Raw genomic sequence first — 135,825 nt, forward strand, 5'->3', positions numbered from 1 at the left:
TCTCTGTCTCTTTCAAAAATAAATAAACATTTAAAAAAAATTTTTTAATGAATAAATGTTAAAAAAAAAAAAGGAAAAGAAAAACCATCTACATGGAGACAGGTGAGCAGTGAGTCACTAGGCCCCAAGATAGGGAAGTTACTGAGGCCTCAGTGCCCATGCATGCTTTCTTCCCCAACCCCACTGCATTTGAGCCATGGTTTGATGCTTCCTCCATGTTCAAATTCTCCTCACTTCCTTTCAGTTCTCTGCCCAGGATGACCTAGAGATCAAAGCCAGTGGCAGTGGGAGAGGCACAACCTCGGTAGGTCTGGTGTCCCACCCTGAGATCCTTAACTGGAGCCCAGCCCCGCACCCCCCTCCACCCCACCACTGGTAGAAACAGAGGCAATCTAGACTCCAAGACAAGATCAAAATTAGCAATAATTTTAACTACAACTTAGGGCACTACTATTTGCTAGGAACCAAGTTAAGGACACCCCAAAGCCTGCCCATAGAAAGTTGGTAAAAATATGGACTCCATTCACCAGTTAGGGAAGGAGAGACTCAGAAAGGTCTTCACTTGTTATAATTCAAGAGTCAGGAGAGATAGAAGCCAGAGATCTTTGGACCTGTCTGCCCTCCCATGCTGAGTCCCTGAAGGGTGTCTCTTTGCTCTCCAAAGGAAGATTCTCCCTCCAGCATGCCTTCCAATGCCTGGAGGATAACTCTATCCTTTCCCCAACGTCTAGGGGCTCCATTATATCTTCTGGCTCCATGCCCTGTGGCCCAGAAGGACAGATGTCTTGTTCACTAAATTTGAGGCAGCCTGTTTTCATGTTTCTGGCAATGGAGTCACGGTTGAATCTCTGACTTCGTTGTGTGACTTTGGGCATGTCACACTCCCCCATGAGCCTCAGTGAAATTTAAATTAAGTAAAATTAAACATTCAGTTCCTCAGTTGCACTAGCCACATTTCAAGTGCTCAATAACTACATGTGGCTAGTGTTTACCACATGAACAGTGCAGGTAGGGACTATTTCCATTACTGAAGAAAGTCCTATTACACTGAGGTGGTCTAGAACCTAAAGAGTGTTCTGGTCACTGCACCCAGGAATTATGGGAAGGGGGCAGACTTTGAAGCGAATTATCCACAGGGGCAGAACCTGGGCAGGTGAGGACTGGAGTGAGGAGGAAGGGAGTGGTTGGGAATGGTCTCTGACACCTTTCCTGCCCCAGCAGATCCTGACCATGTACTACAGGTCCCCAGAGTCCTAGGAGGGCACCTGCGTCCTGTACCACCTGAATGTGACTCTCCATAGTGCCCTGGAAGGTGAGCCTAGACCCGGGGACTCCCAGCCCTTCTTTTTCATCACTTTATTTTAGCTATCATTCAGTAAGCACATTTATTGCCTTATTCAACTATTCAACAAATATTTGTTGAGAATTTACTGTGCCATGCCATGTTTCTGGACCCTGGGAACACAGGCGTGATCTTCTCCTGGGTCCCACATTCTAGTAGCGAGAGACAAACAGTAATACAACAATAAATATATTATATTCCTGCTATTTATTTATAACAACCTACACTATAAAAATAAGTATGTAGAAGGTGATGATAAGTACCATACCAAATAAAGCAGGAAAAGATGATACACACTTGGAGGAGGTCCAGGGGAAGCTCTCTGAGGAGATGGCATTTGAGCTCAGACACGAAAGAAGGGAGAGAATGAGCCATGAAGGATCTGAGGGAATAGCATTCCAAGCAGGTGGAATGGCAGGTGCAAAGGCCTGGAGGCAAGAATGAGCTTACCTGGTTTGAAGAGGCCATTGTGCCCACAGAGGAGCAAAGAGTAGGGTTTTAGGAAAAAGAGCTGGAGAGGTTATGGGGGCAGATGATGCCAGGACTTGCAGCCATAGTGAGATCACTGGTTTTTGCTGAGTGAAGTGGGAGCCATGGAGTGTTCTGAGAGAGAAGGTCTGCACAGGCTCCCTCTGGCACAGACTGTAGAAGGCAATGGGAGAAACTGGGGGACAAGGGAGGAAGCGACTGCACCGGTCCTGTGGGAGACGATGGGGGCTGAACCGGAGTAGGGGATGTGGAGATGACCAGAAATGGGATTCTAGAGTTCCTAGTCTGGGTGGGGTACCAAGAAGGAAGAGACAAGACTCCGCCAGTGGGAACTCAATGTGGGGATGAGGGGAATGAGCCTCCCCAGCCCCAGGACTTTCAGGTATTAAGGTGACCAAGGATTTGGTTTGGGCCACACTTTTTAATAAAAATAAAATAAAATAACAATAATAATAATAGTGGCAGTAGCAATAGGAGTAGTGATGAGAATAATAGTAACGGACAGTTACCAAGAAGTGATAAAGCACGATGTTAAGACCTTTGCTCCTATTAACTCATTAAATCCTTACAGGCTGGCTGGGCTGGGAATATTATGCTCCTCATTTACAGTTTAGGTAACTAAAGCACAGAGAGCTAAAGCACCTTGCCCAAAGTCGCACAGTAGAGCCAGGATTTGAACCCAGGAAGCTGTGTTACCCAGCCTCTAAACTCCCGCCTTCTCTCTGCAGATAATAAAAAAGGCAAAGAGACCTTCCAGCTCTGGGCGGAGATAAGGTCAGGGCACCAGGATCTTGGGCCCTTGCCAGCTCTTCCTGCATACTGAATGGAGGGTGGGAACCAGCCAGGCTTGCTTTTCCGTGCATGCCCCCTCAGCCTGCCTCCCATCCTACCCTCCCTTCCCCTCCCATGCTTGTCTACAATACTGCTGCCCAGTCGTGTCCCCCAGCCTTCCCCGTCCCGGGGCGCTGGACTCCGCCACCGTGAACATGTTCCACGTCCCAGATGCCCAGAACTGGTTCCAAGCCTGCCGCCTCCCCATCCCCATCTTCTCCAGACACCCCAGCCCTCACCCAGTCCTGCCCTTTCCTTCAAATGCCCTCACCCAGATCTGCCCCAGATAAAAACATGGGTTGAGCTCTGTTCTAGGAACTGAGGGCACAGCCGTGAGCAAGGCAGCCCCTCTCTGCCTGATGGAGCTCACAGCCTATCAGGGGAGACAGACAACCACCATATTACCATCCAGAATCAATTTAGAATGACAGCTGCGATTAAATATGGCCAAGGAGAGGTCTACAGAGGCACAGGAGGGCAAATTAGAGAATGACAAGGTGCATGGGTTGGAGAAGGCTTCCCAGAGGGAGGGAGGGATCAGTGGAAATTGCAAAGATGGAAGAAGGATGTTTCAGGGCAGAGGGAGAGAGGAGTGAGGACTCCAGGCTGAGAGAACAGCATATGCCAAGGTCCAGGGGCAGGAGAGAGATGCTTAAGAGCAATCACATGAAGGCTGGGGTGAGAGGGGGTGAAGTGGATGGATGAGACAAAGCGCCTGCTAAAATTGTTAAGCAAGGAGGCAACACACGAGACTCCTGTTCGCTAAACTGTATGCTGCTGGGGGCAGAGGAGTAGCGGGGAGACCCAGGAGGAGGCTACTGACTGCATTCATCCAGGCCTGAGATGATGGCAGGAGGAGAATGGGGGGAGAGGAAGGAGGAGAGTGAAGAAAGACTGGAGCTGTGAAATCCCCAGGTTCCAGGGAAATCAAGAGGCCACCATGAGCATCATGGAGGTCTCCCTGCTCACTGGCTCCTACCCCAACCAGAATGACCTCGAACAGGTAACGGAGGTCCCACCTGCCCACTGCTGAGCAGGGTGGGAATGCCCTAGCAACATCCCACGGTCCCCGTGTGGGCACGAGGGTCAAGGCCCCCAGGTTAGTGCCCCGTGGTCAGTAGCCATGGTCACTTCTGATTGTCTCCCTGCATGACCTTAGGCAAGGCCTTGCCCTGATGGGGCCTCCGTTTCCCTGACACTGGCGTTGATGGGACAAGGGCTGGGAGCTCTGAGAGTTACTTCACACTGACTAGAGCTCCTAGAGCTGGGGACCTCCAGGCAGCGGGAAGCAGGTTGGAGGGGGGGTGTCTCTGCCAACCTGCAGGCCTCACCCTGTGCCCCAGCTGACAAGCAACGTGGAGATGTACGCCTTCCAGTGTGAGACCAAGACGAGCTACAGCGACAGCACCGTTGTCCTCTACCTGGAGAAGGTGAGGAAGCCTGGGTGTCCTCCTCCAGGGGCCCGTGGGCCACCCGGTGGGCCGAGTATCCACGGTCAGCACCTTGGGTAGTGTTGCCAGAGAGCCATGCAGTCTGAGGTCAGCTCCTCAGGCCGCAGGGTCACGTCGTCAGTGGCTATGGCCAAGGCCCTGTGGTCAGTGCCCCGTGGTCAGTGGCTCAGACAGGATTCCCTTCCCCGGTTCCTGCAGGCCGCCCAGGTCACCGTATACGACTACTACCAGCCTTGTAAGCAGGGATCTGGGGGTGCACAGGTATCCCCCAAGAGGACTGAGAAGAACAGGGCCAGGAGGAAAGGATGAGGGGCGGGGCCAGGACGGGGTTTGAGGCGTGGCCCAGAGGGGGCTGGGCACTGGGGCAGCAAGAAGGTTGCTAAAAGGGACCGAGAGGGATGTGGTGATAAGGGGCGTGGCCTTCCTGGGTAGTCAGAGTTGTGGGGAGTCTGGAAGGGGATGGGACGGAGAAGTGACCGGGCAAGGCCCGCAGGGCGAGAAGGGAGGAGTCTTCAAGGGGGAGGGGCCTGAGGAGAGAATGACTGGGCAGGGCCAGGTGGGGAGAGGGGCGGGGCTTAGAGGGCGGAGCCAGGCGGTGACCCGGCCCCCAGGAAGGCGAGCCCAAGCCAACCCCACAACAGTTCGTCCCTCTTTCAGCTCGGAGGTGTGCGGCTCTCGCTTCAACCTGCCCACAGAGCACTCTTCCATGAGCAAGATCTGTCACCAAGATGTGTGCAGATGTGCGGAGGGTGAGGTCCTGGAGACGCCGAGGCCAGGGCTGCCAGGCTAGGGACCCAGGAGCCCTGCATCACCTCCTGGCTGTCTCTTAGGGCTGAGTTTAGACCGAGAGAGATCGTGAGATAGGAAGACAGAGAAAAGGAGACCCAGAGACAGAGACTGTCACATACGCTCAGGCACAGCCAAAAATGGAGCGAGACATAAAGAGACTCAGATGGGAGAAAGAGACCAGAAGGAGAGCGGGAGGAAGACAGAGAGCACCCTACAGACCGGGGTGGGGGTGGTGGGGAGGAAGCCCCCTCCCTCGGCGCAGCCCGAGCCGCTGACCTTCCAGAACGGTGCCCATCTCTGAGGAAGGACAGCGCCCTCCTGAGACAGGAGGAGCTCCAGGCGGCAGCCTGTGAAGCAGGCATGGACTTCGTGAGTGTGGGAAGTGGCGGGGGGACAGGAGGAGGTCCACCTGCGGGCCAGATGCCAACGGGACGCCCTCCTGCCCTCGCTTTCCCAGTGTACAAGGTCAAGCTGGAGTCTGTGAAGGCCTCCACCTCCAATCCCTGCATCTACTACAACGTGAAACCCCAAGCCATCATCAAGAGTGTCGTATGTCCGTCGGGGCAGAAGAGGCAGGGTGGGGTTCTACCCCGAGGGTCCCAGTGGGGGAAGGAGCCAGGCCAGTGTACATTCTCACCCTGGGTTTTCTCTCCTCCAGGTACAGACTCTGCCTCTGCCCTGGCCCTCGCCAGGAGGAAATTCCTCTCTCATGCCACCTGCGGTGACTCCCTGGGGCTGCAAGAACGGGAGACATACATCATGGGCCACACATCAGACCTGTGGAGAGTCCAATCTCAGTACGTGGGGGACTCCTGCTGTCCCAGGACTCAGGCATGGTCCCCTTTCCCCATCCTGGCCCAGTCCCTGGTGTCAACACCTCCTATTAGCACCTGTCGCCCAACAGCAGGAGTCCTGGGTTTCGAGGCTGCCCTGAAGGGAGGTGCAGACTGTGCACTGAACAATGCCGGGGAGCACCATTCACAAGGAGATGTTGCAGATGTAGACATAGATTCGGCTTTCCAATAGGGGGCCACGAGGACTCAGAGGAAGGGGCGCCTTTTCTGATCCCCAGCCATGTGGAGGCTGGCGGACCCAAGAGGGCCCGCTGGAGTGGACATACAACCTGTGGCCGTGGGAGGCTGCCAATCAGGACAGAGGAGCAAGGCAGGGAGGGCTCCACACCCCCAGGGCACCAGGCTCTCCTCACCCTCCTTGCCACCTCTCACCCACAGTTACATCTGTGTCCTGGGCAAGGAGACATTCCTCATGAATCGGCCAGCGGAAGGGGATGTGGGCAGGAAGGAATTGCTGGACCAGCTGGGAGGATTTTCAGAATATATGAGCACACGTGGCCGTGAGTCCTAAGACTCTGAGGTGCCTGCTGCCCTCAGGTGGTTGTTCCAAGCAGGCCCAGGCCACTGGGCTTAACCCCAAGTAAAGAGCATGGAGTATGACACCCAAACTCCATACATTTATCCCTGCTCAACATTCATCGGAGGCCCCGCACAACCTGCCCTACGATCGCGTGGACCCGCCTCTTCCCTCTCCCTCCTACTCCATTTCAATCACACTGGCCTCCTTTGTGTCCTTCCAACACCCACATTGATTCCCACCTCAGGGCCTTTGCACTCACTGTTCCCTCCACCAACTACACCCTTCCTCCAGATATCTGCATTGACTGAACCCTTCCCTTATTTGGACTCTGTTTATTTTTTTTTTCAACGTTTATTTATTTTTGGGACAGAGAGACACAGAGCATGAACAGGGGAGGGGCAGAGAGAGAGGGAGACACAGAATCAGAAACAGGCTCCAGGCTCTGAGCCATCAGCCCAGAGCCTGACGCGGGGCTCGAACTCACGGACCGCGAGATCGTGACCTGGCTGAAGTCGGACGCTTAACCGACTGCGCCACCCAGGCGCCCCTGGACTCTGTTTAAATGTCACTTCTGGGGCACCTGAGTGGCTCAGGCGGCTAAGCTTCTGACTTGATTTCAGCTCGGGTCATGATTTCGTGGTTCATGAGTCCGAGCCCCACTTCAGGCTCCACGCCGACAGCGCAGAGCCTGCTTGGGATTCTCTCCCCCTCTCCCTCTTTCTCTGCCTCTCTCCCACTCTCACGCACATGTTCTCTCTCTCTCTCTCTCTCTCTCTCTCAAAATAAACAAATAAACTTTTTAAAAAAGTCACTTCCTCAAAGATACTTGCTTTAATGACATATCTAAAATAGACCCCCTTCTGTCACTCTCTCTCCGCTTACCCTGTTTCGTTCTCTCAACAACACCTATAAATATATCGCATGTAACAGTTATTGGTTTGATTGTTAAATAGGCATTTCTCCTGCCTTACAGTGTCAGCTCCTTAAAACCGGGGGTCATGTCTGTCTTGTTCACTGCGATATTCTCAGTTCCTACAGCAAGTGCTGGAACAGAGTAGGTGCTCACGAAATGATTATCTAATGAATGCATGAGTTGATGGATGAATTTGGTGCCCATGCTGTACCTGGTCCTGACTGAAGGTTAGATGGGGAGCCCCAGGCAACTGGAGAGCTAAGACAAGGGGCAGGGGAAAGCGAATAAGTTTTATCAGTGTGGCCTGGGATGGGACTGAAAGCTCTGCCAAGCCAAGGCAGCAACCCACGTGGCTCCAGGAACCCCCAAGAGTGCTAGAGGGACTGCAAGGCATCCAGAATGCCTTGGTCTTGGTGTGTCAATGAGGGACTGAGATGAGAAGGAGAACCAGAAAGGCGGGCCTGGGGGGCTGCTGGGTGAGCTGACTTCATAAAAGGTTTGAAATACCAGGCTAGAGGGCTTGGTCATTATCAAGGGTAGTAGGGAGTCACGGAAGATATTTGAGCAGGAGAGGAACTGACCAGCCCAGCTGGTTGATGGGTGAAAACTGAGTTGATGGCAGGAGATCCGGGGAGGAGGCTGGAGCGGTGGGGCCACAAGAGAGCATGGTGGCAACTGCCTGAGTTCAAATTCTGCTTCCACATCTTCCTGACTGTGTGACCTTAGCATGATTACTCACCTCTCTTTGCTTTGGTTTCCTCATCTTTTTTTTTTTTTAATGTTTATTTATTTTGAGAGAGAGAGAGCATGCGTGCAGGGGACGGGCAGAGGGAGAGAGAGGGAGAGAGAAAATCCCAAGCAGGCTCCATGCTCAGCATGAGGCTCGATCTCACGACTGAGGCATGACCTGAGCCAAAATCAAGAGTCGGACATTCAACCGACTGAGCCGCCCAGGCACCCCGGGTTTCCTCATCTTTAATTACTTCCCAGAGAGTAATTGTGAGTGCCGGTGTATAGTTAACATTCAATAAATGTTCACTGGCCTTTCAGTGAGGAAGACAAGAGGCCATGGGAGAGAGTGGAGTTGCTAGAATCCACAGGTTAGAGAGAAAAGCAGGTCAAACAACTTCTGCTCAAAGCCCTCCCAAGCTCCTATCACTCAGACACCAAAGCCCTCAAGGCGCTGCATTGTGGCCCCAACACCTCCCTGACCCCCTGGCCCCCCACTCTCCACCCCACTCACCCCAGCCACACTGGCTCCCCCCATGGTTCCCCAAAACTCCTAGCTCTTCCTTTTGCATAAGCTGTTCCTTCTGCTCAAACACTTTTCCTATGACTTCTTTCTCTTCATCCTTCCAATCTCCACTCAGAGAGGCCTGCCCCAGCCACCCCGGCTAGCTGAAATTGGACCTTTATCTCTCCCCCCAACCTGCTCGGTTCCTTCGGGGTAGATGCTACAAGGCATAATGCAGGGGAGGGGCAGGGGAGGGGCAGGGGAGGGGCACTGACACACCAAGATCAAGCCATTCTGGATGCCTTGCAGTCCCTCTAGCACTGGGTTCTTAACTTACGGCTTTGTCGTCTGTCTCCCCTACTGGGCTGGGAGTCCCAGGAGAGCAGAAAGGATGTCTGTCTTAATCACAAATATAACTCAGCAGCTCGCACAAAGCCCGGCACATAGTAGGTGCTCATTTTGCTGAATTAATGACTGAATACACGGAAGAGTGAGAGAGAAGAAAGGGAGGAGGGGGGAAGGGAGAAGGTAAAGGAAGGAAGAAGGAAGGAAGCCAGCAAGGAGGAAGCTCAGTTCATGGCTTGTTTCTGTATAGCCCTCAAGCTAAGAATTTTTTTCTTTTTACATTTTCAAAGAGTTAAAAGAAGAAGAAGAACGTATAACAGAGATTGTATGTGACCTGAACAGCCTAAAATATTTACGATCTTGTCCTCTAGGGGGGAAAAAAGTGCCTACCCCTGAATGAGTCCCTTAGTTATCTATTGCTATGAAACAAATTACCCCAAAGCTTAGAGGCTTAAATGGTAAGTGTTATCATTCACAGTTTTGGTGGGTTGGGAATCCACAGGGAGCCAGTGAGCTAAACGATTTGGGCTTAGGGGTCTCTCACAAGATTGCAAATTAAAATGTCAGGTGGGGCTGCTGTCATCTGAAAGTTCGGCTGAGGCTGGAGGAGCCACCTCCAAGGTAGCTCCCTCACGTAGCCGGCAAGCTGCTGGTGGCTCTTGATGGAAGGACTCAGTCCCCGGCCGTGTGGACCTCTTCGCGAGGTTGCTTGAGCGTTCTCATGATATGGCAGCTGGCCTTCCCCAGAGTGAGTGATCAGAGAGAAAGCCAAGGCAAGGAGGAAGCCACAGTGCCTTTAAAGATCCAGCCTCGGAAACTGTACAGCACCATTTCCACAACATTCTATTGGTCACACGAGCCAACACAATTCAGCGAGGACAAGGATGACTCTCAGGGGTCCCTGGGGGCCATCTTGGAGGCTACCAACCACCGACAATTCGTGACAGAGTTTGGGATTTGAGCCCCAGCAATCTGGTTCCAGAGTCTATGCACTCAACACCATGTGCAAAGCAATCTGGTTCCAGAGTCTATGCACTCAACACCATGCGCAAAGCAATCTGGTTCCAGAGTCTATGCACTCAACACCATGCGCAGATGTCTCTTGGTGGCAAAGGATGGGCCCATTTTTTAAACAGGGCTCATTTTTTAGGTAAGTGTTAAAGTTGCAGAACAATTGAGAAGACAGTACAGAGAGAGTTTCTATATACCTCTTCAGTTTTCCTATTATTAACACCTTACATTACTATGATACATTTGTTATAATTAGCAAACCAAAATTGTTACACTTTTGTTCCCTGAAATCCACAGTTTAGATTTCCTTAGTTCTCCCCCAATGTCCATTTTCTGTTCCAAGACCTCATCCAGGACACCAGATTACATTTACCCATCATGGCTCCTTGGGCTCCTCTTGGTTGCAACAATATCTCTGGCTTCTTGGTTTTTGTGTCCCTAACAGCTTCGAGAGAACATTGGGCAGGGAGATTGCATGATGGCCCCTTATTGGGATGTATCTGATGTTCTCTCATGATTAGAATTGTGGGGTTATAGGAGGAATATTGCAGAAGTGAAATGCCATTTTCACATATTAAGGGTATATAAACCAACATGATTCATGACTAATGATGTTGACCTTGATCAACTGGCTGAAGGAGTGTTTGTCAGGTTTCTCCACTTTAAAGTACTATCCCTGCTCCCTTTTCCATAAGGCAGTCTTTAGAGAAAAGCCTCTCTACCAGTCAATACTATGGGGAAGTTATGTTCCCCTTGCTTGAGAGCAGAATATCTACATAAATTATTTGGAATTCTTCTTCACAGGATACTAGTCTCTTCTCCCCCATGTATTAATTTATTCAATTGGACTAATTGGATTATAACCCAATACTACTTGATTTTTTTAAGTTTATTCATTTTGAGAGAGCGAGAGCATGTGCAGGGGAGGGACAGAGAGAGGGTGAGAGAGAATCCCAAGCAGGCTCCGTGCTGTCAGCGCAGAGCCCGACATGGGGCTGGATCTCACAAACTGTGGGATCGTGACCTGACCCAAAACCAAGAGTCAGACGCTTAAGTGACTGAGTCACCCAAGCACCCCCAATACTACTCGATTTTTTTGCTCAAAGGTATTCTCTTTGGGGCATGGGGAGATCTTTCAGGCGGCTCCTTGTAAGTAAATTTAAACTTTCACATGTACTACTAAATTAGATCCTCATAGCGTTGGCAGTATATATTTTCACTGCACCATAGATTGAGATCTCTATTTTTTACTGAGCTGAAATTCACATAACATAAAATTAACCATTTTAAACTGTATAATTCAGTGGCACTTAATATATTTACAATATTTGGCAATCACCACCTCTCTCGAGTTTCAAAATGTTTTTCATCACTCCAGAGAAACACTCTGTTTCCATTAAGTAATCACTCTCCATGTCCCTCTACCTCCCATCCCCTGGTAACCACTAATCTGCTTTCTGTCCCCATGGATTTGCCTATTCTGGATATATCATAAAAGGGAATCAGGCAACACGTAACCTTTTATTTCTAGCTTCTTGCACTTGGCATGTTTCCAATGTTCTTTGTTCTTTGTTTCTTTTATGGCTGAATAATATTCCATTGTATGGGTACACAGTATTTTGTTTGTCCATTCATCTATCCATAGACATTTGGGTCATTTCCACCTTTTGACTGTTGTAAATAATGCTGCTGTGAACACCGATGTGCAAATACCTGCTTGAGTCTTCTAATCCCTGAACATATCCTGGGATAGATCCCACTTGGCCATGGCATACAACCTACTTAATGTGAGGTTGGATTCAGTTTGCTAGTTTTATTTATCTACTAGCCCCCGTTCTCCTGGTTACCTGCCAGCTCCTGGGTGAGAGTTGCCCCGAAGGGCATTAACAGCTGCACATGCTGAGAACCAAGGAGACGCTGAAGGAAAAGAATAGAAAAATTCATATGCCCTCTTGAGGGAGCAATTTGCATTGCATGGAATTGTCCATAACAGGTGCAATTGAAACAAGGAAATGGAAAGCAGGGCACTAAAAGCTTACACATACAAGCATAACCTAGATACAGATACATATCTACCTATGCACATATATAAATATGCAATTCCTCTCTCTGAGGCTGCATGAAGTTCCAACCCTACTTTTCTCTGCACATTTCTTTCATTCTTAAATCATGTCCGTCACACATGAACAGTGTAGATTTAAAAATTAGTAAAGGTTGTTAGCTTAATCACAGAAACCAAACAACTCTGGCTAATTTTTTTAAACAACTCTGGCTAATTTAGCGAGAAAGTTTTATTTAAGAGTACTCAGGAGCTGGGCGCCTGGCTGGCTCAGTAGATGGAGCATGGTGGCTCTTTTTTTTTTTTTTTTAATTTTTTCAACGTTTATTTATTTTTGGGACAGAGAGAGACAGAGCATGAACGGGGGAGGGGCAGAGAGAGAGGGAGACACAGAATCGGAAACAGGCTCCAGGCTTTGAGCCATCAGCCCAGAGCCTGACGCGGGGCTCGAACTCCCGGACCGCGAGATCGTGACCTGGCTGAAGTCGGACGCTTAACCGACTGCGCCACCCAGGCGCCCCATGGTGGCTCTTGATCTCAGGGCTGTAAGTTTGAGCCCCACACTGGGTGTAGAGATTACTTTAAAATATATACAAAAAAATTTAAAAAGAATAAAAAAAAAGAATGCCTAGGAGCAACAGCGGGCAAATTAGGCAAGAGACGCAGGCAAAGGAGGGGGCAACCCCTCCAAAAGCAAAGCCTACTGCGCGCTCCACTGCCCTGCAGAACGACCAGGACAAGGACCAGGGATGTGTATCCAGGACCCTCTCGCTGCAGACCTCGCTGCCCAACCCATCACCTACGTGACGAGGGCCTTTGACTTCCTCGTGCACTGAACCGTGACCCTCGTGAGTCTGAGAGCGGCAGCATGCAAAGTACAGGTATTACCGCTTGCACGGGGAATTCTGCGGGGGGCGGGGCAGGGCTGAGTGCCAGCAAAAGGACGTCTGGTGCGCGTTTGAAGCAGAGATGTAATGGACAAGAAACTACCAAGTCAATCATGAAATTGACAACATCACCCACGAAAGGCTGACAGCCTGTCCCCAGAGGGAAGGCGAGAGCTACAGGCAGAATTGTCCAAGCAGCTGAAGCAGTGCATCCGGGTGGCCCAAGGCCTCGCAGGGCGCGACCGCTACCTTGGGACCCATTATTCTGCCAGGAAGCGCCTGGCAAAGCAGAAGCAGGGCATGCTGGCAAAGGGAAAAGCAGCTGATAAGGCCGCTGCCGAAGGCAGCTCCTCCAGTGCCCTCAAATGACCATTACCATTACTGAAATGAAAAGTAATAAAACCTGAAGAGAAAATAACAACTCGGGAGAAATAGACAAAATACCCATACAACGGAATACTATTCGGCAGTTAAAAAGAAAAGAAAAGGAAAAGGAAAAAAAAAACCCTGCAGTACTGATACGCTACATAGATGAACCTCGAAAATGTTCTGAGTGAAGGGCACCTGGGTGATTCAGTCCATTAAGCTCCAGACTTCAGCTCAGGTCATGATCCCGTGGTTCGTGAGTTCAAGCCCCACATCAGGCTGTGTGCTGACAGCTAGGAGCCTGGAGCCTGCTTCGGGTTCTGGGTGTGTGTCTCTCTCTGCCCCTCCCCCGCTCACGCTCTGTCTCTCCGTCTCTCTCAAAAATAAATAAACATTTTTAAAAATCAAAATAAATAAATGAATGAATGAATGAATGAATGAAAAGTGTTTATCTGTGGGGGCACCTGGCTGGCTCAGTTGGTGGAACATGTGACTCTTGATCTCAGGGTTATGAGGTCAAGTCATACATTGGGTGTGGCGATTACTTAAAAATAAAAATAAATAAATAACAACAAGTCCCTATATGTTACAGAGACATATGCAGTCAAATACTCTACCCCTGAGCTATACCCCCCTCAGTAGAGAAACATATGAAATATTGATAGATGAAATCATAGGATGACTTAGGATTTCTTTAAAATACTCCAGCCCATGGGGCACCTGGGTGGCTCAGTCGGTTAAGTGTCTGACTTTGGCTCAGGTCACGACCTCAAAGTTCATGAGTTCAAGCCCCGCGTCGGGCTCTGTGCTGACGGCTCGGAGCCTGGAGCCTGCTTCAGATTCTGTGTCTCCCTCTTTCTCTGCCCCTCCCCTTCTTGCTCTCTCTCTCTCTCTCTCTCTCTCTCTCTCAAAAATAAATAAACATTAAAAATTTTTTTTCTAATACTCCAGCCCAGGGGTTCTGGCTCTCATCGGGATGGAAGGAGCAGTCTACCCCGTCTCACCCATGAATGTACAGAACAGCTATCTGAGGACTCTGAAGAAAAGATGGATTAAGAGAATGTAAGGACAAGCCACAAATGGGAGAAAATATTTGCAAAACGCAACTCCAGTAAAGGACTTGTATCCGAAATATACAGAGGATCAAAGAATTCTTAAGATTCAATGATAAGAGGGGCGCCTGAGTGGCTCAGTCCATTAAGCTTCTGACTCTTGATTTGGGCTCAGGTCACGAGGTCACGGTTGGTAAGATGAAGCCTGGAGGCAGGGTCCACGCTGGCAGCACAGACTCTCCCTCTCTCTCTCTCTCTCTCTCAAAAGAAATAAGTAAATAAACTTAAAAAAAAAAAAAAGAATGGGTAAAATCCAAACCACTGACAATAGCGGGGTGCCTGGGTGGCTCAGTCGGTTGAGCGTCTGACTTCGGCTCAGGTCATGATCTCGCGGTCCGTGAGTTCAAGCCCCACATCAGGCTCTGTGCCGACAGCTCAGAGCCTGGAGCCTGTTTCAGATTCTGTGTCTCCCTCTCTCTCTGCCCCTCCCCTGCTCACACTCTGTCTCTCTCTCTCTCTCTCTTTCAAAGACAAATAAACATTTGAAAAAATTAAAAATAATATAAAATTTAAAAAGACGTGGAGGAAACAAGTGGAAGAAACCGTACGAAAAGGTTATGCACCGTATGATTCCAACGAGGTGACTTCCTGGAAAAGACAAAACTATAGAGACAGTGGAAAGATCATTGGCTGCCAGGGGTTGGTGAGGGTAGATGGAAAGGGATGCCTAGGTGGAGCACAGGGTTTTTTTTAGGACAATGAAACTATTCTGCATGATCCTGTAGGGGTGGATACATGACATTATGCATTTGGCCAAACCCACAGAACTATACAACACGAATAGGGAAGCCTAATGTAAATCATGGACTTTACTTAATAATAATGCGTTTGTATTGGTTCATCAATTATAACAAGTGTACCATAAAAATGCAAGATGTTAATAATGGGAGAAACTGGGGTAGGGGAAGGGTACATGGGAAGCCTCTGTATTCTCTGCCCAATTTTTCTGTAAACTATAAATGCTCTAAAAAAAATTAAGTCTATTTTTTTGAGAGAGAGAAGAGGGGCTTACCCAGGGCTCGTGTTGTTGTTTTTTTTTAACCCAAAGTGGGGCACATATTCACCCAAAGTGGGGCTCGAGCTCACCCGTTATGGGACTAGAACTCATGAACTGTGAAATCATGACCCGAGCGGAAGTCAATCACAACTGAGCCACCCAGGCGCCCAAGTCTTTTTTTTTTTTTTTTTTAAGTAAGTGGTAGCAGTCTGGATGAGGAAGGAAACCACAACTCAAAACTCAAATTGCCACGAAACCAGCAATGATTTTGTCATTATTTTCCTCTGGTATTTCCCAGCCTAGACTTAAAGGCAGCCCAAAACTCAGAACTACTCACTAGGGGAAGACAAAAAGAATTCTTTACACACACACACACACACACACACACACACACACACACACAAATGCAAAAAATAAAAATAAAAATCCTGGTCTGATGAGCAGGCAAGGAAGACCTATAGGTCATAGAGAATAGGTGGTGCACACACAGGATAGATCCAAACAGCACTGCAATGGCTTTGAAAACCAGACTGATATTAGAACCACATCTTGGAGAAAGTGGGTTGAAACTTGCAACCTGAACCTGAATTGCTTGCCTGCCTGCCCAAGCAAAATATCAACATTCTCCGTAGGATTTAAACAAGATCCAGAATATCACAATTTAACATCGTGTTATATATAATATCCAAAATTTCCAGAATTCAATCCAAAATTACTCAACATATGAACACGTGCGACATCCCTAACCACGCACAAAGGAAAAGAAAATCATATGGCAACCCTAAAATGATGCAGATGTTAGAATTATCAAATACTTTATTTTTTAATTTTTTTAAGTTTATTTATTTACTTGAGAGAGAGAGAGAGAGTACAAGCGGAGGAAGGGCAGAGAGAAGGAGAGACAGAATCCCAAGCAGGTTCTGCACCATCAGCACAGAGCCCGATGTGGGGCTCAAACTCATGAACCGTGATATCACAACCTGAGCCGAGATCAAGAGTCAGACACTTAACCGACTGCAACACCCAGGCGCCCCTAGAATTATCACATACTTTAAAGCAGTTGTTATAACTATACCTGAGAAGTAAGGGCAAACACTCTTGAACTAACAGAAACAGACTAAAGCCTCAATAGAGAAATAGTTGTTTAGAAAATGAACCACATAAAGGAAAAGCAAAAGAACCACATGGAAATCTTGAAACCAACAATAACCAAAATCAATAATTCACTGGATGGGCTAAGTAGCAGGATGGAGATCGAAAAGGAAAGAGGCAATGAACTGGAGGGTAGGGCACTAGAGAGTAGCCAATCTCAACAACAGAGCTGTGGGATAATATTAAAAGGTCCAAGACTCCTGTCATCAGAGTTCCAGAAAAAGAGGGGAAAGAATTGTGGTGCAGAAAAAAATGTTTGAAGAAGTAACAGCTGAAAACTCCCCGGAGGGGTGAAAGATACAAGCCTACAGCTCCTGGAGGGCAGAGATGTTTGTCTATGTTCCTCACTCCCAGAGCAACGCCTGGCATTCGGCATTTAGTGAACGGACAAGACCCCCATGATGTGCGGGAGCATCTCCAATAGACCCAGGGTGGGCACTTGGGAAATTGCCTTGGAATAAGCTGCCAGTGAGCTTCTGATGCTCCAGAAAGTTTGAGAACTCCTAGCTCAGCTCTTCCTCCTTCTCTCACCCAACTCCATGCTAAAGCTTCTTGCACCCCACATAACACCTCCTTCTGGAACATTGGCCAGATGCTCCCTCCTCCGCCAGCCTGGACGTACATATGGAGCATTATGGTAGTTTCTTGAGGCCCCCAGGGACCCCTTGAAGGCAGAGTGGGTATCTCCAGTGTGGCTCATTCTCTCATTTATTTATTAAACCCTACAATAGGCACGAGTGCCATGTTCCCATTTTATGGATGAGCAAACAAAGGGCTTCAGGAGGTTCAGCCACGGGCTCAGGGTCCCCCGTGAGTAAGTGGCAGAGAGAGAGAGGTCTTGGGCTCTGGTCTGAGACTGCATCTTGTAACAAGAGTCAAAACATACACTTACTGAGTACCTGTTACGTGCAGGCTCTGTTCTAAGCACTGCACATGCACGTTAGCACGCACATTAACACGTTTTCTTCTCCTTGTGACTCTTTGAGATGGAGACAGTCTTCTTCCTGTTTTGTGAGTGAGAAGACAGAGGCACTGAAAGGTTGGGTATCTTCCTGGAGTTCCTGGTAACAAAGTTCCGCTTTCAATCCCCAACGCTGTTTGTTCAGATATCCAGACATGTCTGTTTAAGTTCCTGTTTTTCTTTGAATATCACCACCATGAAGTCAGATAGAAACATAAGTAGTTCATTGTTGTGATGAGCACTGAGTGCTGTACAATATAGTGATTGAACGCCTGAAGATGATATGACACTGTATGTTAGCTAACTGGACTTTACATTTAAAAACTTAAAAAAAAAGAAAAAGAAAAAGAGGTAGTTCAAAGGACAAAGATCTGGGGAAAATATACATCAGATTTAATGGGAGTTATCCCGGGGCAAAGGCAATGAGTTACTGCCCCTTCTTGTATTATAGTTATTATTTTGAATGACACTTGAGGACATCCTAGCAAAAAGATTCCCCAAAAAGCAGACATATAGAAAAGAAAACGTAGGGGCCCCCCTCGGGAAGCCCCCACCCTTTTCTCCTCCCCAGGAACCAGAACTACCCAGTTTGCTTATATGTCCTGATGGCTCCTTTCCTCCATGCTTGTGGATACCCCAATGGTCACAGACAAAATTATAACTTAAGGTTTTATTTTTCTGTGTAGACAGATTTCCTCTTTCCAAATCAAACACTTTTAATGCTTAACTTTTTTTTTTTTTTTTTTAGAACAAGCACACTATACTTTTGTAATCAGGAAAAGAAAGGGCAAAGTGTCCTGTTTTGGTGCAGAGAGCTAGCCACAATTTCTGAAATTTCAAAATGGCAACTCTGACGAGATGAAGTCATCTGGGATGGCCCAGAGCGCAGGGTCTGGTGCGGGTACTTCACACACTTTCCCAATACTTTCCCTGTCAGTTTCTGGAACATGGGGTCAATGATTAACCCTTGCGTGTTTCTGCTGCCAGGAACAGAGACAGGGCCACCAGGCAGAGGACTGTCTTCCCACAGCCCACACCTCAGGAAGAACAACATAAACCAAGGTGGTATGGAAATAAAAATAGCTACATGCCCCTTGGAAGGTTACTATTTGCTTTGTATCCTCTAAGCACAATCCCATGGCATTATAAAGCAAGTTGCATTTACATTTTCTAGCTGTCCCATTAACAAGGTAAAAAGGAACCAGGGAAATTAATTATGATAATTGTATGTAGCCCAGTATATCCAACACATTATCACTTTAACATGTAACAAGGTAAAAAAAAAAAAAAAAAGCCAGGAACAACGTGGATGGAATAGAGGGTATTATACTAAGCGAAATAAGTCAGAGAGAGACAGATATCATATGATTTCACTCATATGTGGAATTGGAGAAACTCAACAGATGAACATAGGAGAAGGGAAGGAAAAGGAAGATAAACACAGAGAAGGAGGCAAACCATAAGAGACTCTTTAAATACAGAGAACAAACTGAGGGTTGCCGGAGGGAGGTGGGTGGGGGGATGGGTTGGGTGGGTGATGGGCATTAAGGAGGGCGCTTTTTGGGATGAGCACTGGGTGTCATATGTAAGCGATGAATCACCAGCTTCTACTCATGAAGCCAAGACTACACTGCGTCTAACTTGGATTTTTTTTAAAAAACCCAGTGATGTGTTGTTTTACCTAAGTCTTCAAAATCAGTGTGCGTTCACCACTGATAGCACATCTGGGTTAGGATCTGCCACATATCAAGAGCTCAGATGCACATGTGGCCCATGGCAAAGGTCTACATGGCTTATCTAAACTAACTCGTGAAAACTGTACAACTCTATTCCCCTTTCAGAGATGGGGAAACAGAGTCCCAGAAAGCCTAAGGAAGAGTTAGCCATCGGCTCAAACTCAGACTGGTTTCCAAAGCGTACCCCCTTGCCCTTTCTACTCTCCGGCCTCAATCCCAGCTTGAAGGAGTGTTGTGGTCAGCAAGCCTGCACTCAAGTCCCGGCAATGTCGCCTACTAGCTGGGTGTCCTGCGTATTCTGCTTAGCCACTCTGAAACTCAGATCCTTCATCTGAAAAAGGGACAGTGATGCCGAAGCCAGAAGGTGGAGGGAAGACTGAGTGGCTGAAAGCCCTGAAGATACCACCCCCACCCCCACCCCCCCGAGACCCCGGCACCCAGCGCACCGTGGGTACATCCAGGGAACCTTAGCCACTGCGATTTTTCCACTTCCTGAAGTCATTTGAGCAGAGCCCCAAGCAAGTTGCCCAACCTTCACACATAAAGCATTCTTGGAAATGTGTTTAAAGCTGATTTCGCAAAACTCAAACAATAGATTTCTGTGCTGTAAAGGACATCGCGTTTACTAAGGAGTCCGCAAATGATGAAATCTCAAGCTACTTTGCATCTCTTAGGTGTCATTGTCAAAGATGGACTTACATGTAATTTTTTAAAGTAATTGGATTTATCTTATTGTGTATTTTTTGGTTCTGCTTACATAAGTGATGAGCGCTTATTGCAAAAAAAAAAAAAATTGTTACAGAAATATCCAATGTGGAGAGGCGCTTGGGTGGCTCAGTCGGTTGAGCGTCTGACTTCGGCTCAGGTCACAATCTCAAGGTTTGTGGGTTCAAGCCCTGCATTGGACTCTGTGCTCACAGCTCAGAGCCTGGAGGCTGCTTCGGATCCTGTGTCTCCCTCTCTCTCTGCCCCTCCCCTGCTTGTACTCTGTCTCTCTGTCTCTCTGTCTCTCCAAAGTAAATAAACATTAAAAAAATAATACAATAATAATTTAAAAAACAGCATGCATAATAATTGGGGTGCCTGGGTGGCTCAGTTAGTTAAGCATCCAACCCTTGATTTTGGCTGAGGTCATGATCTCATTGGTTCATGAGTTCGAGCCCCACATGAGTTCTGCACTGTCAGTGTGGAGCCTGCTTGGGGTTCTCTCTCTCTCTCTTCTCTCTCTCTCTGTCCCTCCCCCACTCAGGCTCTCTCTAACAAATAAACTGTAAAAAAAAAAAAGAAAGAAAGAAAAAGAAAAAGGCATGCATAATGCTTTAGTATGTTTTGCCAATGTGCCCTCCCCAAAGGTTTTACCAACAGATGCCTTCACTAACAGTTTGGAGAGTTCCTTCCCCCCCCCCCCACCTCTGGGCACTGCTAAATTTCTTCATTTGGTAAAACTGGGGGGAAATTGACTAGATTATGAAAAGCACACACATTCTCCCAATAAGGAGGATGGAACTGGAGGGTATTATGCTAAGCGAAATAAGTCAGTCCGAGAAAGACAGACACCTGTGATCTTACTCGTATGTGGAATTTAAGAAACGCAACAGATGAACATAGGGGAAGGGAGGGAAAATAAGAAAAACACACCCATGCTCCAATTGTGTCCGCTTTCTCCACAATTAAACTGGTCACCCAGCTTATGCCTCAAAGGGTCCGGCTGAAAGTCAAGAGCTTCCCTTCCCTCCACTCCCGCCGCCGCCCACTAAGCCCTTGGCCATAGTGGCCTTTAGCTTCCTGTAATGGACAAACCCCTTCCCACCTCATGCGCACGTGCTCCATCTCTTCAAGTAGGAAACTTCTTCACCCTTCGGAGAGCCTCAAGTAAGTTCCCGAACGTGTTTTCCCATTGGTAATATCACCCACCCCCGCACCCCACCCCCACCCCACCCCCGCACCCCCCCCCACCAGGTTACCGAGAGGATCATATGAAATACATAGTTTCAAACACTTCTCACAGTGTTTCAAAGTGTTAGGACTTCAGCTCAAGAGGTACCTCCTCCAGGAAGCCCTCCCTGAACACCCTGCCCCAGGTCAGGTTCCCATGTTGTCCCCCTTTCTCATGGACCCTTCAGTTACTACTCTTTTTTTTTTTTTTTTGGTATAGATCATAAATATAATAATTACTTGTGATATTATCTGCTTCATGTTTCTCTTTATCATTAAGACCATGAGTTCTGGAAGGGCAGAAATGGTGCCCAGCACTTTCTGTCAAATTAATGACTGGATTGAACAGTAAGGACTCGGTCTTTTTTTTTTTTTTTTTAATGTTTATTTCTTTTTGACAGAGAGGAGGGGCAGAGAGAGAGGGAGACTGAGGATCCAAAGCGCAGAGCCAGACATGGGGCTCGAACCCACAAACTGTGAGATCATGACCCGAGCCAAAGTCGGACACTTAACCAGCTGAACCACCTAGGTGCCCCAGTTAATGGCTCAGTCTTTGACTCAGTTATACCAACGTGTCAGAGGCTACACTTCTTATCAGTGTTATCAGCGCATGTATCTTCTCCCTTTCCACACCTTTTTACAAAGACAAAGGATGAAAGGCAGTAATGCTCATACCACACTGTACAAACAAGCCACACTGTCAGCCGGGCCAAGATGGTCACAAAGCTCAGTGAACTGTTGGTGGGTAGACAGCGCCCCCATGTGATCCCTGGAAATGTTTGTTTTTCTGTCCATCTACAAATGCCCCAATTCTACAAATGCTCCAGTTGTATCGGCTGTTTGTCCTTCCAGATCAACTGTCTAATACTCTGCATCCTGAGAGACTGACAGAGTGACTGGCTCCCTGTTCTCCTTGCCTTCCGGTGCAGCCAGAGACACTCCAGCAGGAGATGGGAGAATGGGAATGGGCAGAAGGTGGGGTCTTGATTCCCTCGCCCTGAATATAAACTGAATCTAGTGACTTGATTTTAACACACAGAGGGTAGCAGTGGAAGGGATGCTGTGTGACTTCCAACACTAGGTCATAAAAGATACACCTGGCTTTTCTTCTCTTGTTGGGTCACTTGCCCTGGGGAGGCCAGCAGCCAAGTTGGGGGCATACTCAAGCGACCCACGTAGGGAGGAATTGAGGCATCAGGCCAACAAGCACCCACCAGCCAGCCATGTTGAATGAGCCATCTTGGAAGCAGACCCTCCAGCCCCAGTCAAACGTTCAGGTGACTGCAGCCCCGGACCAAAATCTTGACTACGATATTTATGAGATTCCCGGAGCTAGAAAGCACAACAAAGCCACTCCTAGATTCCCTGATCCACAAAAAACTATATGAGACAGTAAGTTTATTGTTTTAAGTCACTGATTCTGGGGATAATTTGTTATGCAGCAAATAGAGAACAACTGGTCACAACAGTCCCATGCTCCTACCTCAGGACCTTTGCACTTGCTGCTTATTCTGCCTACAACTCTCTTCACCCCCCTCCTTTTAGGTCTCCCCTCAGAGGTTACTTGCTACCACCTTCCCTGATCCCCCCCCCTTTACCCATACTCTTACCCCAGTTCATTTTTCATTGTAGCACCTACTGTCTTCTGTCTTATTACATATATCTTTCTTGTCTGTCTCCTCCGCTAGAATGTCAGCTCTAAGAGAGAAGGGATCTCTTTTGTTCGATGCTCAGTGCCTGGAACTGTGCCTGGTGTAGAGTAAGAGCACTGGCCATTAGGAGAATCTAACAGATCCGATTCATGGTGGAGCTGGACCAGCCTCCTACCTGTTTCCTGCCTGCTTGTCACCCACCCTGGCTGTGGCCTCTCTCTCCAGTGGGTAAGTAGCAATACTATACTATACATAATATGTATATGCTGTGTATATGTATAACAAGAGAGCCCCTCCATGCCTCCCCACTTCCCTCAGGATAAAATCCCAGGTCCTCTATGCAGACTACAGGCCCCGCCCCCTGCCTGAAATTCCACATCCAGTCGCAAAGAACCATGAACTGTTTATATTCACTAATAGTTTCCAGGTGGGGTGCACAGACCCACAAACAAAGCTTCGGAGTTCAAGTAGAAGACATCAGAACACCTATACTTTTTAATCTCCATTTTTGCTTGTTTGTTAAACAATATCTTTATACAATAGGGGCCCCTGGCTGGCTCCGTTGCTGGAGCATGCGACTCTTGATCTCAGGGTCGAGAGTTCAAGCCCCACCTTGGGCGTGAAGCCTACTTAAAAAAAAAAAAAAAAGAAAGAAAGAAAGAAAAGAAAAGAAAAAAGTTCTGGCCAAGAGCATGCTCAACCTTCCGATTTACAATGCAGATTCCTGGGAACCCCTGAACAGTCGACTGCTGCCGCACTCCTAGGGACCAGCAACCTGTATTTTTAACAAGCATCTTCCCCTTTGTCCAACTACCTGCTCCTTTGGCAGAGGCACATAGTAGGCGGCCCAGTGACTAGTTTGCCTACCCCACGCCAGGTGCTACTAAGCGCCCTACCCGGGGTCTCCAAGCCTGGCAAACACACATACCCAGGATGTAGCCACTGTATCAACCCATTTTACAGAGGAGTAAACTGAGGTTCAGAAAGGGGATGTAGCCCCGTTAAGAGACTCAGAGCTGGTAGGGGGCCCAGGTCCTAATTAGCGCCTGGTTCCTGCGGGAGGAGAGAAGAGGGTTATCAAGTGGGGGAGCGCGAACTGAGGGGGACACGGAGATCCAAGGCGGCGTTCCGATGCGGCCCCGCCCCCACGAGGGACGTGAAGACGCGGACCCCGCGCAGCGTGGGGACATGTGACCGACTGCAGAGGCCGCGCCGCCTCCACCGCCCGAGGTGCGCGCGCTCCGCCGCAGGGTGCAGACCCCTGGCGCCCGCCTGGGTCTGGGGCGCAAGAGCAGAGGCGGAGCCAGGGCGGAGCCAGAGCGCCCCGTCCACCCCCCCCCCACCCCCCGCAATCGAAAGCGAAAGAGGGGGCCGGGAAGGAAGGGCGGGGCCGCCCGGAGGCCCCGCCCCCTGCCCTGCGCGGCTGCTGGACCGACGGGCGCGCCCGGGTAGGGGGGCTCTGAGCGCGCAGTGCGGACCCTCGCGGGAACCTGCGCCGCCGCCACCATGTCTCAAGAAGGTGTGGAGGTAGGAGATGGCTACGGCTGGGCCGGGGTCTCTCAGGAGACTCTGGGGAGGGGCCGGGGGCGCGGAGGGGGCTTCGCAATTTCTGGAGACTCCATCCGAAGCCTAGACCTTCACCCTGGCTGGCATTGGCTCCCCTCAGAAAGGAGAATGACCGCCACATCCCCCAGAGTGAAATGCGGCCTCCTCGAGGAAAAGCGGGGGCTGCAGGGTCAAGGGTCAGGAGCCAGAGGTTACCTGGCCGGCCTCTTCCCTTAGTCTGGGACGCTCGCCCCAGTCCGCTCCCTCCCCCAATGCCCTGTGGGGACTTTGGCTTTTTCCAGGAAATGCCGTAGAGGGATGGCGGGGGGAGGGGGAGGGATTGGGGCGGGGGGGGCGGGGGGGGAGAGGCCAAAACCGAGGGTCAAGTTCGGGCTGGGAGAAGGATGCCTAGAGATGGGGGAGGGGCGATTGCTCCTCTCCTTACCCGATCGGAACCCCCCTGTGCCCACCCCAGCTGGAGAAAAGCGTCCGGCGCCTCCAGGAGAAGTTTCATGGGAAGGTATCCTCCAAGAAGGCGGGGACTCTGATGAGGAAATTTGGCAGCGACCACACCGGCGTGGGGCGATCCATCGTGTACGGTGAGCAGGCTGGGGTCCCGGTCCTGGTAGGGGTTGGGCGTGGGGAGCACGCAGGAGAGGTGTGGTCTGTGTTAAGGGTAGGAAGAGGCGCTGAGATCATCTCCTGGGGAGGGTCTATATTGGGACTCTGGGGACCCTGAAACTCCCACAAGATCCTTCAAGGACCTTTTACTTACACTTACTCTCCCCACCAGGGGTAAAGCAGAGAGATGGACAGGAACTGAGTAATGATCTGGATGCCCAGGTAAACTGCCCCCCTCCCTTCAAAGGATGGGGTGACTGGGGAGGTGGAACAGAAGGGACCTGGCCTATCCATGATGAGCCCCTTCTGTGCACCACCAGTCCCCAACTCACGATCCACATTGACTTATTCACCTTTCAGTAATGTGTTAGACCAGGGAGACTGCAAGCTGTAGGCACTCATTACATTACATGTTGATGACGTTAAGTAGGGGAGAGAGACATGAAACTAGGCAGTGAAATGAATCAAGATTAATGTCATTGTAGAGGACCCCTGGAGGTCAGGAAAGGCTTCCTGCAAGAGGGAATAGAGTAAGCAAAGGACACACATTCAGGCTGGGATAAACAGGAGATGGGAAGGAGAGAGGGGCTGGGAACCCCATGTAACGGATGGATGGATGGATGGATGGATGGATGGATGGATGAAAGGCTTTGAGGCACAGGTGCAACACGGTCACTTGACCCCTTAAATGACTTTGGTGGCTAGTGCAGTGTGGATTCCACCTCTTAGAGTTGCTAAAGAGTGTTAACAAAGTACACTATATTCTTTACAGTTACACATGTAAAGGGTATGTTAAAAATAATAGGAGGGGCCTCTGGGGGGGTGTGGCTGGTTCAGTCACTGGAGCATGTGACTCTTGATCTCAGGGTCATGGATTTAAGGCCCACGTTGCGTCTGGAGCCTTCTTAAAAATTTTAAAAATGAAAACAAACAGTACTAGGAAAGAGCGCTTCCGCATGTTGTTTTGAATTTCATCACCCTATTGATCCATTGAGACAAGTCCTATTATTTACCACGTCCATTTTACAGATGAGGAAACTGAGAGAGTGACTAAGTCACTTGCCAGGGTGACAGAGCAAGCAGGCAGCAGCTGGGATTTAAACCTTGGCCACCTAGGATCAGAGCTGGGCTCTGAGATGCCCCTCATCAGGGATGCGGCTCGTTCTGCCGCGCTCCCTCAGGGTGATCTCGGGCAACCCCTCTCCCAGCTCAGAGCCGCGGTTTCCTCATCTGAGCAGTGGGGATAATAGGTGTGCCCCCTCCCCTCCCCCTGCTCTCAAGGCTACTCTAAGGATAACTGAGGTCATGCGCCTGGCCCTCTAAAAGTGGACACTGGTCAGTCAGCACCTCCTGAGCTAAGGACACCCTAATCACATGGGGCCAGGACCCTGCCTCCCCACGCAGGAGCCCCGCCCCCAAGACACATTGGTAAAAAAGAGGTCTGAGCTGCATCCCCAGTTTCTGCCCCTGATGTCTCCACCCAGGACCCACCAGAGGATATGAAGCAGGACCAGGACATCCAGGTGGGTCCAGGGTATGGGATGGGGGAGGCAGAGTGAGGAGGACATTCCCAGGGGATGGTGGGGGATGTCCACGGACAAGAGGGAGAGATGTTACAGGGGCGGGAGAGGCGACATATCTGTAGAGGAAAGAGGGCTGACGTGTTTATGTTAGCGGAACAGGCGTGACCATCCTCTTGTCCCCATCCTGCAGGCCGTGGCGACCTCCCTGCTGCCACTGACAGAAGCCAACCTCCGCATGTTCCAGCGTGCGCAGGAAGACCTCATTCCGGCCGTGGATCGGCAGTTTGCCTGCTCTTCCTGTGACCATGTCTGGTGGCGGCGCGTACCCCAGCGGAAGGAGGTGATAACCCGATCCCCATCCTCAGTATCTGAACTTCTGACCTAAGAATATCGACCCTTGACCCTTGACCTGCAGTCTCAGAGCTCAACCTCCATCTCAGACCCCGCCCCCCAACCCTGAGTTGGACTTCTGAGCTCCTCCCCGACCCCAGAGCCTGTCCTCTGACTCCACAGTTCGACATCTACCACAGAAATCAAACCTGACCTCGAAACCACAACCCCAAGTCGGGCTTCTGAACCCCCCCTGATCAGTGGTGTGCACTGTGGCCAGGGTCAAGCTACCGGGGCTCACCTCTGACCGCAAGCCTGCCCCCCACTCTGCACACCCAGGTGTCCCGGTGCAGAAAATGCCGAAAGCGCTATGAGCCGGTGCCTTGTGACAAGATGTGGGGCGTGGCTGAGTTCCACTGCCCGAAGTGTCGGCACAACTTCCGGTGAGGGTGCTGACCCCCACCCCACCCTCCACGCCCCCTCCCCCCCACCCCCAGCCCTGCCCTTCCCTTCCCTGGTCCCACCCTGGCCCGGGCCTCACCTTTGGACCCTCACGGCCCTGCCCGCCCCCAGGGGCTGGGCACAGATGGGGTCCTCGTCCCCCTGCTACGGGTGCGGCTTCCCCGTGTATCCAACACGGATCCTCCCTCCACGCTGGGACCGGGACACGGACCGCCGCAGCACCCATACCCACTCCTGCTCGGCCGCCGACTGCTACAACCGGCGAGGTGAGGGCCTGCCACGTCCCCGTGACCTCCCTCGCTCTGGGCGGTCTATGTGACCTTGACTCCTGGGACATCCGCCTCCCGGGCCCTAAGTACCAAGGTCTCTGCCTGCTACTTCCATGTGCCTCCTAAGGCCTCAGTCCCCAGAGCCACGTAGCTCATCCCGTGACATCAGCCTCTCCTTTCACATCTTCCACGCACCGGCCCCCCATCGATCTCCAGGCTCCAACACCAGACCCTCCCCCTTGTAATACCCATCTCCCATGGCATCAGCCACATTCCGTGCTCTTGCCCCTGAGACTGAGTGGTTCCCCCTGTGTCCTCGTGACCTCTGCCACGGTCTCTGTGTCCTTGGTTCCTGTTTTGTCTTCTGTAGTCTCAGGCGATGCCCATGTCCCTGGGTCTCTAGTGGCTTCAACACCTGCGACTTTCATCTCTGAATTTCCTGTAGGTCTGGCCCTACGGCCTGTAGCCTCAGCCCCTCCCCTCCCGAGTCCCCATGGCTGCAGCCCCTTTGCCCCCAGAGTCTTACGTGGGCCTCAAGCTCCATGACCTCAGAACCTCTTCCTCCCCAGAGCCCCACGTGCCTGGGACATCCTGCGCTCACCCCAAGAGCCGGAAGCAGAACCACCTGCCTAAAGTCTTGCACCCCAGCAACCCCCACATCAGTAGTGGCTCCACTGTGGCCACCTGCCTGAGCCAGGGGGGCCTCCTGGAGGACCTGGACAACCTCATCCTGGAGGACCTGAAGGTGGAGGAGGAGGAGGAAGAGGAGGAGGAGGGCGAGGGTGGGCATGGGGAGTGACCCCGGACAGGTGCAGATGCAAACCGGACACAGTCTGTGGATATTTTGTGTTGTTATAAAATATGAGCTCAAACTGAGATCGAAATGCCCTCGAGGAGCCATTTGGGTCTGCGACATTGGCAGGGGGATTCCTGGGTCCCGTTTTCAGGACCCCGGGGAGCAGATTCACAACAGGAGAGTGTGTGGGACGTGACCCACACTAAGTCACAAAGCAGGGGTAGCCAGGACGACTTGGGCTCCTGCTGACAAACATCCTCTGGGACCTGGGGGACAGATGGACAGACGGTCACAGCCTCAGGGGCCGGATCAGCATGGCAGCCTTCTTGAGAGAGTAAGCCCCGCCACGAAACTCAGCCCAGTAGACCCCATCTTGGTAGCGGCTGCGGTAATGGCCACCACGGTGCCACACGCCATTGAGGTTGGAGTGGGCACAGGCATGGTACCACCAGCCTCCCCGCTGGTACAAGGCACAGTTACCTGAGGAGAGAGAAAATCCATGTCCTCTTACCAGAATAAAAACCTCTACGAGCATCTCAGCGCAAGGCTTTTGCCACGCGTCCCCTGGCCCTTCCCACTCTTAGTGAATGCAACCCTGATCCTCTCTCCTCACCAGATTAAGAGCCCTGGCCCCTTTCTTTTTTAGAGTAATAACTTTAATTCCTTCCCTATCCCCCTACCAAAGTACACGTTATACCTTTTCCACTCTTTCTGAAAACTAGAAGCTCTACCTTTATCAAGGGAAAAATCTTCCCTACTTCCTTTCTGGAATAAGACTGCTAGCTCTCCTTGCCTTTCACCAGAACAGGGGGAAGCAACTGCCTCATGAAAGAAGGAATCTAGGCTCTCCGTCCCCTCACCAGAATAAAAGTCCTCCCCTCTGTTCTCTTGCTTACCCTGATCCTTACCAGAGGGAAGTGTCACTCCACTCTTTTCATTCTTTGCATTCCCTCCCTAGGAGTCCCTCCTCCCCTGTCCCCACTCCCCACCAGAATAAGAGCTCTGCTTACCAGAATAGGAGTCTCGATCCCTATCCACGGTGCTGAAAGGCTTGTCATTGTGCCAGGAAAGAGAGTCTCCAGCATCTCCATGGTACTGGCCAAGCCGTAGGCGATAGTGGTCACTCTCGGGCTCCAGGGAGAAACCATCATAGTGGGCACGTGCGCTACGCCCTCCCCAATCCTCCAGGAGCACCAATAACTCATGGTCCCCACGGCTGGTCAGCTGATGCACAGGTTCCAGACCCAGCCAGTATTCTCCATCAGGCTGCCCAAAGCCCACCTGGTAGGACAGGAAAGTCAGCAGGTCAGAAGCAGGTCCCCTCCCCGACACAGCCCTGCCCCTGCCCGCCCACGCCCACCTTGTAGTGCTGCCAGGTGGTGAAGAAGTTGACAGAGCCATCTTGCCGCCTTTGGATCACAGTCCAGCCTCCACCCTCCAGCTGCTGCTCACACCACGCCGACCCCACGTGCCGACCCAGTCGCAGTTCATACACACCACTCTGCCTGTGGCCTGACCGGTGGGCCTCTGCACAATCTTGCCATGGGCCTGTGGGTACAGAGATAAGGGGAAGGCACAGCCTGGACCAACCAACCCCTTGTTGGTATATAGATCTGCATTCTTCTCTCATCCCCTCACCAGAACAGCAGTCCTGCCTCTCCCATTCCCTGGCCAAAATAAGAGCCCCAGTACCCATGTCCTTACCTGAGTTAATACTCTGGGTCATTCTTTTCTCACTACAGCAAATGTGGAGCCTGGGGTACTTAAATCCTGGTTCTAAAGCCTCACCAGAGTACAAATCCCGAACATGACCCTCTGAGCTCGCTTAAATTCTTACCAATAAGCAGTCCTAAATTCCCTGTCCCCTCACCAAAAGAAAAGCCTTTCCTATTTTCATACCACAGTAAGGATCTTGGTCTTTATCAGGATGAGAGCCATGGCTCCTTGTTCGATCACCAGAATAAAAGCATCATTTCTTCCAGTCCTCTTACCATGAGAGAAATCTGCCATTAAAATCCTGGCTCCTATTTCCATCTCCTCACAATGCACTGGGAACTCCCTAGCTTCTCGCATCCCCAACATTCCTGCCCTCATCTTACCTGTCGGTTTGGTGGGGACAGCAGGGTGCCCTGCAGGCACGGGAGAAGCCAAGGGCCCCTGCTGTCTCAGGGTCTGGTCTCTCAGGGGCTCTGGAGCCGGGTCTAGCCTCCTGCTGGTATCATTAATGCCACCCACCAGACTGACAGGAACCACAGGTACCAGGGGCGGTGGCAGGACCTGCGGTGACCAAGAGACTCAGATGTGATTGCACTAGCCTTCAGTTGAAAAGACACTGGGCCCCTAAATCTCCCAACACCCAGATGGGTGGATCAGGCAGGGGCACGTCCCAGCCCTAGAATGGATACTTCCCAAAGCCTAACTCTAGCTGTCAAGAGCAGCGCTGAGCTTAAATTCCTGCTCTGGTGTTCACAGCTTAACTTCTCTGACTCTGACTCTCCTTTTCTGTAAAGTATTGATGGTAAGAGTACCTCCAACAATGAGTATTAGCTTACTGAATGCTCCCAACAGCCTTGTGAGGTATGGGTTGTCACGGAGCAACAATCTTATTCAAAATTAGGGCCAGCCATGTTCCAGAATTAAAAATAATATAACAGAAGTTAGAACAGTAGCACAGGGTCTATATTTATATCACATAACACCTCCCTAACATGGATCCTTGGTCTTTACGTAATAATATGCTTGATCACAGGCACTATGAATATTTATATTAAGTGGATAAGTAAAGACTTTAGGTAGTCGCCAGTCGCGTTCTGATCCAAATGAGCTGTGGAAGGAGAAGCAGGAATCTGGTATTTGGAGCTTTTCGGATTTCAAAACTGCGTTTCAGAGATCGTGCGTGGGGTTGCAAGAGCCCCATCTTACAAATGATGCAAACAGGAAGTGGCTACGATTCGTGGCCAGCTTTAAGGTTACCTGCTGCTGCCCACCCGTGCCCCCCGGGCACAGGCGCTCCAGGCGGGCGATGAGGCCACTCTGCTGGGTGACCAGCTGCGCCAGCTCCCGGAACTTGACATCCAGCTGGTGGAAGCGGGCGGCGGCGCGCTGCGCCTCGGCTGACACGTTGAGCACGCGCTCCCCAAGCAGCGCCAGCAGAGCAGCGGGCTCCGCCCCCGGTCCTGGACCCGCCCCCGGCCCCGCCTCGTGCTGCAGCTGCGCGCGCAACTGGCCCAGGCGCGCGCTCAGGCCGCGGCTCTCTTTGCGCAGCGCGCGCACCTCGCCGGCCACGGCGCCATCCGCCGCCGCCAGCCGCTGAAGTTCGCGCAGCAGCTCCTCGTGGCGGCCCACGCGCATGCGCAGCGCTGCCACCTCGCTGGCGTTCACGGCCTCCGCGGCCGGGCGCGCGGCGGTCGGCCCGCTCCAGCACACGGCGCCCGTGAACTTCTGCTGCGGCAGCACGAAGGTGTAGGTGCAGCGCGGGGCTCCCGCCCGCGCCCACGTCGCGCCCAGCAGGAGCAGCAGCTGCAACGTGCGCAGCTGAGGCGCCGACATGGCAGACCTGAAGGCAGAGGACGAACAGGAAGGAGGGGAGTCCCGGGAGCCTAGCCGGGCCCCCAACTCTCGGGTTGCGCCAAACCCGCGTTGCTCCAGGTCCCCGCCCCCAGGCTGAGATGCCCCAGGGATCCCACCCTGGCCTTTCCACTTGGTTCCCGGCGCCCTGCGGGACAGCGTGTCATGCATTCATTCATTGAGTGCTTGCTGTGTGCCAGCCACGGTTCTAGGGACTACGGTATGGAACAAAACACAAAACTTCCTGCCCTGATGGGCAAGAACCAAATAAGCTATAGGGATTAATAGAGTGTATTAGCCGGTGTTAAGATAACAGGAAAACAGAGAGATGTGGAGATCTGGGCCCTGGCAATTTGAAAGGAGGGAAGACCTCCTGGAGGAGGTAAGGGAGGAAGTAATGAGGATATCTGGGGAAGAACAGCATCCCTGGCAGAGGGAACAGCAAATGCAAAAGCCCTGAGGCTAGACTGCGCCTGATGTATTGAAGGAACTTATGGGGAGGCAGGAGCAGAAGGAGAACGGGTGAGAGGGGTGAGGTGGGGTGAGAGATAAAGTCTCACTAACTCAGTCTAGTAGCAGAGGCCCCATCTCCCCCAATCCCAGAGTCATTCCTGTCTCCTCTTTTTTCACAACAGATCCAACCTATCAGCTAGGCCTGTCAGCTCTTCTGTTTGGACCCTGAATTCCTCCACATTCCCCCATGCTCACCCCCCACCATGATCCCAGCTCAAGACACCATCTGGATTTCCTTACATCAGCTGCCCCCCAGACCTCCAGTTGTCTGCCATCAGCCTCTGGTCTGTTTCTCCCACAGCTGCCAAAGAATCAGGTCGTGTCTCTCCTTTTCCTAGAGAACCCTTTGTGGCTCCCAGCTCACTCAGAGCAAAAGTCCAAGTCTTCCTGCGCCCCCACAAGGCCCTGCACCCTCTTCCTGTCCCCTCCCTGCCCTCCTCTCCCACTCACCCCTCACTCACTGTGTTCGAGGCACACTGGCCTCCTTGTTGCTCCTCAAACACACCAGGCACAGTCCTGCCTCAGGGCCTTTGTACTTGCCCTTTCCTCGGTCTGGAACATTCTTCCCGGAATTTTAACATGGCCTCCTCTCTCTCCTTACTCAGGTCTTAGCTCAGATGTCCCCTCCTCAGAAGCCCTCCCTGACCACCCCCATTTAGCGTTGCTCCTCCTGGGCACTCTCTATCACAGTCCCGCTTTGTCATTTTAGCATTTGTCTCTCTCTGGAATTGCCTCGTTTGTTTGCCGGTGTTTATTATCTGAATTCCTCCACCAAAATATCCGCTCGCAGAGGCTGAGCCTGGGTTTTGTTCAGTGCACGCCCCTCAACACTCACATGCCCCAGCTCTGTCGTACCCTCCCAAGTGTTGCCCCGCTCACACAGGTGAGCTCCTATGCATGTACTGTGGCCACCTCCCTGGCTCCCCTTGTCTTCTTTCTCGGGGTTCAGCCGCTTGCAGCCTCTCAGATGAGGACACACAGGCCTCTCACACGCACTTGCCAGTACTCAGAACACGTCTCCCACGTCCACACGTCACCCCTGTCTGCCCCAAGTTCCACTGTGTCCAAACCCACATGTCCGGGTGGCCACACACACGGGCAGGTGCCTCGAGGTCTTCAAGGTCACACACATCACCTTGTTCACACATTCAGCAGACGCTCCTTTTGTGCCTATTGTGTGCCAAGAGCTGGTCCAGGCAGCGGACCCGCCCAGGACCAACAACAGACAAAATCCCTGCCCCCAGGCAGCTGACGTCCTGGATGGAAAGACGGATGGTGGGTAGGTCAGAGGGTGGTAAGTTGTTAGAACACTTAAGTGGGGATGCGGGTGGGGGTTCTGGGATGAGAGGCCTTTTTTTTTTTTTAAGATTTTTTTAATTTTGAGACCGCAGGCACGCGAGCAGGGGAGGTGCAGAGAGAGAGGGACAGAGGGAGAGACAGGATCCCAAGCTGGCCCTGTGCTGTCAGTGCACAGCCCGATGAGGGGCTCGATCCCATGAACTGTGAGATAGTGACCTGAGCTGAAATCAAGGCGAGGATGTTCAACTGACTGAGCCACCCAGGTGCCCAGAGGGGCCGTTTGAAACAGAGGGGTCAGAACTTACTAAGAAGAGGACACTTGAGCCAAGACCTGAAGGAAGAGACAAGGGTAAGAGCATTCCAGGCACAGGGAGAAGCAAGCCCTGAGCTAGAGCCTTTGAGGTGCCCAAGGAATAGCAGGGAGGCCCGTAAGACTGGAACAGAGCGAGCAAGGGGGAGAGCAGGAGGAATGAGAACAGGGAGGGGACGGGGCCAAGCGTGCAGGGTCTCGTGGGCCCCAGAAGGACTTGGGCTTTCACTCTGAGTGAGGTGCGAGCTCCAAAAGGTTCTGAGCTGGAGAAAGGCATATTTGCTATCATATATGCACACCAAGCTGGAGCTCTCCTTGCCCCCTCGTTGACGACACCAGGCCCCCCACGACAGGGATGGACCACACCCCTTGGAGCCAGACTTCATGTGTAACATCCACCACCTTTCCAGGAGCTCAACCTGGGGTGAGAAGGAGGCCTGGAGAAGCCCGGGTCGCCAAACAGGTAAAATCGGCCTCCCCCTGTCCTCATGCCCTCCTTCCCTCTCACCTCTCACCTCTCAGGACCAAGACCCTGAGTCCAGCAAGGCTTGCAGCAGACGAGAAGTCCCAGGAGGAGCTGAGGGTCCAGGAGGAGCCTCTGAGTGAGGAAGGGGAGAGGCTGGTGGGAGAGCAGGAGGGAGGAGGCTTGGTAACCACCCCTGTCCTCCAGAGCTTGGAACCAGAGCCGTGGTGCTGAGACCAGGAGCTCCAACTGTAAATATTTATCGTTTCTTGCATGAGAACCGAGGCAAAATGGCCAGACCCCCTTGCCCAGGCCACCAGGGCCTGATAACACAGGTCAGTGCTCCGGATGTTCCCCCCACAGCAGAGCACAGAGCGTGGGAGGCTGCAGGCCCCGTGAGGCCGGGGGGGGGGGGGCGGGGGGGGGACAGGGGGAGGACACAGACACACCACAGAGAAAGACAACAGGAAATGTTGGCACCTGCTGCCGCCAGGCGTGCCTCTAAAATCCACACCTTCTATCTCATTTAGCCTTTGCCTTCACAACCTTTGTTCCTACGAAGCCTCATTTTACAAGAGGGAAAACTGAGCCTGAGGGAGGGTGAGTGGTTTGCCCACAGCCACACAGCTGGAGAACGGTGGAACTCAGCCCAGGTAACTTGGCTCCCGCACTCACACACATATACCCTGACCTGCCACACACCGTGTGCCCACAACAGGGCAGAAATCAAGACACACGGGTCCCCAATGAGACAAACCACTGCACGGAGCCACAAAGGTAGACATGGAATCTGTGTGTGTGTCTGCGGATTTGCCCGGCGCAGGCACATATGAAGACACGGCTGGAAACATAGCACAGATTCTGGCAGCGACACACACACACACACACACCACGACTTAAAGGAAAATACCCTGTGGGCAGAGTGGGGTCTCACACTGGCAAGCACAGAGGCACTAACCAGGTAGACAGTGAAACCCTGGTCCCTGCCCACTTGCCCACCACAGTGTACATGTTCCCATTTGTCTCCCACGTACACTGTCACATCCTCAGGTCAAATCATGCAGGGACAGAAAACATGCGGTCATTCCTCAGAGGTACAAAGGGACCCCCATAGAGCCCCCCCAGAGCCTGGTCTAGGGTCTCCCACCTGCACAAAGGCCTCACTGACCTGCAGACACACTCTCAGGGAGCAGCCTCCTTCGCCTGGTTCCTACTGTCCTGAACTCGTAACCCGAGTGGACTCCCGGGCTGAAAGAGGAAATGGTCGTCCCAGATCTGAGAGAGGCTGCCAGGCTGGGCTCCAGGCCTGGGCTGGGGCCCCCCCACACTGGGCCCCTCGGCCCCCCACCCGCAGCCCCCTCCAGCTTCCTCCATTGGCAGCAGAGAAGAAACCTCATAAGTCACAGAGAGGGACTGACAGATGAGAGAGAGAGAGTACAAGAGACAGAGAAGGGGAGAGACATGGGAGGAGATGGACAGAGACGGGGCGGGGGGGGGAGTCAGGAAGAGGGATGAGAAGAGAGAGATGGGGATAGAGACATAAGAGAGATGGAAACTTGAAGGCAATGAAAGAGACAACTGATGGCAGAGACAAAGTGGGGCAGAGGGAGACAGAGATAGGAAGAAGACAAGGATGGGGAAGGGGAGATGGAGGAGGGGAAGAGGAGAAAGAATTGGGAAGGAGAGACAGGAGAGAGGAAGCAAATGGGGGAGGGAAAGCAGATGGTGGAAGGAAACCTATGGGACAGGGAAAGAGACGTTGGGGGCGTCCCTTTTCCCCACCCCAAGGTTCTGGGGAAGAAGCCAGAGGCCTGAGGCCAAGACTGGGGCTTTGAGCGGAAACCGGGAGGGGGTGAGTTATTCACAAAGCGCCCGCCTTGCCCTAAGTTTCCAGAAGGTGATGTGGAGTTTCCATCTCTCCGCCGCAGACAGGGCCCCCGGGGAAGACCGCTGGCCCTCAGGAGCTGGGGGCCTATATACGTAATTGCTATGCTCTACCCATTTCTCTGGTTGTTCCCCAAGTGCCTGGTGCCTTTGTGCCAAGCATTGTGCATCATCTTTCTTAGTAAGTGGATCAGAGGGGAAATGAGTACCATCCTCTCTTTAGAATACTTGTAGGAGCCTCAGAGTGCATAAAATGGCTGTCAAAATCGCCCAGCTGGTATAAATGAGCCGAAGTAGGATTCGAACCCCCAACTTATTTCTCCGAAGCCGGCGCCGCTTCGCTGAGACACTGGCCCCGCCCGGTTTCCATAGAAACAAGCACCAGGTGTCTCCGTAGCAACCCCTCTGTGGCTTTCTGCTCGTCTGGTGACGTCACCGCGCAGTTCCGCCTCACGTCGTCACCTCGCCGGCGCCGGAAGCGAGCGGCGCGGCGCCGGAAGCACCCGGCAGAAGCGTCCCAGCGGAGGAGTTGGCGGCATGGGGCAGTCGGGGCGGGTGAGGCGCGGCGGCCTGGGGGCGAGGGCGAGGGCGAGGGCACGGGCAGGGCCGGTGGGGGGCCGGTGGGGTCCCTGCGGAGGCCGTGGCGCTGACCGCTCGCCTTTCGCCCCTGCAGTCCCGTCACCAGAAGCGTGCTCGCGCCCAGGCGCAGCTCCGCAACCTCGAGGCCTACGCCGCGCAGCCGCACTCGTTCGTGTTCGCGCGGGGCCGCGCGGGTCGCGGCGTCCGGCAGCTCAGCCTGGACCTTCGTCGGGTCATGGAGCCCCTCACCGCCACCCGCCTGCAGGTCTGCACCTCCCACCCCGCCTCCAGCCTTTGGCCCCGTCTTCGCCGCTACGGAGGTGGTTCCAACCGCAGAACCGCGTGAGCCTTCAGGCTCCCTGGCAGGAGAAAGGGACCTTTATGGGGACCATCGTCCCTGCCTTTTCGGATTTTGTGGGGCAGCTGCGAGGGGGCGCAGATGAACCCGCTTTGGCTGGATGTCTAAGACTGGTGGTTAAAAAGGGACTAGAGTTAGCAAAGCTAGAGTGGAAACTTGGGTTCTTTCAAAGGCCTGGAGAAAGTTAACTAACGTCGCAGGGCCCAGGTGGCTCATCTGCAAAATGGGCCAGGCACAGTAAACGAGCAAATTTAAGTCGGGTTAGGTCCAGAGCTCAAGAACATTCCACTCCTTTCTTTCTGCGACAGGTTAAATTCAAGAAGGGGCATAAGAGCTTCGGCTTATAGCCCTTGCTCGGGGAGAGGATACCTAACGATCTTTCCATTTTGTGTTTGTAACTCTCAGATACGAAAGAAAAACACTCTGAAGGATTGTGTGGCAGTGGCGGGGCCCCTTGGGGTCACACACTTTCTGATCTTGAGTAAAACGGAGACAAACATCTACTTTGTGAGTTAACACCCACACCCCTTATCTTCCCCCTGCCCTCCTCCTCCCCCAACTCTCACGATGAACCCATATGCCTCTGAGTTGCCATGATTCTGGCTTCAAAGTAAACGCTCTGAAGAGATGGGGCGGAGGATCCCACTCCCTGCTGCCTAGCTGGACACCTTGACTCTGACCAATCCTTTTGTTTTGTTTTTCCCATAGAAGCTGATGCGCCTCCCAGGAGGCCCCACCTTGACCTTCCGGATCAATAAGGTAAGGGTCAGAGGTAATGAGGGCCACGTTGGGTAGAGGACGAATTCAGGGAGGGCGCCAGCCATGTGTGGCTGTCAGGCCTCACTCCTCCCCCCGTCCTGCAGTACACACTAGTGCGCGACGTGGTCTCCTCCTTGCGCCGACACCGCATGCACGAGCAGCAGTTTGCCCATCCACCCCTCTTGGTGCTCAACAGCTTCGGCCCCCACGGCATGCATGTGAAGCTCATGGCCACCATGTTCCAGAACCTGTTCCCCTCCATCAATGTGCACAAGGTGGGCTGGGCCTGGGGCGGTGGCGGGTGAGGGTGGAAGGGTGGACAGTAGGTACCACACGCAGGCCCTTGGCTCGTTTGCTCGGTCCTTGCCTCTCAGCGCGGAGGCAGAGCGCTCCGGCTCCTGAGGTCACATGTCCCTCACGTGTTCGTGACCCTGGGGTAAGAGACTCCCTCGTAAGCTTTCTTCCTCTCTGAAAGGCGGAGAATGATCCTGATTGTCCTTTATTTCTTGAGTGGGGATTGAGTATTAGCCTGAGCAGCGTGCCAGGTAGTTGGGACACCAGTTGACGGATGGGGAGACAGACTGACAGAGGGGAAGTCATTAGTCAGAGGTTAGACGCAGAGGGCAGGACTGGGTCTTTTAAGCTGTCTGGCTCCAGAGCCCTAGTTCCTAATCCCTGGCACCAGCTGGCCTCAGGTTAGGCCTGTTAGATGCTGATCATCAGGGAGCAGTCCACCCACGGTGTGGACGGCTTCGGTGGGCCTCAGAACCAAGAACTCTAGCCAGCGCGCCTGCCAGTCCTTTAGTCCCCCCAGTGCCACATCTCCCTGCTGAGAGATTTCTGGAACAGGGCCAGGGCCCGCTGTGGCTCCAGCACACAGGGAAGCCCGTGGGCAGTTGACCTGTTGCTGTGCCCTCGCCTCCCCTTTCCAGGTGAACCTAAACACCATCAAGCGCTGCCTCCTCATCAACTACAACCCTGACTCCCAGGAGCTAGATTTTCGTCATTAGTGAGTACTCTTGTTGAGGGGCGGGGGGAGGGGAGGAGGCAGGGCTTCCACGTGTGGCTGATGACAGCGCTCCTGCTGAGGCTCGGTGATTGCTCAGTTTCAAAGTAAACGCCCTGACGCACTGTGGAAAGGGGAGGGGGGCAGAGCTGACCTCCAGTCTCAGGATCCCTAACCCCCCTTCTCACACCCTGGGTGTTGCAGTAGCATCAAAGTCGTTCCTGTGGGCGCAAGTCGTGGGATGAAGAAGCTTCTACAGGAGAAGTTCCCCAACATGAGCCGTCTACAGGACATCAGCGAGCTATTGGCCACGTGAGGAGGGCACTGGGTGGGGAGATCACTACCGCGCCGGAGACCCCGGAGCTGTCCCAGGAGCCTGGGATCCCTACTGACCAGTGTGTCCTGTGCACAGGGGCGCCGGGCTGTCCGAGAGCGAGGCAGAGCCCGATGGGGAGCACAACATCACGGAGCTGCCCCAAGCCGTCGCGGGACGCGGCAACATGCGGGCCCAGCAGAGTGCCGTGCGGCTCACTGAGGTGAGGCCCAGCCCGGGGCAGGCCCAGGGTCAGAAGTGACTTCCTCTGGCAGTACCCACCCCCCTTCCCCCCGGCCCTGAAGAAGGACTGACTCGTCCCCTGTGTCCCTCCAGATTGGGCCCCGGATGACACTGCAGCTCATCAAAATCCAGGAGGGTGTTGGGGAGGGGAACGTGCTGTTCCACAGTTTCGGTGAGAATGGGGCTGGGGAAGCAAGGGGCTGGGAGTCCAAGGCCCTCACGGGTGGGTCGCGAGGTGCACTGACACATCTGGGTCTCCGTGACCCGTCTCTTCTCGCTCAGTGCACAAGACTGAAGAGGAGCTTCGGGCCATCCTGGCGGCCAAGGAGGAGAAGCTACGGCTCAAGGCCCAGAGGCAGGACCAGCAGGCCCAGAATGTTCTGCGCAAGCGGGAGCAGCGGGAGGCACACAGGTGTGTGGCCGTGGGCCGTGCAGGTGAGGCAGGGTCTCGGGTGCAGGCCGCCACCCTAAATGATCTCTCCCTCCAGGAAGAAGAGCCTGGCAGGCATGAAGCGGACGCGGGCAGAGGCCAGTGGGGATAGCGATGCCGAGGACCCCGGCGCCCCCCCAGAGGGGACCGGCCAGCGAGAGGAAGAGGAGGATGAAGCCGAGTATTTCCGCCAGGCAGTGGGAGAGGAGCCTGATGAGGGTATGTGGCAGGGGTTGGTGCAGCTGGGCACCTTGAGCCCGTCCCTGTGGCCTGGTGGCCTTGACGTGGTCTCTCCCCACAGACATGTTTCCGAAGGCAGCCAAACGAAGACGGCCTGCCGGGCCCCCGGGCAAGAAGCAGCGAGGAAGGGGGCAGAGGCCAGATCGAGGCGCTGACCGGAGGCCTCCAAAGGCCAAGGGCAGGCCCCAGCGGGCCCAGGCCAAGCTGGAACGCAGAGGAGCTGCCTGGGAGCACAGGCGGGGCCGAGCACGGCCACCTAAGAAAGCAGTCTGAGGCCAGGCTGGTGCAGTGGATGGAATGCCCCAAATTGGGGCCCAAGAGCCTTTGCCCTGGGCTTCCACCTGGGCCTCCAGGGGCAGCCCTCGGTTTCCTTTCATAAAGGAGCGGTTTTCTCCAACCTCCCACGCTGGCGAATGCTTGATTTCCCGTGAGTCTTGCGTCTGCATTGGGAATGGGGAGAGCTGGAGTCCCGTGGTAGAAAGCCCAGAGGCTCGGGGCCAGGAGCTTCTGGGAACCGGGCTAGGTTCGCACCCACATCCTGAGCAGTGGACACGCAGGAACTGTTTTGCAGGTGAGGGCGATGGGCAGATTCAGTCTGGTGCCTCGGGGTGTCCTGGGCCTGTCCCCGGCCTAACCCCCCAGGCCCCCGTTACCTGCAAGCCAGTGACTGGGCTGCTCTGGAGGGCGAAGTGTGAGGAGGAAGGAAGCCGGGGGTGGAAGCGAAGCTGGCTGGTGTTGGCAGTGGGCGGAGCTGAGCTGCCAGCGCTGAGAGAAAGAGGGCGGGGCTGCTGGGAAGGAAGGGGCCCGCCACGCCGCTGGTTAGCTCGGCACCGGCTCGGCTCGGCACCAGTGCTCCTGGTGGCGCGGCTTCGGCGCTGGACCCGGAGGCAGGGCACGTGGGCCATGGCTGCCGCCACATCAGGTGAGGGTCCTGGCCCCCGTGGCGCTGCCCAGGACCGAGGCTGGGGGTGGCCGGCTCCTGGGAGGCAGACGGGAGGGACTTAATCGCGTCTGGACAGGGACTTCCTCCCAGGGCGGAGATGGGACGAGGAGGCAGAAGCGTGGTTGGGGAAGCAGTCGCGTGGGGGAGGGAGGGCCGCTGGCACCTTGCACGGAGCTCGTGGCCAGCCTGCTGGACAGACTGGGAGCAGGCCGTGCACCCAAAGCTGAGGCTAAGTTGGGTACGTGAGAGGGAATCCATTGCAGATCTCTGTTCTGGTCCACGCTGCTGTGTCCCAGGCCTTGTTCTGGGCTCTGGGAAGCCAGTTGTGGGGCACTCCCTGCCCTCAGGAGAGGTCTTCTGGGTTGGGTTTGGCTTTTGTTTTTTTTTTTCCTCTCAACAATGGTCAGATGGAAGCACGGGATTTGCAGAAATAAGGGGGACAGGGTGCAGTTGTGATAATAGAGGGTCAGAATATGCCTCTCAAAAAAAACCCTCTCAGGGCTAAAGACCAGGAGGTGAGTGGGGGCACTGGTGACTCAGGAAGAGAGAATCAGTGCAAAGGCCCTGAGGTGGAATGTGCCTTAAGGAATCGAAAGCCAGTGTGGGAAGAAAAAAACAAAGCTAGTGTGGGAAAGACCTAGGGAATGAGTCACAGGGAGATGAGAGGGAGCAGCTGGACGGAGGTTTGCTCCTGGGGCCCCTCCGTGGCAGAGGTGAGCACTGCCTTTTCCTCCCGGTGAGGAGGGAGCCTCAAAGGTGAAAGCCGCCTGATTCGGGTGTCTTTGGGTGCCCTCTGGAGGCCGTGGGGGGAACACGTAGGGAGGTCGTTGGGAGCTGGGAGGCCAGCGCCTCTGGCACTGAGAAAGTGACCGACTCTGAAGGTGGAGGCAGCAAGGCTTGCTGGATTTGGGAGGGCTACGGTGGGGTTGGGGACTCCCCCGGACTCCCCCTCCTCCACGCAGGCCTGGTGGTTGTGGGTTGTCATTGCTGGCTTATGGCTGTCACGTGAAGGCAATGACGACCTAGTTCTGGAATTCAGGACCCAGAGCAAGCCTAGTAGATATCACCTGAAAGGACTCGGGCTTCTGACGTTTCTGGGCCCGATTTCCTCCGTAAGAAGTTGCTGTGGCTGGTGTCCCCTCCTGGGCATGGGAAGGACTCCGAGAAAGTGTGTCCCCAAAGGGCTGGTGCAGCCCGCCACGTGGTACGTAATCTGAAGGACTGGGTTCCGAAGGCATCAAAAGCCACGCGAGGAGGGACGGCGCTCACTTGGTGACACCATCTGCCCACAGGTGCCATACCCTGCCCGACCAACTTCTCAGCCACCGCCGATCGCGTCCTCGGTCGTTTCCAGGAAGACTTTCTGTGGCCCGTGCTGGTGGTTGAGTTCCTGGTGGCCGCGGCCAGCAACGGCTTCGCCTTATACCGCTTCGGCACGCAGGAGCGGCGCCCGTGGCACCCGGCTGTGGTCTTCTCGGCACAGCTGGCCGTCAGCGACCTGCTCTACGCCCTGACGCTGCTCCCGCTGGCCGCCTACCTCTACCCCCCCAAAAACTGGCAGTACGGGGAGCTGGCGTGCCGCCTGGAGCGCTTCCTCTTCACCTGCAACCTGCTGGGCAGCGTCCTCTTCATCACCTGCATCAGCCTAAACCGCTACCTGGGCATCGTCCACCCCTTCTTCACCCGCAGCAGCCTGCGCGCCAAGCACGCCTGGGCCGTCAGCGCTGCCGGCTGGGTGCTGGCAGCCGTGCTGGCCGCGCCCACGCTCGGCTTCTCCCACCTGAAGCGGCCGCAGCAGGAGGGGGACTGCTCTGTGGCCAGGCCGGGGGCCTGCACCAAGTGCCTGGGGACGGCGGACCAGCGCCTCGAGGCCTACGGAGCCTACAGCCTGGCGCTGGCCACGGCGGGCTGCGGCCTGCCGCTGTTGCTCACCCTGACGGCCTACGGCGCCCTCGGGTGGGCGGTGCTGCGCAGCCACGGCACGACGGCGGCCGAGAAGCTGCGTGTGGCGGTGCTGGTGGCCAGCGGCATGGCCCTCTACGCCGGCTCCTACGTGCCCTACTACGTGACGCTGGTGCTCAACGTGTCCGCCCGGCAGCACTGGAGGGCCCGCTGCCCGGGCTTCGCTAACTCGGCCGAGGCCGAGGCGGCGCTGGATTGGCGGACCTACGTGAGCCACCAGGTGATGCGGGGCCTCATGCCCGTGGCCATCTGCATCCACCCTCTGCTTTACATGGCCGTGGCACCCAGCCTCGGCTGCCGCCCCGGTCCAGGAAGCTGCCTCGGCTGCGGGGAGAGCCAACCCCCCGAGGATGCCGGGAGCTCTGGCCAAGTCCTGCCCCTCAATGTCACAGCCACCCCCAAAACCTCGGGGTCCTAGTCCCCCGAGCTGAGCCGACGACCCGGCCTATTTTGAGCCGCTGCCGCCTGCCCTGGAATCCATCCGAGAGCATGGCAGGCCCCAAACCGCCACTTCCTCCGTGGTCGACAGAAAGACCTGATGGGGGACTGAAGGTGCCCAGGCCAGGGAGGGCAGGAACTTCTGCCTGAAGCCCTGATCCCGGAGAGGGCTGGCCCCCACTAGCCACAGAGCAGGTGACTAGACAAGGTGAATAAACAAGACCGCACGTGACAACCGCAACCTCTTTATTGCCGGGAGCCCCGCGCTCGGAGGAGCTGCCTTCCACGGGGGCCCTGGGGGCCGGGTGGCTGCTGCTTAGTTGGTTGACGGCCTGAAGAGAGAAACGGGTGGTGAGAACAGCCTGTGGGGGAGGAGTTCAGATCCCAAAGGGAATTCCAAGACTCCTTGCTACATACAACTGGGGCCTCCGTGGCAATGGGGGGGGGGGCAGGCTGCACAAGGCGCAGTGGGGCCTCCTTAAGAAAAGGACAGTAAAAAAAAAAAACAACTTTGAAAAGAAAAAAAAAAGAAAAGGACAGTAAATGACCCGTCCCTCGGAACAAGCTTGGTGGCTATTAAGCTAGCGCAGGGCCTACGGTCTGCCTGAGTGTTGGCTGTGACAAGGGGGCGGGAGGCAGGGGTGCAGCAGTGGTCTTACTTGGCCCACTCGACATTGAGGATGAGGTGGTCATATCCAAAGCCAGACACCCCGGCGATGGCGCGTGCGGCATCCTCACGGCGGTGGAAGCTGATGAAGGCAAAGCCCTGGGGGGGGGGGGGGGCAGAGTCAGGGGCACAACCAGGCCAGGCGACCCCTTCCCCAACCCCCACAGCCACCAGCCCACCTTGGACTGGCCAGTGGTCTTGTCCTTCGCCAAGTAGATGCGAGATATGGAGCCAAAGGGCCTGAAGAGTTCCTGCAGGTCGGTCTCGCGAGTGTCCTCGGACAGGTTGGTGACACGGATGGTGGCGTTGTCGTCAGCTGGACAGGCAAGGAGAGGCAGCTGGTAAGAGAACAGCCCTCACCAGGCCCCGGACAAAGGATCGTCACGGGGGGAACGGGAGGCGCCCTCCCGCCGGCTCACCTCTGCGGTTGGGCTGCATAGACTCCCCGCGGCGGCTGGCCCCATCCCGCAGGCTCGGGGGCACGTACTTCCCGGTCTTGTTCTGGGCGGCCTGCACCGGCTCCAGCTCTGGAGGCCAAAGCAGCTGGGTCAGGCTCCACCCGGCACAGATGAGGGACAGGCCCACCCCAGGATGCTGGCAGTTCTGGCCCCAAGCCGGGCCAGGCACCGTCTATCAAACTGCATGCATCTGGCCGGTTCTCAGGCCCCGTGGCCACGTGGACATAAAGGTCACATCCAGGAAGTCCGAAGAAGCCACAGACGCTGATGCAACCCAAGGCAATCTTAGCTGAGGGCCAGAGGACCGCTCAGCTTCACAACACACAGGAACACGGCAGGGACAGTCCCCAGGTCCCACACACTCAGGCAAGTGCCACATATGCTGCATATCAAGCCACAGGTGGAGAACTGTCCAGACACACACACACACACACACACACACACACACGCAGAGCCGTGGTCGTGTCTGTGGCAGACACGGCACACTCGAGTCCACAACAGAATCACAGCTGGTAAGTCTCAAGCATGTGCGGTGTAGACACAGCCGTGGAAAGCAACGGTCTGCCAGCCCCAACCAGAAAGGATGCGCGACATCACCAGCAGTCACCAACCCAGCCACGCTCTCTCACGCACACCCAGGCCGCAGCCAGCCTCGCGGTGCTGACGTGAGAGGACAACTGGCGAGGGGGACGGCCCTGTCCCCAGACGGCAGGCGAAGACCAAGGACCCTCCCGGAGGTGCACGCGGACCTCCCCACCCCCGCCCCACGGACTGCCAAGCCGCATCCCCAGGCCCGGGCACCTCCAGGCAGCTTCTCCTTCTCGCCGGTGGACAGGCCCAGCTGCTCCGCCAACTCCTTCTGCATAGGCCCCAGAGTGTCCTTGTAGGGACAGCGGGTAGTCCAGTGGTCACCCTTGCAGATGCGGCAGGACACAATCTTCTGGCCCTTGAGCTTGTTCATTGGGTCCTCCTCTTCCTGGCAGTTCAGATCCTAGGCGGGCAGTCAGGGGACGCTCAGAGCGGGACTGCCACACCCCGGCCACCACCGTCACGGCCACTGGCCCTGCCCTGTTGCCCCACTCACCTCTTTGCTGGTGATGAACGTCATGGACACATCGTCACTGACTGTGGTGGTGGCCACGTTGGGCCCCGGTGGGTCAAACTCTGAGTTCCCAAACTTCTTCCAGTTCTGGGCTCGGGGCGGGATGAGGGACAGGTTAAGGCCACGTGGGACCCCCTTCACTGACATCCCAGACCACAGTAGCCTGTCGGGGCCTGAACCACATTCTTCGCCCTCCCCCAAAGCCCCCCCGAGCGGTGACAATGACAGTTCCTGTTTCCTAGTGTGTACCACTCCTGGCATGTGCCGGGGCCTCAACCTCATGCCGGCTCCAGGAGGCAGGTAGGGACAGCTCTCGGCCCCAAGTTCCAGATGAGAGAGCCAAGGCCCGGCAGGAAGCAGCCGCACAGCCAACCGTTCCTGGGGACCCGTGACAGTAGGTGGGCCAGCTCCCACAGGAAGCGATGCTCAGGTGTGCAGGGGTCACCCAGACCATGAGGGGCCTTGAGCTAGTTAAATAAGCTAGGCCTCAGCCTCCTCCCCTAGAAGACGGGGACCACAAATGCTCCCCGCCTCCCAGGGTTGCCAGGGGGATCCGATGAGAGAACACTTCCCGCAGAGCACTTGGCACGGGGTCTGGCACAGAGAAAGGGCACAGAAAGTTGTGCCAAACGTATTTATCGTTACTTCTTCCCCAAGCGTGCAGCCCAGTCGATCAGGAACTGCTGTGACCACCTCAGGGGAGGGCTTGGCTCCGTTCCTCCTGGTGGACAAGCTGAGAGGACTGAGAATCTAACCCCACTGACTTTTCAGTGCCCCAGCAGAACACACACCGACCTCAGCCGTGCTCCAACACAATAGGTGCCTAAAACTAAAGGCACCAGAAAAAAGGGATTCCTAATTCCTCTGAGCCAGCCCCGGGGGAGCCCCCGAGACAGGAGCAGGGTCTCACCTTCCTCCTCGCAACAGCCTTTGAGGCCTTCCGAGTCTCAATTCTGAAGGTACGAACGATCTGTGGACGGGAGGGGAGAGGCTCGGACTTCCTGTGTCTCTGAGGCACCTGGAGCCAGCCAGCCCCACCCACCCAACACCCACACGCCGTCCCCTCCTGGCGCAAGTGCCCCCAAGAGCAAGGGCACCCACCTCCTCCCCCAGCCTCACCTTGAACTTCTTGCCATCCTCATCTATCTTGTACTCCGTCACCGTCTTGATGTTTCCATTGATGACCTCCTTGGGAGGCGGCAGCGGAGCTGGGAGAGAGGAGAGGTGAGGGAGCTGCGCCCCGGGGAATGGGGACCAGGAGGGAATGCCGCTGGGGAGAGGCAGCCCCGAATGGAGCAGAGGTCGCCACTCACCTCCGGGCACTAACTCGGGTTCCGGGCTGGTGTCGCCAGTGGCCAGAGGGATGCCCTTGAGGAGCTCGCTGGTGACACATTTGTCTACAAAAGGGAGTGTGGGGAGGAAGGGTGAGCTGGAGGAGCGGGGGCGCCCGAGACAAAATGAAGGGCCCTTTGGGTGGAGGCCCACACCAGGAGCCCGGGAAGGCGGGACAAGGGCTGGGCGCTGGCGAAGAACTGCCCGGACGTGGGGCTGGCTGGAGTAACCTCGAGCAACGGCAAGGATGGAAGCGGGGGCAGCCCATAAAGCCAGGAGGCGGGCTGCTACAACTTCCTCCCGGGAGCAGCTACGAGGGCTGGGCGGTGGCACGGGAGGAGGGCCGGGCCAGCGATCATCTGAACTGGCGATAGGCTGGCCCGGAGGATGGCGCGGGCCAGAGGCCGCCGCGATGGGGCCTACGGGATCGGACCGCGGTGGCAGGGTCGGAGCAGGCGGCAGCGACCGTCCCGGGGGCTGGCTGAGGTGACCGGGGACGACCGGGCATACTCACCGTCCTCGCCCTCCTCCTCCACCTGGTCGGCCCAGCTGGGCTTCGAACTGCAAGAAGTTTGCGGAGGGGAGGGCTGGGTCAGCGAGGCCAGGCCCCCGCCGCCTCGACGTACCCAGGCCCCATGGTGCTCCCTAGGCCCCCCAGCCCCCCTCCCAGGGTTCGCTCCGGGACCCCCGACTCACTCAAAGTCTCCAGTCGGCATTTCACGAGCCTCTCCACGCAGCCCAAACCCGGGCCAGAGACCGGAAGTGAAGGGAGCACGAGACTTCCCGTGCCGCCTAGAGCGGCCCGGCCGCAGCGCCCACAGCGCCCTCTGCGGACGGAGGTGGAGATGCCGGCTGGGTGAGCCGCTGGGCGCGGGCCCCCAGTCTGAGGGGAGGAGCGATCCATTTACCTTTGAGAAAAGTTTTTAAAAAACGTAATAACTATAAAGCTCACTTACTGAGAGCTTACTGTAGGCCAGGCACCGTGAGGAGGAAATTATCATTTTCGTTTTGCCGCTGAAGAAATCAAGGCTGGTCTTCCTAAGTCTGGGAAGAGTTTTCCTGATTCCAACGATCAAGATGTTCTCTCCCTCCTTTTCCATTTCGTTCTCCCTCCTAACATTCTTGGCTCTCCGATGTGACCTTTTCCACTTATTTGTTTATTGCCCAACTCTCCCTTTAGAGTATTATTCTCAGTGGGAGCCACATGGCTCCCAAGGGGGCCAACAATAATTCTTGGCCTTAGGTATTACAATGGCTTGTGGCCCTCCAAAACCAACTCTTCTAGACAAGGTCTTTATTTTTTTTTAAGTTTACTTATTTATTGTGTGAGAGAGAGAGAGAGCAAGAGCGAGCAGGGGAGGCGCAGAGAGAGAGAGAGAGAGGAGAGAGAGAGAATCCTAAGCAGGCTCCACGATGTCAGCCCATAGCCCAACTCGGGGCTCTATCCTACGACTCTGGGACCCATGACCCGAGCCGGAATCAAGAATCAGATGCTCAACCAACTGAGCCACCCAGGCGCCCCAATGCAAACTTTCTGGGTGGAAATTCGACAGACAACATCCACTAAAACTTGAAATGAACATATGTGTATTTTGTTTTATGGTGGCAAAGACCTACAATATTCTATCAGTTTTAGGTGTGCATGATAGCGATTTGACAATTGCACAAATGCAGCATCCACAAGAAGTGCAGTCACCATCTGTCATCATACCACGTTATTCCAATATTATTGACTGCCTTCCTTATGTTTTCACCACCATGACTTGGTTACTTTAAAACTGGAACTTTCTACCTCTCAATCACCTTCACCCATCTCACCCATATCTGTTTCTTTAGAGCAAGCAAGTCATTCAACCTGTGAGAAAACTTGCAAATGCATGTGAAGATGTAAAAATTAGATACATGTGCAGTCTCGTTCGTGACAGAAAAAAATGGAAATGCTATCTGTCTGCTCATGGGTTAGATTACAGTATATTATGCCACAATCTGTGTAATGCTCTGCAGTCTTCAAAAAACCGGATCCATTTGTGGTTATGTTTAAAGTTTATCTAAGTAATCTCTGCCCCCAACATGGGGCTCGAACTCATGACCCCGAGACCAAGAGCCGCATGCTCTACTGACCGAGGCAGCCAGGCACTCCCGATTTGTGGCTTAAAAAAAAAAAATCTCCAAGACACGAGGAGGGAGCAAGATGTAAAATGGCAGATGATATAGGGACCCATTCGTGTAAATGTTTAGTAGCACATATAGGTAGACACATGCGAACTATTTTCCGAAAAGAAATCTCAAACTGTGTCTGAGGGATGCTTCAAGAGGAAGGCATCAGGGGAGGAAAGCTTGTTTTTGTTTGGACTTTTCTCCTATAGTTAACATTTTTTTACCATGTGTATACGTTATTTTGGTTTAAATAAAGGTATACACATAAAATTACGCACTTTATGCTTTTTTGGTTTTTTTGTTTTGTTTTGTTTTGTTTTTGAGAGAGAGCATGAGCACGGGAGGGACAGAGGGAGAGGGAAAGAGAAATTTAGGAAGGCTCTATGCCCAGCACAGGGCCAGACATGGGACTCAATCCCGTGACTATGAGAGCATGACCTGAGCTGAAATCAAGAGTCGGACACTTAATCGACTGAGCCACACAGGCGCCCCGGAATAGTTCTTGGGGCGCCTGGGTGGCTCAGTCGGTTAAGCATCCGACTTCGGCTCAGGTCATGATCTCACGGTCGATGAGTTAAGCCCCACATCAGGCTCTGTGCTGACAGCTCAGAGCCCGGAGCCTGCTTCGGATTCTGTGGCTCCCTCTCTCTCTGTCCCTCCCCCGCTCACTCTGTCTCTCTCTCAAAAATAAACACCGAAAAAAAAATTTTTTTTAAATAAGCGAAATGCTTTTTCTCAAACATCATGTATCACTTTTACAAAAAGTCAGGTATCTCCCAAGGAAAAATAAGAGGCCCCAAGGGAGCACAGGGACGTAGGGAGAAGCTGGAGTCCGAGGGTGGATGGATAACAAAAAAAGCCCCCGAGTCCCTCTCCTCCAGCTCTCCCTTGTAGCACCAACATGCTTCCCACGCCCAGAATCTCCACAGGACAGCAGCAAACCAGCTGTGCGAAGCGCACGAGGAGGGGAGTGAGGACACGCACACACGGAATGCATCCTCCGGGGATTCCGCGGCAGCTTCGGGGCGATTCGCTAGATCTCCCCATGTAGACCGAATTCCACTTCTTGGTATTTTCCATAAGAAACAAACGCACGTCCACAAGGACCCGCGTGTTAGAACGTGCACACGAACGTCCGTAGCCACTTTATTCACAATGGCTAAAAGCCACTTTATTCACAATGGCCAAGCACCGCTTGGCTTAGTGGGCTAGGGCTACCACCACAAAAGCACCACAGGCTGGGGGTCAAGGACATTCCTGCAGGTTGGAAGTCCAGGGTCAAGGCGTCGGGCAGGCTGGTTCCTCCCGAAGCCTCTCTCCTTGGCTTGGGGACGGCCATCTTCTCCCTGTGTCATCACATGGTCCTTGTATTGGAGTAGGGTCCACCTTAATGACCTCATTTTAACTCCATTATTTCTGTAAAGGCCTCATCTCCAAAGACACTCACATTCTGAGGTCCCAGGGGTCAGGGCTGAAACCCGAGTTTTGGGGGCACACGATGGAGCCCATAATACAAGTCAAAAGTCCATCGGCAGATGAATGGGAAGCCAGAGGTAACTGTGTGCTTCTCTACAGCGGGCACAATGTAGCCATAAAGGAGCAAACTAATACCCACGGTGACGTGAATCCGCATCAGAGACACAAAGGAAGTGGCCCCACACGATAGCACTTGTGTGAAATCCTCAAACCACTACCTGAAGTCAGAACTGAGAGGCTCTCTGAGGGTGGAGGGAGGGGTGCCAGGCATCCTCCCAGGGTGATGAGAGTTTCTAACACGTCCACCTGAGCAGGGGTGATGACACAGGCAGGCACACGCGTAAAAAGTAATTCAGCTGAGGGGGCGCCTGGGTGGCTCAGTCGGTGAAGCACCCGACTTCAGCTCAGGTCATGATCTCGCTGTTCGCGGGTTCGAGCCCCGCGTCGGGCTCCGTGCTGACAGCTCGGAGCCTGAAGCCTGCTTCGGATTCTGTGTCTCCCTCTCTCTCTGCCCCTCCCCTGCTCATGCTCTGTCGCTCTCTGTCTCAAAAATAATAAATAAACGTTAAAAAAAATAATAATAATTCAGCTGTGCTTATAAGATCTACACACCTTAATGAAATCCAGAGGGGAAGAAAGCAAGGTTCAGTCACAGGAAGAAGACCCCCAAGCACAGCCATGATTCTTGACTGAGTCCATTAGATCAGAGGCCACAAAAGGATCATCGAAATCCATTCTCTCACCTGCATCTATCAACTGCCGTTCTACTGCAGACAGCTTTCTCCTCACCGGTGGGCACCACCTGCGTACTAAATACAGTTCGTGCCACAAGGAAGGCCTGAGTTCCCCCTCTGAATGATCTCGAAGTGCAGCCATTGCGTTTAAAAAGTCACCTCAAATGGTCACGAGGCTTTGAGCCATCAGGGGATTTCACTGATCAAATGTACCGCAATCTACTACAATCACTATTCTTGTCACGTCCCCGATTCCACTAGGGTTTCCTTCCCACGAAAAGGCTGAACTAAACTCTGACAGAAGGAAGAACATTCTCTGCCAGGCAGGCAGGGCAGCGGAAGCTGCTGGAAGCCACGTCCCCTCCCTCTGCCCCACACCAGCACAGCAGCGCCCCCTCGGTCCACAGCCTGGCTCAGGCTAGTGCTCTCGGGGTACACGGAGGCAGGTGTGCCTCAAAAGGCAGTCACTCACCTGGGCCACCCCTCGAGGGACAGCCCGCTGCCCAGCTGAGACCTAATGGCTGAGCCACAGCGGAAAACAGCTTCTACCACTCACGCTAAAGTGAATCCTCAAGTTCTTGGTTAGCGTGTTGCATACCCGAAACACAGACTCCCAACTGGAAAAAAAATCACGAAAATAAGGGAATTCAGGTTGGCTAGGTAAAACGAAACAAAACAACCACCTAGTACACAAAGTCAATAATCAATACGAGTCAATCTTTCTGTAGAAGCAAAGAACCACTGCTTAAGAAAGGAGCCTCTTCCCTGCCTCCCACCAGAAAACAAAAAAGAAATCCCATTTACGGTAGGAATGAAAGGATTAAATACCTAGGAATCCAGTTAAGAAATCTGTAGTACATGGGATGCCTGGGTGGTTCAGTCGGTTGAGCCTCTGACTTCAGCTCAGGTCATGATCTCACGGCTTGTGAGTTCGAGCCCCGCACTGGGCTCTGTGCTGATGGCTCAGAGCCTGGAGCCTGCTTTGGAGTCTGTGTTTCCCTCTCTCTCTGCCCCTCCCCTGCTCATGCTCTGTCTCTCTCTGTCTCAAAAATAAATTAACATTACAAAAAAATTTTTTTTAAAGAAATATGCAGTACCTAGGAGTGACTGGGTGGCTCAGTCAGTTGAGCCCCTGACTCTCGATTTCGGCTCAGGTCACCTTCCCAGGGTTGTGGGATGGAGCCCTGTGTCCGGCTCGGCGCTGGGCGTGGGGAGCCAGCTTACGATTCTCTCTCCCTCCCGACCACCCGTGTGCTCTCGCTTCCCCCCACCCCAAAAAAAGGCAGTATCTAGATGAAGACTCTGAAATTTTGAAACGTTGAGGGACATAAAAGAATATCTGAATAATCAGGGCTGACCCTATACTTCGAAAGGCAGGCTTGTCCTTAAGATAAGTTTTCCCCAGAAGTCTGTACACGTCAGGCAGCCGCTGAGTACCCACTAGGCTTTTACATGTGCCAAGTCCAAAGTCTGACCCAGTCGTGTGTGCTGGTGACTGACACTTCTTTGTCTGCTTCTGCTTTGTTGGCATTTTACAGGAAGTCCTTTCCCAGAGACAAACCAAAGAGGTTTGATGGTTTTAGAATTTAGTAGGATTGAAGAAAAAAAAAGGGGGGGGCGGAGCACCTGGATGGCTCAGTCGGTTGAGCTTCCGACTTTGGCTCAGGTCATGATCTCTTGGTTCATGGGTTCAAGCCCCACGTCGGGCTCTGTGCTGACAGCTCAGAGCCTGCAGCCTGATTCGGATTCTGTCTCCGGCTCTCTCTGCCCCTCCCCCGCTTGTGCTTTCTCTGCCTCTAAAATAAATACACATTACACACAAAAAAATTTAGAATTCAGTAGGATTGAATTAGGCTGAAAGGATGGAAAAAGCCTACCTAACAGACTCTTAAATAAAGGGTCTGTCTGGGGGGACCAGGCCAGGGCTCCGAGGGACTCCTGTCTTCTTCCCCCCTCACCCACTACACGGGCTTCCACGCTCATGGTCACAGATGGCTGCTGCACCACCAGGCATCACAGTCCATTCTAGAGCACAGAAGGGCTACAATGGGGAAGGCCAACTAAGACCGTTCCTTTAAAAGGCTCTCCTGGAAGCCACACTAAGCGAGATTCCCTTGGGTCTCAGCCAGAACTGAAACAAGTTAACCCTCAGCCCCAAACACAAGCATAGCACATGCGGAATGATCTAACTTCGGACAAACACGTCTGTGGGATCACCAGCAGCTCTGAGAGTCCATTCTCATCCAGGCTCAGCCAAGAGTCAGCCAGAAGCCCTTCGTAAATTACAAGTCACCAGCCAGGGTGATTTATAGGAGAGATTTATTTGAAGAAATATTACAACATATAAAAACTACATAAAGTCTTAATTCCCACTCATACGGTGGTAGATTTGATATAACGCATAATAAAAAACTTTTAAAATCCAGAATGCACAAAGTACGGCACAGTTTGATCACTAAGTCATTAGTTGATAAGCAAACCTCACAGAACAGCTTCATGTCAGCCAAGGCCACAAACACCGTGTACAACACATTTGAACTGACAGATTTTGACATGTTAAAAATACAACATCAGTGCATGTTGGGGATCCCTGGTGCCAGAAACAAGGGTGACGGGAGGGCAAAACTAGTCCTTGGTAGCTTCCTCCTCCTTGATTTTCACTAAAGAGAAATAAAAGGTAGAGTCATCGCAGAGAACACGCACGACCCTGCACGACGCAACAGGCAAGTGTAACGAACAGAACTAGGGGCCCCTGGGTGGCTCAGTCGATTAAGCATCCAACTCTTGATTTCGGCTCCGGTCATGGTCCCACGGTTCGTGGGTTCGAGCCCATGTCGGGCTCTGTGCTGACAGCGCAGGCCCTGCTTACAATTCTCTCTCCCCCTCCCCCTTCCCTGTCTCTCGCAAAAGAAACATACTTAAAAAAAAGAAAAATCGAGAACTAGGTTAGCAGCCAGGTGTCGATGTTAATGGCCCTCCAAGTGAGACGTGCAGCAGCTCTGAGTGAACAGAGGGAGACCGCGCCCTGCTCCCAGGGGTTCCCTAGGTTCCCAGCCTGGGTTGGCATCTGAGCCAGGCCGCGCAGCCTGAGGAAAGGGCCCCGGGCCCCGACCTGCACGCCAGCGGCTCCCACCGTACCTGAGGCACTCTCTCGAGCTTTGGCCAACATACAGCGCTTGATCTCCAAGCCAATGGCTTTGGCCAGAGGCGGCGGCACAGCGTTCCCCACCTGAAGGAGGGAAGGAGGGCGGTGCGTGGCTTGGCACGGCCGGGGTCAGTGGCAGCCTTTTCTCAATGACGTGAGCCCCGTTCACGTGGGCCTCCGGAGCCGGTTCCACCGTGACGGCTCAGGGACCCTCCAACCGCCCTACCTCCCCACCCTGAACCCCGTGTCCAGGCCCACCCACAGAAAAGGGACCTTTAGCGGGCTTTAGAAAACTCAGATCGACATGGAGGTCACCATGCTTCACTTTCAGCCAAGAGGGATTCTTTCCAGAGAACAGGAAGGGGGGGTGTTGCTAGAACCCCCGGGGTACTGTTGCTTTGTAAGCCATGAACAGGCATTCCTTAGATGGAAATACATGTAATTAAGAAATAGTAAACTTAACACCCTGAGTATCAGCGAGGAACTGTGGGTTCGTTCCCACCCTGAGCCCATTTTGTCTGCTCCTTCACTCAAGTTCAGTGCCCTGGAACTTTCCTTTGGGCTAAACCTGCCTCAGAGCTGTGAAGTGACAACCAATGTGCTTAATTAACCACAGCCTGACCCGCGAGCACTCTGGGTCCCAGTGACAGGCTCTCTCCTTCCGGGCGCCCCCTTCCTGGCAATACTGAGGCCAATCGGCCAATAAACTCCAGGGGCTCCGTGTCCCCTCATAAGTGACCCCGTGAGCCCTGCTTTCCCCGGGAACACCTGCACCCTGGGTCAGACAGAGGGGCCTCTCTCCCGTCGGGGCCGCTTTGAGGAGGGGCTCAGCGGCGCCTCACACAGGGACAGAGGAAGAGCCGGCCCTGCTCCCCTCGGCTGACCTGCCGGTGCTTGTCCAGGATGTTGCCGAACAGCCGGTAGGTGTCCGGGAAGCCCTGGGAGCGGGCGCACTCCCGCACGCTCACGACGCGGTGCTGCTCAGGGTGGAGAACGCGGCCCTGGAAGGGAGAGGGGAGGTGGGAAGGGGAACGGGACTGGGCCCGCCCGCCATTCGGGGCAGGAGGAGGGAAACTGAACCATGGAGAAGCACTGCAGCCTCAGGCCTCAATGGCCGAGCCGGTCTCCATCGGCAGAGGCTGGGGGGGGGGGGAAGGGGGGGGGGGAGGCGTGCAGGCTCCCCAGGGGCCGCCCCCACTGTGAGCCCCTGCCTCCGTCCCCTCCCTGGCACCGTCCCCTCCCTGGCATCACCGCGGCCCGCAGACCCACCTGCTTGCCCATGGGCTCGGGGTTGGTGACGGTCGTGCTGAAGAAGCCATCCCACTCGAGCCGTCCGTAGAGGCCGGCCCAGTGGTTGTGCCTGTTCCCGGTGTGGGGCAGGCACCAGGGGATGAGGGTGTTGAACTGTCTAGCCGCGGAGTCACAGGCTTTGCCCGCTGGAAGAGAGGGCTGCCATGAGACTATGGTTACAGAACGGGAGGGACCGAGCAGCCGACAATCCCTGTGCCCAAAGCTCTTATCACTTAAATGCTCTCAGCGGCTATTTAAAGCCAGGACGTCCGCGCCCAGCCCAGGTCCTCAGGTCAGTGAGTGGCAGCCCCCAGTACCTCCGGCTAGGAAACCCCAGGCAACAGTGCTCCCTCCAAGCCCCCTGGACCGCTGCGGGGGATCAGGACCCAGGGGGCTGGGGCCGGGAAGCACCCCCACCCCCGGCTGCGGCACAGCAGGGCCCCCACCTTCCACACAGGAGCAGACCCCGCGGAGGGCCCCGGTGCTGCTGCAGCCGTTCTTCTTGTCGTGGTACGTGTACCGCAGCTTCCGGGCCATGGTGCCATCGGACAGCCGCACCTCGATGTTCGGCAGGTCGCGCCAGTCTGAGCCCGGGGCCAGAGGGATGTGCCGCATGCGGGCGGCCACCAGCGCGCTCATGTCCTGAAAAGTCACAGCAGGCCCCGGCCGTCACATCATTCGTGGAGTGTCTAAGCACCCACGGTAGGCTGGGCGCCACCATCCCAGGAACCGGAAACAGCACGGTGACCAGGAATCACCAAGGAGGGGCTCGTATCCCATCGGGGGAGACCAAGAGCAGCCCAACCCGACGACCTGCAGACTGCACGTGCCTTGAAGATAACCAAGCACGGACGTGGCAGAGAATGGGGGGAAATGGGTGAGAGGACAGCTTGGGGCAAGCCGACAGGGCTTCTCGGAGGAGGGGGAGACGTGTGGGCTGAGCCCCGCAGGATGAGAGAACCGGACGGGGAAGAGCGGGTTTGGCGTATCTGGGAGAACACACAGAGAGCAGGGTTGGCAAGAGATGAGGGGAGTCAGAGGCAGCGGGGACCAGACACCGATTCCGGGAGGAGCGGACGCTCCTCGTGACTGTGCTGCTGCGGCTGCTGCGGGGGCGGGGGGGGGGGGGTGGGGAGCACAGACAGCGGTGGCAAGAAGAGAAGCAGGAGGAGGAGGAGGAGGTCTGGGCTCAGGGCCACGGGCAGAGTAGGAGCTGGACGGGGCCTGGATCAGGTCCCGCTTCCCACCCCCAGCCCTGGCTGGGCTCCAACCACACGTTCTTGCTCACGAGGCCGCCGGCCCGACCACACCGGCGCTGCCGGGAGGGCGCCATTACCTTACAGATGTGGTCCCTGAGGATGGGCTGGTACTGTGAGCCCCGGAGCTGCCTCTGGAACCAGGACTGAGGCTCCCCGTTGTACAAGATCTCCAGCGCCGAAGCTCCGTTCCGGACCTCGGGGAGGTCGGACATCGTGTCCCGCACGGTGATGGTTCGGAACGGGCCCGAGCTCAACCTGCGAGAGCACAGCACGCAGCTGACACCTCTGGGGACCCAGGAGGCTGCTGTCCCGCACATTACAGGTGCCACGTCCCGACGGCCGATGCCGCCCTCTCCAGCGGGGCAACCTAGCTCCCAGGTCAAAGGGCCACCCGAGGCCACACGGGCGGCGTTCTTCTCAGAGCCGGTCTATGCAGGGATGGCCCGGAGGTGTGGGCCCTGCTCTCGACTACAGCCAGGTCCAGCCACGGCCTGTGTGCGGCTCACTCAAAGGTCAGAAGCACTCGTGTGGCAGGCCAAGCGCTGCGCCGTCCGCGCCAACACGTTCTCCGCCGTTCAGGTCTCCCGACAGACCCGCCACCAACACGCCTCCCGGGTAACAAGCACCGTGACACGGCGGGGCGGACGGGGCGAGCGGGGCTCCTACCTGGTTATGTTGCTGACAAACTTCTTGTCGTCCACCACGACGCTCAGCTGGCAGGCCCGGGGCGCGAACACGTGCAGTGGCTCTGGGAACAGGGGAAGCTTCTCTCCGGGGGCTGCAGCCAGGATGATGGCCCGCCTCCGGGTCTGGGCCACGCCATACTGACCAGCCTGTGGAAAGGGCCAGACACGCACAGTCAAGCCCCTAGTTAAGTCTGCAGATTCACTTTTTAATGTTGATTTTTTGGGGGGAGGGGCAGAGAGAGAGGGGGACGTGGACCCGAAGCAGGCTCCAGGCTGACAGCAGAGAGCCCGACGCAGGGTTTGAACTCATGAACTGTGAGACCGTGACCTGAGCCGACGCTGGACGCTCAATCAACTAAGCCACCCAGACGCCCCTCGGCAGGATTACGAGTAAGAGGGACAAAAGATCCCACGTGAGGGCCACAAGCCTCTGGAGAAGATGGAGTAAGCCCTGCTGGCAATTCCAGCCGGCTCTCTCGAGAGCCCTGCGAGGGACCCTGTGGTCTCAGCACTCGGGAGACAAGAGGGAGCAGAGAGGCCACGGAGCCCTGCCGCCTACCTAGCAGTAGGCGGTCACAAGAGCTGCCAACAAGATTTGGCTGGTGAGCCCCAGACCCAGGGAGGCTGGACCGGGTAGGGGGCAGACGCTCCCTCACTGCCTTCCAGCCAGGCTTCGTGTCAGAGCGCCATCTCAGCTCTAGTTATGCTGTTAATTACTGAACAGGCACGTACACGGTAGCTGCTTTTCAGGTCAAGCCTAGTTCCCTCTGGTCACCCCAGATCTCCGTCCTTGCAGACAAAGCTCCCAGTAGCTCCTGGAGGGCGGTCTCCCACCTCCTCCTGAGGTTTGTACACATGTACATTCACCCAGGAGAGAACCGTTAACCCGCGACGGTTTAGTCTGTGCATCCTTCTGCCATTCTTGCTTCACCCGCCCCCCACCGCAGGGATCAAACTGCTACTAGAGTTCCACAGCTGGCCACCACCCTGGCCTCTCAAGAGGAAGGGGCCGGAAACACACGGCTCCTCCTCAGGCACGAGGATGTGACTCTTGAGAAGAGGCAGGTGGCCTTACTGGCACACGAGTTCTGTGCTCCCCAGACCCAGACGCCGCGAGCTTCACGGCGGGGCATGCGGGCCCACCTGCCGTCTCCCCCCACCCGCACCGGCATCCCCACAGCTCACGGCACTGCACGCCCGTCCTTTTCAACTCTACCTTCAGGTAGAGACCATCTGCTGCGGTGCAGGGACCACCGAGCCCCTCTCCTGTCCACACCTGTCAGCCCACCTTTGCCCCCTTCCCCAAGAGAGCCTACCTGCAACACGCCAAAGGTGCACTGATAGCCCATACGGACAAGGCAGCGGAGAGTGAGCTTCAGGACCATGGAGCGTTTGAAGGAAACGAAATTCCGGACGTTCTCCAAGAGGAAGTAGCGGGGCCGGTAGTAGTCACAGTAGCTGTGGGAGGCGGGAGAGACTACGAGGGTCATCCGCACGCACCAAGTGAAGAGAAAGACCTACTCTACCCGAAGCTACACCCAAATCCTTGATATCTGCTTGCTGGGAAGCTGCACCTGCTGACTCTCCATCTCCCTGGCAAGAAGCCAGCTGCGAATGCCCTGGAAGCAAAGGCCGGGCGCCTCCCCTCCACACGTGGCCTTCAGCAGGTACAGCGGCTAAGCCAGCTGCTGCTACCCTGGCACACCCCAGGGCCGGCAGTCTAATCACCGCCAGGCAGTCCTGAGCACAGGGGCTGCTACTCTGTTTACCTGAGAAAGGAAACCACCAAGGAGTTCTTGAACTTGGAGTAGGTGCGAGAGTTGAAGCGGTTCATGCCGCTAAACCCTTGGCAAGGCGGCCCACCGCACAGCATCTCCACATCTCCCTTCTGAGGCAGCTTCTGACCGCGGGAGTTGGTGGCCTCCCCGGCCATGACCAGCTTCAGCAGCACGTTGCAGTCCTCCGTGAACACCGTGGACCCGGGATTGTTCAGCCGGAACGCCTGGGCCGCAGGATCCCACATCTCAATGGCCCACAGTGTTTCCGAGATGCCTGGTAGATACGAGGACAGATACGTGCTAAGAACCCCCTCGAATTACGCTCAAGGCAGAACCGGGACCAGAGCCAGGAAGGCCTTCCAGGTAGAACCTGCCTGATCCGGTTTTACTAGCTCTGCAGAGAAAACCCCATGGCATTTACCTGCTTGGTGGAATCCTTCCGACAACCCTCCACAGCCAGAAAACACGTCCAGGGTCCGCAGCTTGGGCAGCTGAATTTCGGTCTCTGGTTCACTTGGCTCGCACGTTTGAGACTTTGCCTTGCCCTTCCCTGGAGACAGGCCAAAAGTCAAGTCTGAGCCCTAACCTGCTGTCCCTAAACGCTCATTCTGAATTAACAGCAAAGAATGAGGTAACATCAGAGGCATTTTCATACCAAATGACTCATCAGTAGCCTGAATTACGTAAGGCAGACTTGAAAAGAACCCTGTGGATAACGACTTACCTTTCCCCTTCCCCTTCCCTTTATTTCCAGGGCTACGGGCATGGTTAGGAGGATCTTCAAAGCTTTTGTTCTTGGCATTATAGGCCTGAGAAGGAAAGAACGACAATAGTCTGGGAGAGAAACACACCAGTCTCTTCTCTAACAAGGACAATTTAAATTAACCTGCCGAAGACCCACTTAACTTCTCCCTAAATTTGGCCACAAGCAATTAGCCGTCAGTGAAAATACTCTGATTTTATTACACTGGCAACAGAGAAAGAAAGTTCTAGAATGTAAGTATTTTATGTGCCCAACATTAGAATTCCTGCTGTTCAAAGCCCCTGGACTACTCATTCTAAAAACTGGAAAAAGTGATATATTCGGCCATCCACAGTGGAACCTGGGGAAACCCAGGCATGTATCAACTTCAGAGAACGTAACACAGAAAAGCCACGCTCAAACAATTTAAAAGCGATCAGCTTAAATCGACAGACTCCCGGATCCTTTCTCCATCACCAGGGCCACTGCCCCGGTGTATAGACCTCACCTGGCCGCAGATGCCTTGGTGAAGGGACTGGGACTGCCTGGGGCAGGGCCTCATGAGTCCGCCAGGGAAAGGGGCATCTTTCCCTAACTCACCCTAAAAGAATCAGTAGGGCTGGGGGAGGCCACCTAAATAGTCTCCAAATAAACCGCAGAAGCAGAAGGATGCTCCTATGTTTATATTCTGCGTTATAGAGTCTTTTTATTTTACAGAGAGAGTGTGTGCACGCCCACAAGCAGGGGAGAGGGGCAGAGGGAAAGTAGGCTCCATGCTCAGTGCTGAGCCTAACGCACGGCTTGATCCCGCAACCCTGGGATCATGACCCGAGTTGGACGCTCAGTTGACAGAGCCACCAAGGCACCCCTCCGTTCTTTTAAAGGCAAGTGTCACGTTCCAGAGGAATTTGAATGCCACCGATTCATACTCTGGGTAAGTCAACTGCTTTCGTAGGGGCTGTGACTGTGACCTGAAGCCTCTCCCTGCGATAAGCCCGGAGTCCCACCTCGAGGAAGTAGAAGCGGTCTGGGCCACCCGCAGAGAAGTCCTGGAGGCCGCCTGGCAGGTCCTCCCCGTACTCCACGGTACAGCGGCCCTGCACGGCCTTGAAGTCCACCACCACCTCCTCGTCACTCCAGTAAAGCAGGTTGATGTCCGCGTGGTAACTGGCCGGCGTAGACTTGTGGGTGTTCTCTGGCCTGAGCGTGGAAGACTCTTTGTTAACAATCTCCTTTGTTGCGAACGGGACAATTAAACGGCCCCCCATTTCTGGGGGTGCTCAGAAAACCCATGGGTAAAGACCACAACCCCCCAGTTAAGGGGATCGGTTACTACCCCCCCTTAGCCGGCACCGCCGCCAGAGTGGGCCTCCTTGCCACGAACTCAGTCTGCTTGCTCTTCACACCCACGACTGTGGTGCAAACAGCCCCGCCCTGCGTCCAGAGCAGCAGCCGCCTGCTGCCCAGTAAGGATCTAGACCTTCCTCCTCTTGCCTACACTAGCCAGCCTGGTTTCTTTTCTGTAGACACAAATGACTGTTGCAGAGACTGTAATAATCTTTCACGTATATTAGTTAAGAAGTGAAGCAACCTTACACCCATCTCTATCAGTTAGCTCCTGATCAGTACGAGTTCCTAGGGTCCCCAAAAAAAGAGTGAAGCCAAGACCTTAGGAAAAGTGTAGACAGACAGAAAGCCCAGAAACAGGAAGAGGCACCTAGGAAGAACAGGAAGAGAGAATGGGGGGGAACCGGGGGGGAGGGGACACAACTCAGACAATCGTAAACAGAACTTGAGATTCTCTGAGGGTGTCTTAGGCAGAGCCCAGGACATTCCACTCCTGATTTTGTCATACTCTTTTTTTTTTTTTTAATGTTTGTTTATTTCTGAGACAGAGCATGAGTGGGGAGGGGCAGAGAGAGAGGGAGACGCAGAATCCCAAGCAGGCTCCAGGCTCTGAGCTGTCAGCACAGAGCCCGACGCGGGGCTCGAACCCACAAACCGTGAGATCGTGGCCTGAGCCGAAGTCGGTCACTCGACCGACTGAGCCACCCAGGTACCCCATGATCTTGTCATACTCTTGACTTCTGCTTAAGGATTTCTTTGGGGGAGACAACTCTGCGGCTCTAAAACAAAGGTCTAAAGCAAAGCTATGAAATATAATTACAATTCTAGTCCCTGTCAGCACCCACCAGATAATTAGAAACACTTAGAAAAACAGCTACCTCTACCGAAGTCTTAAAATACCACCGTGTGTGCTGTTACAACCCCATTTCAGACTTCTAGAAGTCTGCCGCCATCCTGGAAGAGCAGAGGCCTTCACTGACCTGTAGAACTTGTTGATTCTGATCTTGATGTCGGTCTCATTGGGCCTGCCATTGCTCTTCTTGATACAGAAGATTTCTTTGATTCGGCCAATTCGATACGGCTCGGGGGCATCCAGGTTGCTGCCTTTGATGTAATCGGAGTATTTCCGGTAGTGTTCTGGGTAGAGGTCTTCGTCCACAGGCTCCTTCCGTGGGCGCTTCACGGGACTGGACAGCTTGATGCTGCAGAGAAGCCAGTGTTACGCATAACTGAATACGAAGCCATAAAAAGGAATCACCTCAGTGTGACCGGCCAGTAACACTACTACTTAAATCCAAACACCTTCTAAACCAGTGCAGCTAAGCGCCTGGAGATTTACGGAGAAAGATGAAACCTCATCCAGTTTAAAGCGGGTTTCTCCATCTGTGTGCCGCTGGCTACGGTAGTTGCTGACGCTGTTTGAATAGGCCCAGCTCCCAGCTCCCAGCCGCGGGACAGGATGGCACTTCCCGGCATGTGCCTCGTTCTGCCCAGCGAGTGCGAGAAAGGACACACAGCAGTGCTGGCAGGAACGCTGAGCTGCCTCCAGTACGCTCTCCCTCGGCTCAGACCGGCAGCCCCGAGAAGCCACTGCTCCCACCAGCCCCAGCCCCCGAGTGACCCAACAGGCCAAGTGCCCTGCTGAACCACGAGGGACACGCAGTCCAGGCAGGGAGGCAACTTCCACAGCTGTGGGGCTGTCACCAAGCATGACCTAGGCTCTCCTGACTGGGGTGCTGACCTAGAGGGAATGCTGAAAGGACATGGGTGGAAACTCACAGTCTGGGCAAGTTGAACCTGGCCTGACTACGGGGGTAAAACCGGTCATCGGATTCGGCTGCAGGCTTGAAGCCTGCTGTTCAGGAAAGCAACTGCCATGTTTTCCCACCAGGCCTCCTTAGTCGACTGGGCTCCGAAGGTACCTGTGAGCACCTGTGTGGACACGTCTTCTGTGCAGGGAGCACCTAGGCAGACAGCACTATGGGCGTCCTCCCCTCCACACTGAGGACAGCCGGGACTAAAGCGGGTACTCGCACCAGCTGCACAGGCTGAGAGGACCCTGACCTCCGTGCTCTGTAATTCGTCATGACTGAACTGAGGTTGGGAACTGGGACTTTAGGAACTGCAAGTCGGGAAACTGAGAAGTTCTGAAAATGTTGGTTGGAATTCAACCACGTGCTAGTTCTGAGAACAAAGACTGGATCGAGTGTGGAGACTCAGCCGGCCGATTTCTCCCTGAAGAGCCCCAATCCTCTGATACACAAAGAGATCTTGATACTTCTTGGCAAATGGGATTACAACTCACGTTCATTCAATCTTTCCTTTAGGCCCTTTAACACACTTCATCCCAAGAGCCTGGCAGGTGAAATACTCCTCCCACGTGACAGACCAGAACAACAGGAGACGGTCTCTGCCCCAAAGCCTCAGGGCTGGGTGGGGCCAGGCCCCCACCACAGACACTTGTGCTTGGCCAGCACACGCTCTGACTTCTTTCAGACTTACTATAGTCACTCTACCATGGAGGGCGGGATACTGCTGACCACCACACATACTAAGGCAACAGTCCAGGCAGCGGCTAGTCCTGGGGGTACAGGGAGGGGGACAGACCACAGAGCCAACCCTGCACTAGCCCAGCGCTCATGGCCCTGACCTGGGCCAAAGGGGCACTCACTTGAACGTGAAGGCCTCGGGCAGCAGGTATACGCCGTCCCCGACGCGATACTGGATGCCGTTCTTAGTGGCCGAGCCGTAGAGAACCCGGCTGTCCAGGTCCTCAAGCTGTTCCATGACCCTGGGAATCTCTTTTTGCCTCATTTCAGCCAGACGGGCACAGCTTACACAGAACCTGAAGGAGCGAGGGACAGAAACAAGGGGCCCTGAGCTGGCTTCACCCGAAGCTTCTGGTGACCAGTAGAGGATGTCTGCAGACACTTGAAGAAACCGGCTTCCTGCAGTTTGTGTTCACACTCCAAAAACACTTATTTGGGACCAAAGACCAGAGATGAAACACAAGAGAATACCAAGCTGATTCCACTTTTGAGAATTTGATGTGAAAACCCTAAGACAAACAGAACGCAGAATAAGGAAAAGAATACACCACAAGCAAGAATGCAGAGAGTGGTTCGGTCACAGCTCGATGTCAGAGGAGTCTCCTACTGTTACCTCTAAAGGCTGAAAAGCTAATTGGTAAAATTCAACATTTCTGATTAGTAAGTCCTTAAAGGGGAGCTAGAAATGGCCTTCACTAGAGATCAAATCAAGAGGCAGCACCAGGCTGACTGGAGAAACACTGGGGGCACGTAAGCCAGCCCTCCCAGCCCCACCCCATCGGCCGAACTGCTGCCTCAGAGGTGCCAATGCGACTTTAGTTTGAACAAGTGAGGTACAGGGGTTACAAAGGAAGGCACAGGGCACTAAACATCGAAAGAGAATTTAAAAAGCAAGCCTCCTGGGTCACCTGGGGGGCTTGGTTGGTTGGGAGTTTGACTTTTTTCCCCCTTATCATTTATTTATTTTTGAGAGAGAGAGACAGAGACAGAGAGAGAGAGACAGAGAGAGAGAAAGAGAGAATATGAGAAAGAGAGAATATGAGAATATGAGGAGCAGAGAGAGAGGGAGACACAGAATCAGAAGCAGGCTCCAAGGCTCTGAGCTCTCAGCACAGAGACCGACGCAGGGCTGGGACTCACAAATTGTGAGACCATGACCTGAGCCGAAGTCGGACGCTTAACCGACTGAGCCACCCAGGCACCCCTGTGGGGGTTGACTCTTGATATTGGCTCAGGTCATGGTCTCCTAATTCATGGAACCGAGCCCTGTGTCAGGCTCTGCACTGACAGCATGGAACCTGCCTGGGATTCGCTCTCTCTGCCCCTGCCCCACTTGCTCTCTCTCAAAATAAACATTTTTTTTAAAAAAGACAAAAACAACCAAGCCTCCCTAAAAGCAGTCACTCATCAGCTAGAATGACATGGAATCAAAGATACCACTCATGAAAGAAAATATCTAAAAAACAGAAGGAAACATGCAAGATACGTAGCAGAAACACTGAGCCACACGCAGAGGCTGAAGACAGAAAGCTGCACACTGCTCCTGGATAGGAGAGCTTCTCATAAAGGCAACTCCGTGCCCAGGCTGTCCACACACTTAAAGCAACTGCAACCAAGTCAGGCTGGTCTTTGATTAGCAGGGGAAAGAAACCCCACCAGAGAGAAGCACGTGAAAGGCCAGAGTGATGCACAGATAAGCACACGGCCCTGGGGCACCACAGAGGCGGCCCCACAGAGGGGACCCGGGGCCCGGGCCCGACCCGGGCCCGGCACTCACTTGTATTTGTTGTCCTCCGTTGGCTGGGTTTTCGGAGGGGACTCGAACCTTGCGTAGTCCTGATCATACCACAGCTGGTAGAAGTAGGTCTTTCCATCGTCCTCCGCCATCAGAGGCTCAGGATCCATGCCTCCCTTTGAGGACAAGGACCCGGTGTCAGCCAGGAGCCCACGCAGGGAGGGGAAGGGCACGCCAAGGGGCGCCGGGCACTCACCTCCATGGCCCAGTTCTCTGACGGAGCTTTATAGACGACCTTCACCTTGCTGTGAATGTAGGAAAGCTGCATGTCCTCACATTCGTCTACCAGGAACAGCTCCAAGGGGTCCGACGTGGCTCCGAGGACTGTGTCTGTCCCCGCGCAGAACCAGTGGGCATGAAACATCTGCCCGTTGCTGCTGTCCTCCCACAGCGCGGTGACTCTGGAGTCAGAAGAAAGTTGCTAACCCGACTGGCAAACCTGGACCGAGTCTACTTAGGGGAACTTGTATTTGCAGTGTGTCTAGCCCAGGGCAAAGAGCCACTGCTGTATTCACACATAAGCATCTCCTAGGTGTTCAAGAGAAAGTGTGTGCTGAGGTCAAGCGAAGGAAAAGGTACAAACCTGGCTAAATACAGCGGTTTGGAGGAGTCATCTGGAATAACAGAGACGCAGTCCCCCACTTCCAGGGTTTCTGAGTCAATGCACACCTTCTTAAAGTAACTCTTCTTTCCATCAGTCTGGAAACGAGAGCTTCGTTTCAGGTGAGGATGGGTTCAAAGGTCTATGCTAGGCTTGACCCCCCTGTTCCTCTTATTTTGTATAAAAGCCTAATTCCTGACAATTTGGTAAGCCCTGAGCTCTACTGCCCTGGCTACTACAGAAAACCTTCGCTCCCTTGGCTGGAAACCTGCAACTAAGAGCACACACATTCCCTCCTCGTCAGCCCCGCGCTTCAGTGTCAGTAGCAAATCAGATTCCAACATTTGATTTTGAACAGTGCCGGTCCCAGCCCCTCCCAGTGGTCCTAATGCCACATCCCGCCCCCAACTCTGTCAGCCACAAGGACCTACTTCTCCCACAAGGAAAGCTAGTTTCCACCTGAGGGCCTCTGCCCTGACTGGCCCCCAGGTCTCTGAGGCTGGTTCCTCACCAACCTTCTGGGTCTCAACTCAGATGTGCTGCCTCCTCGGGAGCCTCCAAGGTCCCCACCTCCCTCCAGCCCTCCACTCACCGGACAGAACACGCGCCTGTCCTCCTGTACGAGGGGCTCAGCCCCACAGGACAGGGACTCAGCCCCATTCAGGCCTACAGCAGCATCTGGCAGGGGCAGGCCTCACGCTACAGACCAGATCTTTGGCTTCCAGACATCAAGGAAGCAGCGCGGAGAGATTACTTGCTCTCCGGCTTTGGTAAAGGAGTTGTGCCTTAGATGGACCATCACAGGATGGCAGGGAGGCCATCTGCGAGTGTCACAAAAACACCCACTGCCAGGCCGGGGTGGATGGGGCAGTGAAGGCTCTCTTCGAAACAAGCTTTGAAGGGGAACCAGACTGACCCCTCCTAGGACAGTGCCAAAGGCCCATTTTGGAAGGATAGGAAAACAGGAGTCTGTGGGCACACAACCAAAACCGCATTTTCTGGCCTCTCGCTGGCCCTGCTCCTCACAGGCAAATGAGCAGGTTTCTCCGCTTGGGGCTCAGGCTGCTTAACACCGGGCGTGACTTGATGCTCAGAGGTGCGGCAGGAGGCTAGGTCTTCTCCAGGATTACCTTGACGGCTTCTCCAATCCAAGAGATCCGATTCTTGTTCTGTTTCTTTTTCTTCCCCTGATGCATTTTTTTGGGGGACGGCATCTCTGGAATATTGTCGTCAACTTCTTCATCGTCATCGGCCTCCTTCATGGCCATATTGGGACACCTATAGAGTCAGTGGTTATAGGCAAGTCCCCTCGGGTAAGTAAAACCTACTGGGGCTGTTTTAGTTGGGTAATGGGGACAGGCCTGGCGACAACACCAGAAGAGGGAGCGCTGCCTTCCCTGCACGTCTCAGCCCACCTGCCCCGAACAAAGTTCATGTTCCTCTGCCAGGAGAGTGGCGTCGGCCAAACCTACCTCCTCTCTTGGCAAGCCTGTTTGCTCCGTCCGCTACCACCAAACTTAACCATATCTTTACAGGCTTTACACTTTCCACATTCGGGCTGTTGACACACCTAAAAAAGTATTCAGGAAGGGAATGAAATGGCCATTAGTAACCGTTGGTAACCAGTTTTTTGTTTTGGGTGAATTACCAATTTGAAAAATTGTATTTGGCCTCATCAGGGAAGGGGGAAAAAGAAGTTCAGAACAAGATCCCATTCGTACCCTCCAGGTTAGTGAGAATTAAGAAGCAGGACACATGTTGGGACAAGTGTGGAGAACTGAGAACTCGCCATGCTCACAGGGTCGGGGGGCGGGGGGGGAATTCCGTTCTGGAGACTTTTCCAGACCAAAGTTAAGCATAAACCCACACCCCAGCAATTCTGCTTCTATGCAGAGACGATCCCAAGAAGCCTCATTCAAGGATGTCGCCACTGCATTATTTATAACAGAGGAAGAAGCTGGAATACTCGTATAATGAAATACTGTGGAATAATCGCAATGAGTCCACCAGATTACTTGTATCAACACGTAACAGTGGCAAACACCAGTTGTGCGTATTCAGGAAGCTCTGGACAGTGCATGTACATGTGCTAGGTGAAAAACTAAAACCAAAAGAATGGGGAGGACACGTGAATTCCTGTTAATAAAACAAAGGGAAAGACAGTCCAGCCGACGGTGTGAACACAGGTTCTGAAGGCAGTTGTGGTATTTTTGCATTTCAGTTTTTGTCCAAAGTCAGTCAAATACGGTATACTTCCAATATTACAGGTGCAGTTCCAACAAAGCTAGTCAAATTAATTTCTTGGCTTTCCAGTACATATACAAGTTATATTTATTCTATAGTCTATCAAATTGTTAAATGTGTCATTAAATAGCATGAAATCTAAAAAAAAGTATATTTTTTTTAATTTAAAAATTCTTGGGGCGCCTGGGTGACTCAGTCAGTTAAGCGTCCGACTTCAGCTCAGGTCACGATCTCGTGGTCCGTCAGTTCGAGCCCCGTGTCAGGCTCTGGGCTGATGGCTCAGAGCCTGGAGCCTGCTTCCGATTCTGTGTCTTCCTCTCTCGGCCCCTCCCCCGTTCATGCTCTGTCTCTCTCTGTCCCAAAAATAAATAAACATTAAAAAAAAAAAAAATTAAAAAAAAAAATTCTTGGGGCGCCTGGGTGGCTCAGTCAGTTGGGTGTCTGAATTCAGCTCGGGTCATGATCTCGTGGTCCATGGGCTTGGGCCCCGCGTCGGGCTCTGTGCTGACAGCTCAGAACCTGGAGCCTGCTTGGGATTCTGTGTCTCCCTCTCTTTCTGTTCCTCCCCCGCTTGCTTGCGCTCTCTCTCTCTCTCAAAAACAAATATTTAAAAAATTAAAAAAAAAAAATTCTTTATTGATAGGGCGCCTGAGTGGCTCAGTTGGTTAAGCATCTGATTCTTGATATTGGCTCAGGTCTTGAGCTCAGGGTCATGAGTTCAAGCCCTGTGTTTGGCTCCATGCTGGGCGTGGAACCTACTTAAAAAAAGAAAAAAAACTGCTAAAAGCATGCTAACCATCATCTGAGCTTTCAGCAAGCTACAATCACCGGTCACAGATCACCATAAATACAGTAAGTAAGTTTGAAATATTCCAAGAATTACTAAAACGTGATAGAGTCTCAAAGTGAGCAAATGCTGTTGGAAAAATGGCACCAATTGACTTGCTCGATGCAGGGTTGCCACAGACCTTCAGTTTATTTAAAAAAATAAAAAACAAAACGAAAAACCCAGTATCTGCGAAGTGCAGTGAGACAAAATATGCCTGTAGCAGATACCAAAGTATCTCTTCTCTAGGTGACTGGAGAAATTAATCCCCCTAATACTGAGTGAAGTAAATCTAAAAAGTTCCACAGGAAGAGAGGGCTTTTCAAAGCCCTCCAATCCATCCTGGACAGAGTCCCCACTGTCCTGGGAAAGTTACACCATGAGACGAGGCAGGCCTGCGGGGATGTCCTCCCCCTCGGAGAGGGCAGCACCTCTGTGGGGTAATCCCTTCCTCTGCAGTCACACCAAGGCCTCTAGACAGTGCTATGCAGGTAGAGCGAATGCCACCCAGGCGGCCAGGCTAGTCAGTAACAGTGGATCAATAGCGCGGTGCCCAAGCACACCTCTTTCCACAGCTGTCCGGCCAATCTGCCTGTCCCATGAGGCATGCAATCCTCTCCCTCCCCGCCCTCGCCCCCGCCCCGATAACTTTCTCCCAGCTTCCACGTTAGGGGTCACATTTGAGCAGGGAGAGTCTCAGCCAGGAGAAAAGTTCTTCAGATTGCGCAGGGAGCCCGGCCCAGGTGAGGTTACCTCACAGACGCCACACCGTCGGCGTTTGAAGGCATTCTCCTTGTCTTCTCGGTCATCCTTTTCGATTTGCTCTGCGAAGAAAGTGTCAAAGATCTGGTAGACCAGCTTGGTAGTGGTGGCTTTAGTGGGGCCTTTGTCCTTCTCTTTGGCAGAATGCCCGATGGTCTGACGTCTTTCAGCTCGCCTGGGACAGAGGTTTCCATCGTGTTAGCAGGCTGGGGAGGAGTGCACAGGACACTCTACCTTCTCTGGTCTCCAGTCTTCGGTTTTATGCCTGCTGCGTCCTTACCTTTTTCCTAGGGTGACCCCAGCCAACTTGATCAGGTCCCTCATGCAGGGGGTCAGAAAGATAGGCTGCTCGTCACTGTCCCCAGCCTCATCATAACTCTCTACTTGTTCTACCACAAACTGGGCGTGCCGAAGGAGAGAATCCTCTGTGAATCGATTCAGGTTGAGCACAGAAGGAGGAACAGTGGTCTTTAAGAAAAAGATCAAAAGTTTCTCTTAGGCTTAAGAAAAACCGTTCTAATCAAACTGAAAAGCGGTTTCTGATTTTAGACAGGAGTTTTCTAGCAACATCTGTGCCGCATGTAAATAGGCATGAATCTCGGGTTGCGGAGACCCTGAGCCCCTCACCTCGATCTTATTGATCAAGTCTTCATAGGTGGAGTCTGGGTTGCTCTGCAGGAACTCAACCACAATCTTACTTATGTAGATCTTCTCCTGCATCACACTAAACAGCGGCGCGTACTCTGGGTTGGGATCCATCAGAATGTATTCGGCAAAAGCTGAAGCAAACCGCAATTTTAAAAAGTGGTCTGAATCTGATGGCAGCTATGATGGCCAAACGGCAGGGATGAGTCTATGAAGACTATGGGATAGTCTAAAAGTCATTCCATATGCACAAGTCAACAAAACGCAAAGGACATTCAGAGTTAACCCATTCAGAAGTGGCCTAAGACAGCTAGGGAACGGAGGCGCCTGGCTGGCTCAGTCGGTGGAACATGGGACTCTTGATCTCAGGGTTTTGAGTTCGAGCCCCACACTGGGTGCAAATATTACTTAAATAAAATCTTAAAGAAGGCAGCTAAAGGGGCGCCTGGCTGGCTCAACCAGTGGAGCACATGACTTGTGATCTCAGGGTCAGGAGTTTGAGCCCCACACTGTGTAAGATAAACAAAAATTTAAAAAAAGGAAGAAGACAGCTAGAGAATGGGAGACTGGCCAAGTGGCCTTATTTGGGCTCCTCTCTTGTTTTTGGAATTCAGTCGGAGTTTGAGCTGTAAGAATAGGACTGGCACTTCTAACTGGAGGGCCAACTGTAACCCCTACAAAAAAGTCATCCTGATGGTTTCATAATGGAAACCATCCTAATGACATGGTTCCCATATAGTCACAAGTTAGTCACGTGCCATTCACGGGAGGCTGAAACATCCCACCCAAGCCCAACCAAGCCCAGGGGAGGACAGGAACAAGGGCCCCTTTCCAATTCCATCACGGTCCACAACTGGCCACACACTTACAGGTGCTGAAGCCAATGAGCGCCTTTTCACCTCCATCAAAGCCAGTGATCCACCATTCATTTATGGGGCCAAGATTTTTGCCATTAACACCACCTAGGAAAAAGAAAGTTTCCTGAAAAGAAATGGACTAAGAACTATGACTCCTATCAAACCCCAGAAGGGCCAGTGGCACTCTGAGTGCCCCCGAGGTGACTTCTCTTGTCAGCCAAACTGGGCAGTCCTCACAGCCACCAGAGCGAGTTTGCTAATAGCTGTTCACAACACAGTCTCAAGCCCTAACTTTAACGGACAGTCGTTCCAACTGAATAGTGCTTTGCAGGTAAGCTTTGTTTTTAAGATCCCTGCCCAAACATAACCTGGAACGTTCCACTGACCTTCAAGAGACGGGTCATCATCGTAGATTGGTTTTGCTGAACCGGAAAAGAAGAGCTCAACGTTCTTCTCAATGAGACCAGTGTCGATCGGGCACAGGTGACCACGCTTACAGTACACGCTAGACAGGTGACAGATAGCAGTTACCAGCCGACCAGTGAAGGCAGGCAGAAGTACACAATCAAGTTCAGACCCAAGGTGACGAGACCGCGTGCAAGTCCTAGACTCTTAACCTCCTCGGCTGTCAGAACACTTCATTGGCACAGTGTCCTCACCCAGTTTCTACCCAATTCTCCCACCTATGCATCAAGAGGATCTTGATGTCTGCAGACCTAGGCATCTACAAAGGTGACACCAAGAAGTCAGGGAGTCTTAGAGTGGGGTGACAGGAAACCTCACAAGGGAACAACGCACTACTGCGTCTTCCCTCGGCACACTGCTATCGGACAAGCACTGGCTTCTCAGACACATGCTGCTTACGGCTGTGGCCACCACCTCGATCTAGCTCCAAAATGCTTTCACTGCCCACAAAGAAAACCTTCTCTCCATTAACCAGTCACTACTTCCTATTCCATCCCCGCCCCTGGCAATCCCCACTCTGCTTTCTCTGCATTTACGCATTCAGTGTTTCATACATGCTTAGTGTTATAGGGACTTCACCTTAATAAGAAGCACAGTAAGACCTATTACCTAACAGCATGAAAACAGATGTAAAGATACGGGAAGGACATACTTCCACCTCATTTGGAGGGTTAAATCTGGAGTTTGAGGGCATCCATCCACAGTCCTACCACCCAAATGTCAAACTTCAGAAGAACATGAAATCAGGGTGTGTATGTGTGTGCTGGGGGTGGGGGGGGCTTTCTGCTTATGGAACCGCTCGTGTTGGCCTCAAAGAGCACCTTCCGGGCAAGAAGTACCATCCCGTGGTGCAAAGGCCCACGCGGGCCACACAGAATCCGCAGGTCTTGAGAGCACCACCCCCCATCACACTCCCACAGCCTAGGCCCTTGGAAGCCAGAAATCCTCATCCTGAAACCACACAGAACTTCAGAAATGCAAACACGAACACCCTGAACTGAAACCCCCACCATGTGCCAGGCATGGTGGACAGACACGAACATCCTGAATTGAAACCCCTACTACGTGTCAGGTATGGTAGATACACACGGGTCATCTCTCTGCCCTCGGGACTTAAGTCCAGCGGGAAAGATGGACACATAGCCAGGGAGGGGAGGATATGGAGGACCCACAGAAGGGGAGGATACAGTGCCCAGCCCAGCAAGGTATCCACGACGACAGGGAGAAGTTCTAAGTCCTAGGCAGAGGCAGGACCCACTAGTTCACAAAATGGACCCTGCCCAAGACTGCTTTCACCTGCCACTTCCAGCCCAAGTACCAGAGGTAAACAGAGTCCCTAAATAACTCCGGCAGTCCGGCTACAATGACACTATCCCTGCGAAGCGTGTCCTTAGTGCCGCCTCCCCACCCTACGGGAAAGGGTCTACAGCAGACCCTCTCTCAAGGAGGAAGCCAAGAGACCCCCAAGCTCTGACATTCCTGACTACAGCAGCCCGGGCTCCAGCTGGTGCTCCTCTCCCGAGCCTCTGTCCTGAGACACACAACAGGGCGGCACGAGGGCATGAGCATCAGCCGCATCAACACAGTAGATTTCACTTGCACCACCAGGCAGAGGTTGGGCCAGGCCCTGGGGGTCACTGGTAGGTGGACAGCATCTTGACACAGATCAGGATCCTGACGGTGTTCGAGAGGGGGATACAGCCAACCACCAACCACAGGGAGTATGAAATGTGCTGCAGAAGAAACACGCTGGGGATCTTGTCTCGGGGCAAGAGAACCCCTAACCTTCTGTAGGGCAGGGGTGTTAGGAAAGTGATGCCCACAACAGGTATGGTAGAGGAGATCCACCCCCACATTTTCCTCAGGGAGGGAAAAAGCACCTGCTAAAGCAGGTGAAAGAAACAGTGGGCGTGTCCTGGAGCCAAGCCATTCCCCACAAAGAAAGAAAGTGAAGCTGCAGAGTAACCGCAGCCCCAGCGAGCAGAATGGAGCACAGGGTGCAGAACACGGGACTGCGTACTCACAGGCTTATTTGAGCCTTGCCAAAGGCGCAGTCCAGACGCCAGGACCTTCACTCCAGAACCTCAAGGGCCACTGCCACAACCTGTGCAGCCCTGCTTGGTCTAGCCCCCTCCCGGGCCCTCTGCTCCCGCAACTCTGGCCACACCAGCCTCATCACTGAATCCTGCACAGCCAACAGGAGCCCACCTCGGGGTCTCTGTACCTGCTGTTCCCTCCAGCTGGGGTGTCCTTCCCCAGCTGTCCCCTCGACTTACGCTCTATGCCACGAAGGGTTCTGCTCGAGTCACTTCCCTCTGTCCCAAACACACTCTCCCAGCCCCTCTCTGCTCACCATGCCTTTCACATGTGCCGCGGTTACCACCACCTGACACGCAGAACTTAGCTTCTGCCCCCACGAAAGCAGGGACCCACGGTGTTGTACCCATAACACCTAAGTCAGTACCTACCTAGCACATGGTTGGCCCTCATCTGGATGAATGAGCTTCAGGATGCGTACAGACTGAAGATTAGACGTGTACGGTTTTAACAACCCACACAGCGGAGATCTACTACACTCCCACCATCTTTGGGGCTCTGATCCAGGAGGCGTTAGCAACTTGAGAAAGGCTACGGGTCAAACGCTAAAGAACCTCAAGAGGACATCAAGAACTTCGGCGCCTTCATGAAAGTGCTCTATTACAATGAAGCAGAAGCATGTGTGTTACCTAAAGCAGGTCAGTTTGTGTTGGGGAAGGGCCTCATAACTCTCGAAGCCAGACTCGTTGGCATCGAAGATGGAGAGTCTCTCATTTGTCAACAGCTGTGGCTCATCCACCTGAGAGACAGCGACCGTTAGGCTGAGGCAGAGGCAGAGGCAGAGGCAGGAAAGAGAAGGCGGGAAGTAGAGCCGGAACTTACTGCGTCGGGGGGATGCTGTTCGTACTTCAGCTCGGCATCGTCCAGGTACTGCCCACACTGAACACACCGCAGAGGATTGGGCTGGGGGCACGAACACAAACAGCACTCAGAGGGCCGGCTCTGGGCAACCCCACCAGCGCCACAGCACCCGTTTTACTCCCAGTTGTGGGTTTACCTTGGAGGACACCACGGTTTTGGTTCGAGCCATTTTTTTCTCCGTTCTGAGAATAAAGCAGAACATAGTTTGTGTGTTTTTAATCCTATAGGAACATGTGAGAAGCTACCCAAGTTACACCTAATCTACTGACACAGGTGAGCACCAGCTGCTGCCTTGGAGGGAGAAGTGCCAGGTCCTCGGTGTCTCTGTACCACAAGGAGGGGACCCGCCTCATGCAGAATTGGAGCGTTTGGGTCCTGAGCTCACAGACTCCATAAGAAATAAAGCTAAGCTAAGGCTGCTCTAGCAATTCATTAAAACCCCTTCATCTTTTTTTCTAGAATGAGAATCTTAATATGATCCGCTTTGTACCAAGACAACAATAAGTGCTTACGGTTCTTTGGACGTAGTTTTGCGTCTCTTCTCTTCCTAAATGGAGAGAACAAAAGAGGGTACAAAAGTATTTTACATCTGGACAATGCTCCAGAATTTTATTTTTTACATTTTTTTAAATATTTATTTATTTTTGAGAGAGAGAGAGAGAGAGAGAGAGAGAGAGAGAGAAAGACCGAGTGCGAGCAAGGGAGGGGCAGAGAAGGAGACACAGAATCTGAAGCAGGCTCCAGGCTCTAAGCTGTCAGCACAGAGCCTGACACGGGGCTCAAACTCACGGACCATGAGATCATGACCTGAGCCGAAGTCAGATGCTTAACTGACTGAGTCACCCAGGCGCACCAATGCTCCACAATTTTATATACACAGTTATCACAAAACCTAGTCAGAGGCAGAGAGGAAGAGAGTCAAGGGACCAGTGAGGTCCAAGCCATCTCCAGTGTCTAGAGTCTTCTATTCAAAATTCTTGTAACTAAAGACTTCCTTAAGAGACTCCTAACAGAAACCATTAAAAACAAAAAAAAAAGCTTAGCTTACCCGTACAAGCAGTACCTCAAGGCAAATAAACAACTGATGAGGGGTCTATGGACTGAATTAAGTCCCTCTAAAGTTCATGTTGAAGCCCTAACCCCGAATGTGGCTGTATTTGGAGAAGAGGCTTTTAAGGAGGTGACCAAGGTTCTAAGGGTGGCCCTAATCCAACAGGGCTGGTGTCCTCTTCAGAAGGGGAAGGGACACCAGGCTCCCTCTTCTCCCTCCACACTCACACAGGAAAGAGCCTGGGAGGACGCAGTGAGAAGGCAGCCGTCGGCAAGCCAGGAAGAAAGGCCTCACCAGGAACTAACCCTGGCGGCACTCTGATCTTGGACTCTGAGTCTCCAGAACTGTGGAAAAATAAACGTCTGTTGTTTAAACCACCCAGAGTGCACCACTGGATTAGTCTACCATTAAAAAAAGAGGAAACTTCTTTCTGGAGTTCTGTTCGGCGAGTGAAGGAATGAGAGAACTGTGGACTGTCACCACTTTGCAGCTCCCAGTGAAACAGATTTAAGCAATGACTGTTACAAACATTAGGTAAGAAGCAGAGAGAAGCTTTACAATGGATGGATCAGTCTTAACACCATAAATAGACAACTGTGCCTTCCGGTGTGACATGACAGGAAGCACCTGGCACCCCCTCAGAGTCCACTGGGCAACAAAGGACCTGCATCTGGTCGAGCCCCCAGACCTAACCATCAGTCTGTAGGAGACAGGGCTGGAGAGAGGTTTAACTCAAGAGGGGCGCAAACAACAAAACACCAGGACCCAGAAACTCTATGGGTAAGCCAGATCCCTTCATAAATTGCAAGGCAGATGAAGGGGTAAGACTCTGGAGGAGACAGGACAAACAGAAACCAAATTCACTGTATAGGCCTTGTTTGGGTCCCGATTCAGAGTCCCCGTTGTTTCTTTTTTCTAGGCAGGGAAATCTGAACAGACTAGACCTTTGACATTGTATTAATGATGACCTTGTGGGGATATTTAAGAAGAGAGTCCTTTTATAGGAAGTTCTTCTGTAACTGTCTCAGTAATGTCAGGGATTCGTTCAGCATCACCCAGGGGTGAGGGAGGCTGGGAGAACAGGCAGGGACCGACTCAAACACTTGGCCATGAGCAGAGAGCTGTGGCAGGCCGATGAGAACACGAGGCCCTGCTGCCCTATTCGGCCTACTTCGGGGTATGCTCGAATGTCTCCAGAACAAAAAGTTTACTTAAAAAAAAAAAAAAGTCACTTTGGGATGTAGGAAACAAAGGATTAAAAAACAAGAGCTTACCTTTTCATCCTCATCTTTTTCTTCAGAAACTTGTGGTTTTACTCTTTCAGGTTCTTTTTCTTCAGGTCTCCGTTTGGCAGCTCTGTTAGGTAAATAAACATATGCCAAATCTTTGCTCAGAATAACCCTATTGCCAACTCACATCGAAAACAAAAACTAATGCCTCCATATTGAAAAGCAAAATATTCAGAATATATCTGGGCAAGATTCTTCCGATCCAATAAAGAAAGCCCCTTGTCACAGTGGCTCTAAAAGGAGCACTGGTAAGTTGTTTGAACTCCAAAAGCAGCCCCCGTGACCCCTCCAATGCAGGCCAAGCGAGAAGTGCCGGGAGGGAAGGGACCCACAAGACGTGCAGGGGTGGCACGGCCACCCAAGTGGCAGAGGAGGCCCAGCTTAATTTCTTATCCAACCCTGCCCGAGCGGATCCAGTCTTCTGAGCACATCAGCACCTCCGTGTAAACCTCTACATCAGCACCGATCTCTAGAATGGTAATTTCAGTAACAAAAATTACACAAAGCACAGCACAAAGGCACAAGCATTTCAACCACTTACAGATCTTTGGGTTGACTTCTGGGTCTCCTTTCATCCTGCGAGAGTCAAACAGGGGTGGAGAGAGATAGAGGGGAAAAGTTAGTTTCTGAGAAAAGAGCAAGACCAAACTGAAAGTACCAGTTAATGATCACAGCACCGTGAAACTGGAGAACAGGAAAATCTACACAGGCCTACAGGGTACAGAGGAGACTTCACATTTTTAACTCCATTCCCTAACCCCCTACAAGCAAGAGTTGGCCAGGACTGGGCAGGCGGTTTCTATAAAGAGCCAGAAAACATTCTCAGATTTTGTAAGGCTCGTGGTCTGTGTCACAACTACTCAGTCCTACCATTGTAACATAAAAGCAACCAGAGAAAACACAGGAGTGAAAAGGCACGACCGTGTTCCAAAAAAATTTATAAAAATGGGCAAAGGGCCAGATTTGGGCCATAATTTGCCAACTCTGTCCCAGAAAACCTCATTGTAAAAGGGATTATACCCATGTACCTTATGTTGGCCAAATGCCTATACTTCCTTTTGTCGTCTGGTCAGAGGTAAAGATGTCATATAGAAAGGTATCGGGACAGCAGGAAAAACAAGGACAAAACTTAGCAATCTAGCATGGAAAATTAAGAAATAAAAGAATTCCCAACTCTGTCACCAACTCCTTGTTATATATAAACAATCTAGTGTCTTCTGAGCTTAAATAACTTTCTGATAAATTTATTGAGCTTATCTTCATAGATTAACAAGTCTGTTAGGTTTATTAAAATAGGAGAGCCGGGGCGCCTGGGTGGCTCAGTCAGATGGGTGTCCGACTTCGGCTCAGGTCATGATCTCACGGTCCGTGAGTTCGAGCCCCGCGTCGGGCCCTGTGCTGACAGCTCGGAGCCTGGAGCCCGTTTCAGATTCTGTGTCTCCCTCTCTCTCTGCCCCTCCCCTGTTCATGCTCTGTCTCTCTCTGTCTCAAAAATAAATAAACGTAAAAAAAAAAAAATAGGAGAGCCAACAATATTAGAAAGGGTCAAATGTTTGATCCTTCCATCTCTTTCTACCATGAGGCAAGAGCTCCCGCCAGTTTGTGTCTGCAGAGAATGGGCGGTCTGACACCATCACTAGGATCTCTCTAGGGGGCCTGGCAGGGATTCCAGGCAAGTGCCGACAGCAAGATAACCAATATCTGGACAGAAAAGGTGAGAGACAGCTAAGATGGCAGAGCACGCTGGAGGCGACACCAAAAGGGTCAAACGCCACAGAACAAGAATGGATGCCTGTTGCCAGCCAGGTCAGAAGTAAGGAAGTGCATGACCCAGCAAGTCCGTGACCATGGGCTCCACCATCTAAATCTCAAGAGACAGAAGAACCACAGACAATCCTGGGATTATCCCAATTGGACTTCTCTTAGACAGGGACCACACGGCTTATAGAGCTGGGGAGTCCCGTGCTGCGGCCCCCCAGTGCACGAACCTCCCCTCCCTGGAGTTCAGTCAGCAGGACCGCCCTGCAGATGACCTTGCCATCCTGCACTTGTACGAAGGCCCTGCCCCACTCCATGCATAAAGTTGCAGAGTTTAAATATGTTCACTTAGCTGAACGGGGGAGGCTGGCAGGACGGGGAGACCTAGACTCGGAACTTAGGAGGCTGGCAGAGCAACACAGGTGTGGCTGGCGCGTCCGAGGGGAGGATCAAGTGCAGCCAAACGCGCACACACCTTCGTCAAGGTGCACACAGGCCCTGTCCACCATTACAGGGAAGCAGACCACTGTACACACAGACATGAGACAACCACCAACCCCCATGAGGGGGATTAGGGAACTTTCCCAGAGTCGCCCCGTGGGGAGGTAGGGCTGGATTTGAACCCAGAGCCCTGCCCCACACCACGTGTCCCGACCAAATGGGAATAGAAGAAAAGTGGAATTTAAGAAGCAAAGATTCAGTCTTTACCCTCTCGTCTCCTTCATCCGTTTCGGCCTGCACTCCTGTTCTTCCTTCTCGGTCCAGCTCCTCCTTTGACTTCAGTTTAGGTGTTCTGTCACACAAAACCGGACACATCCACGCGATCAGCTCGGGGAGGCGGACACCACTGCAAGCACCCCCAGTGATGGCTTACGGTCTCCTCCCCAGACCCAGAGCATGGACTGCCTTTCCCAGCTGAAGGGCAAGTCTTCCCTTTAGGAAGCCCGAAAGCCATTTATGACTTCAGAACTTATGATCTTCAGAGAGGCCATCAACATTTCATATAAATGAAACAAACAGCTTAAATGAACAGTTTAAAACAAAATAACCTCCCCCCCCCACACACACACACACAAATAGGACTCCATCGATTTCCCGTAACCTGATGGGAATTCTTTATCAGAGGCAGAAGGCAAGTGTCTGGCCCAGAGGTGGACCCCGTGTGGGTTCACGACAGCTGGTCTGATGTGTGACCTGCATCAGTAGCCGTGGAAAGCCGACTAGCCACACAGGATCTTCACTTCCGGGCTCTGCCCCTCCGTTTCGGTGCTCTGCCCACCCCTAGACACAGGCCCGGTCTCGACATTTCCTCCAGCCAACTGGATGTCAACAGAGACTTGAAGTGCTCTTGACCTCTGCCCTCGCACTCTGCCACTGCCACAAAAGCACGCCCGGGCTGGCTAGGTCATCCCCATCATCTCCACCAAGCCTGGCCAAGATCAGTCAACAGACACCAGGAGGCAGACTTGCGAGCTCAGCAAATGAGGTCTTAAGTCACTGAGCTTCAGCAACCATAATTACCTGACATCCTCACAGCCAACGGGGGAGGAACGCAGCAGCTCATTTGATGCCCTTTCTCACTACCTCACAAACTACGTGTTGAATGACCACCACTGAGGAAGGGCCTCGGGTCAAGATCAGCTGAGCTCAGCCTTCACTCCGGTACTCCAACCTTCCCCAAGTGGAACCACCCACACACATATAACTTACGTACCTAATGCTCTGCCTAACCCGTTATTTTTACCAGAACACTTATTTTAGCGACTTTCACACTAGGAAGTACAAAGGCATGTTAACTATACTTACGGTTCTTTGGTTTGACTTCTGAGCCTCTTTTCTTCCTAAGAAGGGGGGTAAAAAAGAAACTAGTTAATTTTCCCCCATTTAGCCCTGATCTTTCCATTGTTCTATGGAAACAATACCTAAACTGATCCTACAGTCTAGCTGGTGGGAGTAAATACGATCTATCTTCAAGATAGCAAGGTTTTTTGGGTTTTTTTGGGGGGGGGTGGTAAATAAGCAGGAAGTTGCAGGATCTAAGAGCTCTGTAATCTAAATGCTTTGCCCCCAAACCCCTCTATCACACGTCATGAGTACGTGTGGACGACCTCACAGGCAACTGGCTAACAGAACCAGGAATCTATAATAAAAGCATGAAACAGGATGGCCCACTCTCAACAAGTGCTCCGCCTCAAACACTGATGACGATCGTTTTGAACCCAAGTTTAAAAGAGCTAAACACACCTTTGTGGAAAAGGTCCCGAGTGAATTCGGCCTCAAACTCCACATTTTGTGAAGAGACCACAAGGGTTAGTGATGTTAAGAGAAGAAACACACTGAAGACCCATCTACTGCAAGAAAAGGTACTGGGAGTCTGACCACAGGCAAGGAATTTCAATCCTGCCCAACACGCCCTGAGGGTAGTTGAGCAAGCCCACTAGAACTGCCTGTTCCCAAATGAGCTAGACTGTAACTGCTATCTAACTAGTATTAGGGTAGGAGAGGTGATCGATTGAAGGCTAGCTTTATACCAAATGGTTCTTCAAGAATGGTCACTCACTTAGTTGATCCCCAACTAGAGCAATAACAGACACCCATCCTTTACCCTCCATCCAAGTTTGTAAGAAACTTCTAGATATTTTGAGAGAGAAAGAGAGAGAGGCACATGCATGCGGGGGAGGGACAGAGAGAGGGAGAGAATCTTAAGCAGGCTCCATGCTCAGCACAGAGCCCAACTTGGGGTTCAGTCTCATGAACCATGAGATCATGACCTGAGCCGAATTCAGGAGTCAGACACTGAACCACCTGAAACAGCTAGACATCCCAAAACAGGACCCAATGTTGCCCTGTCACCGGTGGCTGCCCAACGTTAGCCCTTCTGTCATATAGGACAACACTGTCCAATGGTAAGCTTCCCATTATCAAACCCCCATTCCCTCCCCTATCCTCTCCTCGAGGGGGTTCAGGTGGCACATCGGTCTTTCACAGAACTTTAAATTCGGATTGTACAAAGAAACTGGAGGTCTGAGGAAGACCTGGGGAGATCTGGTCTGATCGCCATGAAGAATGCAACTTTAGGGGCACCTGGGTGACTCGGTTGGCTGAGTGGCTGATTCTTGATTTCAGGTCAGGTCATAATCTCACAGCTGGGGAGATCAAGCCCCACGTGGGCTCTGTGCTCACAGCGTGGAACCTGATTGGGATTCTCTCTCTGCCCCTCCCCTGCTTGCATGCTTGCTCTCTTTCAAAATAAATAAACTTAAAAAAAAAAAAAAGAATGCAACTTTATATCTGGATGATGCTATAGAATTTCAGCACCCCTTGTGTTTGAAAGTCAGATTCCCACAAAGACTTGGTGAGCGAGGCAGGCAGATGGGCAGGGGCACAGACTGAAGTACTGTCACTGATAGAATAGCAGAAGGTCCAGCTGCTCCCCAAGCCTAACGCAGTGTCCTTATCACGAAAGCCACACAACCCCCCTTCTGGGTAGAGAATCACAGAAAAAGAAGTCTGGAAAGCATTTTGGCTAAAGTCAAGATCATTTTGATCAGGAGAGAAAGTCCTTTTGTTCCTACACGTGGCCCCCCTCCCGGTGACCCCCTTCCTGAAACCGAACGGGGACTCCAAGTAAAGTACAATGGACAAACTCGGATGTGACCAGGCTTTACTTTTTCGTCTCTTTCCTCCTCTTCTTCCATGTGTGTTCCAGGTCCTACTCTCTCCGGTTCTTCTGCAGGGAGCGGTCTAGCAACTCTGTCAAGCAAAGTAACACACACCCCAAGGGTGACTTTCCCCAACCCCTCCCCTGCCAGCAGTTTTCCTAAGGTCCTCCTCTTCCTACCCCAGAGAGCAATCTCCATCTCAGAGGCCCTGAAAGGCACATACGACTTTAATATTTAATCAGACCTTTAAATCTGGTTCTGACAACGGCCGGTTCCCCTCAATTCATTCTTTGCAATGAGAATTCTACATGAATTAAAGGCTAATAATCTGACCCCAAATTCAGCATTCTTGAGCCATCTATGGTCGCCATGGCAACTCACAATAAAGCTCTTTAAAACTTTGCAGAAAAGTAATTTCGGTAATGAAGATTGCACATTGTACAGAACAGGTATATTAATCGTTCTTACTGTTCTCTGGATGTAACTCTCCGCCTCTTTTCCTCCTGTGTGGAGAGAAGGAAGACAAGAACATTCATTTCAAAGAAGATCAACATGAAAAGCATGAGTGACAGTATTAAATACATTTGGCACAGTTAAAAATGGGGGGGGGGCTGGGTTTAAGGGAAAGATCTGGGTAATCAGCATCAGTCTGGTAGTGCCGTCCCACTACCCTCAAAACGAAGGAGGCCCAGGAGTCGGCCCAGCACATGCCCGCGTACCAGAGGTTTCCAGCGACGCTCTATAAAAGAATCAAAGATCCTCCACCCCCAGTCAGGAAGTCTTTAATATTAGGAAAAAACAAAATAGTAATTTGGGATTCACAGCAGGAAGTGAGGACACTAGCTCTTCCCGGACGAACGCCCTGGTGTACCATTTCACACTGTCTGCCGTCTCCAGGGTATCTACGTGTATTTAAGAGGGATAGATACACTGCAGTGACGAAACAGATCTGGATCCTGTTTGGGGTAGAGCTTACAAGACTCCACACACGTGAGTGCATATACACACATGCGAAAACTGGTAAAATCTGAATAAAGTCTAGATTGTACAGCGAGGTCACTTTCCTGGTTTTGCTGAGGTATTACAGTTCTAGATGATACCACTGGAGAAATTTAGGGAAGTACACAGAACCTTGTTGTATTCTATTATAGGCAACACATACACAAAAATCTGTGGTATATGTAGGTGCAGATGGAAAACTCTGCCTCCAGGCTGCCTTCAGACTGGATCTATACCAGCTCTTCCCTGAGTCTCCAGCCTGTTGGCCTGTCCTGCATGCTGTAGTCTTACCAGCCTTAACCGCAGAAGCCAAGTTTAAAATTAATCTTACACATACATCTTGTTTCTCTAGAGAACTCTAATGGTAGATTTCATACTAAGTCTCTTTCTCGCTCTCTCTCAGACAACAGAGGAAACTGATAAATCCTTGCCTCTTCCCCGCTCTGGAAGGTCAGGAAGAAGGGAGATCTATGCACCAAACATCCTTTTATACTATTTAGAAGTTTTACTAAATGCTTGTAATACCCATTTTTAAAACATAATCAGGGGCGCCTGGGTGGCGCAGTCGGTTAAGCGTCCGGCTTCAGCCAGGTCACGATCTCGCGGTCCGTGAGTTCGAGCCCCGCGTCAGGCTCTGGGCTGATGGCTCAGAGCCTGGAGCCTGTTTCCGATTCTGTGTCTCCCTCTCTCTCTGCCCCTCCCCCGTTCATGCTCTGTCTCTCTCTGTCCCAAAAATAAATAAACGTTGAAAAAAAAAATTAAAAAAAAAAATAATAAATAAATAAAACATAATCAGTTCTCGTAACTTTAAATGGACTAAAAAAGATGATCCCTGTATGAGGACTTATGTGACAAAACTATCTGACACTGCTGGCTGGATACCCAAGTCTTATCTAGCACATTGCGACAATGTTTTTACAAGCCTTCATAAACAAAGCCTCCCAGGCCTCACACAAACTGCCAGTGAAATGGTAGGTTTCTTGAAAAGCCAGATGAAAAGGCTACACAAGCCTTCTAAAAGGTTAGGGTGCAAGAAACCACTCTAAAACAGGTGCATGTGGAAGAGAGCTATTGATATTACAAGAGCAAGCCTGTTTTGTCTGTAATGCTTTCTCCTAAGAGACAAGAGACGTGGCCACTGATCTGAACACATGGTTCCCTCTGTGCCTCAGTTTCCCACTTAAAAGCAGGTAACCTAAACTTAACTATAGACATCAGAATAAAGGTCATGGACAGTAACATGTGGTTTCTAAAAACAGAATCCATGGGTCTCACAACAGGTTGTCAAGCCTACCTCAAGGAGAGTGGTAGCCCGGTGACACTTGATACCCCTTAGCCCAGTGCTTCTCAGCCAGAGTAATTTTACCCCTCCCCCCAATTTGGAAGTGTCTGACGATGATTTTTGGTGGTGACAACTGAGAGGGGAGAGGGGGATTACTACTGGTATCTAGTGAGTAGAGGTCGGGACGCTGCTACATGCGATAAACCACAGGACCGCCCCACCGCCTCCACAGCAAAGGATTATCTAGCCCCAAAAGTCAATAATGCCACGGCTGCTCTATCAGTAGTAGTAAGGCATTTACTACCCACACATAAACCTATAGACTTCCCTTCAACGTACATAGCTAATCCTGCAGCAAAATCAAAAAGAAAATTGATGTGCGACCATCTGGTATTATCTAGGTTTGGGCCTCAAGTCACAAGGGAAAGTACCATCACAGACTAACATCTTCTGTATCAAAGACCTTCAGTAAGCCACTGGTTTTCTAACCTATGAGGTCTAAGTAGCATTATTACACTACATACAGCAACTCTAATGCTCTGCTGTTAGACAAGTTAGATGTGGAAAAGGAGCTACGGATGGCAGAAGCAAATGCTTTAAACACGTCACAGCTGGGGGTGCCTGGGTGGCTCGGTCACTTAAGCGCCCGACTCTGGATTTTGGCTCAGGTCATGATCTCACAGTTTGTCAGATCGAGCCCCACATTGGGCTCTGCGCTGATAACACAGAGCCTGCTTGGGATTCTCGCTCTCTCCTGCTCTCTACCCCCTCCCTGCTCTCAGTCTCTCAAAATTAATTAATTAATGAATTAAAGTTTTGGGGGCACCTGGATGACTCAGTTGGTTAAAAATCCGACTCTTGGGGCGCCTGGGTGGCGCAGTCGGTTAAGCGTCCGACTTCAGCCAGATCACGATCTCGCGGTCCGGGAGTTCGAGCCCTGCGTCGGGCTCTGGGCTGATGGCTCGGAACCTGGAGCCTGTTTCCGATTCTGTGTCTCCCTCTCTCTCTGCCCCTCCCCCGTTCATGCTCTGTCTCTCTCTGTCCCAAAAATAAATAAAAAACGTTGAAAAAAAAATTTTTTTTAAAAATCCGACTCTTGGGGCGCCTGGGTGGCGCAGTCGGTTAAGCGTCCGACTTCAGCCAGGTCACGATCTCGCGGTCCGTGAGTTCGAGCCCCGCGTCGGGCTCTGGGCTGATGGCTCAGAGCCTGGAGCCTGTTTCTGATTCTGTGTCTCCCTCTCTCTCTGCCCCTCCCCCGTTCATGCTCTGTCTCTCTCTGTCCCAAAAATAAATAAACGTTGAAAAAAAAAAAATTTAAAAAAAAAAAAAAAAAAAATCCGACTCTTGAGCTTGGCTCCAGGTCATGATCTCATGGTCTGTGAGTTCAACCTCTGCATCGGGCTCTACGCTGACAGTGCAGAGCCTGCTTGGGATTCCCTCTCCCCCCTCACTCTCTGCCCTCCTTCTCTCTCTCTCTCTCTCAAAAATAAACATTTGGGGCACCTAGGTGGCTCACTTGGCTAAGCATCCAACTCTTGGTCTCAGCTCAAGTCATGATCTCATGGTTCATGGATTCAAGCCCCAAGTCAGGCTCCGCAGCAGGCAGCGCGTATCCTGCTTAGGATTCTCTCTCTTTCTCTCTGCTCCTACCCGGCTCACACTTTCTGTCTCTCTGAAAAATAAATAAACTTAAGGAAAACAAGTAGCACCTGAGTGGCTCAGTCGGTTGGGTGTCTGACTCTTGATTTTAGCTAGGGTCATGGTCTTGTGGTTTGTGAGTTCGAGCCCCGTGTCAGGCTGTTCTGGCAGTGCAGAGCCTGCTTGGGATTCTCTCTGTGCCCCTCCCCTGCTCTCTCGCTCTCTCTCTCTCTCAAAATTAAGAAAACTTCAAAAAAAAATACATTTTTTTAAAAAAGCTTTAAAAAATAAACAGGGGCGCCTGGGTTGCTCAGTCGGTGGAGCATCTGACTCTCGGTTTCAGCTCAGGTCATGATCTCACGGTTCCTGGGTTCAAGCCCGCATCAGGCTCTGCGTGGACAGCATGCAGCCTGCTTGGGATTCACTTTCTCCTCTCCATCTCTCTCAAAATAAATAAGCCTTAAAAATAAATATTTAAAGAATAAAATGTCACAGTTGATGGCCAATCCTGTCAGCTAGAGAAGTAAGAAAGCAGACATAGGAAGCAACAGACTCTGAAGTCATGGGGCTGCCTTGTGAGTAGCAGGGGCCTGTGGAGCCCTCAGGCCTAACTGTGACATACTTCATACTACCCGGGTCCAGGGACAGAAGGTCCTAACACCTTCTTGGTCACTTCAAGTCCATTTAGATAGGTCAAGTGTAAAGTCAGGGCTACCAGCAAAATACCAAAAGAAGGCAGAGAGAAGAAACTTGATAATGTCAGCCCTACCTGGTCTTTTTCTTCCTCAACATGATCATCCGATTTCGCTTTTTCACGCTCTTCCTCAGGTTTCCGTTTGGCAGGGCTGACACAAACAGGAAAGCCGACCGTTAGCTTCGCCAGACCCCAGACCTCCACCAGGCATGAGAGGACTTGTATTCCTCCCTACCAAAGGCGGCCTCTTTAAGACAGACTCAGGGCATGGGTGCCTTCTTCCCTCCAAGGAAATGCCCTCACTGCCAGGATATCGAAAGAGGCTTTAACTCTTGAGTGACGGGTTAGAAGCGCACCACTTTGCAAACCTAAGAAATCATGGAGCTAGACATCGATCGACAGCCGCTGGCATCACAGAAGAGACATCACATGCCTCTGATGGAAAGACGGCACCATCTGTGAAGAAGTCTCAGAAAATGATAGAGCCGGAATCTGATCCAACTTCTAAACCTAACTACCAGTTTACGAGAAACAAGACAAGGAAGACATTAACCACCAAAGGATGCAGTCAACGAGACCTAGAAACTCTATTGGACAAGTGAGCTAATTTCTTCAAATAAATGGCAAGAAAAAAGGAATCTATAATTTGAAGGGCTTCAAAACAAATCAAGTAAACACAATTTGCCACACATGGGAAAATACAAACACTGGTTACATACTTGATAGTAAGGAATTGTTATGCTTTATAAAGTATGAAAATATTAGAGTTAGTCTTTTTAAAAAGATAAAACATGTTTGCTAAACATTAGTAATTCTAGAAAAATATGAATAAAAGGTTAAAAAAATATTTTATCATCTAGAAATCTACATTTCTGAGATGGGTTTCAAATGACATCTGAGGGGGTGCCTGGGTGGCTCATTCAGTTAAGCGTCTGACTTTGGCCCAAGTCATGATCTCACAGTTCATGAGTTCAAGCCCTGCATTGGGCTCTGTGCTGACAGCTCAGAGCCTGAGGCCTACTTCGGATTCTGTCTCTCTTCCTCTCTCTCTCTGCACCTCCCCCACTCGTGCTCTCTCTCTCTCACTCTCAAAAATCAATAAACATTAAAAACAAATTCAAAGGACATATCTGAGATGGGTTTCAAAGCAATCCAGTTGGGGGAGAGTTTACAGGGGTACAGATGAAAAGATGGCCAGCTGATAACTATGGCCACTGGGGGACAGGTACTTGGTGTTCATTTTACTGTCCTGGCTAGTTTTGTGTATATTTGAAGGTTCCTATAAGAGTAAGTAGACAGGAGGTCTTGAGAAATGCTCTTCGTGAATATTTAATAAAAAAAACTGCAAGATGAAAACCTATGCAACGTGGAAGTCAGAATTGCTAAATTAGGGGCACCTGGATGGCTCAATCAGCTAAGTGTCCAACTCTCGATTTTGGTTCAGGTCATAATCTCATTGAGCCTCACATCCGGCTCTGCAGACAGCATGGGGCCTGCTCAGGATTCTCGCTCTCCTTCTCTCACTCTGCCCCTCCCCCACGGTCTCTAAATAAAACTTAAAAAAAAAAAAATTGCTACATTATACCCTAATTCCATTCCTGTTTTACCAGAAACAGTTGGCCCCAAGAAAAGGTGGTGGTCGATTCATTATATACTGACCCCCTTGAGAAATGAGATAGGATGGTGGTCTGCCTGGTAGTTTGCCTTGTAATCCTGGGGCTAGATGAAACTTCAGCTGTTTAAAGAAAAAAGAAACAAAAAAAGCCACTATGAATAAAAAAGTTCACAGAAAAGGTGCAGTTCTTTGGCATTACCAAGATAGCACAGAGAATCAGGTTCTGAAGATTAAGTACCCTTCTCTTGTTCTAACCAGGAACAGTCTTGATAAAGGTAGCAATTAGCACCTGCCAGTTTGCTGAGCCATGTTACTGGAGCTCTTATTGGAGGGGCCAAACCCTGAACCAGACAAGGAAACAAACTCTCAGATCATCAAAAGATAAAGTGGCCAAGAACCCAACCTGCACTCAAGTCCCATGCTCTTTGAGTTTTAAAAATTCCAGAAGAGCTACTTTGACTACAAATTGGGAAGGAGTCTATACATTTAGCTTCAACAGGCATAGAACTTAGAAACAATAAGTATTAATAACTCCTGTTACCTTATACAGCGTAAGTTTAGCTGTTTTGGGATCTAATGCTCGATATTTGGTTACAGAAAAAAATCTGAAGAAGTACAGCATATACATCTAACCTAGTTAGGAAGTATAGACAAGAAACAAACGAGGAAGTACCGCCCCAGGGGACCTATGGCTCCAAGTCTGGTACCGTGTAAGGGGACAGCCAGTCTCCACCAAGATGAAAGGAGTCAAGGGGTCTTACACTTTGTCTCTCCGTCGGATTTGCTTCTTCTGGGTGTGTAAAGTTTGGAAACAGGTTTGGGGGATTTGTTTTCCTCTGCCATTCCCACTCTGCGGTCCTCACCACTTGTCTGGCTCCCGTTTTCTAGACATCCATTCACTTCCCGACTGAGAGCATGAGCTCCATTCTCCAAGGATAAATCTTTATTTAAAAGGGATTTGACTTTAGCCAGGTAGCCCTCCTATAGCAGGAAAGGATAATTTAAGTAGCAGTGAATGCAAACACGTGGCAATAAGAGAATAAGGAAACACGCATTTCCTTTATAACTATTGGGTAACAGGGAGAGCTGGGGAGGATTCTGCCTCCCTGGTCACACAGGAGTTAACACGGGAGGGGATGTTTCCTAGACGCCAGGATGTCAAGAAGTGACTTACCTCTGATAATTCTTCTTTATGTAATTTGGTTTCCAAGTCACATAACTGATTCTTTATTTCTGTTTGCAGAAATTCATGCAAGAGATTCAATTTCTCCTTCACACATTCCTAAGGGAAGAATATAGGTTTAGATGTCCTCAAACTCCCGAGTTACTAACTAATGGACTAATACACAGATAATTAAGCTGCCTGATCACAAAATAACCGAATGGCAGGCAATGCTGATTCAGCCTTAAAAAACTGAATATTCACAAGACACGTTTGTGATGGTACAATGTGATCTTAACAAATGTATCTCCAGAGTGGTGAAAAACGAAAGGCTAGATGTGGGACAGAGACCTAGAACAGTGTTGTAGGAAAAACTGCGCTTTTGAGGAATAAGACCAGGATAAGTTACAATTCAGAACTGATGGTGTGGAACCTAGACTGGGAAACTTGTCAATGAGTTACCAAAAATGAACCAAATTAGCAGCACATTAAGAATAATATCTAGGGGCGCCTGGGTGGCTCAGTCGGTGAAGCGTCCGACTTCAGCTCAGGTCATGATCTCACGGTTCATGAGCTCAAGCCCCGTACCGGGCTCTGTGCTGACAGCTCAGAGCCTGGAGCCTGTTTCAGATTCTGCGTCTCCCTCTCTCTCTGACCCTCCCCCATTCATGCTCTGTCTCTCTCTGTCTCAAAAATAAATAAACATTAAAAAAATTTTTAAGAAAAAGAATATTTAGGTTATCCTTGAAACTGGGGATAAGCCAACTCCAACTTAAACTTTTATTGAACCACAGGGGCACCTGGGTGGCTCATTCAGTTGAGTGTCTGACTTTGGCTCAGGTCATGATCTCCTGGTTCAGGAGTTCAAGCCCCACATCAAGCTCTGTGCTGACAGCTCAGAGCCTGGAGCCCGTTTTGGATTCTCTGTCTGTCTGTCCCTCTCCCACTTGGGTACTCTTGCGTGCACGCTCTCTCTCTCTCTCTCTCAAAAACAAACGTACGTGAAAAAAAAAATGCTTGAGGCACAAAGTGTCTGTCAAATAATCACATTTGGTAATAAAATTTAAGATGGGGATTACCTTTTCTGTAAGGCTATCTCTTTCCAAATCTTTGAGCCTGTGGGAAGAAAACAGGGGAGAAAGAAAGGCTGTTAGGCAACCTTGTTTACTTTAAGAATTAATACCACAGTTTTAAAGAACTTTGGAAATAAACTGGATATATATGAGTGTTAGAAAATATATATATATATATGTGGTGGTTTTCTCCTCCTCCTGAGGTCCTCAAGTCCTGCTAGAATGTCTACAAAGTCATTAAGAAGGCTCATGCAACCTGAAGGAGGTCCCCCTCTTTAGTTTTTCAGTTTTTCTTCTTCACTTTTTCTGAAGCTGAAGGGCTAGAGGAGTTTGAGAGAACAGGTGCTATTTCCAAAGGAACTGGGACAGTGGAAGCAGCCCGCACAGTTGGGGTCCTCCTGTTCACGGACTTACAGGTGGTCTCCCTCCAGTTCTCCTGGCAAGACCCCAAGGAAGGGCACACCACAGGGTGGCCAGCGTTGGAGTGAGTAGACCAAGGCCACAAGATGCTGTGGGGAACAGCCAGCTAACATTCCCAAAGGCTGGGGGGATGTGGGGAGGGGGGGTAGGCAGCATTCTAATGAGGAACGTAAGCATTGGGGAAGTAAAGGCATCTGGGGCAGCAGGGGCGCCCACACTCAGGGGCAACAGATGGGAGTGAGAAGACTGGCTGGCACCTCACCAAAGATCTCTCCGTTTCGAGTGTCTGTACCTAATCTCTTAGGAGTGCACACTGGTCAGGAGTTTGGCTGGGAAAGCACAACCTGATTTGATTATTGAGGATTAGCGTCTTGCCTTTTTTTTTGGGGGGGGGGGGGGCAGTGGCAGGAGAGAAGAGGAAAGGAGCAAGAGCAGAAGACACCAAGGAAAGAGAGAGGAAGAAACAAGCTGTGGTTCCTAGCCCGGGTGCCAGCTGTAGACATGGGAGGAGAACAGGTCTAACCAGCTTGGTTAGCATCTGTCACTGGAGAAGAAGTACCCTGTGCAGGGACCAGGCCTTCATCATCTCTGAACCCTCCCACTCAGCACCTGTACAGATGGCATAACCCGTTATCTATCACCAGCTGAAAGGGCAAGAACAGGGCTCTCCCAGGCTGGTTTTTCCAAGGGCAAGTGTGAGCAGCAAAACCAGGAATGCAAGCAACAGGCTTTGCTGGACTAAAGTCATACAGTGGCTGCTCCAAGTGCATGTGGACCCCGCCTCTAGCTTTGATCCCCAACACATCTATGGGTCCCTGTTATGCCAAGCCCTATTCCAGGCAGTGAGTTGGGTAACTGGATGCAGGGACTGCCGGGCAGGGACCTCCTGACCTGGGTGGGTCAGGAAAGGTCTTTCTATAGTATAGACAAGACTGACTGCAGATATGGTGACAGTATATACTATATATATTATACACACACACACACACACACACACACACACACACACACACTCCTTGCATGTAACCCCTTCCAGGCCAAGTCATTCTACTTTTTTTTTTTTTTAATATGAAATTTATTGTCAAATTGGTTTCCATACAACATCCAGTGCTCATCCCAACAGGTGCCCTCCTCAATGCCCATCACCCACCCTTCCCTCCCTCTCACCCCCCATCAACCCTCAGTTTATTCTCCGTTTTTAAGAGTCTCTTATGGTTTGGCTCTCTCCCTCTCTCTTTTTTTTTTTAAACATTTATTTATTTTTGAGACAGAGAGAGACGGAGCATGAACGGGGGAGGGTCAGAGAGAGGGAGACACAGAATCTGAAACAGGCTCCAGGCTCTGAGCTGTCAGCACAGAGCCCGACGAGGGGCTCGAACTCACAGACCTCGAGATCATGACCTGAGCCAAAGTCGGCTGCTTAACTGACTGAGCCACCCAGACGCCCCTCTAACTTTTTTTTTCCTTCCCGTCTTCTGTTAGGTTTCTCAGGATCCACATAAAAGTGAAAACGTATGGTATCTGTCTTTCTCTGTATGACTTATTTCACTTAGCATAACACTCTCCAGTTCCATCCATGTTGCTACAAAAGGCCATAATTCATTCTTTCTGATTGCCAAGTAGTATTCCATTATGCATAGAAACCACAATTTCTTTATCCATTCATCAGTTGATGGACATTTAGGCTCTTTCCATCATTTTACTATTGTTGAAAGTGCTGCTATAAACATTGGGGTACAAGTGCCCCTATGCATCAGCACTCCTGTATCCCTTGGGTAAATTCCTACAGTGCTATTGCTGGGTCATAGGGTAGATCTTAAAAATTTTTAATTTTTTGAGGAATTTTCCAGAGTGGCTGTACCAGTTTGCATTCCCAAGTCATTCCACTTTCAAAGTAACCCAGGTTCTGGGAGAGCCAGATGAGAATAGCTACACAACTCTGTATGCACAGCCTGAGGTACACATCCCGCTACAGGAATGGAACATTGGACTTCCCAGTCATCCCACTCACAAAACTGTGGCAACACACAGCCCCTTGATCCTCAAGTCAGGCATTAAGAACAATGCTCAGCTGCCTGTGAAGCCCATCAAAGTACCCTCTTCACCAATGCTGACAACCCCTACATCTGGGCACGAGACAGATCTGTGGGTCTAAATGCTGTTGACCTCTCCTATGAACTGGGATTGTCTAGCTTGGCAGAGAAAAACCAAAAAATCTTCAGAATACCAAAAATGTCATGCCCTGCGAAGACTGGATTTAACCTGTCTGGCCCCAGAGAGGAAGGTTAAGAGCCCAGGGCAGGCACTGAGGAGCCAGAGTGGGGCAAGGAGGAAGCTGGTCAGCGCACCTCCCCTGACACCCAGGCTTTCACCGGAGAGTCCATCCCTTCCCCGGCAAAACCGATCACGCCACCACACATCTGCTTTACATTCAGGGCCAGGAGGATCAGAAAGACGTGAAGGACCAGGTAGAATACTCAGAACGGCAGCCATGTTATGAGATAAAACTTTAGGTCCCTTCCAGCCCAAGATCCCATGATTCATTTCTAGTTGCTTCCTTCATGCAGTAATCCTAGAAGGGAAATAAAAACGTATCCAGGTCCCTGGGTGGCTCAGTCAGCTAAGCGTCCAGCTATTGACTTTGGTTCAGGTTGTGATCTCACGGTTCAGGAGATCGAGCCCCACGTCAGGCTCCACGCTGACAGAGTGGAACCTGCTTGAGACTTTCTCTCTCCCTCTCTCTCTGTCCTTCCCCTGCTTGCACAAGCACACTCGTAAATAAATAAATACATTTTAAAAACGTATATCAACAACTGAAGGAATAAAGCAAATACAGTTCTGAGGGCTTCTGAAGAGCAAAGGTCTAAGAACACCATCAGGAAGGACTGGCCCAGGGGAGTGGAGAGGGCTCAGTGGGAACGGAGCAGGGAGACCTGCCCAAACAGGGAGCTGGCTCGGGGTACACCCAAGAAACCCACAGAAGTCAGGCTAGTGCCAGTCTGAGGGAGGTAGGCAACACCAGGCTAAAAAACTGATTTTCTTCCATAGTTACACCACTGAAGGAACCATGGGGGGAGGAGGAACCCAAGACATCAGAGCCATGTTTTAAGAAAATTAATCTGGCAAAAATCCATGATGTAGATTAGACAGGAAGAGATTACAAGATGTTAAATCACTCCCTAACACCCTGAAACTAGAAATGCTGGTCTGAAACAGGATTTAGCAGCAGGAATGGAGAGCACGCTAGAGAAGTTACAAGAGGCAGAATTAACGGAGTTTTGTAACTGTCTATGTGGCAGTTGGGGTAGGGCCATCTGAGACAGTATCTGTGGTAGGCAGGATAGTGACCCCTCCCAAGAGAGATGTCCATGCCCTAATCCCCCAGAACCTATTAATATGTTGCCTTACCTGGCAAAAGGGACTCTGCAGATGTGATTAAGGTTAGAGCCTTTGAGATGGGCAGATTATCCTGGATTAGCCAGGTGGGCCCAAACTAATCACTTAAATCCTTAAAAGCAGAAAAAAATCCCAGCTGCATTTCGAAAGATGTGACTACAGAAGGTTCAGAGAGAGATGTGACAGGAGAACCGGCTTTAAATATGGGAGGAAGTGGGCCATGAGCCAAAGGATACATCACCTCCAGAAGCTGGGCATGGTTAGAGCCAGCAAGAGAAGAACGACCTCAGTCTTACAACCGCAAGGAACTGAATTCTGCCAACTTGAAAGAGGAAGCAACAGATTCTCCCCTAGAGCCTGCAAGAAAGGAATGCAGCCTGTGGACACTTTTGCATCCAGGGAGACCCAAACCAGATTTCAGACCTATAGAACTGTTAAAACAGATGTATGGGTTATTTAAGCCACTGAGATAACTGGTTATGGCTGCAACTGAAAACGAATACTGTATCAGAAATTCAGGACATTTTAGGGGCGCCTGGGTGGCGCAGTCGGTTAAGCGTCCGACTTCAGCCAGGTCACGATCTCGCGGTCCGTGAGTTCGAGCCCCGCGTCGGGCTCTGGGCTGATGGCTCGGAGCCTGGAGCCTGTTTCCGATTCTGTGTCTCCCTCTCTCTCTGCCCCTCCCCCGTTCATGCTCTGTCTCTCTCTGTCCCAAAAATAAATAAACGTTGAAAAAAAAAAATTAAAAAAAAAAAAAAAAGAAATTCAGGACATTTTGGTAGGGAAAAAGTAAAAAGGCCAGGAGTTTGAGGAGTGATGGTTCAATGAATAGCAGCTCTCTAGATGGCTATTCAGCAGCTAGAGATTAAAAGTGGCTCTCCTTTGGGGCGCCTGGGTGGCGCAGTCGGTTAAGCGTCCGACTTCAGCCAGGTCACGATCTTGCGGTTCGTGAGTTCGAGCCCCGCGTCGGGCTCTGGGCTGATGGCTCAGAGCCTGGAGCCTGTTTCTGATTCTGTGTCTCCCTCTCTCTCTGCCCCTCCCCCGTTCATGCTCTGTCTCTCTCTGTCCCAAAAATAAATAAACGTTAAAAAAAAAAAAAAAATTAAAAAAAAAAAAAATAAAATAAAAGTGGCTCTCCTGAGAGAGATATCAAAACTGGAGGTAGTCCTGTCCTGCTGACAGGCCCAACTGCTACACAGAAGTCCTAGGACTAGGGGAGCCTGGGTGGCTCAGTCGGTTAAACAGCCAACTTCGGCTCAGGTCATGATCTCAAGGTTTGTGGGTTCGAGCCCCGCGTCAGGCTCTGTGCTGACAGCTCAGAGCCTGGAACCTGCTTCAGATTCTGTGTCTCCCTCTTTCTCTGCCCCTCCCCTTTTCGCACGCTGTCTCTCTCTCCCTCTCAAAAGTAAATAAACATTAAAAAACAAATTAAGGGGTGCCTGGGTGGCGCAGTTGGTTGGGTGACCAACTTCCGCTCAGGTCATCATCTCGTGGTTTGAGTTCAAGCCCCGCGTCGAGCTCTGTGCTGACAGCTCAGAGCCTGGAGCCTGTTTCAGATTCTGTGTCTCCCCCTCTCTCTACCCCTCCTCTGCTCACGCTCTGTCTCTGTCTCTCGATAATAAATAAATGTTAAAAAATAAAATCATTTAAATAAATAAATAAATAAATAACAACAACAACAAAAAAGTCCTAGGACTAGAAGAGATAAGGGTCCAAGAATGAAAGAAAAATGATTAAGGGGGTTGGCGGGGGGATTGATGAAGAAAGAGCATCCCTGGTAGTAAACAGCATCACAAAAGCCAAGGATAGAAAGGATTAAAAAGCAAGATACTGAGAGATGAAAAAGGATAGATCACCACCTCAATCCTTAATAAAAGAATGCCTGATCAAGGGTAGAACTGGGGGTGCCTGGGTGACTCAGTGGGTTAAGAGTCCGACTCTTGATTTCGGCTCAGGTCATGATCTCGCGGTTCAGGAGATCAAGCCCCGCATCAGGCTCCGTGCTACTAGCACGGAGCCTGCTTGGGATTCTTGCTCTTCCTCTCTGTCTGCCTCTGCCCCCCTCTCTCCAAATAAACACACTTAAAAAAAAAAAAAAAAAAAGAGTAGGACTGGATACCTGGCACAAAAGCTAAGGTGGCAGAAGGAACAAGTCCAGACCACCAGACAATTCTATAAGCAGCCAAGCCAAGATGAAGGTTGGAATGATTAGCAGGAATTTACATCATCTCTGAATGGCACTCACCACTACACGAGCATCTGCCTCAGTATCAGATGTGCATGTTGCTGCACTAAATTATGCTCCCCTGATGGAAATGACACACACAGGTGACCTTGTGATAAGCAGCACGGGTCTTCTTGCAGGTGCTACCCCGCCACATTTACACCTATCAGCCGGGCGAGTCTTCATAACGCCCAGGGGCAGCAGGTAGCGCCACACCATTTTACAGATAGAGCACCAAGAGGTTAAACAACTTAGTCCTACAGCTATGGTAGGAAGGATTTGAACCCCAGCAGTCTGCACCTCTAGAATACTCCTGCAGAGAACTAGAAAAGAGAAGTCCCAGGGCATCTGGGTGGCTCAGTCGGTTGAGTGCCTGACTTCAGCTCAGGTCATGATCTCACAGTTCGTGGGTTTGAGCCCTGCATCAGGCTTGTGCCGACAGCTCGGAGCCTGGAGCCTGCTTCGGATTCTCCCTCCGTCTGCCCCTCTGTGCACGCGCTCTCTCAAAAATAAATAAACATAAAAAAAAAAAGGTAAGTCCATTCAATACCCACTTAGTGGGAGCCATGGAACTAGAGCTAAGAAGTTGAAGGGCGCCTGGGTGGCTCAGTCAGTTGAGCATTCGACTTCGGCTCAGGTCATGCTCTCGTGGTTTGTGAGTTCGAGCCTGATATCGGGCTTGCTGCTGTCGACACAGAACTCACTTCGGATCCCTCTGTCCCCCTCTCTCTCGGTCCTTCCCCCGCTTGTGCTCTCAAAAAACATTAAAAACAAACAAATAAATAAATAACATTTTTTAAAACCTGAAAAACAGCTTAATCTAATCACAGAATGGCTAGCAGTTAAAGAGCTGTCACAATTACGAAAGCTAATCAGAGTTGTGCAAAGGAGGTTGCTATAATCAATGTGTGAATCCAGGCTTCATAAAAGGGGAAAGTCTGGCATGCATGCCTTTCAGAGTCTACACAAGCTACAGATACAGTGAACAAGGCAAACGAATCACCATCAGCTCCAGGTTTGGAAAGGCAGCATGCGGGTGCACAGACAGAATTCAACACCCTTCCTATTATGGGGAAAAGGGATGGTCTTTCTGAGGACGGTCTTAAGGATGAATGGACAGTAGCCAGCCTAGGGAAGGAGTAGCTAGAGCTCAGCCTCACACCAGCTGCTCTGCAAGGTCTCGGGCCCTGAGAACCTAAAAGGAGGTCTGTATGGCTTGTGAGATGAACACAGGATGAGTGACGCAAGTGGACAGGGATTCTGAACTTCAGGACCAGTGCACCAGGCAGTGTGTGGGGCAAGGAAACCATCAGATCCAACTTTTTTAAGAGGATCACAGTTTCCGCTGCTAGAAAAGCCTTGAGTGGCAACAGGAAGACCAGTGAAAGAATTCTCGCTTTTCCTGTGCAAATGGTGGTTTCGACAGAGTAAGAAAAATAAGTAGAAGAATGTGGCTTGTCCTAAAAAGGCAACATTTTTAGACTTGGGGCATAGTATACTTCAAAAAAGAAGTTAAAGACTTAAAAACCCAGACATTGAAAATTCTTTCTGATACATATCTAATGGAACTGCGTGTTTAAAAAAAGCAGCTGACATGGGGCACCCGGGTGGCTCAATCAGTTAAGCATCAGGCTCTTGATTTTGGCTCAGTTCACGATCTCAGGGTTGTGAGATCGAGCCCCGCGTTCTGAGAGTGGAGCCTGCTTAAAATTCTCTCTGCCCCTCCCATGCTCACCCTCTAAAAAAAAGCTGATATATATACAAGTAGAAGTGACAAATGCAGGAGGACCAGGCCTAACTTTGTTCTTAGAGTATTCTACTGGACTTAGAGACCTCCTGTGTTATAAATCATACTTCTAATTCTCATAGATAAAGAAGTCGTACCTCTATTTACAAGTCTTTTAAGGGAGTGTTGAATGCCATGTTTATGTGTGGATTTTGTACACTGAAATTCAAAATGTAAGAAAAGCTGTTGAGTCACATGAGACCATTTCAATGTCCACCACGTGGTCTAAGGCAGAAACACCAAACCACACCTACAGTAAGCAATTCTAGTTCAAAGTAATATGGAACCCAGGGTGAATGGTGGATTGTAAAACTCACCTAAGAGCATTCAAATTCAGCCAAGTACTTGCACTGGCCCAAGACAACCCCCAAGCCAGTGGCCTGTTCAAAGACCCTAGTTGAAAGGAACGGTTTTGGCAAAAAGCAGACATCAGCAGGAATCCTTGCTTCCTCTTGATGAACTCCTGCAGCACCCACTCTAAAGAACTCTTGAGGATTAAATGAGAATATGTCAAGTTTTGTATACAATTGACTGGCAGAACTGAAAAAACAAAGTTGGCTTAGCCAATAACAATGCTAACAGGTGGGCGTTTATGTCTCGGCATATTCTCATTTCATCCACTATCCATTTCGAGCCCATGTCAATCTAGTCCGCACCGATAGCTTGTTCATGACACTCGCCCCAGGTCAAACAAGCCAGTGGAGACGGGAGGTCTCACCATCAGAGTAAAGAAGATCGGGCCCAAACGCCTCTAGGTTGGGTCCAACATCATGAAGCCAGGGACTTCCACAATTCTGTTTACATTCTAAGTCATATCCCTGGAGACTACAGGTAAGGCTTCTTGGGCAAGACACACCCCCTCTTGTGCTTAAGAAGTGGCCTGAACCTTAAATACCTGGTAGGGAGTCCCAAACACCGCCCCCACATACACACACACATACACACCTCCAACTCCAAAAGCCCCCATCCGACTGGCCAGGATCGACCATAGGAAACCGGCACAGGGAAATCGGGCAAAGGCTCAACCAGGCTCACAAATCCGGCTGAAGTGTTCAGGCCTGGGCGAGGTTCCCGGGACTCGTGTTCCAAGGGGTGCAAGTTTTCAGGAGTGAAATTGGAGCCCTTTCACAAAGGGGAGCCCAGTGTTCTGACCCCCCCAACCCCCGTGCACAGCAGCCTAGCAAGGCTTCCTTGATGCCCGCTCCCAGGCACAGATTTACTGGGAAAGGCTCTTACAGCCTTCACGCCGCCCGAGCCCCGCTTCTGCGCTGCGCGGTGGGGGTTCCTTCCAGAACGTGACTTCCCCGGCAGGCCGAGATGGAGGAAGCCCCCCAAGAAAGACGGGGCTCGCAAACCTGAGCCGGCCGCGCCCGGGCCCCGAGCGGCGACGTCTGTCTCTGGAGGCCGCCATCGGGATGCGCTGCGCCGGGTGCCAAGGGGGGCCCCCCGAAACGCCCCCCGGGGACCGGACCAGCTCGACCCCCCAAGCGGGCCGGGCACCGGAAGTGGAGGCCGAAGTGCCCGGGCCGAGGGGTGTCCTGAGGCCGCGGGCTGCCCACTTCCTGCGCGAGCCGGCCGGCGGCAGGAGCCAGGCCCGTGGCTCCTCTGGGCTGGCGATCCCCGAGGAGAACCCAAAGCTCGCTCCACTTTGAAATCAGGAAGGACCCCCAAGTTACTAGTCACCAGGGAACTGTGAAGGGCCTCGGCCCATTTTGGCGCCAAACGGCCAGGGGTGCGCGCGACCGGAAGTGCCACCCTGCCCGCGCCAACCGCCGCCGAGCCGTCCCGCGCATGCGCGCCCGTCTGTCAGCGGCAGCCAAGGGCTACCTACAGGGGAAGCAACCCCCCCCCACCCCCAACGCCGTGCCACTTCCCCCTCACCCCCGATCCGAGTTCACGGACCCCCCACAGCACCTACCGCCTACGGACATCATCGGGCAGCGAGATGGCCCGGGAAGCCAGCGTGGGCACCCGGGCCGGGGCGGTGCGGGCAGGCATCTTGGAAACTGCAGCAGAGACCGCGGCGGCAGAGGCAGCCCTGGCTTTTCGCGCGGAAACCAACGGGGAGGGGCGGCGAGCAGAGGCGGGGCGTACCATCTCGGCCCGGGCGTGGGGGAAGGCGGGACATACCATAGGGATAGAGGCCATACCATGTGCCGGCAGATGGAGCGGAGCGGGTCGTGCACAGGGGCCGCGCATGCGCGAGACCGGCGCACACCCCCATATGGAGCAGTGGGCTCGTCCAAACTCCGCTGTTTGCTGGGAGCCTTGCTTGAGAGGTTCATTCATTCATTCTTCCTAGCATGCTGGGGATAAAACAGGGAGCGTCGGGGTTCCAGCATGTGGGCTCCTGGGATTGTAACTGAGGACTTGAAGTCAATTCCATCTATATGCTCACTATAACGACCTTGGACAAGTCTCCATTTCCTCATCTTTAAAAAGGTGCAAATCGCAGAAAATCTTGAGAATGCACAAACTATGTAGGATCTCCCGGCGTGGGGCGGCTCAGGCCACTTCCACAGCCTGTGTGTTTAAAAAAAGCACCAGAACTTGAGATAGTCTCTTCAACAAATGGTGTTGGGAAAATTGGGTATCAATATGCAAACAAGTAAGGTTGGATCCTTACCTTACACCATTTAAAAATTAACTCAAAATGGATTAAAGATCTAAATGCAGATTTAAAACCATAGAACTCTTAGGAGCAGGGGGGAGGGGAGGAACAAAAGAGGAGGGAGGACAGCTTCACAACATTGGATTTAGCAATGATTTATTAGGTCACCAAAGCACAGGCAACAAAAGCTAAAATAGATGGGACTGCATCAGATTTCATTTATGCACAATAAGGGAGTCAACAAAGTGAACAGGCAACCTACAGAATGGGAAAAAAATATTTGCAGACCATGTATCTGATCAGGTGTTAATATCCGGAATAAAGAGCTACAACTCAACAACAAAAAAAAGACAAACTGATTTTCGAAATGGGCAAAACAGGGGCACCTGCGTGGCTCGGTTGAGCGTCCAACTCTGGATTTCAGCTCAGGGTCGTGGGTTCTGTGCTGCCTAAGACCCTCCCTCCCTCTCTCTCTCCCCATCCCTCTCTACCTCTCTCTCTAATAAAAAACATTAGGCATCCAACTTCAGCTGAGGTCTTGATCTTACAGTCCTTGGGTTAGAGCCCAGCATTGCACTCTGCACTGACAGCTCGGAGACTGCTTTGGATCCTCTGTCTCCCTCTCTGCCCCTCTCCCATGCTCTCAAAAATTAAAAAAAAAAAAAAATTAAATTAAATTAAAAAAAAATTTTAATGGGCAAGGGAGGGGCACCTGGTTTAGTTAAGCATCCGACTTCAGCTCAGGTCATGATCTCACTCAGCTCAGGTCATGTGAGTTCGAGCCCTGTATCAGACTGTGTGCCCACAGCTCAGAGCCTAGAGCCTGCTTCGGATTCTGTGTCTCCCCCTCTCTCTGCCCCTTCACCGCTCACGCTCTCTCTCTCTCAAAAATAAAACAAAAACACTAAGAAAAAAATTTTTTAACGGACAAGGGGAGCCTGGGTGGCTCAGTTTGTTGAGCGTCCAACTCTTAATTTCAGCTCAGGTCATGATCTCAGGGTTCACAGGATGGAGTCCTGCGTCAGGATCTGTCCCGACAGCATGGAGCCTGCTTGGGATTCTCTCTCTGCCTCTCTCAAAATAGACATTTTTTTTTTAATGGGCAAAAGATTTGAGTAAACCATTACCTAAAAATACACAAATGGCCAACAGACTTTGTGAAAAGACACCCAACTTCACTAATCCAGGAAATGTAAATCAAAACCACACTGAGAAGTCACCTCATTCCCGTTAGAATGACCACTATAAAAATTATATATATATATATATATATATACACACACACACACACACAGATACACACACACACAACAGCAACAACAACAACAAAAATAAATGCTGGCAAGAATGTAGAAATTAGAACCCATGTGTTCTATTGGTGGGGATGTAAAAATACTACAGCCACCAAGGAAAAGAATGGAGGTTCCACAAAAGATTAAAAATAGAATTATGAGGAAGTGCCTGGGTGGTTCAATCAGTTAAGCATCCGACTCTTGATTTCGGCTTAGGTTGTGATCTCCCAGTTCATGAGTTTGAGCCCCACGTTGGGCTCTGTGCTGCAGGGGCGGAACCTGTTTCAGATTCTCTATCTCCCTCTCTCTCTGCTCCTTTCCTGCTTGTGCTCTCTCTCTCTCAAAATAAACAAACATTAAAAAAAATAGGATTACCATATGATCCAGCAATCCCACTTCTGAGTATATATTCAAAGGAATTGAAAGCACGATCTTGAAGAGATATTTGCACGCTCACCTTCCCTGCAGCCTTATTCAGAGGAGGCAAAAGGTGGAAGTAACCCAAATGCCCCAGAAAGATGTAGGGGTGAAGAAAATTTGGTATCTACATACAATGGATTATTCAGCCTTTAAAAAAAGGAAACCCTGCCCTTTGTGACAACCTGCACAAACCTTGAGATCATCAGGACAAGTGAAGGAAGCCAGTCATGAAAAGACCAATGTTGCATGATTCCACTTATTTGAAGTATCTGAAGTCGTCAAACGCTCAGAAAGAAAAAGAACAAGGGGTGCCTGGCTGACTCAGTAGAGTGGAGGACTCTTGATCTTGGGGTTGTGGGTTCGAGCCCCACACTGGGTGGGGAGATTACTTAAAATATATATATATAAAGTAAAAAAAAAAAAAGACATCAAAACTAAACAAAGAAAAAAACAGTGGTGTTACCAAGGACTGGTGAGGAGGAAAAGAGAAGTAGTTCAGTGGGAACAGAATCTCTTTTAAACAAGATGAGAAAGTTCCAGAGATCTGCAGCACAACTGTGTGCATGTAGTTAACACTATCATACACTTAAAAAATATTTAGGAAGGGGGCACCTGGGTGGCTTAGGTGGCTGAGCATCCAACTTCAGCTCAGGTCATGATCTCATGGTTCGGGGGTTCGAGCCCCACAACCAGCTCCGTGCTGACAGCTCAGAGCCCAGAGCCTGCTTTGGATTCTTTGTCTCCCTCCCTCTCTCTCTCTCTCTCTCTCTCTGCCCCTCCCCCACTCATGCTCTGTCTCTCTCTCTCTCTCTCAAAAATAAATACACGTTAAAAAAAAGTACTTAAGGGTTGCCTGGGTGGCTCAGTCGGTTGGGCGTCCGACTTCAGCTCAGGTCACGGTCTCACAGTCCGTGAGTTCAAGCCCCGCGTCGTGCTCTGAGCTGACAGCTCAGAGCCTGGAGCCTGCTTCAGAGTCTGTGTCTCCCTCCCTCTCTCTCTGCCCCTACCCTGCTCATGCTCTGTCTCTCTCTGTCTCAAAAATAAATAAAAACGTTAAAAAAAAAAAAAAACTTAAGATGGTCAATGCTATGTGTTTCTTGCCACAATAAAAATAAACCATTAATAATATAGGGCTGAGTTAAAAAAGAAAATGTATCTGCCACAGCAAAGGAAAAAGCACCAGAACAGAGTTACAAACTATGGTACAAATAATGGTACATTTTTACTTTTTTATGTTACAGAATTTACAAGTGAATTTATTTGTAAACATACACATAAACTAGGTTTACTAGTTACATGTAAACTAGATTCCCCCAACAGCCGGTCGGAAGGGGTCAGCCTGGCCAGACGTGGACCTGAGACTCTGGTTGCTATGGGTTACCCACACATGGCAGGATTCAGGAAGACTGAAATATTAATAAGACTAAAATTCATAGCTATCAGTTTAATAGTTAATCAACACTTATACACTATACTATGCTCTTTAGAGAAATTATTTTTTTTCTTTTAAAGTTTATTTACTATTATTTTGAGAGAGAGAGAGAGAGAGAGAGAGAGAGAGAGAGAAAACGAGCAGGGGAGGGGCAGAGAGAGAGGGGGACAGAGGATCTGAAGTGGGCTTTGCTCGGACAGAAGGGAGCCCGCCCGATGCAGCCATGAGATCATGGTCTGAGCCAACGTCGGACTCTTAACGGACTGAGCCACCAAGGTGCCCCTAGAGAATTATTTTAATTCTTAACCATAAAGGGAAGGATCAGGACCCCTTTACTTTCTTTCTTTCTTCCTTTCTTTCTTCCTTTCTTCCTTTCTTTCTTCCTTTCTTTCTTCCTTTCTTTCTTCCTTTCTTTCTTCCTTTCTTTCTTCCTTCCTTCCTTTCTTCCTTCCTTTCTTCCTTCCTTTCTTCCTTCCTTTCTTTCTTTCTTCCTTTCTTTCTCTTTTTTTTTTTAATGTTTATTTTTAAGAGAGAGAGACTGTGAGGGCAAGGAAGGGGTAGAGAGAGACAGGGAGACAGAAGATCCCAAGCAGGCTCTCTGCTCTCAGCACAGAGAGAGCCCAATGTGGGGCTCAAACTCATGAACTGTGAGATCATGACCTGAGCCAAATTCAGACGCTCAACCGACTGAGCCACCCAGGTGCCCCAGGACCCCATTTCCCATGGCCTGGGAGACTTGTCAGAAAGGAGTCCGGCTCAGAGGCTGCTTATCCAAGATCATAGACTCTGTAAGCAGCAGGACCATGAATCCAAAGGGTCTTTAGCTCCAGAACCTGAATGCAAAACTCTGGCCCCCACCAGTTGTCAGGCCCCGGGGAGGCCCAGGAGCAGTGCTGGGGGGAGTACATTAATGAGCAGGAAGGGTGTAGTTGATGGAAGACCATCTCACCAAAAGGTGAATCGGGCCATGTAAACCGGCCAGAAGCCAGCATCTGGGCCCCTAACACCCCTTAGGAAACAGGGTGCTCACGGGACAGGGGAAAGAGAGAAGACAGACCGTGAGTCTTTGTCAGGGACCTCAGCTCACAGGAGAGCAGCTGCATTTAGTGGAGGCCCCCTCTCAGAGGATTCTTTTCACAATCCCTTTGCCGAGGGAGGATTCAACTTGCCTTACAGACCAGGCAAGGGCTCAGGGACATAGATTGGCCCAAGTGCTACTTATGGCTTCGAAGCACCTCCAGAGTGACCTGGAGACCCTTCCCGCACCTAAAAATGGGCTCCTCCCTTGGGAGAAGCAAATGGAACTTCCAGAAGAAACCAGGTTCAGCTCCTGCTGGCATTCAGCCACCTCCGCCTCTCAACCTCCAAAGTAGCGTTCATAAACACCTCAAGAGAAAGACTTAACAGGCCTGAACTCCCTGCTTTCCAGGCCACATTCCAGCCGTCAGCGGGAGGGCCACACTCCAGAAGCCGGGAGAGGCTAGGTGTCAGCCCAACCAAGGTCAGGGCAGCCCCGAGTGCCAGGGCTGCTGGAGGGACGGCCACATGCCTTGAGCCACATGCCTTCTGAGCCAGAAGGCCAGAGCTGAGTCACCCCACATGCTGGGGAATTAGTCACGGCTGCTGGGCTCTCACTTGGTGCCAGGCCCAGCAAGAGCCTCAGGCGGTAGCACTGACGCTCCAGGTTTCAAAAGGGACACTCTGCCACTCACCCCAGACAGGGGCCAGGCAGGAAGAGACCCACAGGGTAGGTCTCTCAAGCTCGCTCTCTGGGCTCAAGTGGCCGGGAATCCGAGCCGGGGAAACCAACTCAGGAGTGTGCCGGACGGACCCACTTGCTCCTTGCAGGGGGACATTGAACAGGGAGACGGCTTTCTGTTTGGGGTCACAGGAGGCCTGCCACCAAGCTCAGCAGGTTTTTCCTTCCAACAGCTCTTGAATCAGTGTGCCGATCTGCTCCTCCAAGGCCACCGCCTCCAACCTAGGTCATCCTCACCTCTCTCCCCGGATGCCTGCCCGGCCTCTTTCCCGGGCTGCCACTCAGCCCTCCCACCACAGAGTCAGCTCTTGCATCCACAGCAGTGGGAGGGCTCTTCTCAGAATCCATCTGATCAGGTCACCTCCTCCCTACCCCATGGCGTGTCTGTGCTCTTAGGGCCAACCCCACCCCATGCACTTAGCCCCACCCACGTCAGCTGTTGCCATACATAACTCCTTGGCTCATCCTGGCTGAGCCACATCTGGTCATTCCCAGCCCTTTCCTGCCAGTCTCCAGTGGTAGCCAGTCTCCAAGAGGGCCCCCAACATCCTTTGCCTTTTTGGTATTCATCCTCTTGGGTGGGTGGGGGGGGTGTTCCTCTCCCACTTGGAGCCAGGGCCAAAGGAATGTAGAACTGAACGTACAGGCTAGGTCATAAGATGCATTGCAGCACCACTTTCTTCTTGCGGGGGAAGCCAACAGCCATATTGTCAGGAGGCTCAAGCAGCCTTGTGGGCGGCGGGGGGGGGGGGGGGGTGGGGGCAGGGCAAGAAGAACCAATCAGCCAGCCATGTGAGCAGGCCATTTCCGGAAGTGGCTATTCCAGCCCCAGCAATACCTGACAGTAACATAGGAGAGCCCTCAAGCTGCAACGACTCACTTTGCTGCCCAATTCCTAACTCACAGTTGGGTTGAGAAGGATAATACATGGGTGTTGTTCTAAGCCACTAGACTGTGGGGGTTTTGTGATACAACCATAGGCCATTGTTGCAAGGTTTCTGCATTTGCTGTTCCCTTGGCCTGGAAAGCCCTGCTGCTCCACACACCCACTTCTCCTGCTTGGAAAATCTTTAATCCATTCTTTCTACTTTGGCTCAACCATCACCTCCTTCAAGGAGCCTTTCCTGATCTCCTGCAGCCCAACAGATGTCTGGGAGGCTCTGAGAACCACAGCTCTTTTAGAGCCCTTACCTTAGCTGGTGATCACATATTTTGGGGGTGATGGTTTAGGTCAGTCATACCCCCCTCTGCCCAATACCTAGCAAAGTGCCCAGGATATAGTTAGCACACAATAGAGACTCATGGAGGGGCACGTGCCTGGCTCACTCAGTAGAGCATGCTACTGGATCTCAGGGTGAGTTGAGCCCCACACTGGGCATGGAGATTACTTTAAAAAGGGGTGTGGAAGGGTGCCCAGGTGAATAAGTCAGTTAAGCATCCAACTTCAGCTCAGGTCATGATCTCACAGCTCAGAAGTTCAAGCCCTGAGTCGGGCTCTGTGCTGATAGCGCTGAGCCTGCTCTGGGTCTTCCATCCCCCTCTCTGCCCCTCCCTTACCTCCCCTCCCCTCCCCTCTCTCTTTCTCAAAAATAAATAAACATGCTTAAAAAGGGGAGCACTGTGGTGGCTCAGTCAGTTGAGTGTCCAACTCTTGATTTTGGCTCAGGTCATGATCTTACCGCCAGGAGATGGAGCCCCATGTCAGGCGCAGCACAGAGCCTGCTTGGAATTTTCTCTCTCCTTCTCTCGCTCTCTCTGCCCCTCCCCCACTTGTGCTGTCTCTCAAAATAAAAAAACTTAAAAAAAAAAAAAGCGTTCATAGAACCCTGCATAGGTGAGGGCGTGATGCCTTTCCCCCCTTCCCCCAAACATTAAATGTTTAGTCTGCAAACATTCAGCAAAATGACAAATGTATACACCCTTTTATTCAGCTATTCTAGTTCCAGGAATTTCTCACAAGATTCACTCACATGTGCAAAATGAGAAGTGGACACAGCTATTCACTAAGCTTTGTCTGTAGCCAAGGACTGGAAAAAACCTAGTTCTCCATCAGTGAAATCAAGCTAAAGACGTATTCTATTCACACAGTGACAGATCTCAGCAACAACAACAACAAAAGGGATATTTTTCCATTTAATACCTTAGAGTTTTCTGTTTAATTGCTACTAGGAAAAAAAATATGTAGAACAAAATGCATAGTGTGATACGGCTTATGCAAAAAAGTGGCGAGAATTCTGTGTACTTACTTGTTTATACATAAAACCTTGGGAAAGAAACAAGAAATGGTTAACTTCCTGGAGATAAGGAACGTTAACTAGCAGGGTAGGAGCATTGGGCAGGAAAAGGAGTTTTTCTGAAGATTTTTTTTTTATTTTGCTTTTTCTGGAATGCATGTGGTTATTTATGTCAAATAAAAACAACTGGCAAAACAGCAAGGAAAGGCTGGTGTTTTCAGTACATGATGCAGGACCCATTGAATGGTTAAATGGAAGAAGGTAAATCTTGATCCCTACCTCACACCATATACACAACTCAATTCCGGATGACTTCCAGGTCTAAATAGGAAAGCAAAGTCAAGAAATTTTTTTAAATAAAACATACAACATCTTTAGGACTTGGGGATAGTCAATTGTTTAACAGGACATAAAGTACATTAATCATAAAAGAACATTTTAGGCTGGATTAAGAGGATTTTTTTGTCCATCAAAAGATATCACTAGAAGACAAGCCATAGATAGATGTTCACCGACCAAGGATTCCTATCTGCTATACACACAGAATGCCTTCAAATTAATAAAAAATAATGGTCTGGAGCTTTAAGTGGACAAGAGCTGAATAGGCACTTCACAAAAGAGGATATCCAAATGGCCAAGACTCCCGTGAAAAGCTGCCCAACATGAGTCATCAGGGAAATGCAAAATAAAACCTCAATGCAATGTTAGCTTACACACACACACACACACACACACACACACACACACACCAGGATGACTAATATGAAAAGAAAGGAAAAAGTTGCAAGTGTTAGCAAGACCAAAACTCTCTACTAGAGAAGTCCAAAATGGTATGGCCACTTTGCAAAATCATTTTCCAATGTCTGCTAAAGCTAAATGTACTCCTGCCCTATGACCCAGTAATTCCACTCCTGGAGTAAATGCTTCTATCCACCAAAGGAAACGTACAGAAATATTCATAGGAACTTTATTCGCATTAGCTAAAACCTGAAGACCACATCAACATCTAACGATAATAAAACAGACAGTTACGTATTATGCGATGGAATACTAAACCTAGGGGTCACAATTTTTTTTCTGGGAAGGGTCAGATAGTAAATATTTTAGGACAAGTGGGTCATAGTCTCTGCTGCAACAACTCAATTCGTCCGTTGCAAAGAACAGCCCTCGGCAATTATGTAACAGAGTGAGCACAGCTATATTCCAATAAAACTTTATTTATGGACACTTTGAAATTTCAATGATCTCCTACTATTTTCACATGTCCCAAAATACTGTTCTTTTTCTCCCCAACAATCAAACGTTGTAAGAACCATTCTTAGCTTATAGTTTCCGCAAAAACAGACTGGGGGGGGGGGGGGCGTGGATTTGGCCTGCAAACTACAGTTTACAGAACCCTGCTCTTCAGTATTGAGAATAAGCACTCTTACTCCATGCAAAAATACAGACAAGTTTCAAAAACACGTGAGAGAAATCAGGCATAGAGGAGGACGTACCGCATGATTCTATTTATGTAAATCACTAGAGTACTTCTCCCCACTTCTCTAACCCACTTCAAGCTTGGGCCTCCTTCCTTCCTTCCTTCCTTCCTTCCTTCTAAGACACTCAAATCCTGCCTTGCCTCCCTCAGCCCACCGCAGCCTTCTTTAGCCTGCCTGAGTCCCATGGCTATCACCCATTATAGCCCACCAGACCCTAAAGGAAAACAGCGGACAGACCCTGGGGAATGACCCACCTCGTGGCGCACAAAGTGGAAGCACACAGTGTCCGCTCTAGAACTGCAAAGAAAATCTTCCTCGCCACACTGAGCAGGGATGAGAATTGGGCCTGCCCTGGCCATTAAATCAGAGGGACTTCACGTGAAACAGCTCCTTCCTGGAAATGACCACTAATTAACCGCAACTGCCTCTCCAAAGGCAATCGCTAAGTCATTGAAACTACCTGGCAAAGAGAGGTGACCAGACAGTCTCCAATTAGGGCACTGGGGGTGCCTCTAGAAGTTTTCTCACACCGGGGTGCCACGGTGGCTCAGTCAGTTAAGCATCGACTTCAGGTCATGGCCTCGCGGTTTGTGAGTTCGAGCGCTGCGTCGGGGCTCCATGCTGACAGCTCGGAGCCTGGAGCCTGCTTCGGATTCTGTGTCTCCCTCTCCTGCCCCTCCTCCTCCTCTCTCTCTCTCTCTCTCTCTCTCTCTCTCTCTCTCTTTCTCAAATAAACCAAACATTTTTTTTTTTAAGTTTCCTCACACTCCCAACAGTAGCCTAGGAGTCTTGAACCAGCTCATCAAGCGGAAGGAGCGAGGAGAGCATTTGCTTCAATCTGGGCACTGCTGATATTTGGGGCCGAATGTTACAGGAGACTGTCCTATACGTTGCAGGAAGACCAGCCACATCCCTGACCTCTCCCCACCAGATGCCAGTAGCACCTCCGCCCTCAGGTAGGGGGCAACCAAAAATGTCTCCAGACTTTGTCATACATCCCCTGGGGGTGTGGAACCACCGTGGATGAGAACAGGACAAAGTAATGGCCTTGTCTGAGCCGTTATCTCCTCCGGGGCGGGGGAGGGGGGGGGTATCTTACAGCCTCCAAACCAGCATTTTGAAAATTGGAAGTCACGGATGGGTCACATCAGGAGCAGCACAGGGTAAAAATGTAGAGTCCTGGGCCCTGGCATCAGATTCTTCCAGACCTGGTAGGTCCCAGGAAACTGTATTTTTCACAAGCTCCTCACTTGTGAAAGTTTAAGAAGCAAAAGTTTTCCCCAGCTTTATCGTGGCATCATCAATAATCAAAAATTGCATATATTTGAAGCGCATGACGTGAGGATTTGAAACACGTACACACTGTGAAATGATTACCACAATCCAGCTAATTAGCATGTCCAGCCCCTCACTTAGTTATTATTTTGGGGTGTAATGAGAACACTGCTGTCCTAGCAAATTCCAACTGTACGATACAGTATTAACTACAATCACCATTCTGTACATCAGATCCTCAGAACTTGTTCATCTTATAACTGAAAGTTTGTACCCTTTGACCAGTATCTCCCCATTTCCCCCACTCCCCAGCCCCTGGAAGCCACAATTCTACTTTCTGCTTCTGTGAGTTCCATTCTTTTAGATTCCACATATACACAAGATCATACGGTATTTGTCTGTGTCAGGCTTATTTCACTCAGCATGGTGTCCTGCGGGTTCATCCATATTGTTGCAAGTGGCAGGATCCTCTCCTTCTTCTTCTTCTTAATTTTTGAGAGAGAGAGCATGAGCAGGGGAGGGGCAGAGAGAGGGGGGTGGACAGAGTATCTGAAGCGGGCTCTGCGCTGACAGCAGCAAGCCCGATGCGGGGCTCGGACTCACAAACCAGGAGATCGTGACCTGAGCCAAAGTCATGCGCTCAACCGACTGGGCCCCTCAGGCCCCCCGGGATTCCCTTCCTGATGGCTGAATAATATTCCATTGTGATTATGTATGTGTGAATGTATTTCTCTCACATTTTATATTATGTAATTCATATTTATAGATATATATGTAACACACATTTAGTACACACACAAACATATGTATATCTCTCACATTCTCTTTATTCATTCATCCTTTGACAAACACTTAGGATGTTTCCATATCTTGGCTGCTGTGAACAAGGCTACAATAAACATGGGAGTGCAGATATCTCTTCGAGGTAGTGATTTCATTTCCATTGGATATATACCCAGAACTGCGATTGTTAGACCATATGGTAGTTCTATTTTTAATCTTATAAGGGACCTGCATACTCTTTTCCATAATGGAAACTTTCTAACATTGGATTATATATTTATTTTTATGGACTGTCTCCCCTCCTAGAATGTAAGATCTCTGAAGGCAGGAATAAAAAAGAACACTCAACATTTATTTTGAGAACTTGAGTTTCTTTCTCTCTTCTTCTTTTTTTTTAAGTGTCTTTTTTTTTTACATTTTATTTATTTTTGATAGACAGAGAGAGATTGAGCACAAGTGGGGAAGGGGCAGAGACAGAGAGAGGGAGACACAGAATCTGAAGCAGGCTCCAGGCTCCGAGCTATCAGCACAGAACCTGATGCGGGGCTCGAACTCACAAACCGCGAGATCGTGACCTGAGCTGAAGTCAGACGCTTCACCGACTGAGCCACCCAGGCGTCCCCAAACTGTGTTCTCAAGTGGCAGTACCATTTTACATTCGAAGTTGGGATTATTAACATATCCATTTTACAAATGAAGAAACCAGCGGAGGCTTGTCAGGTGATTTGTCCAAAGTGTGCTTGTGCTTTCAGTTGTCGCATTTGAGACTGAAATCTGATTTTTCTGCCTTTGTAGTTTGCATCCTTAATACTTACGCCACAATCACCACTGAAAGTGAAACCTACCCACCCAACTTCATTTCCCTTTTTTTGATAGCTTTAACTATTCCAGACAAGATATTCAGGGAAAGATCGTGACATCTTTTTTTTTTCAAGTTTTCATTTATTTATCTTGAGAGGGAGGGAGAGAATCTCAAGCAGACTCCATGCTCAGGGCGGAGCCGGATGCAGGGCTTGATCCCAGGACCACAAGATCATGACCTGACGGGACATCAAGAGTGGGAGCTCAACCAACTGAGCCACCCACGTGCCCCCGGTTGGGGAACTGATAAAGGTAGGATCAGGCTGATGGCATCTGAACACCCCGATCAGTCTTTGTTACCAGCAAAAGAGAGAGACAGCTAGACATCATGTCTTCCTAATGGAAGTTTCCAGCTACCTATCAAAATTGAAACCAAAATACCAATCTTGAATCCGACAAGGAAACATATTAAATGACATAAGGGGCTGCCATCAACCCATACCAAACTACGGGAAACTCTCCAGGACTCCAGGACAAACAACCTGGTTTCTTCAACAAATGAGTTAGGAAGGGAGGGAGGGAGAAAAGAAAGAAGGAAGGAAAGAAGTAAGGTGGGGGGGGGGGGAGAAAAGGGGGAGGAAAGAAGGAAGGCAGGAAGAAAAGAAACAGGAAAGAAGGAAGGAAAGAAACAGAAAAGAAAGGAAACTGTTAAACCTGGTTAAACAAGGTTAAATTGGTTTCACAAGGAAAGCTTGTTAAAAGTATTTTGGAGATTCATTACCCAAAGGTCATGAGGGGACTTTGTTTGGATTCTGATTCAAACAAGTAAAATGTTAAAAAAGAAAGCTGAGGGGCTCCCGGATGGCTCAGTCAGTTAAGTGTCAGACTTCGGCTCAGGTCATGATCTCGCGGTCCGTGGGTTCCAGCCCCACATTGGGCTCTGTGCTGACAGTTCAGAGCCTGGAGCCTGCTTCGGATTCTGTGTCTTCCTCTCTTTCTACCCGCCCCCTCCCCCCTCCGATCACACTCTGTCTGTCTCTCTGTCTCAAAAATAAATAAAACATCAAAAAAAAAAAAAAAAAAGCTGTGACAGTCAGGGAAATTTTAACGCTGATTGATACTTTTGATAAGTACAACCATGGTATTGTGGTTAAGTTAAAAAAAAAAGTGTTGCTTTCTTCTAAAGATAAAAAGTGGAGTATATACGAAGAAAATGATGTGATGTCCTCCGATATTCTTAAAAATCTTCAGTGATGGGGCACCTGGGTGGCTCAGTTGGTTAAGCATCCAACTTTGGCTCATGAGATAACTGACCTATATTTTTCAAAAATGTCCCTTTTGGGATGAGCACTGGGTGTTGTATGGAAACCAATTTGTCAATAAATTTCATATATATAAAAAAGAAAAATGTCAAGGTCACAAAAGACAAAGAAAGGTTCAGAAACTGTTCCGGTTGAAGGAAACTAAAAAGACAACCAAATATAACAAGTGATCTGGGATTTTCTTCTGCTTTAAAGGTCAGTAATAGGACAATTGGTGAAATCTGATCAACATGTATAGATTCCTGATTTTGATTATTTTACTAAGGTTATATAAGAGAGTGCTTTGTTCTTAGGAAACACGGTGAGGTATTTAGGTAGGTCAATGGACGCACGGATGGATGGAGAGAGAGAGAGAGAGAGAGAGAGAGAGAGGTAGATAGGAGGAGCCTAGACTGCTGGTAAGTGGGCATCTGTCCTTATTCAGGACCAATTTCCAAATCCTTTTATATGAGAGAAATCAATTTCTCTCTCTCAATTTAAGTTACTAATATTCTGTGTTTTCTGTCATTTGCAGCTGAGCCGAATAACTTGATATCATAATTAAAAGAAATATTCCAGGGGCGCCTGGGTGGCTCAGTCAGCTAAGCACCCAGCATCCCGCTCTTGATTTCTGCTCAGGTCATGATCCCATGGTTCGTGGGATCAAGCCCTATGTTGGGCTCCCCGCTGAGCATGGAGTCTGCTTAAGATTCTCTCTCCCTCTCCCCCATCCCTCTCCCTCCCTCGTGCGAGCACATGCTCTCTCTCTAAATTAAAAAATAAAATAAAATAAAATCACTTTTCTAAAAAGTTAAAATTCAGCTCCTGCATCACGCTGGCCACACTCCATGTGCTAGTAGCTTAAGGATCTGCATTTTACCAGGTTGTTCCAGGTAATTCTGATGCCCCCTAATATCCAACAGCCTCGGGAAGGAGAGAGGAGGTGAACATCATTATGCATCCCTGTGAGTTGGTCTGTTCTGTTCTAGGCTCCAAGATTTGAGAGATATCAGTAAATTAGATCTTCAGATCAGGAGGATCAGATGTGACTACATTTTTCTTTTTTTTCTTTTTTATAATAATGTTTTATTTCTTTTTGAGAGAGACAGAGACAGAGTGCAGGCAGGAGAGGGGCAGTGAGAGACAGGGAGACACAGAATCAGAAGCAGGCTCCAGGCTCTGAGATGTCAGCACAGAGCCTGAATTGGGGCTGGAACCCACAAACTGTGAGATCATGACCTGAGCCAAAGTCAGACGCTTAACCAACTGAGCCACCGAGGGACCCTGATGTGACTACATTTTTCAATCAAGGACCGCATGGGTTCAAATCCCTGCCCCTCCACTCACATGCCGCGTGACCCTGGTCAGATTACTTGACCTCTCTGGTGCCTCAGGGCTTTTCACCTGTCAGAGCACCAATACCAGTCTATTCTACAGAGTACCTGAAGCCGTTGCTTCCCCTATTTTAGTTTCTTCACAGAAAATAAACTTGACACTGAAATGGCCAGCATTTGTTTTGGCTTCAACTCATTTGACAAACATTTCTTGAGCACCTGCTGTGTCCTCACCACCGTTCTGAGCACCGGGGCCAAGCAGTGAACAAAACCTATACGAGTCCCTGCTGTCACAGAACTGGCATCCTAAAGGGCAGGTAGAAAATTAACAGGATAAAGAAGCAAAATGTGCTCCATGTCGGAGATTAGCAAAGGAAGCAGGCAGGACAAGAAATGTTCGCGTGGCCAGGGGCCTCACCCAAGGTGGTATTTTATGGTAGACCAGAAGGAGCAGAGAGGAGTCCCGGGCATATGTGGGGGAAGATGGGAAGATCATTCCAGGCAGAGGGACCAGCAGGTGGAAAAGCCCTGCAGTGGGAACATGCCAAGTACTGTTTAAGATGTGAGAGACACGGGGGCGCCTGGGCGGCTCAGTCGGTTAAGCATCTGACTTCAGCTCAGTTCATGATCTCATAGTTCGTGAGTTTGAGTCCTGCGTCGGATCCTCTGTCCCCCTCTCTGCTCCTCCTCTGCTCATTCTCTCTCTCAAAAATAGATAAACTCAAAAAGAAGTTCTAGAGACACAGTAATAAGACAGATGCAGTCTTATCTTCAAATGCTCACATTTTCCTGGGGGAGACAGATAAACTGACCTATAATCTCCTCCCAGGGGATAAGCTGGAGAGGGACTGAAAAGAGAAAAAGATGGTCAAGACAGGCCTCTCTGATGACGTGGTAGTTGAACAGAGGCCTGAAGAAGGTAGAGAAAGCAGGTATATATCTAGGGGAAATCTTTGGACTGACTCTGGCCTGGCCTGTGCCTCTTTCTCCTCCCAGTTTCAGCTGGGGCTTGGGTTTCCAAAGGGAGGTTGTCCCCAAACTGTTGGAGGAGGGGAATCCTGATAGGGAGTGCAGACCTCAGCCTCTGGCTGCCGTCTGTCCCACTCCTCCCCCCCCCCCCCCGCCGGGCTGCCCCAGTGTTTGCGCTGGTGCTGGGGCGACCTAGGTGGGGCTCTAGCTTAGGGACTGGGTTCCCCCATCAAAGTTCCAAACCTATCTCCAAAGGAGCCGCTGGGCCCTGTGCCTCTGGGCAGAGGGGAGTGTCACCCTGGAGCTGAGCTAGGAAGCCACCTCCCAGCTGTGTCCCATCTGGGTTTCTCCTGGTTCTGGGTGCGGCTGGCAGCCTGCACTCCCCACTCCCTCGGTGGCAAAGAGGGGGTTGAGGACACTCTCTGTGGCCCAGTGGTGGAGCTGGGAGGATCATATGCAGACAGGCACTGCCCTAACTAGCTGTGTGACCCTGAGCAGGTCACGTACCTTCTCTGAACCCACATCGCCACGATCGTGCCTAGTAACTCCCACCTCCTGAGGATTCACATCTTGGAAAGTGCTTGATGGGAAAAGTTACCCGTTCCTTTGGGGAATACTGAGGTCTGGAAGGTTATCTGGGCCCGTGTCCCCCAAGACCATCCCTCAGGGAGGAACATGTACTTGGGATGAAGTAGGGGACCTCCCTAAACACGCCAGGCTATCTTTAAAGGGAAGCAAGAAGGCCTGGAGTCTAATTAACCACTGGGAGGGGCCAGACAGATGCCTTAGGGAAAGGTCAGCATTTACCCGAAGCCACTGTAATCCTGGCTTGGGTGGGGTTAGGGGTTGGGGCACAGAATAGGAAAGCCGGCAAAGTAGGAGTGGCCTGGATGGCAGCCACCCCCCCCATCCCATCCCCCCTCCAGCCACGGGGTGCTAGTGGGGTGCCGCCTTAGCCCTAAAAAGACAACCACCACCAGAATGAGAGATTGAACCGTTTATTGGCCTGGGCCTGGATCTCAGGCATGGGGGGCATCTGGGGAGCTGTACGAGGGGAGACAAGCCCCCAACTGGCTCCTTGCCCCCCGAGACCCCCTCCCCAGCCTTTGCATTCACGAGAAATCACTTTGAGGCGTGAGGTTTCCTTCCCCGAGGAGAGCTGTACCCCAGCTCTCAAGTGGGGAGATGAGCCATTAATTACAAAGGGGTCTGTGCAGGGCCAGATCCCTCTTTGGCAGCTTCAAAACAGACACGAGACGACAAGAGCATCCATTCGGGGGGAACATGGTGGGGAGAGCGGGTCACAGATACCACACACGCACACAGACACACATAAATATACATTTGTACCGCAATGTCCCTTCCATCTATCCATGGAATTTAGTAAAGTCCTTCTGGGGCAGGTGAGGGGAGAGCATCCCACAAATGTCCTCGGCATGCCCACCCCCGTGCTCCTCCATATGAGACAACTCGAAAGGAGGCACAGTGGGTTCAAGGTTGCCCCGCCCCAGGAGATCCAGTACCTCCGCTGGGCTGGAGGTGGGAGTAGTTCTGGGTGGTTGTTTTTTCTTTTTTTGGGGGGGGGGCGGGGGGGGGATCCTGTGCAAACAGTTCCCCTAGAACTTTCTCAAGTTCCACCCTTTCCCACCAGAAGGCCCAAAGCCCTCCTCAGCTCCCCCAGACCAGTTTTTCCAGCCCTCGGTGATTCCTCTGTGCCCCAAATAGTGCAATTGGCCGATGAGGTCTGAGAACGGCATCCAGCCCCCCCTCTCCACCCCATGGTTTCCCAGCATGTCATGGAGAGAGAGAGGAGAAAAGAAGAAGAGGCCAAAGTGGCAGCTGGTGACATTTGGGGAAGCTGTGGATTTGAGCTTTGCAACTGTCAGCCGGGGCCACCCAGGACGGTCAAGGAGGAGGCCTCCGGCCCCTGGGGGCAATGGTTCTGGGGGAAGTGGCCTAAGGTTGCCAGGAGGTGACAAGGGGGCTAGATTCAGAGAGGGGAGCCCTGTACAGGGCAGAGGGTCAGATGGTCATGAAATGTTGAAATCCCTTGTAAGGGGTTATAAGTGGCTCCTGCCCTGAGCTCCCCCTGAGTGCTTGCCTGCTGTCACCCAGGCCCCTTCCAGGTCCCCCAGTCCTCCCCACGATCCAGTTCTGAAGGGGCCACACCAGTTACTGCACTAGCCTCTGACCCTGCAGCTCTGCCATCCGACTGGCTGGTGTCTCAGCCGGCCAGCCCTGGCGTGAAGTATTTTCAATACCACCCAGGTCTGTGGAGCGGGGGCATCTTGCTTGGCAACCCCACATCTCTGTCCAAGGTCACCCGGTGTCTCTCCACGGAGCCCTCTGCCATGGCCTCGTGGCCCACTTCGTCCCTCAGACCATCGTGTTGCCCTCCAGAAACGTGGGCGACGTGGGCATGTGTGTGCCCCTCTCTAGCGAGCTGGAGCTGCGGAGAGGCAGGAGGCGATGGCCCGGGGTCCCGCCCCGCCGCCCTTGAACGCCCGCCGCCCGCCGGCAGCACTGCAGCGGCCGCAGTACCTCCCGCCGCAGGTCCCGGCTGCGCCACGTGTAGATGACGGGGTTGAGCAGCGAGTTCAGGGTGGCAAAGGCAAAGAAGTAGTGGGCCTTGTAGAGGACGGGGCAGGACCGGACGGGACAGGCATAGTCCAGGAGCAGGATGCTAAAGGCAGGCAGCCAGCAGACGATGAAGACACCCAGCACGATGGTGACCGTCTTGAGCAGGGCCAGCGTCTGTGGGCCGGTCACGTCGACGTGGCTGGAGCGGACCACGCAGTAGATGCGGACGTACAGAGCGACGATGGCCAGTAAGATGACGGAGAAGATGGTCACCACGCAGAGCACATAGTGCTTGGTATAAAGCGGCAGCACGGTGGAACAGGCCTCGAGATGGCCCAGGCAGTTCCAGCCCAGGATGGGCAGGCCTCCGAGAACAAGCGAGATGAGCCACGAGGCCACGATGAGCAGCAGCATGCGGCAGCTCTTGTCGCTGCCGTAGAGCTTGACCTTGGCGATGGCCACGTGCCGCTCAATGGCGATGGCCAGGAGGCTGAAGACGGAGGCGGAAAGCGTGATGAAGGCGGAGCCCTCTCGGGCAAACCACTCCAAAGGGGTCAGCCCCAGCGTGACGGGGCCTGAGAGCAAGGTATTGGCTACAAAGGCCACACCTGTCAGCAGGTCCGAGGCGGCTAGGTTGCCCAGGAACAGGTACATGGCCGAGTGGAACTTGCTGTTGCGAGCGACAGCAACGAGCACCATCAGGTTCTCCACCACGATGGTGAAGCAGATGAGGACGATGATGGCCAACGCCACCCAGCGGGAGGTGGTCTCCTGAGTGTCCAGCGTCTCCTTGGTGTAATTATAGTGTTCCAGGACCTTGCTGGGGCTTAGGTACTCTGAGTACAGGCTGCCCATGGTGGGGCTCAGTGGCCAGCCAGGGCCATGGGGCTGTCACAGCTGCAGAGGGAAAAGACCAACAGACAGGTCAGTGTTGTGGCCGCTCCCTGGGCTCTGACTCCAGGTGGACGCGGTGTGAGTCCCAGCTTCCTCACTTCTCACCGAGTGGCCGTATGAAGTCAGGATTACCATCGTCCCTGCTTTACCAGTGGGAAACCCAGAGAGGTCAATTCACTTCCCGTAAGTCTCGAAGCTAGTAAGTCTCCAAGTGGCAGAGCCGGAGACCCACTCCAAAGCCTCTACAACTTCTAGGCTGCACTGTCTTCCAAAAAGAGCAGAAAGTCCCCCAAATACAAAGTGAACTTCCAGAACCCACGCTCACCCACCCGGAAAGTGAGCCTTGGGCAGGGCTGGGAGGGCTTGTCTCCTTTCCAGAATACACTAGAGCCTGGGGCTTCATGCTGCCTGCCAACCTGGGTCAGCAAGATGCTCGCTAATAGCACCGTCCACAGCCCTGGATTTAGGCTGGGTCTGAGCCTTGAGGCCATGGGTGCTCCCAAGATAAGGTCTTGGGGAGACACCAGGGCGGCCTGAGGTTTAAGCATCTCAGAGGTCATGGCAACCTCAAAGACAAAGACCTTGGAGGCAATCCAGGGTTGAACCGCACTCCACCCGACCTGCTGTGGGACCTTGGGCAAGTCACCGAATGCCCGGCCTCTCAGCCCCAACGTCCTCATCTGTGCAATGGGGAGAGGAAAGCCCACTTCATAGGGGTAATGGGAAAATCCTGTCGAATGGTACATGAAGCACCCCTAGCACATAGCAAGCGCTCAATAAATATTAGCTAATATATTAGCTCCCTTAGGTGCCCTCCATCCAATCTTTTAGGAAGGGATGGAGACTGAGCTACAGGCCAGACTCCCAACATCCTGTTCTCATCAGCACCATCTAGCCCTGCCCTGCAGAGGGTCCCAGTGGGGTAAGCAGGGCACTGGCACACCCCCCCATCCCCAGCCAGGATGAAATCCAGATGTGAGGCCCCTGGAACAAACAGGGTGGAGTCCTCACTCCCCAGTCACATCCGGTGTGGGAAAGGCTGGGAGGGGGTGATGGGATGGGGGAGCCACAGGAGACCGGTCTGGGAGGTCCTGGCTGGGAGGACCAGGCAGCTGCCGCAACGCTCAAGTCATGTGAGCCGAGGAGGGGGCGTGCAGCCCTGCGGGGAGGGGGCTCAGGGGAAGGGGGGGACCGGCATTTATTTCCATGAAAGCCTGAGTCACCCCCTTCTCAAAGAAAACTGATCCATGGGGGGAGGGGGCGGGAAGAAGCGTGGGCAGAGGATGAGAAGCCAACATCATGGCCTCCTCCCAGCTTGCTGGCGGTGGGGGCGGGGGGGGGGGGTTGTCTCAGAGGAGCTGGTGCTGTGTCTGTCTTTAAGGAGGGGAGCCAGGAAGAAGCTCCAGCCTTTAGCTGATGGGGGAGGGCGCAGGAAGAGCCCGCGCCCTGGGTCCCTGGAAACATGCCGGGCAAGGACCACGTGCGCTCCAGGAGTACCGTTCCAGAAAAAAAGGCTGGTTAGGCCGGTTCCTAGTGAGCCTGGGAACTATGGGGGGCTTCCGGGGTCACTCAGCCATCTCAGTCCTCGGAGGGGGCGTCCTGGCCCCGGGCCTGACAGAGGCAGCTGCTCCCCCTGGGTAAAGGGGCATCCGTCCTAGTTTGGAAACAGAGAAGGGCTTGTGCGCATCCCCGGAGACTGCTGCCCCGCCCAGATCGCCACACAGAGGCCCCTTGTTCCCCTGACGGACCGGGCCCTGGGCGCCCCGATGCCCTCTGCCCGATGCAGGCTGCAGCCGGCCGGGAGCTAACTTGGCCCTGGCCTCGGCCTTACTGGACCGACCTTCGGGGCAGAAACAGCCGGCGCCCTGATTGGCTTGTTTTCAATCCCAGGGCATTGAGCGATTCGCCAATTGGCCAGAGCTTCCCGTCCTCGGCATTTGATTGGCCCAGTTGGGGGCGCCCTAAGGGAAGCGCCAGTGAGCAGTCCTTCACCGGCCAACGGCTTCTTTCAGAAGACAGAGTTAAGGCTGTGGACATGTCTCTGGGGAGAGTGTGAACCGCGGCCTGACCGCAGGGTCACGACAACCAGACGCCCCCAGGCTGCCCTGGCCTACTGGGCCCCTCCTAGGGTTCGTGATTGAGAATCAAGGGCCCGTTGCAGGCCTGGGAAACACCCTTGCGGGTGGGCAAGAAGCCCAGGGTGTGTCCCATGGCCACCCCCTCCACCCCTCCCACACATGGGGCCACCAACCCTCTCTGGCAGCCAAGAGGAAGATTTATGGATGCTTCCTGGAGAATTGAGAATTGGGTTCACTCCTCACATCCCCAAGACTGACCAAAAAGCCTGTCTTCTTCCCTGGGGGGGAAGATTGGCAGTCTGCACACTCACTGTCTGCAGCCCCAGGAGACTATCAGGGCATCCTCAGAAGGAGGGGTAGCTCCTCTAGTCAGAGAAGGGGAAACGGAGGCTCACACTGCCTTCCTCTTCTCTTCTTCCCCACTAGGACTTTGCTGAAGACAGAGAGAGCTTAAAGCAGGTCCATGCTTTCCAGAAAGAGGAAGCAGAGCCTGGAGGTTGGGACTGACAGGAGAGTCAGCCCTAGGCAGATACAGGCCTTGGCTGTTTCCCCTCCCTGTGTCTGGCTCCCAGACCCGGCTGGCTAAATACAGGGCCTGTCTCCTGCTCACCTTCTCCAAGGCGGCCCTAACTTCCTCCCAGAGGCTCAGTAGGGGATCGCTGGGCTCAGAACCTGGGAATGGCCAGGCCTGAAATGGAATGAGAGGGACAAGTGACAGAGTTTGGAGGGAAGGGAAGACAGACCAAGACTGTTCAGGGGGAGATTAGAAAAGAGGAAAGACAGAGAGGAAGCCTCAGAGGCTTCCAGGAGTCCCTCCTCCAAGTTCCACGGAGGCAGCTTACAGTTCTACTGTCACTCACTGATCCCATGCCACTTGCCCTGGGGCAGAGCCCCCACCTTTTCTTTTGGTTTCCCTTCTGCAGTCAGGCCCACCCTACACTGCCATTCTCCATGCAGCAGCCAGGGGGAGCTATCTAATTTACAACTCCAGTACAGGGTGTCACTCCAACTTCCATATTCTTCTATGGCTCCCCATTGCCCCAAATGGCCTGGCCCCTATCCATCTAGCCTCCTCCCACTCTCCCGCAGGGCCACCCAACTCCAACCACAGTGGCCTCCTGGGTGCCATCCCCGCCAATCCTTCAATGACTGTCTCCTCTTTCAGGTTTCAGTTTCAAGGTCACTGGCTGGGGGGGTGGGGGGGGGGCGCCTCAGACCGTCAGTCTACTATAGCCACTTTCCCCAGGGCCTTTCTATTGCAGCATCTTGCTTTATCTTTACACAACCTGCCATTTTCGGATATTATTATTGTATCTCTTGTTTTCTGTCTGGCTTGCACGGTAGAGCACGAGTGTTGGAGGCCAGCGACCAAGTCCGTTTTCAGCCCCTGTGGCATGATGCTTGGCATACAGAAGGTGCTCAGGAAACGTGCCGTACAGAAGGATGGATGGATGGATGAATGAATGGATGGATGGATGAACAAATGAACAAAGCCCCGTGGGCCCCCGAGGGTAGAGGCACCTAAACTCAGCTGAGTCTCAAACAACAGCAAAGGCTGGAGACGCCTCTGGTCGCTGGCAGCCCCCAGACTAGGCGAAGCCCAGCGCGTCTCCGTGGAGACAGCGACAGGACCCACCCCCGCCCTCGGGCTGCAGTCTGGCCTCCTTATCTGGCGGTGGAATGCGCGGTATCTACACTCGCTCCCGCCGGGGCCGCGCCTCCTCTCCCGCGACAGCCACACGCGAGGAATCCCTACATCTCCCGTGGGGGTGGGGAACGCCTCTCCCCCCCACTCCCCAAGGAGCTTCGTCTCGGTATTCCCGGAGGGCTTAGGCGCGGGGAGGAGGGGTGACCCCAGCTGCAGCCACACGGCAAATACCGAACCGCCGTCGCGCCAACGCGGGGGGACCGTGGGCTCAGCGCGTGGCGCCCGTTGTCTCTGACTAGGGCAGAGTCGGGGAGGGTATGGAAATCCCCGGGTGAGTCAACTCGTGCCGGAGGAGGGGGCGAGGTTCCGACAATCTGCTGGGCCCGGGACCACGCGGGGTCCGCGCCACGCGCGTTCGCACCGTCGCCCCATCCCTGGGCCCCAGGAGAAAGATGAGGCGCCGGAGCCACGCAGTCACGTTCCCATTCCTTCCAGAACAAAGCCACGCCCCCGCGGGGTGACTGAAGAAGACGGACTACTCGGGGAAACTGAGGCACCGAGGCCGACCTGCAGGCGGTGGGGCAGACTGCCCTCCCTGGGGACTCCGCCCCTCGGCTTGGAGGCTCGCCGCGCGTTGCACCTTTCGCTCTCGCCCGGCCGGAGTCAGCCAGGAGGAGGGCCCTCCCCCCTCCCCCCATACGCACTCCCCGAACCCCTCGGTTCTGCCTCCCAGTGTCCGGCCGAAAGCGCTCGGATTCCGCCTTCTGTTCGGCGCCAACTTCCTGCCGCCGAGGAAGGCGGGGAGCTCAGTCTGGGGGTTCGCGGCGGAGGCTGTAGGGGCGGCCCGGAGTCGTGGAGAAGGTTCACAGTGACCACTCCCTCCGTGCAGCAGGAGCAGGGGCGGCGCGTGCGCGCCCGGGTGCGCCCCCAACCCCTCGCCTGGCCCCCCCAGCTCCGACCCTGCGACTCCCGGGCCCCGGGCCCCGTCTCTTCTGCTTTCCCCTCGCCCCGCACTCACCTGGCTGGGCAGGCCGGGTCCCTGCTCTGGCCGGAGGGGCTTCGGCGTCTGCGTCCCCGGGACGGCATCGGCAGGGGCTGGGGCTGCCTGCCGGGCTGGGGCTGCGTCCCGGGGCTGGGGACCTGGGACGGAGGGGGGCGGGAGAGACACCGCCTCGGCCCCCCACTCGCCCCGCCCTCCTCTCCTCCCCTTTCCGGCGGCGGCTAAATGAATTCCAGATGTGGTCGGTCGGGCCCGGGCGCGCGCTGGGGACGGCGGGGGAGGCGCGCGGGGTCCCTTTGTTCGCCTCCCCCACCTCTCGCCATGCCCCTCCCAGCCCCCAACTCGTGAGAACCTGCCGGCGTATGACGTCACACGACTCCGTGATGTCACGTCTCTCCTGGCCAGGTGGCTTCAACCTGAAACAACTCTTTGATTGCAGATATACTCTTGGCCCGTTCCTTGGGACCTTGGAATTGGAGGAGAGCATGAGATCCCCTTTACGCAACAAGGAGCTACTGAAGCACTTTTGTGTCGATGCAGCAAATAGGCATTATGCGCCTACTCTGAGTTCCCACAACAAATGGTCAAGTTCCTACTATGTGCCACGCCCTGCCGCAAAGACAGGATTAGTTTTGCCTTGATAAGACCTCAGAATTCAGATAAGACTCCTAGAAAACTCAGAGCACCCACCAGCCTATCTACCCTACCTCTGCCCTTGCTGTGGTCAACCAGCGAGGCAGGCCCAGATTCATCAGAGTGCTCGCCTTCATGGAGCTTATGTTCAGGTGCAAGAGACAGCCTTGTAGGAGGCTACTATTTGTGAAAATGTGTATATAACCTTCCTATATGTTTATTTACCAGATAACATTAAGCATTTGGCTGGTATGTGCCAGATACTGTTCTAAAAGGCTGGAGATGTATCAGGGACAAACCAGACAAAACTCCCTGGAGCTGATGTTCCACAACCTGTGCTCAGAATATCCAGAATATTGCAGGCAGAAGAAACTGGTGAATTTCCTGGGAGAGGAAGTGAAAGATAGGGATAGGGCACGGGAAGGAGGCTGCTTTCATTCTATGAACTCTCTCGTACCTTTTGATTTTTTTTTTTTAATGTGCACATGTGTCCAATGCCAATAATAATTGACTGCTATAGGGGTGCCTGGGTGGCTCAGTCAGCTTAGTGTCCAGCTCTTGATTTTGGCTCAGATCATGATCTCAGGGTTGGTGAGGACAAATCCCACCTCCAGCTGCGCACTGACAAGGCCGAGCCTACTTGGGATTCTCTCTCTCTCTCTGTCTCTCTCTCTCTCTCTGCCCTTCCTCTGCTTGCACACAGGCTCTCTCTCTCTCTCTCTGAAAAATAAATAAATAATAATTTTTTTTAAAAAAAGACTGCTGGAGACATAGTGCAATAAGAAGGAAAGGTTCAGGGCACTTTCTGTGTGTATATCATACTTCAGTAAAGAATGTTGAAGTGCAAAATGACAAAAAAGGATATCTGCACTCCTGTGTTCATTGCAGCATTATTCACAACAGCCAAGATATGTAAGCAACCTAAATGTTCATCAGTGGAGGAACTGATAAAGAAAATGTGGTAGGGGGTGCCTGGGTGGCTGAGTCAGTTAAGCGACGGACTTTTTTTTTTTTTAATTGAAAACAATTTTTTTTTTAATTTTTTTTTCTTAACGTTTTTATTTTATTTTTGAGACAGAGAGAGACAGAGTATGAATGGGGGAGGGTCAGAGAGAGAGGGAGACACAGAATCCGAAACAGGCTCCAGGCTCTGAGCTGTCAGCACAGAGCCCGACGCGGGGCTCGAACTCACGGACCACACGGACCGCGAGATCATGACCTGAGCCGAAGTCGGACGCTTAACCGACTGAGCCACCCAGGCGCCCCGAAAACAATTTTTTTTTAATGTTTATGTCTGAGAAATAGAGAGGGAGAGAGAGAATGATCGGGGAGAGGCAGAGAGAGAGGGAGACACTGAATCTGAAGCAGGCTCCAGGCTCTGAGCTGTCAGCACAGAGCTGGAAGAGGGACTCCAACCCACGAGCCTTGAGATCATGGCCTGAACCAAAGTCTGACACAACACAACCGACTGAGCCAGCCAGGCGCCCCAAGCGACAGGCTCTTGATTTCGGCTCAGGTCACGATCATACATTTCATGAGTTCGAGCCCCATAGTCAGGCTCTGTGCTGACGATGCAGAGCCTGCTTGGGATTCCCCCTCTTTCTAAATTCCCCCTCTTTCTAAAAATAAATAAACTTAAAAAAAAAAAAAAGAAAAGAGGGGCACCTGGATGGCTCAGCCGGTTGAGCTTCCGACTTCAGCTCAGGTCATGATCTCACAGTTCGTGGGTTCGAGCCCCGTGTCGGGCTCTGTGCTGACAGCTCAGAGCGTGGAGCCTGCTTCAGATTCTGTGACTCCCTCTCTCTCTGCCCTCCCCTGTTCATGCTCTGTCTCTCTCTGTCTCAAAAATAAATAAACATTAAAAAAAATAAATTAAAAAAAAAGAAAAGAAAATGTGATATACATATATATATATGAAATATATATATGTAGAAATATATAGTGGAAACATATATATAGTGGAAATATATATAGTGGAATTTTATATATATAACATATATTATAATATATAACATGTTTATATAATATTTTATATAACATATTTTATTTTATATATAACATATATATTATAATATATATATATAATGGAATTTTATTCAGCCATGAGAAAGAAGAAAATCCTGCCATTTTCGACAGCATGGATGAACCTGGAGAGATTACACAAAGTGAAATAAACCAAGGAGAAAAAGATAAAACTGCTTGGTATCACTTATATATGGAATCTAAACAAAACAAAACAAGGTCAAACTCAAAGAAACAGAAAGTAGGAAAGTGGTGGTTGCCAGGGGCTGGGGTGGGGAGGTAAAAGGGGGAGATTAGTAAAAGGGCACAAGTTTGCAGCTGTACGATGAACAAGGTCTGAGGATCTAATGTAAAATGTGGGGACTCTGCTTGCTAACACTGTAATGTACAGTTGAAATTTGCTAAGAGAGTAGAACTTAAATATTCTCGCACACACACAAAATAAGTATGTGAGATGATCAATGTGTCAGTTAACTAGCTGTGAATCCTTTTTTTTAATTAAAAAAATTTTAAGGTTTATTTTTGAGAGATAGACGGGGGGGGGGACCACACGTGGGGGAGGGGCAGAGAGAGAGGGAGACACAGAATCCGAAGCAGCTCCAGACTCTGAGCTGTCACCAGAGAACCCAATGTGGGGCTCGAACTCACAGACCGTGAGATCATGACCTGAGCGAAGTTGGGCGCTCAACCGAGTGAGCCACCCAGGCACCCCAACTAGCTATGAATGAATCCTTTTGGAAGGTATACATATATCAAATCAACATGATGTACACTTTACATATCTCATGGTTTTATATGTCAATGATACCTCAAGAAAGCTGAAATTAAAATTAACAGGGGGGGCGGACGCCTAGGTGGCTCAGTCGGTTAAGTGTCTGACTCTTGATTTCTGCTCAGGTCATGATTCACTGTCGTGACATGGAGTTCCGTGCTTGGGATTCTCTTTCCCTCTATCTGTGCCCCTCCCCCACCTCAAAACAAACAAACAAACATTAAAAAATAATTAAGGCTGCTTGATACGCAGACAATGCAACCAATAGAAGAAGAGGTTTGGTACACTCTTCTGTATGTATGCTATACTTCATAAAAAGTGTTGAAAAGCAAAGCAACAAAAAAGGAAATTAAAATTGATCCATTTCTGCCTATTATAAAGTAAAAATGGAGGAGTCTTGATCTGAAACTGTCTTCAACGTATTACGTTGAAAAAAAACCACAATGTAAATCAGTTTGCATTGTAGGCCTGCACGGCCAGGTGTATTTATAAGGGCTGTATAAATACACACACATTTGCCTGCGGGCCCACGGGCCACCTCCCGGAGAAGGCACAAGACAGTGGTCACAGCGGTTACCCTCAGGGCAGGGAGCTGGGGGCAGGGGAACAGGTGAGAGGGGCCAGATTTTTATGGTGTACCCTTGGGGGACTGTTTGAAATTTTTAGTTCATGGTACCAATTTAAAAAATTGAGGGGCACCTGGGTGGTTCAGTCGGTTGAGCATCCGACTGTTGATTTCGGTTCAGGTCATGATCTCACATTTTGTGGGATTGAGCCCCGAGTTGGGTTCCATGCCGATAACATGGAGCCTGCTTGGGATTCTCTCTCTCTCTCTCTCTCTCTCTCTCTCTCTCTCTCTCTCTCTCTTTGTCTCTGCCCCTCCCCTGCTTGTGCTCTCTCTCTCAAAATGAATAAATAAACTTAAAAAAATTGGCAAGGACATGAAAAATCAAATAGGTGACAAGTCACCAGACTTCTAGTCATAAAATTGTTCTTGTAATAAAAAAAATAAATATTGGGGCGCCTGGGTGGCTCAGTCGGTTGAGCGTCCGACTTCAGCCAGGTCACGATCTCACGGTCCGTGAGTTCGAGCCCCGCATCGGGCTCTGGGCTGATGGCTCGGAGCCTGGAGCCTGCTTCCGATTCTGTGTCTCCCTCTCTCTCTGCCCCTCCCCCATTCATGCTCTGTCTCTCTCTGTCTCAAAAATAAATAAACGTTAAAAAAAAAAATAAAAAAAAATAAAAAAAAAATAAAAAAAATAAAAAAAAATAAAATAAATATTACCAATACTATAAGTAATAACATGACAAATAAACATACTGATATTATTCAACATCTTGCTATTAAATAAATTTATATTAATAATAAACTTTTTAAAAAGAACAATATATTTAACTTATTAATAAAGAAATGAGCATTAAGAAGCAATACGTTGGGGCACCTGGCTGGCTCAGTTGGTAGAGCATGAGACTCTTGAACTCAGGGTCCTGGGTTCAAGCCCCACGTTGGGCATACAGGTTACTTAAAAAAAGAAAAAAGAAGGGACGCCTGGGTGGCTCAATCGGTTAAGCGTCTGACTTCGGCTCAGGTCGTGATCTCACGGTTTGTGAGTCTGAGCTCCACGTCCGGCTCTGTGCTGACAGCTCAGAGCCTGGAACCTGCTTCGGATTCTGGGTCTCCCTCTTTCTCTGCCCCTCCCCGGCTTGCACTCTGTCTCTGTCTGTCTCTGTCTCTCTGTCTCTCAAAAATACATAAACATTTTTAAAGAAGTTTTTTTTTAAAGAAAAAATCAATATATTATGCTATGTATATGTATGTGTATATGTATATGTATGCAGCATATATATTCATAGAATCCTCAGTACTAGCTCTGGCTATGCCCCGTTGTTGGTTTCTAAACCTGACAGTCTGACGGAGGAGGCAAACCAGACAGTTCTAACAAAGGTGGCAGGGCTTTGATGGGGAGATAAGAGAACTCAGAAAATGCTCCTTTTCCTGAGCTCATTTTCGGCGTCCAGTCACTGCCAGGCCAGATCTTGGGGGCCATCAGACCTCAGCAAAACCTCACTGAAACCCCTGCCGGGTGATGTGTATTGCGTGTTGCTCGCACAACCTCTAGAAACCAGGTGTTCAACCCACGGGGTACAAAACACAAAGAAAACTGGGTCCTCTCCTCACCAGGGAGCTATCAGAGCGGAAATCTCAGCCCTGTGGGGACCTGAAGGCTGGGGAGGAAGTGCCCCCCCCCACTTGCCCCGGCTGGCTCAGCACTTTGCCACACCTCCCCAAGGGACCTGCAGTGGGCGGGAATATCAAGGCCACAGACATATCCGGCTGTCTGTAAGGGGATCGTGGCTCCTAGACAAAGGTGATGTCCCTAGGGACGCGCAGATACACCAACAGACAATTTCCGCCTCCCCCTCACCCCCCACCTCCCGCTTCTGGGTCAGCTCAAGGTCTTGCCGGTCAGCTGAGGGAATGGCTTTGGAAAGAGAACTGGGAAGCACTGCAAGCCTAGACTTCCTGATGGTCTGAGAGGTCAAGGGGAAAGCGGAGCCCTGCTTAGGGGGCCCCTGAATGAGAGAAGGGGGGGGATGAGGAATGAGCGAAATGGGGTCCTCTTTTCTTAGGGAGCTCCCAGGCAGGGGAAGAGAGGAGAAGGAAGAAGCTTGGACCAGCCTCCACTAATTACAGGGCCCCTGACAATAATGGGTAACGCTCCCCGCAACACAGACTACCGCGCTGGGCGCGACGCTTCGAATCGTCACGCCTCCAGCAAGGTGGTATTATTCTTCCCATCATCCCACTGTTTTTAATAGACCTTATTTTTAAGGGTTTTTTTTTTTTTTTAATGTTTATTTATTTTTGAGAGAGACAGAGACAGAATGTGAGTGGGTTAGGGGCAGAGAGAAGGAGACACAGAAGCAGGCTCCAGGCTCCAGGCTCCGAGCTGTCAGCACAGAGCTGGACGTGGGGCTCAAACTCACGAGCTTCGAGATCATGACCTGAGCCCAGGTCGGACGCTCAACCGACTGAGCCACCCAGGCGCCCCTATAGACCTTAGTTTTTAGAATAGTTTTAAGTTCACAGCGAAACTGAGGGGAAAGTACAGAGACTTCCCATATATCTCCTGCCCCCACACAGGTAAAGCCTTCCCACCTGCATATGCCCACCGGAGTGGCCTATTTGTCACAACGGGTCATCCAGGGTCCATGGTTTTTTTACACTGGCGTCCGCTCTTGGGTCCAGACGAACGCATAGTGAATGTAGCCACCGTGTCGCACAGAGTAGTTTCACTGCCCTAAGAATCCTCTGTGCTCGGCCTCCTCGTGCCCCCCTCCCCACTAACTCCCGGCAAACCCCTCCATTTACTGCCTTCATAGTTTTGCCTTTTCCTCATCTCCCCATTTTAAAGATGACGGAACCAAAGCAGCAGTGGTGGGATTTGCCCTCTTGCTCATCCTGCGTCCCCGCCCTGGCTCCGAGGCAGTGGCCCCCATCCCTGCCCCAGTGGGTGGAAACAGAAGGGCAGTGCTTACCACTCGCTTACCACTCTGGACCACATCCCATCGCTGGTGAGATGCGGAACATTCTTCTCCTTGATCCCTCCAGCCTCCCTGGGCCTCCACTGTCCTCCCCAACCCCCAGCTCTTGGCTTTTGGCCGGAGGAACTTCATGAAGAGAAGTGTCTGAGACGGGTCCCAAGCTTCTCGTCATCACCACAGCACTGGGGGAAGGGGCCCCAACTGCAGAGAAGCTTTCCAGATGCTGATCTTGGCAGACACTGGGGCTGCAGCCGCCTGGTCTCGCCCATAGGCTCGGGGCCCACTCTCAGCTTCGGGGATGGGGTGGGAAGGTTCCCTTTGGAAGCCAACCTCTGATGCATCCACGGCAGATACAGTCTTGGCCCTTCCAGCCTAGGAAGGGGGGCCCTCTCTTCTGGAAGAGGGAGGCAGGCGGTTAGGGGAGAGGGGAGCGTCAGAGGTCTGTTCCTCAGCAGGCCCACCCCCAGCATAGTAATAAGAGCCGACTTAAATATAATGCGCCCGTTATTGTCCTGAGTGCATTGCGAGTATCAACTCACCCAAAGCTCACGGCAGCTCCCTCAACCAGAGAATGGATAGACATAGTATAGCACTCACACAGGAGACCACTCAAGGATATAATCTTTGCAGCCACTGGCTTCCAAAGTGAGGAACTAGGATATTAACAACACGGATGAATCTCCAGTGTGTTATCAGGAGGGAAAGTAGCCAAACCCCACATACTATATGATTCCATTTCTATGACATTCTAGAAAAGGCCAAACTGTAGGGGTGGTGAACAGACTCATGGCCGGCAGGAGCTGGGGACGGCCTGAAAGGGCACAGTGGAGGGGTCCCTGGGGTGGCTCAGTCTGTTCTTTTGTTTGTTTTTGCTTAATTTAATTTAATTTTTTAAAATGTTTATTTATTTCTGAGAGAGAGAGAGAGCATGAGCATGAGCAGGGAAGGGGCGGAGACAGACGGAGACACAGAACCCGAAACAGGCTCCAGGCTCTGAGCTGTCAGCACAAAGCCTGATGCGGGGCTTGGACTCACGCGTCCAACTCTTGATTTCAGCTCTGGTCATGATCTCACGGTTCGTGAGATCGAGCCCCTCGTTGGGCTCTGCACTAAGTGTGGAGCCAGCCTGGGATGCTCTCTCTCCCTCTCTCTTTCTGCCCCTGCCCTTCTCTCTCTCTTGAAATAAGTTAACATTTAAAAAAGGTCCGGGTGGGGGGGGCACCTCGGTGGCTCAGTTGGTTAAGGGCCCGACTCTTGGTTTCGGCTCAGGTCACGATCCCGTGATTGGTGAGTTCAAGCCCCACATCGGGCTCTGCGCTGACCGTAGGGAGCCTGTTTGGGGTTCTCTCTCTTCCTCTCTCTCTCTGCCCCTCCCCCACTCCTCTTTCCGTCTCTCAAAGTAAATAAATAAACTTCAAAAAAAGGGGGGGGCACAGTGGAAACAGTTCTGTATGTGGATTGTGGTAGTGGTTGTGTGACTATATATGTTTGTGGGAGCTTGAAGAACTGTACACATAAATTGCATCTTAAAACAAACAAAACACGAATGCCTCACGGCTGCCTTACATCAGTCAGGGTCTACGCAGGAAACTAGAAATATCTCAGACAGAGGGGATTTAGCACAGGGCTTGGTTACATAGATGAGACACCGAAGTTGGGGAAAGGGTTAGACTATTTAGAAATTAGCAGGTAGGGAGGCCACGTCCAGTGGGAGAAGCCGCCAGAGCAGATGGGGAGAATTACCCTGTCCCGCTGCCCCCGTCCTCCCGCCCTCCGATCTCCCCTCAGTGCCTGCCGTTGGCTAAATCTGAGCAGAAGCCACTGGGCTAGGAGCTGGCGTATGCGAGGGGCAGCCCTGAGCCGTGGGGCCCAGCAGAGCAGGGAACGGATGATCTGAGGGCACACAGGCCTACGGCTCACACAAACCACGTGAGGAAGAGTAATTATAGTCCCATTTTACAGAGGAGGAAACTGAGGCCTGGAGAGTGCAGGTGCCCTGCCCAGGGGTTCAAGCCCCTTTTTTTCTGCTCTACTTCCCATCTGGATCCAACTGAAGGGAACCGAAGGCAATGGAAATGTCTATGCAAATCAGGCCCATCCCCAGGGGCTGGTGGGGCGTGCTGCGAGGGGAGACTCCCCTTGCTCCTCGTGGTGCTTGGCGATCACCCACAAACTGAGCTGCAAACGAACACACAGCAGATGTTCTGGCAGTGATGAGGGAGCAGCTCTCCCCAGGAGGTCAGGCCCCGCCATCAAGCCTGCACCCATGCCCTGCACCTCCTATCTGACAGCTGCCCCCAATATTCCATCCTTGACCTCCGGCCTTTGTGAAAAGTCCTGCACAGTCCTGGGGGACTAGGAACGGCCAGATGTTTGGGGGAGGGGGGTCCTCCAGCTTCCGGTGTAGGCTCCCTAAATTGCTATCATGCCCATGGCCAGCAGAGATCCTCTCTGGGCTGCAAGGCTGACATCTGCCACACGCCACTGGGGACAGAGGTCACCTGCAATTGAGCCTTTGATCCACAGGAGTGGGCTAGAAACATCAACCTTTGACCTCCACCCAGGTTTGGGCCAAAATGGTCAAACTTTGAGCCTTGCAGTATGCAGGTCTCAAGGTCATTACCTCTCTTTCATTAAGGCTCACAATCAATAGGCTGGTGGGGGATTCCTGTGCAAACTTCTTTCTCTACACCACGTTGGTTCCATCCGTTACTATGTACTGAGAACATACCGGGTGCTTGGCACCCTTCTTAGCAATGAGGCCCAGCAGTGAAAGAAATAAAGACCTGGTCCTCCAGGAGCTGATGTTCTAGTGTTGGGGCGGGGGGGGGGGGGGAGGGGAGGCAAGAATCAAGACAAAGAAGAACATGATATGATCTGTCAGAATGTGGAAGATATACAAGAAACAATGAGATTGGGAAGGCATATGAGGAATGTGGGGTAGGAAGGGAACAGTGACCTTAGACCCAATGTCACCTGAGAAGGTGGTATTTGAGTCAAGATGTGAAGGAGGTGAGGGAGTGAGTCATGTAGATATTTAAGGAAGAGAGGTCCAGGGAGAGGGAAGCGGCAGTGCAAGGGCCCTGAGGCTGGCATCAGATTGACAGGTTCTGGTGAGAAGATCATTGTGGCCTAAACCACAGAGTGATAAAGGGTGAAGGTGGAAGGAAGGGAGGACAGGACCTGCAAGGCCTTGTGGGCTGCAGCGAGGAGTTTGGCTTTTGCTCAAAGTGAAATGAGAGGCCTAGAGAGAGGGTTCTGAGCAGAGGAGGGACGTGATTTGATGCAGGAGTTTCCAGCCTCCTTCTGTGGTGGGAAAAAGACTGTGGGGAGTAGGGAGGGAAGGAAAGAGAACTCTGATCCTTCACACAGCTCTGTAGAGAAGGGTTTATGTATACCCCACGTATAAGAATGAGGAGACCAAATTCTGAAAGAGCTAACCAGTTGCCCAGGGACACCCAGCCAACTAGCGACACCCCCTAAATTTGTTTTTTGTTTTTTTTTTAATATTTTTTTTTCAATGTTTATTTATTTTTGGGACAGAGAG

General features: G+C 51.7%; 6 protein-coding genes and 3 non-coding genes across 12 annotated transcripts; 5 read left to right on the forward strand and 4 right to left on the reverse strand.

Moving 5' to 3' along the window:
- Positions 1 to 23,885: 23,885 nt before the first annotated feature.
- On the forward strand, positions 23,886 to 28,264 carry SHFL (shiftless antiviral inhibitor of ribosomal frameshifting). Its single transcript, XM_047094910.1, has 8 exons — positions 23,886 to 24,163; positions 24,657 to 24,780; positions 24,975 to 25,024; positions 26,287 to 26,325; positions 26,516 to 26,665; positions 26,995 to 27,098; positions 27,229 to 27,383; positions 27,956 to 28,264. The coding sequence occupies exons 1-8, from the start codon at positions 24,143 to 24,145 to the stop codon at positions 28,183 to 28,185; spliced, it is 873 nt and encodes a 290-aa protein (XP_046950866.1). The 5' UTR covers positions 23,886 to 24,142; the 3' UTR covers positions 28,186 to 28,264.
- On the reverse strand, positions 28,221 to 34,609 carry ANGPTL6 (angiopoietin like 6). Of its 2 annotated transcripts, none has more exons than XM_047094907.1 (6): positions 34,380 to 34,609; positions 31,156 to 31,738; positions 30,282 to 30,459; positions 29,543 to 29,730; positions 29,193 to 29,463; positions 28,221 to 28,662 (listed from the first exon to the last, which is right to left on the reverse strand). In XM_047094907.1, exons 1-6 carry the CDS (start codon positions 34,607 to 34,609, stop codon positions 28,472 to 28,474), a joined length of 1,641 nt encoding a protein of 546 aa, XP_046950863.1. In that variant the 3' UTR covers positions 28,221 to 28,471. The 2 variants fall into 2 exon arrangements, with proteins under 2 accessions (XP_046950863.1, XP_046950864.1); XM_047094908.1 differs by having other exon boundaries at positions 34,387 to 34,466.
- On the forward strand, positions 34,583 to 43,721 carry P2RY11 (purinergic receptor P2Y11). The gene is given in 15 exon segments (XM_047094911.1): positions 34,583 to 34,669; positions 34,865 to 34,987; positions 36,591 to 36,773; positions 36,892 to 37,062; positions 37,561 to 37,662; positions 37,864 to 37,914; positions 38,019 to 38,189; positions 38,847 to 38,923; positions 39,125 to 39,232; positions 39,333 to 39,456; positions 39,570 to 39,648; positions 39,759 to 39,888; positions 39,965 to 40,125; positions 40,208 to 40,294; positions 42,382 to 43,721. Coding segments are annotated over 15 exon segments (2,736 nt in total). The 5' UTR covers positions 34,583 to 34,624; the 3' UTR covers positions 43,506 to 43,721.
- LOC124525256 (small nucleolar RNA SNORD105) lies at positions 37,708 to 37,794 on the forward strand. Its single transcript, XR_006965463.1, has one exon. It is a non-coding gene; the product is annotated as a small nucleolar RNA SNORD105 (small nucleolar RNA).
- On the forward strand, positions 38,971 to 39,050 carry LOC124525262 (small nucleolar RNA U105B). Its single transcript, XR_006965469.1, has one exon. It is a non-coding gene; the product is annotated as a small nucleolar RNA U105B (small nucleolar RNA).
- EIF3G (eukaryotic translation initiation factor 3 subunit G) lies at positions 43,719 to 47,825 on the reverse strand. The gene is made up of 11 exons (XM_047094909.1): positions 47,745 to 47,825; positions 47,563 to 47,609; positions 47,030 to 47,113; positions 46,836 to 46,924; positions 46,627 to 46,686; positions 45,699 to 45,803; positions 45,416 to 45,605; positions 44,576 to 44,683; positions 44,336 to 44,472; positions 44,149 to 44,255; positions 43,719 to 43,821 (listed from the first exon to the last, which is right to left on the reverse strand). The coding sequence occupies exons 1-11, from the start codon at positions 47,762 to 47,764 to the stop codon at positions 43,806 to 43,808; spliced, it is 963 nt and encodes a 320-aa protein (XP_046950865.1). The 5' UTR covers positions 47,765 to 47,825; the 3' UTR covers positions 43,719 to 43,805.
- Positions 47,826 to 53,717: 5,892 nt separating this feature from the next.
- DNMT1 (DNA methyltransferase 1) lies at positions 53,718 to 101,444 on the reverse strand. 3 transcript variants are annotated; one of them, XM_047095534.1, is made up of 40 exons: positions 101,332 to 101,444; positions 91,594 to 91,630; positions 90,527 to 90,634; positions 90,114 to 90,333; positions 89,397 to 89,472; positions 87,813 to 87,888; positions 83,593 to 83,627; positions 83,131 to 83,215; positions 81,269 to 81,303; positions 80,171 to 80,255; positions 78,246 to 78,280; positions 77,690 to 77,771; positions 75,877 to 75,911; positions 75,501 to 75,546; positions 75,326 to 75,406; positions 75,133 to 75,242; positions 72,328 to 72,446; positions 71,954 to 72,046; positions 71,067 to 71,218; positions 70,720 to 70,907; positions 70,431 to 70,614; positions 68,080 to 68,177; positions 67,738 to 67,885; positions 66,590 to 66,705; positions 66,203 to 66,407; positions 65,989 to 66,122; positions 64,334 to 64,507; positions 62,643 to 62,864; positions 61,323 to 61,515; positions 60,298 to 60,382; positions 59,995 to 60,123; positions 59,565 to 59,847; positions 59,112 to 59,253; positions 57,776 to 57,942; positions 57,187 to 57,364; positions 56,297 to 56,492; positions 55,830 to 55,996; positions 55,445 to 55,561; positions 54,554 to 54,644; positions 53,718 to 54,075 (listed from the first exon to the last, which is right to left on the reverse strand). In XM_047095534.1, the coding sequence occupies exons 1-40, from the start codon at positions 101,409 to 101,411 to the stop codon at positions 54,041 to 54,043; spliced, it is 4,842 nt and encodes a 1,613-aa protein (XP_046951490.1). In that variant the 5' UTR covers positions 101,412 to 101,444; the 3' UTR covers positions 53,718 to 54,040. The 3 variants fall into 3 exon arrangements, with proteins under 3 accessions (XP_046951490.1, XP_046951492.1, XP_046951491.1); XM_047095536.1 differs by lacking the exon at positions 101,332 to 101,444 and adding an exon at positions 99,731 to 99,897; XM_047095535.1 differs by lacking the exons at positions 91,594 to 91,630; positions 101,332 to 101,444 and having other exon boundaries at positions 90,114 to 90,293; positions 90,527 to 90,616.
- Positions 101,445 to 118,087: 16,643 nt separating this feature from the next.
- On the reverse strand, positions 118,088 to 125,438 carry S1PR2 (sphingosine-1-phosphate receptor 2). The gene is made up of 2 exons (XM_047095840.1): positions 125,324 to 125,438; positions 118,088 to 120,582 (listed from the first exon to the last, which is right to left on the reverse strand). Exon 2 carries the CDS (start codon positions 120,538 to 120,540, stop codon positions 119,482 to 119,484), a length of 1,059 nt encoding a protein of 352 aa, XP_046951796.1. The 5' UTR covers positions 120,541 to 120,582; positions 125,324 to 125,438; the 3' UTR covers positions 118,088 to 119,481.
- A 4,734-nt stretch (positions 125,439 to 130,172) lies between these two features.
- On the forward strand, positions 130,173 to 130,245 carry TRNAK-CUU (transfer RNA lysine (anticodon CUU)). Its single transcript has one exon. It is a non-coding gene; the product is annotated as a tRNA-Lys (tRNA).
- The last annotated feature ends 5,580 nt before the right edge of the window (positions 130,246 to 135,825 follow it).

The sequence above is a fragment of the Lynx rufus genome, unplaced genomic scaffold (genome assembly GCF_022079265.1).
Source record: "Lynx rufus isolate CCGP_SWC_20201006 ecotype Redwood Valley unplaced genomic scaffold, mLynRuf1.p SCAF_4, whole genome shotgun sequence".
NCBI classification, from domain to species: Eukaryota; Metazoa; Chordata; class Mammalia; order Carnivora; family Felidae; genus Lynx; species Lynx rufus.

Coding starts and splice junctions, on each gene's coding strand:
- SHFL (XM_047094910.1), top strand. CDS start 24,143: ATGTCTCAAGAAGGTGTGGAG. Junction 24,781..24,974: donor GGGGCGATCCATCGTGTACG/GTGAGCAGGCTG, acceptor TCTCCCCACCAG/GGGTAAAGCAGAGAGATGGA. Junction 25,025..26,286: donor GTAATGATCTGGATGCCCAG/GTAAACTGCCCC, acceptor GTCTCCACCCAG/GACCCACCAGAGGATATGAA.
- ANGPTL6 (XM_047094907.1), bottom strand. CDS start 34,609: ATGCAAGAAACGATAAATATTTACAGTTGGAGCTCCTGGTCTCAGCAC. Junction 31,739..34,379: donor TTGGTCCTGAGAGGTGAGAG/GTGAGAGGGAAG, acceptor CTCTGCCTTCAG/GTCTGCCATGTCGGCGCCTC. Junction 29,731..30,281: donor TGTCCCCACCAAACCGACAG/GTAAGATGAGGG, acceptor CTGTACCCACAG/GCCCATGGCAAGATTGTGCA.
- EIF3G (XM_047094909.1), bottom strand. CDS start 47,764: ATGCCGACTGGAGACTTTGA. Junction 47,114..47,562: donor GGAGGAGGAGGGCGAGGACG/GTGAGTATGCCC, acceptor TCCCTTTTGTAG/ACAAATGTGTCACCAGCGAG. Junction 44,473..44,575: donor TATGCAGCCCAACCGCAGAG/GTGAGCCGGCGG, acceptor TTGCCTGTCCAG/CTGACGACAACGCCACCATC.
- DNMT1 (XM_047095536.1), bottom strand. CDS start 99,843: ATGTCTGCTTTTTGCCAAAACCGTTCCTTTCAACTAGGGTCTTTGAAC. Junction 72,047..72,327: donor TGATGACCCGTCTCTTGAAG/GTCAGTGGAACG, acceptor TCTTTTTCCTAG/GTGGTGTTAATGGCAAAAAT. Junction 62,865..64,333: donor CCCGAGGCCTTCACGTTCAA/GTGAGTGCCCCT, acceptor GCTTCTCTGCAG/CATCAAGCTGTCCAGTCCCG.
- S1PR2 (XM_047095840.1), bottom strand. CDS start 120,540: ATGGGCAGCCTGTACTCAGAGTACCTAAGCCCCAGCAAGGTCCTGGAA.